The sequence below is a fragment of the Antechinus flavipes genome, chromosome 2, assembly GCF_016432865.1.
Source record: "Antechinus flavipes isolate AdamAnt ecotype Samford, QLD, Australia chromosome 2, AdamAnt_v2, whole genome shotgun sequence".
Taxonomy (NCBI): Eukaryota; Metazoa; Chordata; class Mammalia; order Dasyuromorphia; family Dasyuridae; genus Antechinus; species Antechinus flavipes.
Genome location: NC_067399.1, coordinates 257,063,793 through 257,207,971, shown reverse-complemented (window position 1 = coordinate 257,207,971; position 144,179 = coordinate 257,063,793). Strand labels below are relative to the sequence as shown.

At 37.9% G+C, this 144,179-nt stretch overlaps 3 protein-coding genes across 9 annotated transcripts; 2 read left to right on the top strand and 1 right to left on the bottom strand.

The window, feature by feature from the left end:
• Window positions 1-53,530: 53,530 nt before the first annotated feature.
• Window positions 53,531-60,636, top strand: LKAAEAR1 (LKAAEAR motif containing 1). 2 transcript variants are annotated; one of them, XM_051976828.1, is made up of 4 exons: window positions 53,531-53,622; window positions 56,860-57,413; window positions 57,846-57,963; window positions 59,129-60,636. In XM_051976828.1, exons 2-4 carry the CDS (start codon window positions 56,871-56,873, stop codon window positions 59,350-59,352), a joined length of 885 nt encoding a protein of 294 aa, XP_051832788.1. In that variant the 5' UTR covers window positions 53,531-53,622; window positions 56,860-56,870; the 3' UTR covers window positions 59,353-60,636. The 2 variants fall into 2 exon arrangements, with proteins under 2 accessions (XP_051832788.1, XP_051832789.1); XM_051976829.1 differs by having other exon boundaries at window positions 53,541-53,622; window positions 57,846-57,968; window positions 59,129-59,275.
• A 4,385-nt stretch (window positions 60,637-65,021) lies between these two features.
• On the top strand, window positions 65,022-88,809 carry RGS19 (regulator of G protein signaling 19). Its single transcript, XM_051976830.1, has 7 exons — window positions 65,022-65,331; window positions 74,444-74,609; window positions 85,945-86,052; window positions 86,259-86,374; window positions 87,653-87,727; window positions 87,921-88,155; window positions 88,531-88,809. Exons 3-7 carry the CDS (start codon window positions 86,023-86,025, stop codon window positions 88,717-88,719), a joined length of 645 nt encoding a protein of 214 aa, XP_051832790.1. The 5' UTR covers window positions 65,022-65,331; window positions 74,444-74,609; window positions 85,945-86,022; the 3' UTR covers window positions 88,720-88,809.
• A 6,823-nt stretch (window positions 88,810-95,632) lies between these two features.
• On the bottom strand, window positions 95,633-137,856 carry TCEA2 (transcription elongation factor A2). 6 transcript variants are annotated; one of them, XM_051976825.1, is made up of 11 exons: window positions 137,711-137,853; window positions 127,553-127,615; window positions 125,792-125,897; window positions 122,279-122,366; window positions 116,180-116,313; window positions 115,493-115,549; window positions 103,397-103,551; window positions 100,670-100,816; window positions 97,506-97,577; window positions 96,298-96,404; window positions 95,633-95,953 (listed from the first exon to the last, which is right to left on the bottom strand). In XM_051976825.1, exons 1-11 carry the CDS (start codon window positions 137,780-137,782, stop codon window positions 95,884-95,886), a joined length of 1,071 nt encoding a protein of 356 aa, XP_051832785.1. In that variant the 5' UTR covers window positions 137,783-137,853; the 3' UTR covers window positions 95,633-95,883. The 6 variants fall into 6 exon arrangements, 3 of the variants coding, with proteins under 3 accessions (XP_051832785.1, XP_051832787.1, XP_051832786.1); XR_007950509.1 differs by lacking the exon at window positions 96,298-96,404 and adding an exon at window positions 99,068-99,288 and having other exon boundaries at window positions 95,927-95,953; window positions 137,711-137,856; XR_007950510.1 differs by lacking the exon at window positions 95,633-95,953 and adding an exon at window positions 99,068-99,288 and having other exon boundaries at window positions 96,382-96,404; window positions 137,711-137,856.
• Between the last annotated feature and the right edge of the window lie 6,323 nt (window positions 137,857-144,179).

Genomic DNA, 144,179 nt, shown 5'->3' with positions numbered 1-144,179 from the left:
AGAGCTGTGAAAAGTCACCAATCTTAGTTTCTCATCTGGAGACATCTGGATCCAGTGTCAAGACACAGATCAGGACAATTGGAGATGACCCTGGATGCAGTGAGGTAACAAGTTATTGATCACCTAAGAGCAAACTGCTTTTAGTACAGAGAAGCTCAAATCAGTAGGCTAATACTAGATGATGAATTCTTGGCCATAGCAAACCATGAAACCATTTTATTTTTATCTATGAAAAAATATGAAATTTTACTTTAAAATGCTTTCACAAGAAAATTATTTAGTAAAGTGAGTATTCCTACTCACTATTTAAGTCATGTCTAAATAAACCCCAAATTTCAATCCAACCATCCTCACCCACCCAAAAATGTTTGCAAATACAATTCACTTAGGAAGTGGAATTGTAAGAATTTAGAAATGTGAGTAGTATTTGAAACCTGCAGGGAACATAAAAATGTAGCACCCCACACCTGAAGTACTCCAGATGTGGGACAGAAGTGTGACAGAAGATAAAGAACCTTCTATTAGTGCAGCTTCAACTAGCATTGGGTAGTTAAGTGACACAGTGGATAGAGCACTGGTCTAGAAATCATGAGTTCAAATCCAGCCTCAGATGCTTCGTACCTGGGTGACCACTGGACAAGTAAGTCACTTAATCCTGTCTTAGCTTCCTCATTGTAAAATGAGCTGGAGAAAGAAATTGCAAACCACTCCATTATCTTTACCAAGAAAACCCCAAATGGGGTCACAAAAAATCAGACACAACTGAATAACAAGCTAACATTAGCTTTTTTGACTTCCAAGTTATACTGTTTAATTTCATAACTAGAATAGACATTATACAATTACATATTTATTTATGTTAATTCATATAGAGTACAAAAACAAAAACAAAAGCAAAGTCCTGTTCTTTACATTGATCAGCTAACCATACCATTTTCATTTTATGATTATACAGTTGTTTTGTTGTGATGATTGCTTTTGAAACAATTCCATTTTTGAGTATCAACTCCAAGAAGTTCATTTTTATTTTATTTTTTTAAAAAATTGGATTTTGAGTAAGCTGTTTTGCTGTTTTATAATCATAACAAATTGATATGTAAAAGGCCTGAAAACAACACAAAAATGATTTGAGATCAAGATGTTCTCACAGCAAGGCTAAAAATTTCAGCCTCTGGTCTTTGGAGGTTTAGTACTGCAGCCCTTGTTGTTTAGATAGTTTCCAGTCCAGTATCTCTGGAGAGGAAGCATCCTAGTCTATGTTCTAGCCAGATTTCAATAATAACAACAAAAATCGTCCCTTGGCCCAGATCTGTATCGATTAAGGGCTTATCCTTAAGCATAGCTAAACAACAAAGACCCTTCCCATAATGCCATGACACTTTCTCTTTGCTTTTTCTTGTCAAATTCCTTCTTTTATATGAGCTGCTGCTATTCCATGCCATATTTCTTTAAGAGACTGAATGCTGTTTCTCCTTCAAGATGACTTTATTTTTATGGTGTAAGACTGATGACAAGGGTATACTAGTAAATTATTAACAACCAGTTGTTGGGGATTGGTGGGGGGAGGACAAACAATGGATGCAAGATAAATACTTATGTGTTTTATCTGCAATATTAGCATTTTTCCATCACTTTCTTAAGCAATCAACAAAACAATAAATCATGCTCTGGTTTTTAGCTTTTGTGAATTTCTGAAGTGCAAATGCCCACGCTGAAAATTTAACAATCTCTTGGTAGCCCTTCAAGTGCCTCTAGCATACTCTGAATGGGTTGAAGAGAGAGTTAATGAGTCTTAGAAATCCTTTCATTACCAGAGCTCATTATCCAAGTAGGTACTCTCGTTATCATTGTTCATCTTACAGTTTTGTTTTGTTTTTTAACCTAAGCATAGAACTTTAAATTTATTCTTATAGAAGTTTGATCTTATCAGATCTCACCAATTATTCTAGTATGTTGATATCTTTTTAGATATCAATCCCACTATGTACTATATTAGCTAATCTTTTCTAATTCTTCCTCTGTGAATTTAATAAGCATACCATCTTTACAGCATGGGCAGATAACATTACATTAAACAAGACAAGTCCATTGAGAAATAATGATTCCAAAGATCTCTTTTTAGGAAGATCCCTTTTTGGATCCAGTTGTCTCACCATCTTCCAAGCAACATATCATACTGTTGTCTAGTTTACATTATTAAAGATCTTGTCAAATGTCTTGCTAAAATCCAGACACTTGGCATTCTCCTGATCTCCCAGTAAAAGAGCCCTATTTTAAAAAAAAGAAAATGAAGTTAAATATGACTTCTTGAGGAACCCATTCTCGTTCGCAGCAATTATCATTTCTAAGTGGTCACAAATAATTTCTCTAATAATACATTCAGAACTTTGCTCAAAATCAGTCATTTTGATGTAAACATAGCCATACCATAGGGCCTGTAATTTAAAGTATTCTTACAGGAAAAAAATCCATATGTACAAAAATATTTATACCATTTCTCTTTGTGGAGACAAAGAATTGGAAATTGAGAAGAAGCCCATCAATGTTATGGTATATGAATGTGATAAAATACTATTGTGCTATGATAAATGATGAGGGCAATAGTTTCAGAGAAATCTATAAAGATTTTTATGGACTGATTTATGCACAATGAAGTGAGCAAACACCAGGAGAACAATTTATAGAATAACAACAATATCATAAAAACCAAGAACTTTGAAAGGCTTGAGAACTCTGATAAGCCCAATGATCATTGCCACAATTCCAAAGGACTCATAATGATACATGCTATCACTCTCCTGATAGAGAACTGAAGGACGCAGCACACATTGAGACGTGGATTTAGGTTGGGGTTTTTTTGGGGAGAGGGAGAGGTTGGACATGGAGAATAAAGGAATTTATTTTGCTTAACTATATGTATGTGTAGCAGGGATTTTGTTTTTCATGTTTTCTCAAATGAGGGAAAGAAGAGAGAGAGAGAAGGTAGAGAATGCAGATCTGAAAAATAAAAACCAAATTGAATTTTTCAAAAAGGAAAGAAAATTCATAAATAAATATAATTCAACTCTATTTCTAATATAAATAAGTAAATATACATAAATATAGAATAAGTGTATATAAATGAGTAAAGTTTCTTTTTATTAAACATCTGAATGTTGGTTATCTCCAATCCTACAACATTTCTATCATTCCGTTTTCCCAACATTACTGACAGGGCCTTAACAAGCCCATCTGTCTTTTCTAGGGTCATTGAAGACTATGTTGTGCAGCAAAAACACACAGTCATGAAATCAAAAGCCCTGAGTTAGAAACTCAGCTCAGCTGCTTATTCCCTGAGTGATCTTCAATAAGTCACAACTTTTCTTTGTTACAATTTCCTCATTTGTAAAATGAGTGACTTAGAATAGATGACCTCTAAGGTCCCTTTGTAAGGTCTAAGTTTCCTGAATTTGATGGTAGGTAGTTTGTCCAGATCCAGCGACTGATAATCATTGAGGATGACTAAGCACACTCTTACTTATGGGGATTTCTAATTCCCTGTTAACCATTCTTCTCTATCCTTCTCTGAAAACCAATCATCTTGACAAATAAAATAAAAATAAGAACCAAAAAAAGTGTTGGCTTGTTCTACCTTTTTCTCTGTTACTCATTGTTGTTTCCCCATCCTTTCCCAACAGAAATTTTATTCCTTTTTTATCTTTAACTCCCAAAAAAGCTTTTATATGTGTGTATATGTGTGCATGTATATAAATGTGTACATATGTATATATGCACGTGTGTATGTATGTGTATTATGTATATAATCAGTTAAAACACCTTTTGGAGTCATATTTCTTCAAGTTCCCCCCTTCTTTCTATCTCTTACATAGAACACAAAAGCCAGAAAAAATAGTAAGAAGCCAAGATATTCAGTGGTAATGGCTTAGTTATGGTGAGGAAGATGCTAGTATCCTCTCTGGAATGTGACATCTAAGGGAATAAAACTAGCTCTCCCTCACCTTCAATCCCACCCTGGCCTTTAACCAGCCTTCCTGGAGTGGAGCTTTCCACTACCCAAATCCCAGTCCATGACATTGTTCCTGCCACTAAACAATACTCCAAGGGCTATATGGATAATTCTCCACACCCTCTTTCAAAAGACATGGAATCTCTTCCCCTCAGATTATTTTCCTGAGACCGTTCTTCCTTCCTCTCCTATTTACTCTTTGTTTTCTGGTCTTCTCATCTTGGGCAATAACATAGCAAACAAAATCACTTCCTATACACATATGTGCACATAGTCACATATAAATGCATATAAAACTGTACAACAAAATTCTCCACGTTACAGCTGTGTGCAAAAAAAGGAAAGTATTCAATTCCAGCAAGAAAATAAAGAAGTCATGTCTTCTTGGCAGGCTCAAAGCTCGCAAATCATCACTGCAGTTTGTTTATTCTTTTTTTTTTTTTGGCTATGTTTACATCAGCATCTAGGTAGTTGACAGGATCTCTCTCTCTCTCTCTCTCTCTCTCTCTCTCTCTCTCTCTCTCTCTCTCTCTCTCCCCCTCTCTCTCTTTTACTTTCTCTTTCTCCCTCTCTCTTTCTCTCTCCTTTAAAAGCCTTTATTTTGAGAATTTAAGATCTGCATATATATAAAAATCTGAACTCTTTAGAAAAAGCCTACACAAAGCTTCATTGTTTTTATCTTATCCATCAATATTCTATCACAAGGAGTTTTAGTAGATATATAGGTATATAGAGATATACCAATATAGTCTGCCTATAGTTAAATGAGCTAAAATATCCCCATTACATTAAGTTATTAAACCGCAAACATTGATATTGAGAAACTGAAAATCCATTCTCAAAAAAAAACTAAAACTAAGTTATCTTTCTGGTTCACATATAATAACTGAAAAAATTCATTTGGAAATATGTCTTAAAAAAGTAAAACTTTCTCACATATAATTCTCCATTATGAATGGACATTCATTTAAAATAATGTTAAAGTAAATTAATCTTACAAAATGCACCTAGTAAAAAAGAGTTTCAAGGTTTACAGTGCCACACTAAAGACATTTGGCTATGTTGTTTCATTTTCAGAGGAAGAAATATAATCTGATTGGCAATTTCAACATTTAATGACAAAAAGGACACAGACCAAGGGCCTTTAAGAATGGCTCCACAATGGCATTCTGGATCAGACAGCATCTGGCTGAACAACCAGTTCCTTCCTTAAAAGAAGTGTTGATTTTTTTTTTTTCCTTTCAAATGCTCCAGGTCGTAGCTAACTCTAGCTGAAGCAGTGTGAATTAACAGTCACAGTTCAGGGTTGTGCAGCCAATCAGAAGTGACTCTAAATCAGAGCCCTCCAGCCCCTCCCCTCAGACAGGGAGTCAGTCCATCTCAAATTCCTCCCCCTACATATGATCACCTGGTCTTGTCAGCATCACTACCCCAGAGCCGTCTGCCCCAACCAAAGCTTTAAGACACTTTGCAGAAAAATGAGCTTGGCCCCTCCCCCACCTCTCCTGGGTCCTTCTGTGGAAGGTTCTTCAACAGGGTTGCTAGGAGACCCACATCAGCATCCCTGGGTCATCTAGCCAATAACTCAAAGTGTGATAGAGACCACAAGCTCCTCTAGACAAATGGGAAAACACAGGCACAAAAGGGAGGGTATGAGCACATATTTAGACATATATAGACAGAGACACATGGACAAAATGCAGGTATAGACTCAAACACATTAATATACACATAGGATTGTGGGGGGTCACAAATATATATTAACACATGCATTGCAGAATATTTCTCAGACTGGCTCTCCTTGTCTGTTCTTTGCTGTATTACAAGGATGTGCCTGTGGATAGACACATGAGCAAACACTTGCCCAGAGAGATAAACATGGGTAAACATTAAGATACCCCATAGACATACATACAAACACACAGACAAGTGATCAAATCTAAGAGGTGCAGACAAGCACATAAATATTTATGTGTGTATGTATATAATGGGTACACATACATTTTAACACATTGCTAGACCTGCACATAAATACATGCATGTACTAGCAGAAATGTACAGATATGTAACATTCAGTAGCTCTTAAGCAGCATTGTCATATAAAGATTTCCTTTATATTGTAGATCTCTGGCAAAGATGGGGCTAGTTTGCTCTCATAAAGCCCTGAGTTCCCATCATTATTAACCTGAAGACCGACACCTACCACATAGGATAAGGAGGGGCATTCAAGAAGTCTCAAGAAATCAAGTTATATAGCTGGACAAGCTGCAGCTCTGTAGCCTTTGGGCTTAGTAGATGTAAAGGAGTCAAGATATCCGGGTGACTAAACCTAAGAATGGGAGGAGGGTCTCAAAATGACTTGGAATACATGGGGGAAGGAGGAGTATCTCTATGTCACATAGGACAGAAACACTTTGTAGGAGTAAGAAAACAGCAAATTACAGCTTTTGCTTTCAAAGGCCATTTGGCTAGAATGGAACCTTGTCTGTCAAAACAACACAGATATATATACACATGTAAGCACAAAAACCCAAACAGAAAGTATTTAACTAAGGATCTGGGTGGCGTTTCCCAAGTAACTCACATATACCCTCCTCTTCAAATTCAACATTTCTGACCTCATTCTTTCTTCCCTTCCTTCTCCTTCGGTCATCCACCTTAAAAAGGAACAGTTAGAGCTGAAGGGAAGCACCTAGAAATGGAATAAGAGTGGGCAGGGAAGGGACCATAAACTTTGGATCTTACTGTGATCATTGCCACCCAACCACATCCTTTGGCTAGCATTGCCCTTATCATAGTATTGGAGAAGAGACTGTACTCGCACCCCATAGCCTTATCCCTAAGACAACATGGTACCTCTCCCGAGCTCCTAGAGTTACTGAGTTAAACCCAGCACACCCACTGTTCAGTCATCTCCAGCAAGAAGCTTTGGCAAGACTGCTAACTGTGCTTCGAGCAAGAGCTCTGACAGACATTTCAGTGGTGTTCAAAATAGCAAGCCCAGAGCATGTCCAGCTGGTAGATCTCCCCAGTCACCCAATTCCTTCCTAATTCAGATGTGTGACCAGGGGCAAGTCACGGTTTCTCTGGGACTCAGTTTTCTCATCTATAAAATGAGGGAAGTGGACAACATGTCCTCTGGGGTCACTTCTATCTCTATATCACGGACTACATTGTGTTCCCTTGCTTAATAAAGGAATCAAGAGTTATAAAGGTTTCTTTTCTGTAGGAATTCAGCTCTGCTGTTTCTGAGGTCAAGAGAGGTGAAGGGATCAGGATCACTGGGCATTTCTGAAAGCCATCAAATGACCTAAGGCAACTCCACAGAGTCCCGTCCCCTAGGTGACATGGAAGTAAGGTGGGAGCCAGACTCACAAAGAGCTTGAATCAGGTCAGTCAGAAGGACATCATGGTCTGGATCCCATCTATATGTCATGATCTCTGACATCCCACCCCAAGACCTGGTATTCCACAATCACACAAAACTCTTTAGAAGGATGTCATCTTCACCTATCTTATCCTCCTCCCTTTACCAACCCTTTTCTAATTTGAATTACATGCTCTTTGTAATATTTTTCTTCCTTTGACAGACACAATTTCTGGACTTTTCAAAGAAAAAGACAAAATTATTAACCTGGAATCTGTAGGGTCCATGAACATGACTGGGGGGAAGAGAATTACATCGTTATTTTTACTAAGCTCTAACTGGAACTTTATTTTTAAACATTCTGAGAAAGGATTCACAGATCTCACCAAAGTATTGTCTATGACAATACACACATACACAAAAAAGGTTAAGAATCTCTGTAATTAAGGAACTTCAATTCAACCCAACCCAAGAATCATTTATTAAGTGCCTATTAGGTGCCAAGTTTTGTGCTAAGTGCTTAGGATACTTTTAATAAAATTAAAAACAGTTCCTGCCCTGAAGGGACTTATAATGTAATCAAGAAACATACCAAAAAGTCAAGAAAGGAGTGGGGAAACATGGGGAAACTGGCTGAGGACATCTTGTTTGGTAGAGTTGAAATGGGAGGAGAGAAGGAAGGAGACTGAGGAAGGTGGTGTCAGTCAAGGTTAGAGTTAGCAGCCTGGTGGTGAGACTAGAAGTGATGAGCCTAACCTGAGAGGGACATTTTGGTTGTTGGAGTTGAAACTAGGCAGGACACTAGACTAAAGACAAAGGGGAAAAGATTCAGCAGAGGATGAGATGGATAAATAATATCAGGGAAGCAATAAACAAAAACTTTGGGAGATAATGAAGGATAAAAGGACCTAGAATGCTAGGGTCATGAAAACCCAACTGAATAACTGAACAACAACAAGGACGGTAGATAGAGAATAGAAATACATGTTTCCCAACATAATACCAATATAACACTCACTGTAATACCTTGAATATGATGTATATGTACATATCACTATGTATGGATGTAATCTTATATCAGAGACTCTCGTGACCCAAAGGGCATATTGGATGGTCTTCTCATTCTCAATCATAATCCTTATTCAGGAAAATATGTAGACAATACTAATCAATATCCTAATCCCAACTTCCACTTACAATCATGAAGTCTATAAAATTTTATGTAGCACTTGTGCTCTCTACCTCCAGTCTCACACCTGGAGTCCTCAGAATAGTTATCTCAGATTCAGAGTACAACTATACATACAATAGAACCCAACCCTGGCTTCCTAGGCAGACTGCTATCCAAATTCCACAGCACTCTCCCTGTTCCCTCTCAGATAGCCCTTTTCTGGCTACATACTGTCCTGGGACAATTGTACCCTGATGCTGAGCCTATAGGATCAATAATAACTTACCTGAAATCATGGTTCAGTGTTTACCATATTCCCATTCTAACATACCTACCTCATTCTCGTGATTCTGACCCCTCGTCCAGATGCCATAGTTCAAATCCCATTCTTGGTTTCTCACTGACCTCTCCTTTATCCCCATCCTCCACAACCCAACCCTATGATCCCATTCTAAAGCTACTCACTTTTTTCACTATGCCCTCTAGAACATCTCTTTTAGAAAGTAGGTAACAAACCAGCTTTCACTTTACACTTTTTCCTTTCCTGCTCCTCCTCTCTTCTTGTACCTACTGATACCTGGATCTCTCCTGAAGACACAACTCGCCTGGTTTACCCTTTACATCACTGGTTACACATTTTTTACTTCCCTGACTCACAGGTGAGTTCGAATACCTGCTCCCCAGTGCTACTTCCAGGCTCTCCCTCTACCATCATTCAGTGAGTTCATTCAATCTATATTTATCACCCAGTCAAGATTCTAGGGCTGATGTCTACCAATCTCGAGGACACTCTTCATCCTTCTTCAATAAATTCAGTGCATATGATCTATGCATCTTCCCCTTATCCTACTGAAGATCATAGTCTTTCTCTCCTCTCAAATCCTGTCTTGATCCTAGAGATCTTCAGCATATATATTGATATTCTTTCAAACACTAATCTTCCAATTCCCAAATTTATTCATTTCCTATGAACTCATCATCTACTCCATCACAACCACACATAGAAATGGTCATACCTTTGATCTCACCATAATCCATAAATGTGCTACTTCCATGTTCATGAAACTCTGAGATTCCTTTATTTAATCACAATATGTGATCATTTCATTTCTCATTCTGCCTTAATCCTGTTTGTCATCCTCATTGTGACCTAAAATCCCACACTTCAGTTCTTTGGAGTCCATTAGCCTACAGTCTCTGCACTTGCCCCTTGATCTCTTGGTAAATTAACTACACTATTTTTCTTCTCTCCTCTTCCCCTTATCCTTACTGAAGATCTTGCCCTGCCAAGCCTCAGCCTTAGATTATTCTGACAGTCCACTACTAAACTCCTATTTATACACTACAAAATGAAGATGGAGAAAATCACCAAACTATGCTGATTAGGTCCATTATAAATTTATGGCACATGATCTCAACTGAACCCTCACTGCAGCAAGATGAGTTTTTTATAACTCCCCAAATGATTCAATAGCTTACCAGATCTTCTAAACCTTGCCATATCTCCTCAAACTTGCCATGGTTCCCTTCCCACTCCCCAGTTCAAAATCTTGCCTCATTTTTCACTTAAAAAAATTGAGATCAACTATCAAGAGCTACCTCTTCTCTTCTCATCTCACCTCACTAAGATGACTTCTGTTACTTTCTTCTCTTTTACCCCCATCTTTCTAGAAGAAGTGACCTTTCTCCTTGCCAAAACAAGTCCTTTTTCATGCACAAGTGATCTCATTCTAACCCATCTTCCTCAGCAGATTGCCTCCTATACCAATACCACACTCATTTATCTTCAATCTTTTCTGCCTACTAGCTGCTTCCCTACTACCTATATTTCCTCCAATCTCAAAAAACCCTCATTTGATCTATCTATTATATTATATCTCTTCTCCTTTTTGTGGCTAAAATCCTTGAAAGGCTGTCAACACTTGTTGCCTACACTTTCTTTCCTGCTTTACTCTCTGTAGTCTGACTTCTGACCTTTTCATTCAATTGAAATTTTTCTCTCCCAAGTTACCAATCTTTTAAAAGCCAAATCTAATGGCCTTTTCTAAGGTATCATCTTTTTTTACCTCTCTGCAGCTATTGGCACTATCAATCACCCTCTTCTCTAAATTTTCATGGCACTGCTCTCTCCTGGTTTACCTCCTCAAAAGCTTTTGTCCTGGGCTCTCTACTCTTCTTTATTCTATTTTATTTGCTTATCTCATCAGCTCTCATAAATTCAATTAGCATTTCTCTGCTGATGCTTTCAGATTAATTTGTCCAGTCTTTCCTCTCCCTTTAGGCTCTGTGGCCCTAAGAAATGGATCTTCAAATTGCACATGTTTAGCCTATATCAGATTGCTTGCTGTCTTGGGGTGAAAAGGGAGAAAAAATTGAAATATAATGTTTTGAAAATGTGAATATTGAAAATTATCTTTGCATGTATTTGGAAAAATGAAATACTATTTTTAAAAAAAGATGTAGGGAGCAGTATTGGATTTAAGGGTTCAAGTCATGGTGACTTTGAAACCAGGATTCCATGCCAGAACTGCCAGAAGCATATATTTATATATGAATATAAATAAGACTCAATGAAGGGAAATAGCAAAGAAAATTTTGGATTTTAGGCATGTTTGTTTCCTTATACTAATAAATTGTAGGGTATAATAAGGTGAGCAGTTTAGTTCTGTTTAAATGTAAAAACAGCAAATAATCAGCATTCTAGTGTGGTAAATTATTATGTTTAATTTTTTAAATATACATATTTGTTCTTTTTTATTATTTTTCAAATATTTTAAATTTTTCAAAATATTTAAAAATTATTTTTAAAAACGCAAGAGGATTCATAATATGTGACAATAAATTCACATTTCAAGAAAGCATATATAATAGAAAACATTGTATTCATAACTGTCCATATTTTTTGGCTTCCTGGTAAGTTAATTTTGTTCTCTGTTGTACACTTTTTACTTTATTCTTTTTCTCCCTTTCCTCCCCCCACATCCCCTCAGCAGGCTGCAATTAAACCTGGATATATTTATATATACTTATATAATTACATACAGAGAGACACACATGCATACATATGCCTACATAAATACATATATACATATTTACATTTGCATATGCACATACATATGCATATGTACATAAATACACAAACATCTAAATTTTAATGTGACTGACATATAATGTAGATTTCTCTCTTGATTGAATCTTTTTTTAAATTTGACGTTATCTGAGATGAATGATTACTATCCCTACTTTTTTTTCTAAAAAATTCTATTCCTGATCATTTATTATTATATTTATGTATATCTCTTATGTCCTATCCCTGTTAACTCTTCTACTTTACTTTTACCCATTAACTTGCCTTGCTATTACTTAACCTCCCTGCTGCCCCCCATAGATCCCTCCTTCATCTTCCCCTCCCCATCCTTTCTCTACCTCTTTATCCCTTTTCCATTAATCTACACTCCTTGTCCCACTTTCATTAATCTACATACCCTTCTATATCTCATTTTATTCTATTCTCTTCCCCCTTATTTCTTTATAGATTTTGAAGGGGCTTATATCCTTCTTAGTATATGTGTGTGTGTGTATACACACACACACACACACACACACACACACACACATTATTCCCTCTTTCCAGATGTGAGTGGGTTTCCAGTACTATTAGCCCTCCTCCCTCCCCCCATCTAATTCCTCTGTGTTGATTTTTGCTATTGCATCTCATTCATATATTATAACTACTATTTTTACTTTTTCCTAGCTGGTTTTACTTTTTAGAGTCATCATACTCAGCTCTACCCCAATTTTTCTTTTGAATTACTTAATTACTAGATATATGGTTTACATTTCCATATATAAAACATAAACAATTTGTCTTTATTGAGTCCCTTGAAATTAGTCTTTGATGTTGGTTCTTATATGTTAAATTTTCTATTTAATTCTGGTTTGTTTGAGACAAAATCCTGAAAATCTGATAATTCCTTGAATGTCCCTTTTTCATTCAATATTCAATATTATATTTAATTTTGCTGGTTATAATATTTTCAACTGCAATCCTAGTTCTTTTGACTGTTTTATGTAACATTCTACTACCTGCAGTCTTTAATTGCAGCTGCTGATAAATCCTGTATAATTCTTATTGTAGTTCCAACATACTTAAATTGTTTTGCTATTGTTGTAGTTATTATTGTTATTGTTGCTTATAAAGTTTTCTCTTTGACTAGGAATTTCAAAATTTAGCAATGATATTTCTATATGTTTTCCTTTGAGGTGGTGATTGGAGGATTTTTTCCTATTTCTATTTTCCTCTCTTATTCTATCACTTCAGGGCAATTTTCTTTAATTATTTCTTGTATTATGGTGTCGAGATTTTTTTTAATCATAGCTTTCAGATCATGCAATTATTCTTATGTTTTCTCTTCTTGATTGTGTTAAATTTAATATAAATTATAACATAGGATTCAATAATATAGAAGTATCAGTATTTTAAAATTGAGGGAATCAACAAATGGAAATTTTGAAAAATTATATCAATACAACTGATTTTTGAAGATCTGACTCTACTCCCTATACCTAGAACTGAACAGGATGAACTAACATAAGACAATCTCCAGCCTATTTCTCGGAGCTACAAGGACTAAGGAAAAATGAAAGATGGCCCTTAGCCCATCAAGCTTAGCACATAGTGGCCACAATATAAATGAATGAGAGTTTACCTGATACCATTAGGAAGAAGGAGACACTGTGCCATTATTAAGTTGATATAAAGATAGGAGCAATGCTAGCTATTCAGTCACTGCCAGGAGGCTGCCCCCACCCAGGGAGGCTATCACAGAATGTCTTCTCCCAGAAGTAAATCCCTGACATCACCCACATGGGCCTCCCTCTTAAGGCTATGTGCTAAAATCCCATTACATAATATTATTTCACTGTAAGAAATGATAAAAAGGTGGATTCAAAAAAACTGGAAAGATTTGTATCAATGTAGACAGAGTAATATTAGTCCTAACTAATATTAGGACAACAAGTTATATAATTATTATAGCAAAGAAAACTAACTGTAAAAGATTTAGGAATTCTAATCAATGCTATAACCAACCATGACATCAGAGAATCGATATTAAAGCATGTTTTCCACCTCTTGTTAGAGAAGTGACAGACTAGAAGTACAAGATAAGAAAGATATTTTAGTCATGGCCAATGCATAGATTGTTGCTTGATTACACTTACCTGTTTTGAGGGAGAGTTTGATTTTTATTAGGAAAAGAAAGTACAGCTAGTGATACTGATGTCTTTCCTCCAAAAAAAAAAAAAAGAAAGAAAATGGTACAGAAATTAATAGAAGGAAGTTCAGAGGGAGATACAAACAAAAAGGATGGTTTTGAAATTAATATACTGAGTAATTATATGTTATTTTAAAAACAGGAGGTACATAAGACATTTACAATTCACACACAATTTTCTTCTACCTTTTATCTAGCTGTTCATGTTCATTAGCATTTACAGTGTTCAGAATAATTAAAAATAGACATTTTAAAGGATTTTTTTAAATACTTAGAGAAATGTCTCTTTACTCCCTAGAATATCAAGATTGAAATGTTACATAAAAAATATAATAAATACTTCAGGAAGGAAACAACAAAGAAAAAAGATGTAAAGAGGAAAATCCTACCTTATTTCAGGAAATTAGGAATGTAGGAGGGGTGAAAGAATATGAAACAAAGAAAGGAAAGAAAAAGGACTACTGAACTTTTAGAATTAAATAATAGTTTTGATTCTCTTTCTATAGGAGCTTTTTGTGCTCTGAAGAATGATGATACGGATCCACAAGTTAAAGAATCCTACAGTTCAAGAGTTGAAAGAGACTTTAGTAGACAATTAATATAACCCATAAACAAAAGAGACTTCCCACTCCCCCATATTCAAGCCATTGTTTAGCAGGAAGATCTCCAGTGAAGAAGAACCATCATTCAAAGAAGCCCATTCCACTTTTCTGTTGCTCTTATGATAAGAAAACACTTCCTGACATCAAAGTCTAAAGCAGTTTCTTTGCAAATTCTACTTCCAGCTCTTGGTTTTGCTCTCTAGGATCCAACAGAACATGTTTATTCCCTCCTCCACATGACAACTCTTCAAATACTTAAACACAGTTACCATTCATCCATATATACACACACCTCACATGGGATCTTCTCTTTTTCATGCTAAGGATTCTCATTTCTTGGAACTAATCTTTATGTGACACAAGGCCTTTTGTCATCCTAGCTGTTTTCTTCAAGACATGCTCCAGTTTAGCAATGTCCTGCTTAAACTGTGGCACCCAGAATTGGACCCAGCATTTTCTGGACCTTGGCTTAATTTGTAGATATCATGAACATTTGGCCAATCATGGAGTGCACCTAACAAGGACTTGCATAAATATCTTTGCTAGGGTTTAGGAAATTTGAATTAAGAAAGCTTGAAGAAAACTACCAATGAGGATGTCAAACCTGTTACAATAGAAAGTTGAAAGTACAGCACAGGAGGAATAGCAGCAGACCAGTATTCCATGGGACACAATAATAATCCCCAAGAAGGAAGGCAGCAATAACATCCACAATTTTAGATAACAAAACACATGTGCTTAATCTGGGTCATAAATAGAGTGAATTTAAGATCCTAATGCAAGAAGGCAAATTTAACATCACAGGTAATTCTGGTAGCATGGAACTCACAACTGAAATATTATTATGAAGAGTAATTTTTTGTTCAAAAGGAACAAAATAAGCAAAAAGAGGTAGTTGAAATGCATTCATCTTAAGATATACTTGCTGGAAAACATTCTGCAACTAGAGAAGGGAAACACAAGAAACATTCAGGTAAGCAGAATAGAGATTAAATGGTTCTGTAAGACTGACTACCCTGACCAGGTATATTACATGCTATCCCTCCCCAAGGTTTTTCAATATTCTTAGAGGATTTGGGGAATGTAGGCTCTGTAATTAACTTTAGTTCTTCAGTGAAAGTGATTCTTCAATTGTGGGGATGATGCATATATGACAAGGCCCCCATTACAGTTATAAGAATATATTAAAGATGCATATATTGTATTACTTGCTCTCTAGGGGAGAGGTGGGAGGAAGGAAGGAAAAAAATTTGGAATACAAGATTTAATGTTGAATGTTGAAAACTATCTTTGCATACATTTTGAAAATTAAAATCTATTATTAAAAGAAAAAAAGAATATATTATAAAGATAAGCTAGACAGAATGAGGAAATAAACTAAGACATAGCAAAGCAAAACACAAACCTGGAATAGAGGCATGGCAAAGTAGTGATGGGAGAATTCAAGTATGTGAACATCTGTTGCCAAAAGAAGATAAATTACAGACTACTTAAAGATAATTTCATATTTCAAAAGGTGTTTGGGGCCCTATTGTATTGTGACTATCATGATTCATTCTATGATCCAGCTGTTCCAAAATTGTCCATCATGGTTTAAAAACTAAGGCTTTCTCAAACGATTCCAAAGTATTTGTGAGTCATTATTTGTACTATATGTAAGGGGCAGTTGGATGGTGCAGTGATACCTGAAGTCAGGAAGACTTGAATTCAAATGTGGCCCCAAACATTTAAACTCAACACTTACTAGCTGTGTGACCCTGGACAAGTCACTTAATCCCAACTGCCTCACAAAAATAAACTATAATGCCTTGTTTCTGAACTGTCATGGACAAGTAGTTTGTTCATATGTGATGATTTCTTTATATAATGCAATAAACTTTATGTCTATTTTATGACTTTTTTGCTTTTAGAAAACTGTCTGAAGTCAACATATTTTTAAACAAGTCTAAACTTGAAGTCTCCATAATCCTGTTTCATGTCTATACAGGTGGGGTTTTGCTTTTTAGAATTTAGTATTTGCAAATGCTAGCCTACTTCCCTCTGAGAGATATAAGTGAGTTAATATTGCTTACTACAGAATACATTTATACATACATGCATTTATACATAGCTATATTAATAAGCAAGAGCTTTGTTACACTGCTATGATCTTTCTATGTTGCAAACTTATTCCCCTTTCCCTATGGAAGCTGAGCTAGAATGTCATATGTAGAATACCAAGACAAAAAAAAAAAAAACCTTAAGAACCACTATCAATAGCCTTTGATTACTCTCTTGACAGAATAACACAAGAAAATTCTTCTGGAATTTTCCAGGCAATTTAAGAGAGAAAACCTCTTCAAAAGTGTTATCTTATATTTTGTAAGTATCAATTACAGTTACTTTTTTTTTTTTGCTTTCATCCCTAAAACCAAGGGCAGATTGGTTTCTTTTCCCAATAATAATTCCATAGATAAAATGTCCACCTGAATCAAGACAGCCCCATCTAGAGCATCATAAGTAAGATTTTGCATAGCTTTCTCATAGTCAACTTTAAGTAAATTAGGGTACATTCCATTTTTATCATCCCATCTCCTTCAGATAATTACCACACTCAAAGATCCCATAGCTCAAATCCCACTGCCTCTCAAAGGAGTCCGTTTGACAGCTCTAATTATAAGGAAATATTTCCTAATATCAAGCCTTCTTTCCAACATTCATTCCTTTCTCCTGGTTTTGCCTTCTGGGACTAAATAAAACAAGTCTCCCTCTGCCACAAGAGAGCTGCAATATAACAATAATACTACCCTCCCCCTACTTCTGCCTCATCCTAAATATTCTTTTCACATTAAACATCCCTAGTTTTTATAAGTAATCATTATATGACAAGAATTCAAGCTCTCTGGGACACAGTTTTCTCATCTGTAAAATGAAAGGATTGAATCTGATGGACTTTATGGGCCAATTCTAAATCTATGATCTTATGATGCAAAGACCCCAGGATGCTATTATTTCCCTTGTTGTTCTTCTCTGGCAGCTCTCTAGTTTTGCATTCAGGATTGAAGCTAATCCTCCAAAAGAGTTCTGCCCAGGGCAGGATGCAGTGGAAACTACCAACTCCCCAAGGAATTCTAAGAGTCAAGCATCTCTTAATATAGACCAAGATCCCGTTAGAGTTTTTTTTTTTTTTTTGGCAACTACTTCACATTACTAGTTCCTACTGAGCTCACAGCACACAAAACTCCAAAATCTTTTTTCAGACAGACTGCTGACCAATCATACTTCTTCTAATCTATGATTATGAGATTGACTTTTTAATTGAAGTATAACATTTAAAATTTATCCTTATTGAATTATATCTTATTTGATTCAACCCAATGTTCTAGGGTGTCATTTATAGTTAATACAGCTAGCTCTCACAGCTTTATGTCTTCTAAAAAATTGATGAGAGTAATACCATCTATGCTTTTCCCTAAATTATTGATTTAAAAAATATTTAACAGCAATGCCAAACACAGACATCTGAGGAATTCTACTGGAGACCCCCAGCCATATTGACATCGAACTACAACCATTCTTTGAAGAAGACCAACCATCCAATCCTGAGGTCATCTAATTATATTGCCATATAGTTTATACCTCTCCATCTACTCCTCAAATATTGCATGAGATGGCTTTTCAAAAAGGTGATGATTGACTTGTGATTTCCAATATCAACACATTGGTGATTTTCAATAACAATACCAATGTACCATCTCTGCAATTAAGAGTCTTAGAGAGTTCTCTACAAGAGCAGTGCCAAACTCAAATAGAATTCACTAAACTACATGTGAAGATCCTTACAGGAATCATATTGACTTAGAAAAACACAAATTAACCCTATTGCTATTTTATTGTGTTTTTATTTATTTTTGTTAAATATTTCCCAATTACATTTTAACCTGGTTCCTTCTGACTTGGTTAATATGTTTGACACCTCTGGTCTATAACACCAAGAAGTTAAATAATATATCCAAGATTATATAGTAAGAATGTATCAGACAAAAATCTTGAACTAACTGTCTTTCTAGATCCTAGGCTAGCTCTGTATCCATCACACCATGTTGCCTCTCTTTTGCCTTGCAAAAACCTAGATAAATTATTTCTATAGTTTCCTCTTATTTATTAGTTTTATAACATTGTCAAAGAAAATAAATTATATTATTCTAACATGACCTATTCATAAGCAGGGCAAGTAAGTTGCACAGGAATAGAGTGTCAGGTCTGGAGTCAGCAACACCTGAGTTCAAATATAGCCTCAGACATTTATAAATTAACTCTCTTTGCCTCAGTTTCCCATCTGTCAAATGAGCTGGAGAAGGAAATGGGAAACCACTCCAGTATCTTCGCCAAGAAAACTCCAAACAAGGTCACAAAGAGTTGAATATAACTGATATAACTAAACAATAACAACATTATCCCTAAGGAAGCCAAACTGCAGCCTTGTAATCAGTTTCCATTTCTATATGTTTACCAATATCTCTTTAATGATTTCTTTTAGGATTTTCCCAGGAATCAATGTCAAGTTCACTGACCTACAGTTTATGGGTTCTGTTGTCTTCCTTTTGTTGAAAATTAATGCTTTTCTTAGCTTTTCACTAATCTTTTCTTACCTCTCTTATTTTTTCCATGATCTTCAAATCATCTTCAAGGTTTATAAATCACATCTGTCAATTCTTTCAGTTCAGAAAATGAAGGTTACTTGGGTCAAGAGGCCTGTATTCATCAAAAGCAACTAGGTACTCTCATTATCTCATTATTTATTTTAAGTGTCAACTCCCCACAGGTCATTTTTGTACTATCATTTTCAGCAAAAAGTCATTGCCCTGAAGTGAACTTTATCCTGGAATTATTCTCCTTAACAGAAAAAAGAGAAAAGTTGTATAGCTCTATTTTTTCTCTGTTCTCAGTGGTCACCATCTTTTCCATCTCCAGCAAACATTCTATTCCTTCTCTGATCTCCTTTATATTTTAATATAGTTTAAAAAAGCAAAAAGTTTTTTTGCTGTCCTTACCTTTTCTCACCAGTCTTAGCTCACTGAATTTAGCAGTTCTGGTTTTATTTTTATAAACCGTATCATGTCTTATACTTATCTTCTATTACTTGAGTTTTAAATTTTCTTCCAGAATATAACATAATTTGTGGAGTTCCCTTTGCTTCCACATAGATCTCTCCAATCAAATCCCATTTTTCCTCCTCATTGGAATTGTTTTCCTTTTTATCTTTCAAATTTTATTCTTGCACAGTTTTTTTTTATTTCCTGGGATATCCCCTGCAGAATTGTAGATCATGGGATCCCATCTTTCTTCTGAACACTCTGAAATTTGCTTTCCCAAAGTGTAAGGTACCTCTCTTTTTCTATCACAATCTAAGAGGAATAATCACTTATCCTTAGGGTATCTTACATTTCTACCCCAGCAACCAGTTCCTCCCTATTAGTAAGAATCAGATCCAGAATTGAATTTCCCTTTGTTAGTTCCTCCATGGAATTATCATTAAGGCAAGTCAAGAAGTTATTATCTGCTCTGTTTTTGGCAGAGAGAGAGAGAGAGAGCTAGTACCAGCAGATGTCTGGATAATTGAAGCCTCCTGTCAACTAGTACAAATATCATGTTTCCATGCCAGGTCTGTGACTTGCTTTCCAAATTCCTCATCTATTTCCTCTTACTGACCAGAAGTGATTTTAAAACTCATTTTTAAAAGACATATATGTGAAAATGAATGTAAGAACAGGAAACTAAGGACATGTACAAAACTGTAGCATGATTTCTCTGAGAAATATGAAGTATGACAAGACCCAAGATGAACCAAGATTGGTAATGAATGCTAAAAAATAATAATAATAATGAAAATGGGTTATTTAATGATTTGAGGAATAAGAGGAAGATCAAAGATTCTGGCTTTGGCTTGGGGTGAGTTGTGAACCAATTATGAATCTAGTATGAACCAATAATAAAAAACAACAATGAGAAAATCAAAGTACTGAGTTACTATTTTGCTTCTGTTTTCTTTTTTCTGTCAGGAAGAATTATTTTGGTATTAGGAAAAGAAAAATGATTAACTGAGAATGACAACTGAAGATGTCAAGAGATAAGTAAAAAAAAAAGCCACTAAATGTCATTAATGAGTTCAAGCAACTGGACACTCATAAATTCTAGATTTCAGTTTCTTAAACTATGGTTCATGACACCATATGGAGTCTCCTAACTGAATGTGGGAATCACAAAGTTACAATGTATTATCAGTAAATGTTTGATTTGTATACCTATTCTATATACCTATATACCCAGAGTCACATAAAAATTTCTCAGACAAAAAGAGATTGTGAGTGGAAAAAATTTTAAAAACACTACTCTAGATGAGGGTGCTGAAAGAACTGGAAGCTGTGATTGGTCAGTCTCTATGATCTTTGAAAGACTAAGGAGAACAGGAGAGGTGATGTTAGAATGCCACAGGGTAGATGTTCTGATTTTCAAAAAAGAGCAAAGAATGGAGAAAGCACATTGGAAATCAGCCAATTTGATTTCTTCTTTGCCTGACAAAATCTAGAACATTTTAAAGCAAAAATGCTTTTGTGCATTTCAAAAAGGTCAATAATCACTAAAAACCAACACAACTTCATCAAGAACAGGTCATATCAGATTATTTACTTTTTTGATAGTTATAAGATGGTAGGTCAGCAAAATGTTATAACTATAACATATATAGTAAGCAAAGCTTTTCATAATCTCCCAAGCTACCTTCATGTACAAGGTGGAAGAGCGTACTAAAGCATACTAGACAATATCAGCATTGGGAAAATTTAGAACTCATTGTACAACAGACTCCAAAGGCATATAATAGGTGCCAAAAATATTTAATTGAATAAATGGATCAATATCAACTTGGAGAAGTCTCCAGTACAAGGCATCTGTCTTATCTCTGTGGGGCTTTACACTTTTATCAGTTGGAGGAAACTGGTGCTGCAGTGATAGAACTCTGAAGCTAGAGTCAAGAAAAGCCGAGTTCAAATATGGCTTTAGATACTTAAGTAGTTGTGAGATTCTGAACAAGTTATTTAACTTCTATTTGCCTCAGTTCTCAGTTACCAACTGTAAAATGAGGATAATAACAGTATCTACCTCACAGAGTTGTTGTGAAAATTGAATGAAATTTGTTTTTTTTTTAATTAGTGTCTGTACAATGTCTGACACATAGTAGTAGCAATTTTTGTTATTTGTCCTTTGTTCTCAAAGAGGACCATAACATTAGGGAGATGATGTCATGACATTCAAGTGAATTGGATTTAAGTGGGGAGGGCTGTGCAAGGTTACCTGCCTCACTTTCCCCTCCAGAGCCATTTGGGTCCAATGGCAAGACATAGATCCAGATGACTGGAGATGGCGATGTATATAATGGTAGACCTTGGCCTTTTCAAGGTAAGGTCTTTAATGAGTCTGTTTTTCTGAGGCCATATCCATTCAGTGATTAAGGTTAGGAAGTAATTGAGACAAAGAATGGCATGGGTTTATCTTATGTACCTAGAAAGGGGATTGGCAACCCATCATTCATGTTCTCCTGAGGCTCAGGAAGGGGATTAGAGGCCAAGGAAAAGGAGAACTAATAAATGATTCATGATGAAAAAGTTTGGAAATTTTATAAGATCATTGAGTGTTAACTGTGATATATCAGCCACAAAAGCTAATGCTAGCCTAAATTCCATTAAAAGAGGTATAATATCCATCACAAGGTAACTGATGGTTCTACATCCTCTATCTTGGCCTTACTATGGATAGCTAGAGTCCTATGTTCAATTCTGGGTACCACATTTTGAGGTTGTCTAGAGAAAAGAAGCCACAACAGTTAGGAAATCAGAGATCACATACTGAAGAAACTGGCCATGTTTAACCTGGAGAAGAAAAAGCAAAGAAGAGGAAGATGACAGCAATATTGAAAAACTTTAATAAGGTGTAAAAAAATTCTGCTTAGTCCCAGGAGACAGAATGAAATCAAAAAGTCTAAATTTGAAAGTGAAAATAAAGGAGTCAAAATTTGGAGATTAAAATCCTGGAGTCAAAATTCATGAATCAAAAATCAAAATGGAAGGGCAGCTAGACAGCACAATGGATAGAGCATACTCTAAAGTCAGGAGGACCTGAGTTCAAATGCAGTTTCAGACAATTAACACTTATTAAGTGACCCTAAGAAAGTCATTTAACCCCAATTGCTTCACCTCCCCCCAATATGACACAATTTGAGAATCAAAATATAAGAATAAAATCCAATGCCTATGAAAGAAAACTGCACACAGTAACATGCTTTGTTTTTCTGTGGGGCTGAAGCAGAATTATGTCCTGATTCTATGATCAGAGCTTAGGTAAATACAATGGGAAATATGGAAGAATCAAGGTTTTCCCATAGGTAGGGAGGGACTTAAAAGTTATTTCTGCCTGAATAAATGCACACTGACCATATTTCTTATTCTAATGATGTGAATACAGCCACCCTGTTGTAGAAATAATGAGGGAGAAAGAGTGAGGAGAAAGGTGATCAATTGTCTGAGAACCACAGAGAACTTAGCACTTTCTCAGAATTTTCTCTAGGATTGGATTGAGCACAAAAGGTGAGTTTAGAACTTCCCAGTACATGGTATAAAATGGATAAGATCAGATTGGGGCAGCAATACCATCTAGTGGTTAATAAGGGAAAATAATCACACAGTATAGACTTAAAACTAAAAGTAAATGTCTTTGTCCTTATCCAACCTCTTTTCACAGGTATATTTATAAAATTTTAGAATGGTTGCCATTTTTTCTAATGTAGTCGTCTTACTCATTACTTTTTATCATTTTATGTCTTTCAGTATTTCTTTGTCTCACCATTCACATCCAGAGAGAGCTATGAAGACTGAATGGATTAAAGCATAGTGTTTTCAACTTTTGTTGCTGTTTTTGCTTATTTGTTTTCATGGGGATTTTTTCCCTTTCTCGTGTTTTTCCCTTTTGATCTGATTTTTTGGTGAAGCATGACAAATATGGAAATATGTTTAGAAGAACTACACATGTTTAACCTATATCAGATTACTTGCTCTCTTGGGGAAGGGAAAGAGGAAGGAAACACAAAGTTTTGCAAAAGCGAATGTTGAAAACTATCTTTGTATGTATTTGGAAAAATAAAATACTATTAAGAGAAAAAAATTTCTTTGTCTCTTTCATGCATCAAGTTAATATTTTTAAGGACTGATGATTCTCTTGAGTATGGGAACTCTCTCCATCAATATACAAAAGTCTTAGAGAAACTTTTTCAAGTAACTAGCCCTATCCATGATCACATAGGTACACAGTAAGTACAGAATTAGAATTAGAACACAAGTCTATCTGATATCAAGTTTAGCATCTTCTTGTCATTTTTACAATTATTATTATTTACAATATTATATCATTTCCATGAATATAAGCCAATTATTTCAGTCATTCCACAATTGTTGAAAATGCCATTGTATTCAGATTTTTTTGCTATTATCAAGAAAACAGTCATTGACATTTTTGGTACAAGTTGATCCTTTCCTGTAGTACCAAAGAAACATGGGCTCCCAAGAAAAACTACCTCCAGTTTGAGGCACTCTATCGGTCAGCACCCATTCAAATCAGAACTCATGAGCTCTCACCAATTTGTTTTCCCATGGAAAAATTTACGTGGCCAGGGCACAAACATGGAGGGTCCATACGAAGAGAACACACATAGCCAGGGTGGGCGTGTGTCTGGGGCAACTCAAACATACTAAAGTGCAGAGCTGCTAATGGTGCTTCTGGTGGTGACCTTGTGCTGCTCTCTGCTGGACATTTCACCTGGTGTCACATCCCACTCTTTCCTTGGGTATCACATCGTCCCTTCTGGATGTACTCCCCTGGTACTCACTTGACCTCTCACAGTTGACAGGTTCTCTGCTACCATCCACTGAGACATAGCTAGAAATCTGCTTCTTGATGTGGGCAGGCTAACCGCTCTTTTTAGTATGTGAGTAGTATGTGAATTACAGATGCTAGCAAAGGACGTGCAGAATGAGCACAGGCTCAGATTAAATTTGTTCTTTCACCGTTTTTGTCTGACACCGAATTGAAACCCACAGTTCCAGGGATAATAGATAATTAGAATTTTCCTAATTTCAGTTGTATTGTTGTGTGGATTCAGACCAGACTGAATCACTGGAGTCAAAAAAGTGATGATTAATTTATACTTTAATATATTTAACATATATTGGTCATCCTGCCATCTAGGGAAGGGAGTGGGGAGAATGAGGGGAAAAATTGGAACAAAAGGTTTGGCAATTCTCAGTGCTGTAAAATTACCCATGCATATAACTTGTAAATAAAAAGCTATTTTTAAAAAGTGATGATTAACAATTCAATATCAGCCTACGTGGTAGAGTTTTCCAAGGAGTTGTCTATTCTGTTAAACATCTTTTCCAATAACTTAGATAATGGAAGACATGGCATGCTTTTCAAATTAGTAGATTACAGAAAGTTGAGTATTACAGATGACATATTGAAGACAGAATTCAAAATTACCTTGACTATCTAAAACCATGCCTTAAACCAAAAGCAATCTGATTCTCATTGGCCACCAAGAGATGCTGGATGAAGCCCTATATTTGGTCAGTGTTTGGGTCCTGGTTGACTCGAATTGAATGTAAATAGCAATCATTTCTGCTTTGGCCAGAAACTGAGGGTCTTCCCTTTCCAAATATATTTATTTAGTCAAAACTGAGACCTATTGAAGACCTTTTAAAAAGGCCGACTTCTTCCATTTCATCCAGATTCACCTCCAGTTGTCTTGATTAACAAATTGCCACTGGACCCAGATGACTCTGGAGGGGAAAGTGAGGCAGGTGACCTTGCACAGCCCTTCCTCACTTAAATTAAAATCACCTGTATGTCATGGCATCACCATCCTGATCTCAAGGTCCTCTTCAAGAACAAAGGACAAACAACAAAACTAAAAGAATAGACAAAATATAAAATATATTGTAATAAATATAAAATCTTCACATCAATTAAAAAACTGCACAAATTGGGGCAGCTAGGTGACACAGTGGATAGAGCACCAGCCCTGAAATCAGGAGGACCTGAGTTCAAATGTGACCTCAGACACTTAACACTTCCTGGCTGTGTGACCCTGGGCAAGTCACTTAACCCCAATTGCCTCAGGGGAAAAAATGCACAAATATGAGATGGGGAAGTTGTGGCTTGCTAGTAGTTAATATGAAAGAAACATAGGGGCTGTACTGCACTGGGTGTGCTCAGTGTGAATCAACTGTATGAAATGACAACCAAAAAAATAATAAATGTGTTCATAAAAATTTATTCTATCACAGTAGAATGGAATGCTATAGACTATAGAGGTAGAAAAGACCATGGATAGAACTTTCTGCTAGGTGTGTCTGATTATATTGGCACTTCATTAGGTAATTTAGGAGACTCCTCTTTATCAGTAGAACCAGATAGAACCCACCTCTAACCTATGGGTGTCCAGAGCCAAACAGAACAGGCTAGAAACAGGAGAGACAAATAGAAATTTAATTTCAAAGTGAAGGAAATAGTTTGTAAGTAAAGACACATATGCCAGGGAGCACAGTGAGCTGTAGCCTTGACAATGTAAATAACAGCCACAATGGAACAAGTTTGATTCATAAGCAGGGCTTCATGACCAGAACATAGATATAGCAGGTACTTGTTCAAGCTCAGAGAACACCTAGTGCTAGTCAAAACAATACAATTATTATATGAACAATTCTGGAATTTTGCTGTGGCTGAGATCATCCAGAGGATGAGTGCAAAGGATTGTTTTCATACCAAGCTCAGGATACAGCTTGTTTGCTGTGTCCTTAGCTCTGGAAAACAGGAAGCCTCCTGTTATCTTGACATTTTCCTCTTTTGGCCAAAGGGAGAGTATTTGAAAGAATCTCTATCCTTCTGTCTAATAAAGAAGAGGTAGGTATAGGTCAAGATGCCCTGAGAGGCAAGTTGGACTAGTACAAGATATTGCCCAGAGGTTTAGTTCCTTGAGGAGATGTATGGGGAAATTATGTCCCAGATATTGTTTGCTATTGTTTATTTGCAAGCAGAGAAGGGATGGGGCAAGAATGTAGAAGGAGAAAATGCCAACACATCCTTCAATAAGGGCTTGGCTGTTGGGCACATAACAAAAGGGAAGAGAAATAGAAAGAAAGAAAAAAAAAGGCTGAAACAGTATTCTTAGTCCTCATCTGGAATCTTGGGACAGCTGCCTCATCTGGATGTTGGCTGCTTCTAGAGTCATACTAGATGAACTTTGAGGTCCATGGAGAGTTCTACCATCTACTCAGGAGCAGGAACTTTTTTTAGATGATTTAGAAATCCACACCCATAAGTTTGGCAGCTGTGGGAATAGTCAGAAAGTCTTGGTAGGGGTTCTTGCATCAATTTTTGAATCTGAGTTTCTAGTCAGCATATTATAGGTCCTTAGCTGAGTCCTAAACAAGACATAGAGATGTTTCCCAGTCACACAGGGATAAATTCAAACAATGAAATAAGAGTTTTTCCCACAATTACCATAATTGCATGATTACACTGTCAGATGTAGATCAAACTACTTAGAGATCTCACAAGGTACTATTTCTGAGAAGGGAGAGTTACATGTCCCCAAGGTAACCAAGAAAACAAACAAATCATGCAAAGTAATACAATAATTATCACCAATGTTAACTAACATCAAGTCTTCTTATATTCTAATAACATTCTCAATATTCATTTAATAAGCATATTTGGAGTCCTAGACATCCACTGTGGTTATTTGGATAACTTTTTTGGATAAATGTTTATTCTCAGGACAATTTTTAAAGGGTTGCAGAACATTCCCGAGTGACTTCATAATTCTGAATCTTCCCATTGGTATTTCCAAGGATCTCTGGAACTTGCTTCATTTTTCAGCTGACTTAACAATTTTATGAAATATTGATGGAGAATTTCTTGTAATACTAGAGTTCATTCAGTCCAGATATTTCCAATATTACAACACTGTGCCATGTCGCATCCTCTGAGGGGGTTCTCTAGTTCTAAATCTAAAGGTTCCATTCTGAAACTTCTGAGATTTTCAGTTTGTATTCCATTTTCTGTTTCTTATTTAAACCCTGCACCTGATAAAAGAATCTTTTAAAATTTATGAGGATCCAATTGTAAAATGAATTTTTTGCCCCTTTAGATTATCAGATAAATGTCTTTAAAGTGAGAAGATACTTTCATTTTCTTTACCTTTATCATCATAATTTATATGTAACTTCTTTAATACAATTTTGAAGACTTATTTCTAAAACATGCTCAAAGATTGAATTTCCATGATTGATAAATTTTAGAAGTCATTCATATACTTCTGTAAATAGCTCTTAGAGAAAACAGTCTAATCCTGTTGCTTTTTAAAAATGTACTATTCCATTTATTTAGAAAATTTGTTATGTCTGTGTTTTATTCTTATCTAATCATTTCCCCTTTAGGAAAAAATCATTCCTATATTATAATTTAACCACAAATATATGTTAAAATTGTAAGATGTTCATACTTGCATCCCATTATAATAACTTAGAGATGTTCCAGTATTGATCTACTATTTAATAGATTTAGTTAGTATTGTACTTTCAAAGCTTCTTGATTATAGAAATTTGCTACAAAAGGAAAAAGAGGAACATAGTTATAATAATGTCATGTGTCATAAGAGAGGGAAAAACTCCCTTAATTCTGTTTGATTCTAGGTATGAATCTAGGCATCTGACAGCTAATCAGTAGTCAGGTGTTAAAAGCAAGACTCTAAATTAACCAAGTGGGAAAATTTGGTTTTCATCAAGGAATAACATAATAGGAAAGTAGAACTAGAAGGATCTTATTAGGCTATGTCACAGTCATCCCCAAAACTTTTCCCATGCATAGACATCCACCTACAGTAGTTACCAGACTACAGCACATGCCATTTTCTACAATTAGCTACATGAGAATTCAAACAACTACCTCTGTAATGAAAGCTCAAAACAATAGTAAATTACAATCCCAGGAATTTTTACCTTAAATAGTAAAATTTAACTAACCATAGATTAGGGCTTGAATATCTTTCCAGATGTTTCCCTAAAAGTTAATATTTCATTAATCCTTTATTTACAAATTAAAACTAACCATATTCTAGGGCTTCAGACATACAGCAAATATCTGATAGTTGACTCATTATTAATATCTTGAAGCTACATCTTTAAACTGTACATTTTCATAATAGTCAAAATTTTCCAAATGAAAATTTGCCATTATATAATTTTTTCTGTTTTATAACAAAATATGCCTCATTTTACAGTTTTCAAATATCTATTTTTATCACATTCTTTTAAAAGCCTAATTCAATTGTAACAGCATCCAGATTAAAAAGTTATTTTATCTAACAGCATTTCTGTTACAATGGTCTTTCAAATTTCACCATATAAGAAAGTTTAATATACAACAACATAAACAATATCATGTTTAAAACATGAAATAAAACTTCAGATGATGTCAGTCCAAATTATTCCATATATCCATATAAATTATCCCAAATTATTTATATAATAATTATTCCATATCCCATATAAAAAATCATTTAATCTTATTACCTTTGATTTTTTAAAACAACTTTACAGTTATGGTATGGAACAATTACATTCAATTAAAGAAATAATAACAATGTAGTGCTTAGCATATTATGCCAGTCATTGTGTTAAGCACTTTACAATCATTATATTATTTTGATCTTCACAATAACTCTGGGAGGTGGATATATTACTATTTTTTCCTTTATGAATCGGGAAACTGAGTCGAATAGATAAGCTAACTTGCCTAAAATTACACAGCTAAAAATCTCTGCAACCAGAATGTAATTCAAGTTTCCCTGCATTTTTCTAATAAGTTTTTATTTGGAATCCTGAGGTGGCTATACAGTACAAACCTTTTACCTATTTTTCTTCATTCTGTGATTACTTTCAAACTAATTACCTTCCTTCATTGCTATAGAGCAATAAAGCTATTAATCTTGCCATTTACTTTTAACCTTTAAAAAATTTAACACTTATTTTTCCTTAAAATAATTCTATAGATTGGTAATACCCCCAAAAAAATTTCCTACAGTATTTCAGAGAACAATAATTTCCTGGAATTACCCTAAACCCAAGGAGTACTCTGCAGTCTTAAAATGATTAATCTTTGAGATCCTTAATGTACCAAGATGTCAATAGTTGCACAAACTTTGATTATCTGATTTTATTTCTATAATTCCAATGCAGTCAAAGTTGAAAAGACAGGAGAAAAAAAGTGTCTTGCAGATTTTTTTTCTTATAATCTATAATCTAAATTCATATAACCAGAAAGTGTAAAATGGGAATTAATCCTATACAAACATTTTATATTTTACAAAGACAGATGCAGACAAAATGACAAGACTAATACAAATAGATAATTTTAACAAAATACACAATTATAATTCTAATTTTACAAAAACATAAAGTTACTGAGGCATGTAGTTTAAGAAACAGAGTCACAAAGAGAGTTCAATTAACAAAAGTAAGCTGTTTAAGAAAAAATATTCTTACCAGAGTGATATGAGATAAACTGAGTCACCAGAGGGCCCTGGAGCTTTCCTCATAAGGAATGGTGCGCTCAACCAAGGAAGAAGCTTAGAGGAACAGGGACAGGGGCAGAGGATTTATCAGATGAGGTGGAATTGGACTCTGGAAAAAATAAATCTCCCACAGTACCAAAAAATTCAATGACCCAGTTTCATATTCAATTCCACCATAGTCACCAATTAATATCAACCAGATGGAATCAGCCTCTAATCTGTGGATGATTGAAGCCAAACAGAGATGTCTGAGTGTCCTAGTGAGTAAATTGGCAACAAAGGGAAGGATTTGTCCAGAAAAGAAGGAAGTTTGCAGATACAAAATAAAAGACAACTCTAGAAGAAACTTCTCAAATAATAATAATGGCTAATATTTATGTTATTAAAAGTCCTATAAAATATTTAACAAATATTATCTCACTTAATTCTCCCAATAATGTTGTGAGGTAAATGCCTCAGATACAATTTTATTCATTTTACAAATAATGGAACTGAGGTCCAGTGAGCTTATGTGAATTGTCATTGGTCATACAACCATAAGTGTCAGAAGCAATATTTGAACCCAAGCCTATCCAAATTCTATGATGGCATGCATCTAGGTGGCTCAATGAATTGAGCACTGGGCTTGAAACCAGGAATATTCATATCTTCATGAACTCAAAGACACTAGCTTGTTGTTCTTGGGCAAGTCACTTATCTCTGTTTGTCTCAGTTTCCTCATCTGTAAAAACGAGCTGGAGAAAGAAATGGCAAACCACTCTAGTATCTTTACCAAGAGAATCTCAAATGGGGTTATAAAGAGGCAACTGAAACGACTAAACAATAATAACCATATGTTGTAGTTATAGCTCTAACACCAGCACCTCTTAGAACAAAAAGGGACACTCACAAGTTATTGAACATTGAACAAAATGGGTATTTTACTTTGGCCAAACACACCATGACATTTAGTTTCTCTGGACTGGCTATTGTCTCAGTCTGAAAATTTGACTGGCCAGCAACTCAACAGATTGGGTGGGCTATGGAAACTCCTTTGATCTCAAGTGCCTACCAAGTCTGAGAAGCCCTGCCCACATGCGGTTGGGACTTTTAATGGCTTCAGATCAGGAAGGTGCATCAGGCAATCTGAGCCCATCAGGAAGCTGTAACAGAAAAATGCTGGTCCTTTCACTCTGTCCTTGAGTTTGCTTTGTGCTGCTATGACTCATCATGCATGAGACAGAATTAGGACTGACTGGATCAATGTTCATAAGGGAGGTGAGAGTGATATGATCCAACCTTGGCAATAGATAGAGAAGGCTCACTCTATGAGACAAGAGGAAAAGGGGGGGAGGTTGTGAAGACACTTAGAAGTGTTAAAAAGTCAAGGAGAGGAAATAAAGTTGTCAGTTTGAGGCAGTGTGAAGGGTAAGGCTGGGGCAAGGAAGGGGAAAAATATTGATTGGGTATCAGGGAAAAGGAATTAAAAAGAATAAAAGTATAAAACTTGCCAGGCAACAATAAAGAGATCCAGCTAAGGTTAGGCACTCAAAACATTTCTCCAACAGCTTGAGTAGGAGTGTATTAATTAAATGGTGGCTATTATTCCAGAATGAAGATTAACAGAGTAGGAATGTTAGGTCTGGCTTATGAGCACCAAGTGATCCTGAGTTGGTCGAGAAGTTGGTATGGAGATTCACTTACCACTTCTGCACAGAAACTTCTTCAGGCCCGTCCAGTTCTAATATCTCCCCTGAATTCCAGTCTTATATCACAAGCTTGTTGGCTGGACATCTCATCTATACATCCCATTACAATCTCCAATTTGTAATGTCCAAAACAACTCATTAACTTCCTCCCTAAGCCCAGCCCTCAAACTTCCCTGTTTGTATGGAGGGCAACCAGAATTCTTTCATCACCCACATTTATAACTGTGAAGTCATTCTTGACTCTTATCTCTCCAATAGCCAACTAGTTGTAATGTTTTTGTCTATACTACTTCCACAGTATTTTTGCATATGTCCCCTTTTCTTTACTCATATGATCACTCTACTAGTTCAGACATGCATCATTTCCTCATCTACTGCAATATCCTCCTATCTGGTCTCTGTTGCGAATCCCATTTCTCTCCCAAATAGCCAAAAAAATCTTCCTAAGACTAACCATGTTACTCTTCTGCTCCATCTTTCAATGTCCCTGTTTCCTCTAGGACAAAATATAATCTCTTTATCCTGACATTTAAAGCCTTCCACAGTCTAGAGACAAACTATTTCATATCATATTCATTAATTCTATTGTCCAGCCATACTGGTCTATGTCCCCCAAACTTGGTATTACATGAAATTCATACAGGCTTCCTCAAAAGCCTATGGTATCTTAGAATGCCTAGCTTTCATCATGGTTGCAAAATGGTGCAATAAAATAAATGCTAGACTTGGAGGCTAGAAAACCTGCAACAAACATTCATTGGGTGACCCTGAACAAATCACTTAACTTCTCTGAGCCTCAGAGTCCTCATCTGTAAAATGGGGATGACAGCTTTTATTTCACAGGATTATTATGAAGGGAAGAAAAGGAACAAGCATTTATTGAGTGTCTACTGTGTTCCAGGTTCCATGTTAAACACTTCATAAATATTATCTTATTTGATTCTCACAACAATCCTGGAAAGTAAATGCTTTTATTTCCATTTTATGATGGTGGAAACTGAGGCAAAGAGAGGTAAAATAACTTGCCCAGGATCATAAAACTGGGAAGCGTCTGAGGCCAGATTTCAATTCAGTTCTTCTGACTTCAATGCCAGCACTCAATCCACTGGGACACCCAATACATATTTGCTTTGCAAACCTTAAGCTGATATATAAATGTTATTATTATCATCAAAGTTCAATGCATATTCCACTCTCTGGAAAACTTTTCTCATTCCCCTGACTTATTTCCTTCCTCCTCAAAATATGATGTGTATACTTACAGAATGTAAGCTCCTTGAGGGCAAATTCTATATGTCATTTTATCTTTGTACTTCTAGTACTGAAATTCAGTCCCTTGAATTTAAATGTGTGTGTGTGTGAATATATATATATGTTGGATTGGAGTTATTTGATTGGCTAGGGATGAGGGGAGACCCCTGAAGACTCTGTCCAGATAGCCTTATCTAACCCTGTCTATACATCTTGGTGTTGACCTAGCCCCTTGCAACCAGCCATAAACTATTGGGGACAAAGTTTGGGAAACAGAAAGGGCAGCTCCCAGGAAAACTTTCTGAATGTCTGAGGATTCAAATGCTTGGAATATCTGAGACCTGAGGTTTCAGGTTCACCCTAGCACAGTGAAAACACCACTGGGTTTAGCCCAAGTGACTGGATTCAAATTCCATTTCTGCCACTCATTGCCAGTATGAACCACTACTATTCATTTGATCTCTCTGAATTTTTCTCCTAGTATTTTTTCTAACTCTAAATCTAAGACCGAATGATCTTTTATAATCAAGCCAGGTATTGAAAACAAAAAGGTATAATTTTCAGATTCTGCCCTAAAACAAATACCCCTCTTATGTTATTCTTAATACCACAGCCACTACCACCTCCTCAAACTGAAGCCACTGGCAGCTTGGCTTGGGAAGAGCAAAGGCTCAGAGGCAAGGGGAAAAGGAAGGGGAGGGGAGGGTTGCTAAGGCTGAGGTTGCCAGGCAACCAAGTCAATACTATCAACAGCCTGAGCCTCTGACCAAGGAGAGAAGAAGCTTCCTACAGAACAGACAGAAAGACACAAGGACAGGTAGGGACGAAGGGACTGGTCTAGGGGTCAACAGGAAACGAGTTTATGCCTTGTAGATTCTGGGGGACATTAGGGAAGATTCTTGCTCCTTTCTCAAGGCTGCCATCCCTACACTGCCCAACCACAGAGCAAGTCAGACTTGTCACCCCAGACTCAGCACAAAAGTTTCTCTTTTACCCGGTATCCAGAGGAATAACTATTACTTTCCCTAAGATTCAGATTCTTTCTCAAATCATTTCCCTATTCCCAAAGGTTGAGGGGTCTCAGGGTCTCTCCCTGCCCCTCAACCCCCTCAACAGGAATTGTAATATTCCTATTTTATTGAGCCCCATCCAAACTTTAGGTTTTTTTTTTTTAGCAATTTTGCATTATTTTCTATTCTCTGTCCTCTCTAATAAGAGTCAACAAAGAATCATAGAGTAATGGATTTAATTCAGGAAGGTCTGGGTTTTCAATTTGCTGTGTAACGCTGAATAAGCCATCTAACCTCCTAAGCCTCATTTTCCTAATGTGTTAAATGGAAATAATGATATCATATCACTTACCTCACAGAGTTATTGTGGGGCAGTTTATAAGCTTTTAGAAAGGTCAATCTTTACTGCTACTCCAGCCTTCCTAACATAGGGGTCCTCACTTTAATGCCATCTTCTCTCTATATTCCCCAGAACATCATCTTTCCTATAGCTCATCTGAACTATCACAGCATCCTCCCTAAAATGACATCCTTGGAAATCCACTCCCTGCCAATTCCTTCCATGTACTAGATTTTTTTATTCCTTTCTCCCTTCCAAATACTCCATAATTCAGTCACAATGGCTTTTTCACTATTCCATTCAATTTCCTGACTCCACGCTTTTTTTCTGGCTGCCCTCCTTGCCTGCAACTCTCCCTCCTCAGCTTTACCCCCTGGACTTCTTCAAATCTCACCCCAAGTCCCACCTTCTGTGGAGTCTTTCCCAATCCTCCTTAATCAGGAGGAGCTGAGTTCCTATCAGATCTCAGACACTTAGTAGCTATATGACTGGCCTAGAGAAGGATATGGCAAACCTCTCTAATATTTTTCAAAGAAAATCCCAAATGGGATCACAAAGAGTCAAACATAACTGAAATGACTGAACAACAATGAACATATATATAGTATAAATATATATGTGTGTGTGTATATATATATATATACACATATATACCATATATGTGTGTTTATACATAGTTGTTTGCATGAACAACTCCCCTTAGTATATCCTTCTTGAGAGCTATCTTTTGCCTTTGTTTGTATCCCCAGCACTAAGCATAGTTTGTTTTTTCTTCTTTTTCTTCTTTTTTTTCCCTTCGAGGCAAGTGGGGTTAAGTGACTTTCTCAGGAACACATGGCTAGTGTTGAGTGTCTGAGGCCAGTTTCGAAGTCGGGTCCTCCAGGCTCCAAGGAAGGTGCTCTACCACTGCACGATCTAGTTGCCCCATTACCATAGTCATATTACACAATTATTAATAAATGCTAGTTGACTAGACTATATAGATCATCTTGGTTTTTTTGGTAGCAGATACAAAGCAATCCACCCTATACTGCTAGTTCCCTCCCACAGGAGCAAGGTGATCTGAAATTCCAACACTCTTTTTGGAAACAAGTGTGTCCACATCTGGCCAGTGACTTTGATCCTCCCTCCCTGTTTCTCTGACCTCATCCCAGAGGTGGGGCTGGGGATTCTACACAGCCTTCACCGAAATCTAGTTCACTCTCTTGCCATAGTATCACTTCTCTGATGTCATATCCTCTTTGAAAATGAAGGACAAATAATTCTCTTTTTTTTTAACTTTTTATTGACAGAACCCATGCCAGGGTAATTTTTTACAGCATTATCCCTTGCACTTACTTCTGTTCCGATTTTTCCCCTCCCTTCCTCTACCCCCTCCCCCAGATGGCAAGCAGTCCTTTATATGTTAAATAGGTTACAGTATATCCTAGATACAATTTATGTTTGCAGAACCGAACAATTCTCTTGTTGCACAGGGAGAATTGGATTCAGAAGGTATAAATAACCCGAGAAGAAAAACAGAAATGCAAGCAGTTTATATTCATTTTCCCATGTTCTTTCTTTGAGTGTAGCTGCTTCTGTCCATCCTTGATTAATTGAAACTGAATTAGCTCTCTTTATCGAAGAGATCCACTTCCATCAGAATACATCCTCAAACAGTGTCATTGTTGATGTATATAATGATCTCCTGGTTCTGCTCATTTCACTTAGCATCAGTTCATGTAAGTCTCGCCAGTCCTCTCTGTATTCATCCCTCTGGTCATTTCTTACAGAACAATAATATTCCATAACATTCATATACCACAATTTACTCAACCATTCTCCAATTGATGGGCATCCATTCATTTTCCAGCTTCTAGCCACTACAAACAGGGCTGCTACAAACATTTTGGCACATACAGGTCCCTTTCCTTTCTTTAGTATCTCTTTGGGGTATAAGCCCAGTAGAAACACTGCTGGATCAAAGGGTATGCACAGTTTGATAACTTTTTGAGCATAGTTCCAAATTGCTCTCCAGAATGGCTGGATGTGTTCACAATTCCACCAACAATGTATCAGTGTCCCTGTTTTCCCACATCCCCTCCAACATTCCGCATTGTCTTTCCCTGTCATTCTAGCCAATCTGACAGGTATGTAGTGGTATCTCAGAGTTGTCTTAATTTGCATTTCTCTGATTAATAATGATTCAGAGCATATTTTCACATAACTATAAATAGTTTTAATTTCTTCGTCTGAGAATTGTCTGTTCATATCCTTTGACCATTTATCAATTGGAGAATGGCTTGATTTCTTATAAATCAGAGTCAATTCTCTCCTTTATCAGAACCTTTGACTGTAAAAATGTTTTCCCAGTTTATTGTCTTTCTTCTAATCTTGTTTGCATTTGTTTTGTTTGTACAAAAACTTTTCAATTTGATATAATCAAAATTTTCTATTTTGTGACGGTCAATAGTGATCTCTAGTTCTTCTTTGGTCATAAATTCCTCCCTCTTTCACAGGTCTGAGAGGTAAACTATCCTATGCTCTTCCAATTTAATTATAATCTCATTCTTTATGCCTAAGTCATGAACCCATTTTGACCTTATCTTGATGTATGGTGTTAAGTGTGGGTCAATGCCTAATTTCTGCCATACTAATTTCCAATTTTCCCAGCAATTTTTGTCAAATACTGCATTCTTATCCCAAAAACTGGGGTCTTTGGGTTTGTCAAACACTAGATTACTAAAGTTATTGGCTGTTTTGTCCTTTGAACCTAACCTATTCCATTGATCAACTAGTCTATTTCTTAGCCAATACCAGATTGTTATTGTAGATTTAGTAACTGCTGCTTTATAATATAATTTTAGATCTGGTACAGCTAGGCCACCTTCATTTGATTTTTTTTCATTAATTCCCTTGAAATTCTTGACCTTTTGTTTTTCCATATGAACTTTGTTGTTATTTTTTCTAGGTCATCAAAATAGTTTTTTGGGAGTCTGATTGGTATAGTGCTAATTAAATAGATTAGTTTAGGTAGTATGATTATCTTTATTATATTTGCTCGCCCAATCCAAGAGCATTTAATATTTTTCCAGTTGGTTAGATCAGACTTAATTTGTGTGGAAAGTGTTTTGTATTTTTGTTCATAAAGTTTCTGATTTTCCCTTGGCAGATAGATTCCTAAATATTTTATACAATCAGTAGTTACTTTAAATGGAATTTCTCTTTGTAACGCTAATTGTTGGGTTTTGTTAGTGATGTATAAGAATGCTGATGACTTATGTGGGTTTATTTTGTATCCTGCAACTTTGCTAAAGGTGTGGATTGTTTCTAATAATTTTTTAGTAGAGTCTCTGGGGTTCTCTAAGTATACCATCATATCATCAGCAAAGAGTGATAATTTGGTTTCCTCATTGCCTATTCTTATTCCTTTAATCTCTTTCTCAACTCTTATTGCCAAAGCTAGCATTTCTAATACAATATTAAATAATAACAGTGATAGTGGGCACTCCTGATCTTATTGGGAATGGTTGCAGTTTGTCCCCGGTACATATGATATTTACTGCTGGTTTTAAATAGATGCTCCTGATTATTTTAAGGAAAAGTCCATTTATTCCTATACTCTCAAAAGTTTTTAATAGGAATGGATGTTGGATTTTATCAAATGCCTTTTCTGTATCTATTGAGATATGGTTTTTGTTAATTTGATTATTAAAATGGCCAATTATACTGATAGTTTTCCTAATATTGAACCAGCCCTGCATTCCTGGTATAAATCCTACTTGATCGTGGTGTATTATGCTGGGGATGATTTTCTGTAGTCTTTTTGCTAATATCTTATTTAAGATTTTAGCATCAATATTCATTAGGGAGATTGGTTTATAATTTTCTTTCTCTGTTTTCAACCTACCTGGTTTAGGTATCAGTATCATGTCTGTGTCATAAAAGGAATTTGGTAGGACTCCTTCATTCCCTATTTTTTCAAATAGTTTATATAGTATTGGGGCTAATTGCTCTTTGAATGTTTGGTAAAATTCACATGTAAATCCATCTGGTCCCCGGGGATTTTTTTTTAGGGAGTTGATTAATAGCTTCTTCTATTTCTTTTTTTGAGATGGGACTATTTAAGCAATTTACTTCCTCCTCTGATAATCTTGGAAGCCTATATTTTTGGAGGTAGTCATCCATTTCACTTAGGTTATCAAATTTATTGGCATAAAGTTGGACAAAGTAACCCCTTATTATTTAATTTCCTCTTCATAGGTGGAAAGTTCTCCCTTTTCATTTTTAAGACTACTAATTTGATTTCCCGCTCTCCTTTTTCTAATCAGATTTACCAAAGGTTTATCAATTTTATTGTTTTTTTCATAAAACCAACCCTTAGTTTTATTTATTAGTTCAATAGTTTTTTTTTTACTTTCTATATTATTAATTTCTCCTTTTAATTTTAGAGTTTCAAGTTTAGTAATTGATTGGGGGTTTTTTATTTGGTCTTTTTCTAATTTTTTAAGTTGCAGGCCCAATTCATTGATCTTCTCTTTCTCTATTTTATTCAAGTAAGCCTCTAAGGATATAAAATTTCCCCTTATTACCGCTTTGGCTGCATCCCATAAATTTTGGTATGATGTCTCACCATTGTCATTATCTTGAGTGAAATTATTAATTGTGTCTATAATTTGCTGTTTCACTCAATCATTCTTTAAGATGAGATTATTTAGTTTCCAATTACTTTTTGGTCTATTTACACCTAACTTTTTGTTGAATGTTGTTTTTATTGCATTGTGACCTGGAAAGAAAGCATTTACTATTTCTGCCTTCCTGCATTTAATTTTGAGGTCTTTATGTCCTAATATATGGTCAATTTTTGTGTAGGTTCCATGAACTGCTGAGAAGAAAGTATACTCCTTTCTGTCACCATTCAGTTTTCTGCAGAGATCTATCATACCTAATTTTTCTAATATTCTATTTACCTCTTTAATTTCTTTCTTATTTGTTTTGTGATTTGATTTATCTAAATCTGAGAGTACAAGATTGAGATCTCCCATTATTATAGTTTTGCTGTCTATTTCTTCTCGCAACTCTCTTAACTTCTCCTTTAGGAAGTTAGATGCTATACCACTTGGTGCATATATGTTTAATACTGATATTGCTTCATTGTCTATAGTACCCTTTAGCAAGATATAGTTTCCTTCCTTATCTCTTTTAATTAGATCAATTTTTGCTTTTGTGACAAACAATTCTCACCCAAAACACCTTTTTTTTTCCCAACAAATGCCAAGAAAATCCCAGAAGTTTATGCATGATGTGGCTACAGCGTACTGGAAAGAATCCCTTCTTGGAACCTTTCATCATTGCTAACTCTATATTGACTTTACAGTAAGGAGAAACAGAAAGAGCTCTAGGAATCGGATGATAGTCCTATCCCCATGGAACATCTCTTTTTCACACTAATTCTAACTAGGTGGTACACCAGATAGAATGTTGGGTCTGGAGAGGAAGACCTGAGATCAGATGGACCTCAGACATTTTCAAGTGACCCTGGGCAGGGAACTCACAATCTATGTGATAATAATAGCACCTGACTCCTAGTAATTTCTAAAAGAGTCAAATTAGATTTCCATAAAGTACTTAGCAAAGTACCTGGCACATAGTTGGTGCGTAATAAATGTTTGTTCCTTCCCTCTACCCCTCTCATAATTATATTCATAGAAGTCCCCAGAGCCCTGCTATGGTTTAAGCTACAAATTCACATTCCCCTAATTCTCTAGCCTTTCCCAATTCTGCAACCCCCATCCAATAGACTTATAAAATCTCTGACTCCCTTCAAAATGCTATACTCACAGCTCCCAAGTCAGTCTCTCAAACCACCAGTAAACATCCACCAAACATCCACCAACCCCAAGGCTACTTCCTCTTTTATTTTTCTAAACAGATCTAAGATTTCATCAGTGTAGGAAGTTTCGGGTGAAGAACTTCCTCCATCAAGCTCTGTAATTTTATAGTCTCCCAGAACTGCTTGGGAGTTTGGGGGTGGTGAGGCACTGAGACAGGCTGAGTGAATTGCCCAGGGCAACACAGTCATTGCTTGGCAGGAGACAGATTTAAACCTAGTCTTCCTGACTCAGAAGCCCTGCTGCTTCCTCATCCTCCACAATACCCACCTCTAACCCCCCACATGAATTGCAGGCACTTCCTTCCCTTTGCATCTGCCCCCACTTGTAGGAGATGAGGAGGGAATCTTCCATGATACAGTGGGTACCTGTCAAGTTTCTCTCTTCAAATCCTGGCCTCCCCCTCCTCTGAGAAGAGATGATTACAACTTGATCTCTTTGCTTGCTCCAGAGAGGAAGCAGACTGAGATTCCCATTTGCCTGATGGATCTGTACAGCTGCTTGAGGAAAGAGTCTAACTACTTATCTGAATGTTTCCTTCTACAGGATTTTTCTTCCTTCAGGTAATGCAGCTCATATCTGAAGTCAGAAAGATCTGAGTTCATATTATGAATCAGACTCTAACTTCCTTAGTTCTAAATTGAGAGAGCTAGAAACAATGATGTCTGAGGCCCCTTCCAGATCTTACTTAGAAAAGAGAGGAGAGAGATGAAGACAAGGCCAAAATTTCTTTCATTCCTCCCTTCTTGCTGAGACCTATTCCCTTCCCCTCATCCTGAGCCTAGGTGAAGACCTGAATGTTAAGAGGCCTTTCCTCCAGGATCTCTTCCTTATTCTGATATACCTGTAGCCCTCCTGTTTCTCAAACCCCAGCCCTTAGGCTACATAAAGGCAGCCCCTTTTTGATTATCTTGACTTTGTGTTTCCTTTGTGATAGTAGACTCATGGGAGGGGTCTCAGGTTCAACCTCCCCCAACCCAGGCTAAAGGGAGGGTCATTGTCTAGTTTAAAACCCCAAAAGGAAGGATTTGGTCTTATATCAGAATCAGGCCCCAGGGAAATCTATCACATCCCACTTTGGAGAATTTAGGCCTCTGCACCTGCTGAGACTATTTGTCCAATCTATCCTGATAATCTACAAATACCCTAAATCCTGAAAATTTAGAAGCAGTTAACACTACTGGGCCACATGGCCCAGGGAATATACATTATGGCTTGCCCTGAGCTGCCAAGTCTGAGGAGTTTATCTGGGCCAGGGAGAACCCAGTTACATGGGTTCAGGACTATCTTCCCCTACATCCTTTTAGAATTCCACTTGGATTATCTTCTGATTTAGTCTATTGTCTAGAGGACAAGTCCAAGCCCATGTCCATTAGAGCTGTCGGATTGTACAGGTAAGGGCATTCTGAAAGCAGAGTTAAGAGTTCTTCTCTTTTTTTTTAAGAGTTCTTCTCTTAAGCCCTCCTAAAAAATCTCCAAGAAGACTTCTTCTACCCTTATGTCCCCCCCAAAAAAGGGTCTTAAAATGAATTTCATGCAGTCCAGCAAAGATCTCTTATATTCCCTAATATTACAATTGCAGTAATCCATATTCAAATGAGTGAGCCAGACATTACCCAGAAATCTGTCTCAAAGTGTTGGCAGTTTCCCAGCAAGGGATTATCTTTCCCCAAATCATCATGCAATCAAGTACAACACCTTTCAGCCTGCCAATGGTGAACCCCACCCTCGGCTGCCCAACAGAAAAAGGAAAAAATTGCAGGACTGCATTATAGACACTAGATGACACTGCTCCCAGAAGAGCTCTCTGGTACTCTCTACTCCCCATGAAAAATAGGCAGGGCTGTAATGACTGACTCCTGTGAGAACCATCAAAGATTTGGGGCAATTCTGTTGCATTAAGAGTTTAACTAAAATAAAAAAAAAAAAAGTAATGTGCAAAATTATAATAAAACACAGTTCTAGCCCCCTTCCTCTCTCCAAAAAAAGTTTAACTGTGAGGCTTAGCTTCTCCAAAATAGGTACCAAATCATCCAAGCTTACATAGAAGGGGAGTAATAACTAATGCATTTTTAATGCATTTCCTTCTCTCACCTTCTCATAGTCTGAGGATTCTTCCCCCTTTAGCGCCACCCCCTCCCCCATTTTACACTCTCTGCCCTTTGTTATGTGAGTGGTTACAGCAATGGTGGCCAGATGAGAAAATAGAGAAAAAGAATAGCTCTGTTAGCCTTGTTCTGATTCTTTTAATAATTGGAGAATACTATTCCTCAGTCTTATTCTTATTCCTCAGACCAGCTCTCCTTCTTTTTTCGATCAACGTGTGCTAGATTATTAATTTTGCACCAGCTGTCATATACAAGGAAAGAGGCAATATGGTAAAGTATGTATAGAGTCAGCATCAGAGTAAAACATGGCTTTAATTCCCTATTCTCATGTATCCTGGCTGTGTGACCATGGACAAGTCATGTAAACAACTCCATTAAGTCTATAAATTACAGAGAAGATGCAAATCTCTTATCAGGAGAGGGAGTTTCTCACCTGGAAATTCTAAACCAGTAAAAATCTCAGGTCTGCTCCCAGTATCTCACATAAATTGTCACTGGTGTAATCTACTTAAATTTAGAGTTGCAATGACATTAGAGATCCCTAATTTTACAGATTAAAAAACTCAGTCCCAGAGAAATTGTGTCAGAGTTCGAATTCAAAGGCAGATGCTCTAATCCATACACATTTTCATTGCCCTTTGGGTCATCTACAATTAAGAGTCATAATCATAATAATTAGCATTTATATAGAGATCATCATGTGCCAGGCACTGTGGTAAGTGCTTTACACCCATTATTTCACTTGATAATCACAACAACCTTGGGAGCTGGGTGCTATTATTATCTCAATTATTCCCAATGAGGCAAATAAAAATTAACTTACCTGCCCAGAGTCACACAGCTAGGATATGTCTGAATCTTTTCAAGTCTTCTGATCTACTTGTGAACACGTACATAGTAGCACTGGGGAAAAGAACATTGATATCAAAATGGTAGTCTTTTCTGTCAAGGATGAGCTCAAGATGATTAAAAATGCAACACCAAATTTAATCCAATCTGCTCTTCTCCCCTTCACTAATTCTGGATCCCATTTGCAGTGTTTTTGTAAGGCATTTTCATTATAAACTAAATAAAAGAGGCTTCCTCTAACTTCATCTGATAATCTGGATAAAGATGTTTTGCATCCATTTTGTTTCCTCTATGGATGACTAGGCTGATCTTTTTTTAAAGAGGCTGCGAATTTCAAAAGAGGAAAGTTATATGATTCACTTATACTTGCAATGTAATCAAAAAACAGGTATCTAGATATTCCCATAGACCATTCCTCTTCCATTTGGACTTGGCATAGGATACTATCTCATAAGTATTGCATCTTTAATTAACACAGCTCTTTTTTTGGCCTTGCTTGATATTAATAATCAAAGGATCACTGAACAAAGATGATCATAGAAGCACAAGTAATTGAATTTTATATGTATGTATAAAATTTTATATATAACTTTAGCATAGGAAAATAAGGCATCTTGTTTAAGGATGAATTTGAGGCTATATCTTGTGTGTGCAATAGTTAACAAATAAACACAAGTGAATTTTATATATTTTTTTAAATTGTCATTTATTTCTGTAATTTAGTATATGGTTTCCCATAGAAAAATTACAGAAACCTATTGTATGTTTTCATCAAATATATCTTTAACACATATGACATTCTCATAAGGATTTATAGATAAGAAGGTATATAGTGCTGAAATCTCCCTATTCAACCTTTTTTGGTCAAAATATCATTTGTGATGTTTTCCATCTTACAGAATCTTGTTCTTCTTTGAAAAAACTTGTAAGTCAAAATCATTTCTACTACCTGGACAAGTCATTTAACCTATCTGAGTCTCAGTCTCCAAACTAATAAAATGAGGGGGTTGGACAAGTTAATCTTTAAGGTTCCTTTAACCCTAACTCTGTGATCCAAAGAACTCTGAATGTCTTCTAAATTTCATTATCTCCAGCAGGAAGTTTTTGGTCAGGTCCATCATCTGGTCTTCCTATGCTATTGTGAGCTTCCTTACATCAGATGTACAAAATAGGTGGATTATAAAGTCAGAAAGGCACCAGCAGCTGGGGGGACAGGGAAAGGCTTCCTACAGAGGGCAGGAGTTGAGGTGATTGTTGAAGGCCAATGACACTAAGAGACAAAATGAAGAAGTAAAGCCTTCTAGTCATACAATACAGAGTATGTAAAGGAATAGGGATGGAAGATGAGATGTCATATGTGAGGGACAAGTATGCCCGTGTTAGGATCTGGGAGCTCAGCATTAGAGGGGATTCAGTTTGGAGCAACCAACCAAGCTCTTTCTGTGGACTCATTTACCCTTTACTGTTTTTCACTGTTTTATAGGATAATAAGACTCGTAAATCTTTCCCCATCCTCCTCCACAATATTTTGAAAATGACCATTACTCTAAATTCATGCTATCCTTGGCTGACTGTCTCTCTACATACAAAGTGATTTCTGAGCTCATTCTACCTCCTCATTTTGGCCACTGTTTTGCTTCAGTTTTTTTTCTAAATATAAAATTTTTTTCCATGTGATAAAATATTGTCTTTTTCATTGATTTCCCTTTTTGCAGTCAATAGCTTGTTTAACCGGTCCAATTAGAGTTGCTATGATTAACGGAAGTATCTTCTCATTTTCATCCTTTCTTCTAATTTGATATTGATTTTTGACCTTTGCTCCAATAAACTTATGGTCTGACTACCCAGAGAGCTGACTCTAAAATTATTCTTGAGTCATTCTTTATTGTGAACATGTAGTTCAATTTCATTTTTTGTGGAGTTGTTCCAGTCTTTACCACACACAGTTCTTTCAAATTCTTTTTGAAGAAAATTTTTATAATGTACCAACTTCTGAATTATATATCATGTTTTAGTATCTTTTGTTTTTTAATACTAAAATATATTTTCTAATATAGTCTTCACTACCCTCACCCTAGTATAAATGTTGATTTTCTTTAGAGGAATTTGTCAAAGTCTTTATGAAATATGCCTACATCTTCATCCTCTACAACTGTTAATGGGATGTGTAAAACTTAAGCTAATATTTCAGAGTAGTCTGTTTGCTGACTGACACTCATTGTGAACAATGCAGTGAAATGATCATGTATTTCATGAAAAGATGTTCGTTACTGCTTTTTGGCACAGGATGGAACAAATCCGTTGTCTCTATTTAACTTCAACAACTTCTCTTCAGATTTCATTTCTAGCTAGAACATCAGTAACTGTGGTTTCGTTTTCTCCGGGAATGTATCATTTCATTGGTAGGTGGCCAAAGATGACAAATTACAAGTGTGAACATTCAAATGAATAGAGAGAGTCTATCTTTAGAATGCCACCATGGCAAGGTGGATAAAGAGCCAATTTTGGTACCTCGAAGACAAGCATCCAAATCTTATCTCTGACATGATGTTAACTGTGTGATCCTGGTCGTTCCTTAATTTCCCAGCCTTCTATAAAACTCTCATGTTTTTAAGTTTCAGAAAAGGTGCTGAGTTGCATGTATAAGTGAAATTACAGTGCCAGTCATTATCATTACAGTCTAAGAGCTGTATAACACAAAATATATCTTTATTTTTAATTACCTCTTTAATTACAAAAGGATTCCCATATTATTTCACAACTGTGATAAATAATATACGCACATATTTAAAAATGTGGCTCTATTAAAGGTCATCACCCAAAGAATGCATTTCACTTTACTATTTTACTACTATTTTACTATTTTACAAAGGCAGGAGGAATCAGACTGGATTCAAATCCAACCGCTGTTACTCAGCCTATCTAACCTTGGCGAGGTCACCAATTCTCTCAGTGGTCTGGTCAACTCTCCAAGAATATAGATCAAAAAGAAAGCCTTGACTTGCACTGATAGAAGGAGTTTCCTCACTTGTATATTTATCTTTATGAAAAGAGCTGAGTTGCTTGATGGCTTTCTGCCCCAGTTAGTTCCCCAAGGTTTTCTGCTCTTCTCTCTTAGACCTTTCCTCCATTTCCTGTGTTAACACAAGAAAATAAGGGGAAGACTGCAGAGATATAGGAATCCTGAGGCTGAATTTTCTGTAATCAGGGGAAGTAATCTCCCACTTTATTCTTAAAGAAATAGCCCTTATCCATCCACTTTTCCCAAGAAAGCATCTGACACATAGTAACCTGACATTTACACAGAGTAACATTCCCAGCTAGGTCTCCTATACTCCCACATTTCTTCAGTGCTGGAGTTGCTCTGCTGTTTGCTGAAGGAGCCTGTATTCCTCATAAATAACATAGCATCCTAAGTGGAATTTAAACAAGGGATTGGAATCACAGACTTTCAGAGGTGGAAGGAAACCTTAGAGTCCAAACTGAACTTGGAGAATTTTTCTATACTGTAACTAACAAGTATGCCCAACTAGCTCTTGATTGAAAAACTAAGTGGGAAAGAAGCACCTCCTGAGAGTGCTTCATTCCACTTTAGAGCCACTTTGATTATTAGGAAGTTTTTCTGTATATCAAGCCAAATCAAACCTCCATAATTTTCATAAACTACTGCTAGATTTTTCCTCCTGGGTCAAGCAAAAGAAGCCTAATACCTCTTTCAAATACTTGAAGATAAATGTCATAGTTCCCTACATCTTTTTTCTCCAAGTTAAATAAAATCAGTACTTACAAGTGATCCTCAGAAAGCTCCCACATGAGTCCTAGACCCCATGATTCCTTTTTAGCATCTGTTCTATGTCTCTTACTACCCCAGTCTCCATGCTCTAAAATGTCCTCTAATTCATCAATATTCTTCCTAAAATATGGCATCCAGAATGAAACATAGTATTCCAAACTGACAGGGATCTGGCAGCTACAATGTAATGCAGTAAAGAGAATACCAGCCTTGAGGTTAGCTATGCTATTTGAATTCAGATTTGAGTTCAAATCCTGTATCAAACACTTAATACATAACCCTGGACAAGTTACATAATCTCATTTAGGCATCAGTTTTCTCATCTGTAAAATGGAAATTATAATAGCACCTACCTCACAGAACTTTTATGAGGATCAAATGAGATAACACATGTAAAACACTTTGCAAATCTTAGAGGACTATGCAAATGCTAGCTGTGGTGATAGTGATGGTAGATTGTTGTTGGTGGTGGTGGTGGTGGTGTTGTTTTTTATTGTTGCCAGAACCAAACACAATAGGACTTTCACCTCCCTGGTTTCTTCCAATATAACCTAAGATTACAACAGCTCTTTTGGCTACCACATCCCAACATTGACATATTCAAAATGAAATTCCCCAGCTTTTTTTTTTTTACATGAAATTTTGTCTAGTAATTTCTCCCCCTTCTTGCCCTCATACAATTGTTAAAAACAAGTGTAAGACTTTATCATTATTACATTTCATCTAACTAGCTATTCAGTTCATCAGTATAGATGATTGAGATAGTTTTCATTTATATTGTGTCATCCAAGACATTAGTTATTTCTCCTCAAAGTTGATTGGCATGCCATTTATGCCTCATCTAAATCATTGGAAAATATCTTGTGTAGGAAAAGATTGAGAACAGAGTCCTATGGCACTTCACTGAGACATCTCTCTCATCTATCTCTATTAATCACCATTGTCTGGGATTCCAATCCAATCTAGCAAGCATTGATTAAATACTTTATTACAGATGAGGCACCACTTGTCATTAGAGATATTATTGTTTTAGGGTGTCCAGTTATTTCAGTAGTATTCAACTCTTCATTACCCCATTTGAGGTTTTCTTAGCAAAGATAGTAGAGTGATTTATTATTTCCTTCCCCAACTTATGTTACAGATAAAAAAAAAACTAAGGCAAACAGGGTTAAATGACTTGTCCAAGGTCACACAGAGAACAAGTATCTGAGACTGGATTTGAGCTTAGGTCTTTCTGACTCTAGACTCAGTGCTCTATCTAACCAGTAGAGACAATGCAGTGTTTATTTAAAAAAAAAAATCTTGCTCCTGACCTCAATAATCGAGGCTTATTGTCTACTAAGAAGAAATAATGTGTAAATAGACCAATATATATGGGATTATCAGAGGAAGAAGAATATTCCAACAACTAGAGAGATCAGAAAAGATAACATAGGAAGTTGTTCCCTGATCCTCTGACCCTCAAGGCTTAAGAGACAATAATAAGGAAGGAATTAATTCTAGACTTGGGGATAAGTTTTGCAAAGGCATGGAGTTGGGAAGTAGAAGATGGAAAAGTAGACCAGTTTGGTTGAAAAAAAGAGTGCACAAAAGGAGAATAATGTAAAAATATGTGAGAGTTATAAGATGTAAGAAGACTGGAAAGGGATGAGGCTCAAGTTGTAAAGAGTTTTAAAAGCCAAACAGAGAATTTCCTGTTTGATTCCAAAGGACAGGTAACCCCTAAAGTTTATTGTATGGGGATTTGGATTCTGTCATGGTCAGTGATATAAATATCACTCTGACAGCTGAGTAAAAGAATTGATTGGAGTAGTGAGTGACTTGAAGCAGGGAAACTAATCAGCAGGTTATAGCAATAGTCTAGCCATGAGGTGATGAGGGATTGCACCAGGATTGTGACAGTGTCAAAGGAGAAAAGGGAGCACATGCAAGAAATGGTACAAAGATAAAATATCCAGGACTTGGCAACAGATCTAATAGGAGGAAAGAAGGCAGGAGCAAGGAGACCTCAGTGTTAGAAAACAAGGAATCAAGCATGACACCCAGGTTTCAAGCCCAAGTAACTGTTAATTATCCTCAATAAAGGTTACTGAGTAAAAGAGGCACAATCAGAGCAGTGTATTAGAAGATTACTCCAGGATTTTGTAACTGATTGAACAAAGAGGATGAAGGCAAAGTGTCAAAGATAATATGAAATTTAAGAACTTGGTAAACTGAGAAAATACCAATGATTCTGCTACCTGTGTAACAATAAGCAAATTCCATAAGCACTGTTTTCTAATATGTATGTAAATGCATGTAATGTGTATGTAAAATGAAAAGGTTTTATTAGATAACCTCATGGAGCCTGAGTTAGGAGGAATCCCTAACCTCAAGCTCTTCCCAACAACTTACTTTTGCTGCTCTATGGACATGGCATATAAATCAAGGTTGATAAGTTTAACCTCTGCCAAAGCATGGCTGTTACATATTCTTAACAATAATTAATATTTTTACTGTAGTTTTTAAAAAACAATTTCTTTGCAACAACCCTGGAGGAGGTATGGATTACAAGTACTATTAATATTTTGCAGATTTAAAAACAACAGAATTTCGGAGGTCAAGTCTTATATACCTTGTAAGAATAGCACCAAAAGTCAGATTTTGGAGCTATTCTTCTTGGCTCCAACTGTACTGCTTTTCCCACTGTATCATACTATCTATAATAATATCAGATAAGATGTGATTTTCCTCAAGGCAAGATTCTAGGAGGAGTCTGCAACTACAGATGCCATGAAGCAGTATAAACATGATCACCAAGTATAACATACTAGTGTTGGCTCCGTAATTCATATATATGTGTATATATATGTGTGTGTGTGTGTGTGTGTGTGTGTGTGTGTGTATACATATATATTCAAGTGCTCTTACATTTTATTAAGAGATACATTGGATTTCAAAAATAAGGAAGTGGTGATTCCACTGTATTGTGCTGTGGTTAAGACTAAACTCTCAAGAATGGTATTTAATTCTGAGTAATTTAATTTTTTTATTTAATTGGGAGGGGAATTAGGATTAAGTGATTTACCCAATACACAGCTAGTGTCTGAGGCCATATATGAACTCAAGTCCATGGAATTACAAGGCCAGTGCTCTAAGTATTTTTCCAAGGAGCTACCCTCACCTCCAATTATAGATTTTTTTTTAAGAATTAAGAGTACCACAACATTTGAGAGTTGGAAAGAACTTCAGTAACCATCTTATTTAAACCATACATGAAATAATTCCAACTACTACATACCTAAAAAAATGATCATCCAACTTCAGCTCCAAGATCTTTAAGGACAAGTTCACCTTTTCTCCTGGCAGCCTGTTTTTACTATTAGACAGCTCTAATTGTTAGGAAATTCTTCCTGAGATTAATGTTAAATTTATTCCCTGGCAATTTCTACCTATCGATCTTACATCTGCCTTGTGGGACCAAACAAGACAAATAAAATCTTCCCCCACCATGACAATATCCCTTCTACTATTTAAATACAGAAAAAACCTCAAATCAAAGGGGTAAAAGAAATAGAAGGGAGAAGACAGTCAGATAGAAACAGAAAGACAGAGACAAAGAGAGACACAGAGACAGGCAGAGAGAGAAACACAGAGACAAAGACAAAGAGAGACAAAGACACAGAGAGACAAACACAGAAAAAAAACAAAGACACAGAGACAGAGACAAAGAAAAAGAGACAGAGAGATAAAGAGAGAGACAGAGACAAAGAGATATAGAGAGACAAACACAGAAAAAAACAAAGACAGAGACAGAGACAAAGAGAAAGAGACAGAGAGATAAAGAGACAAAGAGACTGGGAAGGAACTGGGAAGATTTATCCTGAAGAAGAGAAGATTGGGAGTACATGAGAGTCTCAACAAGTATTTGAAAAACTCTCATGGGAAAAAATAGATTGAACTTGTTCTGTTTGGTTCCAGATGATAGGATTAGGAATATTGGAACTTGCAGAGGGAAATCTTTATTTATTTATTTATTTTGTAATGTGGGGGTGGGGGAACCAAATTTTTTAACTATTAGGGCTATCTAAAATTGGAATGGGATATCTTGGAAGGTAGTTAGATTACTTCCTCAATTGAAATCTTCAAGCAAAGGCTAAATGACCACTTGTCACATGTACTAAATTAAAGAATCTTTATTTGGTATGCTTTGGACAAAATGTTTTTGTCATCCCTTCCAACTCGCATGCTATAATCCTGCCAAATGTGAATTTCTTATAAAATTATTAAATAATGTGATATTATTATTATTGTAGTTATTCTACTACTACTTTCTCTTAGATTAAGAGCCCCAGTCAGCATTTCGGGGACTTGTCTCTTCAGAAGAGATTGAAAGTTTTGCTTTTGGCCAGGATTGTTTCTTTTCGAGTTCAAATACTCTTTTAATTCCCCTGCTTGACCCATCTCTAAGCTCCAAGACCTGAAGCGCCCATTCCTGGTTCCTAAACCTGCCTAGGCTCAGAGATCTGCCGCATTCAATCCCTCGTCAACATTTCCCCTCTTCCTGCCACTATACCAAAAAAATGTCATACCACCAGCATTCACTCTTTTCTCCTGACCTTTTTCCCCTCTAACAACAAAAGTATATTTTATAAAGTTAATACACAAAGGAAAAACAAATATAAACCCTGAATTTATGTTCAAGGACAAGAAAATCTAAAGTGTATCTACTTTACACTACCAGATAATTCTACCTTAGGATGGTGGGAAAAAAGAAGAAAATCATCTATGTAGTCAGATGGGCAAAACACTAGTTATAGAACAAACTCTACAGGACATCTTATTCTGTTGGCAAACTTCTAACCCAAGCCATAATCCCTTCCCAATCCCCATAAACAAGTCTATAATAAAGATACTGTGAGTGAAAAAAACCACAAGCCCCCAATATAATAAACCTTCTCCTACCTGCTCATCCCAGTTCACCAAATGGATCACAGAATTTTAAGGTAGAAAGAAGAATATTAGGGATAATCTAGCTCAGAGATTCTTAGTCTTTTTTTGGTATCATGGATCCCTGGCAGCCTGATAAATCCCATAGAACTTTCCTCAGAATAATGTTTTTTACATGCAGAAAATAAAATGCATTAGATTACAAAGGAAACTAATTATATTTGTTTTTAGAAAACAACTTCATGATTACCATGTTAAGAATCCTTTATGATCAAACCTCCTTATTCTCCATATGACAGGGCTGAGACCAAGAGAATTTAAGTGATTTGCTCAATAGTAGATAATAATATAGTAATAATAATAATAATTTACAGATTATTACTGATTTAATTAAATAACAAAAATAAAAAACTCACTTCTCTGACTCTGGTATATGTCCATTCTACACTTTTTCCACTACATCAAACTGTCTGGCCTCAGGCTTCCTGTTCTTGTCCTGCTTATGAGTCAATCTGAACACTAATGTAACACCTCCATTTCCCAGTCTTCCATCCCCTAAATCCTCCTGTCAGAAATGCTGGCATGATTATCCTCCAGCTGTTCTTCACAAAGTCTCTGCATAGAACATCCCAGAGCTATCTCCCACTTCCAATGAGAAAGGTCTTATTCTCTGTACTCACAGCACTTTACCAACTCCACTAGGAAGAAGCTATCACCTCCTTAAAAATCATCCTCAACTTGTACTTTAGGGGGCAGAGGGAAGGGAGGGTCTAGTACTTGCAAAAGGCTCTCCTTCCTTGCCTTTTTGTGCTCTGGTAGAGCCACTATGTCTTACTGAGCTGATGCTATTGCATGTGGAAAGGTCTCTGGTCCTGCCCAAGGGCATTTTGGGGCAATTCTCTATAACTTTTCTTCTAGAGAATCATGAGACTTTGGGATATGAAGCTAGAAGAGAACTTAGGAATCATCTGGCCCATCTTTTTGGTCAGTGTATCTTTCCACACCTTACTACTTTATCTAAATGACCTTAAATAATAACTTAAATAATATCTAAGTGATCTTTTACTAACTTAAAAAGCCAAGGTCTCCCATTAGATCTGGGCCTTCTCCAGTCACACTGATCTATATCTAGCCACTGGACCCAGATGGCTTTGGAGGAAAAAAATGAACTGATGACTTTGCACAGCCTTCCCTCATTTCAATCCATTTCATTTGTATGTCATGGCATCCCCCTCCCTGATATCATGGTCCTTTTTGAGAATGAAGGGCATATGACAACAATAACAATAATAATATTGTTTGTAAATTGTAAAGCACTTAGCACAGTGCCAGGCACATAGTAACTGCTTTACAAATGTTTAGTTCTTATTTCTAATTTTACCAAGAAGTGTAAGCCAATAGCTACTGCACCTTTTCTTTCTGGAGTCTGACACTTTAGAGTGGATCTCTGGATTTAAAAATCATGTTTATGAATTGCGGTGTTTTGCTTTGTTTTCCCTCATGCCTTAGGTCATACTCCTCAAGACAGGAAGGACATTGAACAATTCTATCCTATCCCTAGACTCCATCTTGTAGTTCCTTCTTCTAGGTGATCCTGGAATCTGGTACCTGTTGCCACAGTGAAATTGTAGATGGAACCATAGAATCATCTCTGCAAGTTCAGTTCGGAGGACATTCATGGTCTTACCCCATCAACTGCCGGTAGTATTGCCTATACACACCATTGGACTAGGTGTACTGAACTGTCACATTGAAAACATTGTCCCTAATGGGTCAATTGGTTGATTCTGGCAAACAAATCCCAATTCTTCCTATCTTAGGCTTCTGTGAACTTTGTTTTTTACTTTTTAAATATTTTAAACTATTTTTATATTTTTCAATTATATGAAAAAATGATTTAACACCCTTTTTTTTTAATTTTGAGTTGCAAATTCTCTCCCTTGCTCCCTTCTTTGCCCCTTTGTTGAGAAGATAAGCAATTTTATATAGGTTATATATGGGCAGTCATTTAAAACATATTTCCATATTAATCATGTTGTGAAAGAAAATACAGACAAAAAAAAACACAGAAAAAAAAGGTTTTTTAAATGTTTCGATTTGCATTTAGATTCCATCAGTTCTTTCTTTGGAGGTGGATAACAGTTTTCATCCTAGGTTCCTTGAAATTGTGTTAGATCATTTTATTGCTGAAAATAGCGAAGTCATTCAGTTGATCATCATACAGTATTGATGTTATGATGCCTATGTTTTCCTGGTTTTGCTCATTTCACTTTGCATCAGTTCATATAAGTTTTTCCAGGTTTTTCTGAAAGCTTCTTGCTCATCATTTCTTAAAACACAAAAGTATTCCATTATGATCATATGCCACAACTTGATCCGCCATTCCCCAATTGGGGAACATCCTCTCAATTTCCAATTTTTTGCCATAACTAAAAGAACTACTATAAATATTTTTGTACAGGTAGGTCCTTTTCCTTTTTTCTTGATCTCTTTGGGGTACAGACCTAGTGTGATATTGCTTTATAGCCCTTTAGACAGTTACAAATTGCTTTCCAGAATGGTTGGATGAGTTCACAAATCCACCAACAATGCTTTCATGTCCCAGTTTTCCCACATCCCATCTATACGTGTTATTTTCTTTTTGTCATATTAGCCAAACTGATAAGTACCTCAGAGTTACTTTAACTTGTACTTCTCTAATCAATAGTGGATTTAGAGTATTTTTATGTGACTGGATAGCTTTGATTTCTTTGTTTGAAAACTACTTGTTTTCACACAAATCTTTTAACCATTTATCAACTGGGGAATAACATTCTTATACATCTGACTCCATTCTCTATATATTTAAGAAATGAAGTCTTTGTCAGAGAAACTTGCTTTAATTTTTTTTCACAGTTATGATTTCCGTGTATATCCTTCCCACCTATCCCCCATCTTTATCCTATTGTCACTCTCTTTTTACCTTGCCTTTCTCAAAAGTGTTTTGCTTATGACCACACTCTCCCCTATTCTATCCTCTCTTCTATTGGCCTTTTTTTTCTCTTATAGCCTTCCCCTCCTACTTTCCTGTAAGGTAAGATAGACTTCCATACTCAATTGAGTATGTATATTATTTCGTCTTTGAGCCAATTCTGATAATAAAATTCAAGGTTTCCCTGTCCCCACCTCCCTCATTTCATTTATCCAAAATGAAGGGGGGAAGATTTCATAACAGATTATAAGCAGATTGTATCAGATTCAAGAAGTCCCTTTTCTGCCAAACTGGCTGTGTGACCTTGGGCAAGTCACACAATCTCCTCTTAATGTCCTAGGCAACTCTCTTAAGACTATAAATCACCTAGCAGGTGCTGGTTTATATTGGGATCCTCTTCATTTCTTTCTTTTTTTAATTAAATCTTTTTATTTTCAAAATATATACATGGATAATTTTCAACATTCACCCCTAAAAAATCTGTGTTCTAATTTTTTACTCTCTCTTATCCCACCTCCTCCCCCAGTCAGCAAGTGATCCAATATATATTGAACATGTGCAATTTCTCCATACATCTTTCCACAAATATCATGCTGCTCCAGAAAAATCAGATCAAAAAGGGAAAAAATGAGAAAGAAAACAAAATGCAAGCAAACAACAAAAAGAGTGAAAATACTATGTTGTGGTCCACATTCAGTTCCCATTGTCCTCTCTCTGAATGCAGATGGCTTTCTTCATCACAAGATCATTAGAACTGGTCTGAATCACCTCATTGTTGACAAGAACCATATCCATCAGAAATAATCATCGTATCTTTCCTGTTCAACAAGATAACTGTATAAATATGTATACATATATTGCATTTAACATATACGTTAACATATTTAACATATATGGGACTACCTGCCATTTAGGGGAAGGGTGGGGGGAAGGAGAGGAAAAGTTGGAACAGAAGTTTTTGCAAGGGTCAATGTTGAAAAATTACCCATGCATATGTTTGGTATATAAAAAGTTATAATAAAAAATAAAATTAAACAAAAGAAATAATCATCGTATAATCTTGCTGTTGCCATATATGATGATTGAGATCCTCTTCAGATTTTCCCCAAATCAATGAAATCATTGGTTTAAATCATTGACTTGGTCAAAAAAATTATTCCTGTTTCTACTCAATAATCAGTTCACTCCTAGAGTTTCTCAAAACAGACATTCTTTTCTTCATAATGAATGAAATAGTATTAAGCCATTGAAGGAATACAAATAGAAAAAGACCATCCTTCTTCTTGAGGGGCTCACATTCTAACAGGGAGAAACAACAGTTATAAAAAGCTTCTTTTGCAGAGGAGATAGAAAGGCAGGCCCAGGAGTTCTTGGGAAACATAGGGCATCACAGGGCAGGGTACCTAGGAAAGTTAGTGACTCTAATAAGAGGCAGCTAGGTGAGGCAGTATACAGAATGCCAGACCTCAAATCTGATGGGCCCTCAAAACACTAGCTGTGTGACCCTGGGTAAGTCATTCAGCCCTGTTTGCCTCAGTTTCCTCATCTGTAAAATGAGCCAGAAAAGATGACAAACCACTCCAGGATCTTTGCCAGGAAAACCCCAAAAGGGGTCAGGAAGAGCTGGACACATCTGAAAACAACTAAATATCAACAAAGATGCTTAAGGGTTAGAAGAACGATTGCCTCTAGCAATAGTAGGGATGAAGGAAAAGGAATAGTCAATATTAATTAGGGAGAAGACAGGAGAAAGTGAGAATGGTAGGACACTGGTGTCCTGAGGAGGAAGAAGGACAAGTTTTGCTACCTACAAAGTCAGCAAGTTCATCTTAGGAAGAAAAAAGTCTTCCCCTTCAAATCAGGGGCTCCCTGAAGTTAGAGACTTGGCTCTTATTAATTCCATAATACTTACTCTTAAACTCAAGAGGTATGGAAGTCCCGAAGTCACACTCTTTTCTTTGATTTAGGGACCAGGAAGATGCCAGGAGCACATTTGTTGTCAGAGAAGAGGAATAAACAAAAGAGGACAATTTCCATAAAGAAGGAAATAGAAAGACTATCTTCAGCAGCGAAGGAGGCAGTAGCAGAAAACGAAACTGAGAAAAAGAAGACAGCAGCAACTTTGAAATTACCCAAAGAATGGGATAAAGTAATGGTAGCAAAAACCGCAGCGAAAACCATGCTAGCCCGTACAAGAGAAGAAGCCAAGATCCGAAGGCAATGGAGGGTATCTGCCTACAAGGGGGACACGGTTTTGAAAACGTACCCAGATGACCTACTGCCCAAGGACATAACTTCCTTATCACCAGCCGAGATAAAGCGCTTTTTGCTTTTTGTTGAACCCACGAAGGTTAGCGCCAGTGATTCGACTGAAACCATCCACAGCTGTCGAGAAAGCAAGCATTGGGATATGTTTGCGGAGCCAGTCTCGGAACAGCAGAAACGCCTCATTGGGGTGCTGAAGGCTTCTGAGGCTCGAAACCGAATCCGAGCGCTTCGACTTCGATATACACGGATGAGGGTAAGGGATGCAGGTTAACCGCCACCAACAACAACAACAAAAAAAATTCCTACTTCAAGGGAGGCTTCTTAGACGTTACTAAGACCCTTTTGGGGAGGAGGAGGAGGAGGAACAGAAGGATGTGGTAAGCTTTGTCCACTTACCAACCACCCCAGGAGTTGTGAATCCCTGATTCTTCACACCAACCATTCCTGGAGAGCGTCAAGTTTGAGAAGTTGGGGAGGGGGAATGGGGGCGGCGGGAAGAGAGTGGGGGTGGAGAAAGGTTGGAAGGGGAGATGAAGGAGGTGGTTTGGAACTAACAGGCACAGAATTCAACGTGCCAGTCCTGGGAGAATTTGACGGAGGGATGTCCCGTACAGAGCGTGTGTCCCTAGAAGAATGGGGCACAAGATGCAATACTGTCTTGGGTGGTGGGGGATTGGGTCCACAGGCTGAAGAGATAAAGCACCTAATTAGCAGGCAGAAAACAGCCCGGGCAGCAATCCGACTTGAACTATTCCTGCCGCCTCATCTGAATCCCACGAAGATCCCGGACTGTCTGGACAGACGTGAGGTGTCCCAATCCCCAGGGAAGCTGGGAGGGGGTAATAAAAGTGGAACCCCAGTGTTAGAGGAGATTGGAAGTCTTTGGGGAAGGGGAATAGGTAGAACATGTGAAATAACTCCATTTATATAATTGGCAGAGTCCTAAGAAATAATGTGTGAATGGGAGGGAGGAAGGAGAGAGACAGAGAAAAAACCCTCTTTCCCCCACCTCTATCCAACAAACACAATCCCATTCCTAATCTCGTTGGTTTAAATCTGGTTTTCCTTTTACGTAAAGAAGGACCAACTTTAACCATCCCCAGAAATATCCTCCAGGACTTCCTACCTCAATCCCAATAAAGCCAAGCAGAGTGGAGGGATGGGCTAATTCAGAATTGTTAGAGAGATCTTGTCTTAAAATGTGCCTTGTAATTAGCCCTGGATTTTTATTATCCAGGATTCCCTGGGGCAAAGTATCCTTCCCAAGCTTCCTCCTAAACCCCAAGATTTCTCTTGATTTCCACAAATGGATAACATATTGATTTGGGCAGGGGGATTAGAAGATGGGGAAAACATTACCATTCCCACAGTCACTTTTGTCCCTTCAGGCTCTCTGGTTTTCTCCCAGTTAGCCCAATTCCTCCTTAGTTCTTTTGTCCCCTTAATTAACTCTTGTCTTTCCTGAGCCATTCCTGTTACCTCAATTACTCCTCTTTTTTTCAAAGAGATCCTACTTCTTCTGCTACTTCTCTCGCCCCCTGAATTATTACTGTCATCTCAATCATATCAATATAGTACACTGTTGACCAGTCCCTTCTAGTTACTCCTTAACCCTCAGGCTCTCCAGTCTCACCTTATATATCCATGTTCTTTCTCCTTTGTTAAAGTTGCTCCTGAAACTCCAAATCACCTTTGTCACTCTTGTCTCTTCAATAACTCCTGTCTCCTCATTCATTCCTGTTAGCTTGAGCTATGCCTGCCTTCCAAAGTCATTTTTGTCACTACAATCATTCCTGATTCCCCTCAGTCACTTTTCCCCTCTTCAATTATTTCTGTCCCTTCTCAGTTACATCTACCTTCCTCATACACAGTTGTCTACCTTTAGTCATTCCTATTCTATAATCATTATTTTCTCCATCCCCATTTAATTTCTTCTCTGTCTCCAACTTCTTTTTTCTACCATCCTAGAGGCATCGAGTAGAGGCCATCCTGGAAGAAAAGAACAGCAATGCCAAGTTCAGATGATTTGGAGGAACCAACGAGGGATCATTTGTCCTACCACTTCAAGCTCTGGACGAAAAAGAAAAAGTAAAAAAAAAAAAAAAAAAAAAAAAAAGACAAATTTATTCCCTCTGAGACTCTTTCTTTTATCTTCTATCATAGTATCCCTGATGGCATGCCCAAGACTCTAAATTGATAACCATAAATTGGGTACCTGTACCCATATTCTGGTTTAGCATCACACAAACAAGCTGCCTTGGTTCAGGCAACATCACAAACAAGCCAATGGATACAGGCATCAGGCAACACTTTACTGAAATCTAGATTAGGAATGCTTATTGAAAAAAATTGCATGCATTTCAACAGAATATCTGACAAAGTCTCTTACCCTTGTGGATAAGGAGGAGAAATAAGGGTTAAATGTCCCAAACTAAATTTGGAACTAATCAAATGACTGGGCCCAAAGGTTAGTCTCTCTAATGGAAGGTCTCAAGAGAAATACTCTACAAATTAGTCCTGGGTCTTGTACTATTCAATATTATTATCAGTAACTTGAATAATGCTATAGAATGCTGTTTAAAACAAGTTTTGTAGATGAGCTGACGTTGAGGAAGATAGGCAACAGGTTGGGTGAAAAAAGTCAAATACACAAATTCAGGAGTAGGGGAAACTTTTCTAGACAACAGTTCAAGTGCAAAGGAGTGAATACAACTCAATATGAGTCAAGAAAATGACATGGCAGCCAAAAAGTCGACTGTGATCTTGGAGCAAATTGATAGAAGCAGAGTAGTCTGATCACAGACTACATCTGGGGCATTACGTGCTGGGCAACACATTTTAGGAAAGGCACTGATAAGTTAGAGTGTATATAAAAGAATATGAAACTATACTTCACAAGGATTAATTGAAACACCTGTAGATATTTTTCCAGGAAAAGCGAAGACTTGGGGAGAATATAACTTTTTAAGTATTTGAAAATCTGTCATGTCAAAGACTTGCTTAGCCAACCTTAGAGAACAGAACTAAAGATAATAGGTAGAAATTTCAGAGGCAGATCCCTACCCAACAATTAGAGCTGTCCAAATGTTTAAGGGGTGCCAAAGGAAAAAGCATATTCCCTAACACTGGAGGTTTTCAAATAGAGGATAAAGCAACATTTGTGAAGTGATCCCTGCTCAGATACTAGCTGGATTAGTTGGCCTTTGAGGTCCCATCTTAAAGATTCAATAAGTATGATTTCCTTCATTCTCTATATGTCTTGGTTTTTTGCTGTTGTTGAATTACATCTAACTCTTTGTGAGTTAGACTCTTAGAAGCATTTTCTTAGCAAGGATTCTGGAGTGGTTTGTCATTTTCTTCAGTAAATTCAGAGATTCACACATAATAGTGCAAAACTGAAGCCAGATTTGAATTTGGGTCTTCCTGACTCCAAGCTCAGCACTCTATTAGCTGAGTCACTAAATGCCAATAACAAATTCTCTTCTTTGTGTGTCTTGGTTATCTTTTATTTTTTGTTCAGCTCCTTCACTCTCTGAGGCCTCTGCTATCTTTGGCCTCCATCCAAATCCACAGTTTTTTTTTTTTTTTCCAAACTGAGAAACAAGAGTATTGGAAGGCCTCTTCAGTTTAGAAAGGAGAAAGATTATTTTTATATCTAGGAGGAAGAGAGGAAATGGAAGGGGGGAGAATAGAAAATCTCTGGATTTGAGAGAACCTAGGTGGTGAGGGGGAGGTACAGTTCTGTCTTCAGGGAGCTTCTAGTAAGAGGGAAAGCCAAGTTAACCGAATTCAAGGAATTTGGTATGAAACAACTCCAGAGATTTACTCCAAAAAGATTCTGATCCCAAGTTTAGGTCAACAAGCATTAAGTGCCTACTATAATGAGGCACTATGCTAGGCTATGAATACAAGAACAAATGGATTTTTTTATACTCCTGGGCTTTGTATAGTATTTACATAGATTAGAAAGTACAATTATAGGCAAAGTAATTTGAAAAAGTAAAAGATTATGAAAGGCCTATATTAAATAGGTGACACCTGAACTGCAATTTGGACAAGGGAGGGAGATAATGTAAAGATTTGGAGGCAGGCTAGTTTTAGTAGAATGGAGACTCTGTGAAGAAGAAATTTCTGAAGTAAAACTGGAAAAAGGAAGAAACTAAATGAAAACTTTTAACTGTCAAGATCAGGATTTTGTATTTTATTCTAGAAGAAGGAAACCACTAAACATTTTTGAGTAGGACACTGACATAGCTTGATATAAACTTTGAAAACAATAGTTTCATCAGGAGATTGGTTGGTTATAGGAAAGAATAAAAGCAAGAGAGAACAATTAGTAATATAATAGCTAAGAAAAATGTTGCTCAGGCCTAGATCATGGTAAAGTGTGTAAGTAGAGAAAAAAGTAAAATTTTTAAAAAATGAAAAGTTGTAGATGTGCATTGGATAGGACTTGGCAACTGACTGGATAGGAGCAAAGAATCAAGAAATCCAGGATTGGGAAGCTGCATGCATAAAAGGATGATTGTATCTTTCCAATGAAAGGGAAATGTGGAGGAGGCATAGGTTTGGGAGAGAATGAGTTCCATTTTTGATATGCCGAATTGGAGATGCTGCTGGTACACCCAGGTAGAAATGTCTAACGACTATTTGGTGATGGAGAATTCAAGTTTAAGAGATTGACTAGATTTGGAAGTCTTCTAAATACAACCCATAAGAATTCATGAAATCACCAAATGAGAACTGAAAGAAGCCTGAGACAGGAGGGCTAGCGGATGGTATCCACACTTACTGGATAAGATTTGGGGGGAGGAAAGGGCAGACCAAGGAGTAAAGAACGAACAATTAGACAGGATTCTAGGAGAGAACAATGTCTCAGAATCCAAGTGAAGATAGAAAATCCTCAGTCATGGTATCAAAAAATTCAAGTATAATCCCTAAGAAATGACCGATTGAAATTTGAAAATTTGAAGGTGAACCTCAATTCTGCCAGAATTTGATAGCTAACTTGAGATACATTTGAAAACTATTTGAGATGGTTCATAGAGCATACAACTTTGTAAGAACTAATGGAACTGGCATCTAAAAAGATCAGATAGAATAGTACCTAGGAGAGAGCCTTAGGGAATGAAGTCCATACTTAATAGTTAAAATTATAGTGCATAAAGATGTGGCCACAAGCCAGAAAGACCTAGATTTAAAGGCATTATTTAAAGTTGTTTGGGGGGAAATATTAAGAAAGCTGAGTTTTAATACTTTCTCATTCTGTCTTCTTGGCTTCACTTCCCAATTTCAAGTCCCTTTCTGACATATATTGGCTGTCAGACATTGGGCAAGTCAACTTGTTAGTGTCCCAGGAAACTCTTGAGACTTTGTTTAATACAGAGGAATTGTCCACCTGCTTTGGTGGAGGGAATTTTCTCACTTGAAAAGTTCCCTATGCCAATAAAATTAAAAGTCTATTTCATATCTTTAATGCTTTGACAAGCCTTCTCTGTCTAAACAAGTGACTGGAGAGGCTAGCTAGTCCAACTCCCTCCTCATTTTCCAGATAAGGAAATTGATAACTTACAGTGTCACCTGGAGAGTAATCTACAAAGAGAGGATTTGAGCCCAAGTCCTCTGTCCCTAGAACCACATAGTACTCATATTTCAGAGACATCTTAAATGTAAGCCTGTCCTCATCAAAGAATCTCTGAACCAAAACTCTCTTACCACCAGAGAGAATTTGGAGATCACAGTAGAGTCCAGACAGATAGATTGAAATATTAGGGTCCCAAGTCAAAATCATGTACTTTTGCCTCTATAAATCTCAGTGCCCAGCACATCAGGCTTAGCACGTCAGGCTCTTATAAGTAGACATTAAATGTAATTGAATATTCTGCACAGTGTAATACTAATTCAGCTCAACAAACATTTATCCCCACCATGTGCAAAGAAGGTGGGGAATTTAGATGAGAACTGGTCCATTTCTTGAACTAGGACTCAAACAATAAAAATGTTTTGTGGAATGGAAAGACAGAAAGGACATTATCAACTAGAGAATTCAGTAAGGCTACATAGAAAAGGTAATATTTAAGTTGTGCTTTAAAGGATAAGTAGGAATTCAACTGAGTGGGGAAGAGGGAGAGGAGAAAGGGACTCAGACTTGGAGAAATTAGAAAATAAATTCAATGAGTCAAAAGAGTTTTAAAAAGCCTTTGTTGGAAAAGACAACCAATTCCTTTCCCAGCCTTTTTGGAAAAGGACTGTCTTATTTTTCTGTCCAGAATTCATTATTCACAACCTGAATTCAAAAGGTTTTCCCAGAAAAATGAGAAAAAAGAGAGCTTCATGGACCAACCTTCCCTACTACTTTTCCTGCAGGAAGAGCAAGAAAAAAGAAAAAATTTCCTGCTACACTAAACTCTCCTCCCCCACTCTTTCCCTTAGCATCTAGGACTTTCTACAATAAAGTTCTATATCTACTCTTTCTGTAACCTAGGACAAATAATTTCACCTCTACAAGCCTCAATTTCTCTATCTGTAAAATGAATTGGGTTCACTCTTTAAAGTCCCACTTTCTGAGTTTCAGACTATCTGGCAAATATTAAGCCCCACTGAGGGGAGAAGAGGATATGGATAAGGCCCCATACTGAAATGAAGAAATTACTAACTTGGACATCATTGTGGTCAGGCCTCCTCTCCCAAAAGTACTTTAGTAGAAGCATGTTAGATAAGATTTATTCCTAGAGATGGATTCAGTACAGGCCATAGGGAGAAGACAGCTCAGGAAAAGGTAGGAGCTTTGTTAAATCAAAAGCCTGAAGGAATTAGTTCCTACTCAATTATTACACACACACACACATCCATCCTCCAGAGACCAGGTATTTTGAGCACACTGAGAGCAAGGCTTTTTTTTTTTTGTATTCCCAACTTAACACAGTTAATTTCATATAGTTTAATATTTATTGACCATTGCCAAACAAGAGACTTGGGATCAGTGTAGATTTTTTATCCTTGGAGAAACTAAGATAATTAGAGCCTTTCCCACCCCTGTGCAGTAGATGACAGGTCCTGGCCGTTTGCTCCCCCTCTCCCTCACTCTTCCGAGCTTCACTATTCTCCTAGTGTGAGTTGGCCACCACCTGCTGGGCAGCCCAGACATGGCAGCATCTGCTGTCTTCCCCCTCAGACCTGTGGGATATGCCCCTTCACTAAAAAGATACAAAGACACGAGGATAAGGAGACACAGACACGAACGGACAGAGATACGGAGAGAGAGTAATTCGGGGCCAGAGACCCAATCCCGAAGCCAGATGCTGATAAACGGACAGAGGCAGAGATTCAGAGAGACACGGACACAGATACAAGATACTTGGAAGGCTGAGGCAAGAGTCAAGTACAGAGACGTGGCCCTGAGGAGTCCCTCTCCCCATCCCTGCTCCAGAACCAGATGCGGAGGGAGGAGGAGGATGCTTCTGGATCCGTTCACCTGGGGTTGGAGGCGGGAGACAAGTTCCCTCCGCCTCTCCCCCTCCCACTCCACCCCGGCTCCTCCAGCTGTCTCCATGGGTCTCCTCCCTCATTCTACCATCCTGTCCCCCACCCACACACCTTCACACACCTACACATCCACTGTAGCCCGTGGAAACCAGTTCGAGCTTTATTCCGAGCCCCCGCCAAGCTTAGGGGAGGATTGAGAAGAGGGACAAGAAACTCCGGGGTGGCGGAACCTAAGAGGCTGCAAAGTGAAGTCCTTGGGCGGGGGCCGGGACGGAGGCGGAGGCGGAGGCGGGGGCGGGCGGGGCCCCCAGTGGTAAGGAAGTCTAGGCTCCGTCGCTTTTGGGAAGTCACTGGTGGCAGCCCTAGCGCCTGCGCAGTGAGCCCCCCACCCCCCTCCTCCCCAACCCCGGGGGCGACTCCGGAGCCTGAATCTGTCGGCTGCGCGGGGAGCCCGGGATCCCGAGATCCTGAGACTCCGAGACTGAGAGACGCTAAGTAATCCTGAGAGATCGGGGGGCGCACCCTGAGCAGCAGACGGACGCCGATCCGCTGAGAGACACGCAGGCACCCCAGACGGAGGTACTAAGGGACGTACAAGGGACCCCGAGACACAGGGACCCAGAAGAAAGGCTGAGAGACCCCTGAAACGGGGAGAGAGCGCAGGCCGGGTTGCGGACGCCCAGATGGTGAGTGCAGATCTGCCTGTCCGTGCCTGCGCCCCGCGTGTGTTTGTTGGGAGTGGTGGGGAGTCTGCAAGGAAAAGAAGGGTAACAGTGGGGGTCCGCAGGGCCGAGGAGGAGGAGGCTGTGGGGGTCTTCAGGACAAGAAGAGAGGCCTGTGGGAGTGTCTTTAGAAGGAGGGAAAGGGGGAGGAGGGTCTGCATTGGGCGGTGAGGGCCCAGTGGGAGTCTGAAGTGGAAAGGGGAAGATCCTAGGGAAAGCTGAGGGGGTGCTGCAGGAAGAAGGGGAAGGGTCCGCAGCGGGACGGGAGGGGCGTAAGGTAGAGGTTGGGGGAACGGCGGGGAAGGGAAGGGCAGGCGTTGCTACATACTGGTCACAGGTTCCCCTTTTTCTGCGGTTGGGCCGGGAAGTGATTGCAACAAAAGGGGTGCAGTGAGGCCCCAGGTTTCCGGACTTCCCATGTCCTAGCCCTAGTACCTTCAATCCCCCACCTGTGGGACAGGACGACAGGGTTCCTCCCCATCCCCGGGAAGTAGGGGTTCGGAGCCTCCCAGAGACGCTGGACTCTACTTCGTTTCCACCAAGTTGGTGTGGGGGTGTCTAGAGCACCAATAATTCACTCTTCGGGGAGGGGGTGCAGTTTCTTGTACTGGGAGAAGCACCATGTCGGGGGAGGGAAGGAGGTTAAGAGTCTATGCGGTCCATTCCGCTACTGTGAAGACATGTGCCCCTCCCCGCTGGCAGGAAGTGTTGGCTTTCCTTTGACTGCAATCGGTGCCTACAGCTCGAGTGCCTTTATGGCCTGAGCTGAGAGGCTGGAGCCCCCCTTCCAGGGAAGCCCCCAGGGGTTCTTTGCAGAATTGCTCTGTGCTTTTAAGCTTCTCTCGTCTTCAGCCACCCTCATTATGCTGGACTGTATTTCTGCTTTAATGTGGATCCCGTCTTTGCCCCATCCCCCCAGCTGTGGATGCTTGAGGAGGGGATAGGAGGAGGAGCGGGTAGGAGTTCAGTTCAATCCACATAAGAGGCAGCATGGTATAATGAATATTGGATATGGAATCGAGAGGATGGGGGCTCATATTTGCCTGTGCTTACTTCCTACCTGAGTGATCTTAGGCAAATTATGTCGTGCCCTCATTGGGCCTCATTTTCCTCATCTGTAAAATGGGGTAGCTGGAGAAAATGATTTTTAATGTGGTTTACAGCTGAAATTTGCCACCCCACGAAAAAGCATTTATTAAGCACCTGTATGTGCCATTTTGTCCCTTCCTTCAAGAAGCTTACTGCCCTAAAAGGGGATATGATATGTGCCCCCATGTCTGGATAAAATATATAAAGCTGGAGGGAGATTAAGAAAGACCTCACAAAGGAGATAGCCTTTGAACTGAGGTCCAAAGAAAGCCAGAGATTCCAACTGAGATGAGAAAGAAGCACCCACATTCCAGGTATAACCTCTGCAGAGGAGATAGAATATCCTGCGTAGAAAAGAGCAAGAAGTCTAATTCACCTGGATTACAAAGGGGAGTAAAATGTAGTAAGCCTGGAAAAGTAGGAAAAGTAGATGATAAACAGAAGTTTGACTTTAATTTAGAGGCAATAGGGAACCACTCCTGCTTCTTGAGCAAGAGAGTGACATAATCAGACCTGCAGTCCAAGAATATCACTTTGTTAGCTCTGTGGAGGATGGATTGGAGAAGAAAGAGATTGGAGAAAGGGAGATCCAATTAGGAGGCTGTTGCAGTAGTTTAATCTAGAGGTAATGAAGGCCTGAAATAGGGTGATCAAGTTAGTGAAGAAAGAAGGGATGAGAGAGGTGTTGAGGAGGTAGAATCAACAAGATTTGGCAGTTGGTCAGATTTATGAGGTGAGAGAAAATGAAGAATGAAACCAAAGTTGCAAACCTGGGTTACCCGGGTGGTGGAGCCTTCAATAGAAATAGGGAAGTTGGAAAGAGGGAGATAGAAGTCTCCTGCAGGGACCCACAGGTCCCCACAAGACAGATTCTGCTCAGGGAGGAACAAACTTCCCCTTGTGTCTAGTGTGGGCAGAATCAAGAGTGAAAGACTTTTGTGGAGAGCTGTTGAAGGGAAGCGACAACAACCCTTCTCTCTGAGAGCCCTCAACCTAGAAACATTGACACTTAATCTTAGGGGACACAATAAATCTAAATCTAATAATAATAATAATCTAATAAATCTTAATCTTAATCTAAAGGGACACAACAAAGCATAGATCAGAGTTGGGTTGCGTGAGGTTAACAAAAAGACCCTCTGAGAGAAGAACTAGGAAAGATTTCTGTGGCGTACAGAGTGGACCTATCTCGGCACCCTTCAGGATGGGGGCAGCTATGTATAGGGCAGGAACCCAGGGCAGTTGAGGACAGTATCAGGCAGTCACGCCAACCCAAGTATCTGGGGGCTAGCCGGAACTCAGTTTCCAGAGGCAAGTGGGGACAGTCCTCCCAGGCCTGTCACATTTTACGATTTTATTTGGACATCGCTGACTCTAGGAACTTTCTTTTTCCTTGTTTGGAGCCAAAGCCTCCCCTGGGTATGAAAGCAGCTCTCTGGGGAGACTTTCCCATCCTGATGTGCCAGGACTTTTTGGTCAGGCCAGAAGGGTTACCCAGGGATCTTGCATGGTCTGGTCAGTTCTTATACGCAGGGATCCTTTATGGTCAGTTGATGGTATTATATCATTAGATTGGTACCATTATTCAGGTAGAACAGTGATTTTTACCCAGAGAGCCCTTGTGGTCAGGTTGATGGTGTTATATCATGATCTTGATCGGGCTGATGATGTCACTCAGAGAACTCTCTCTCCCCATGCATAGCCACCACAGAGCTGGGAGGGGGGATGTCTCTGTCCCTGTTGTAGCTTCAGAGCTAGGGCCTCCTTGAAGTTTCAGCCAGAAACCTCCACTGTTCCACTTTGTAGGAGGAACACTGAGCAAGGCATAGAGGTAACAGAAAAAGAATCTCTCCTTGGATCTTTACCACTGCCAGAGCCCATTTGCAGCTTAGACCCTTGATTCAGCCTTGAGGATTTCAGGTCATTCCTTGCATTAGAAAAAGAAACTGCATTACATACAGTAATAAGATGGAGGACTCGTGATCAGACTCCAACACCCATGAAAAAGATTTTGGAATTTCTGTGGACTGCCTGCTCAGTATAAGCAAGTCAACCATAGGACGTGTGATCCCAAAAAGCTGCAACCTTAAGTACCATTGATAAAAGAGGTAATAGTTATATTCTGTTCTGTAGATTTTCACTGGAGTATTATATGTTCAATTCAAAGTGCCGCATTTTTAAAAGGTCAAAGACAAATTTGAATGTGTCAGAAAATATCTAAGGTGGCAAAACTAGAATCAGGCCATACAAGGCTAATTGGAAGGAATTGAAGAAGACTGGGAGCTAGAGAGAGAGTGGGAAGAAAATGATAACTGTGCTTCAAGTATCTGAAGAGCTATCAGAAGGAAAAAAGCTTCTTATTAAATAGAACTTTAAGGAAGTAGAACAGACTGCTTCAGGAGGTTGTGGGTTTCCTTTTCCAGGTCCTCAGGGAAAGGCTAGATGTTAAAGATGTTACTTGATGACAAAGATGTTACTTGACAAAGATATTGTAGAAGGGGTTTCTATTCAGATACATATTGGCCAAGGTAGGTTTTTTTTTTTTTTCAGTTCTTAAGATTCTTTGATTCTCCAGGAAAGAATTGATTGGGTACTAGTGGTCTCTGATAGAGAAAGCTCCAAGTTGCCTAGGAATAATCTGATTGAGGGCAATCAATTGGCTAACTTCCACTGAAACCATTGGTTCCAGAGGTTGGGTCCTACAGATGACACCAGTTCTGACATATAACAACTTTTCCACCAGGCTTAGAATTGCATACAAGATCTTAGGGCAATACCCTCTCATCCCTTTACTATTAGAGGTACTTTGAAGATTTGGGGGCTCCCAAATTTAAATGTATCCTCCCCCCATCCTGTTCAGAATATACATGAATCCAGCTTGGCCTCAAGTTGATTTGAGCAAAAAACTGGAGAGATTTGTTATCTAAGCACAGGTAAGGCCTTCCAAGCAAGGAGAAAGGCTTTAAAATTATATGTCGTAGTACAGAAAATTGAGTTACCTTTATTATTTGCCTTTTAAGGACAATTCCATTCAGTTCAGTTCAACAGATTTGGTCTGGTCTATTCTAGGTCCTTATTCTAGGTCCTATTCTAGGTACTTAAAATAGAAATAAATAAGACCCATGTTCTACCTTTAGGAAGTTTGTAGTTTATGGGCGAGAGAGAACTGACCAAGATCCTATCCTTAGGAAGTTTGGAGAAGGAACAGACTCAGGCTCTGCCCTCAGGAAGCATTTAACCAAATGAAGGATTGTGGAGGAACAAACCTGATCTTGGGATGTTCATATTTAGGGAAAAACAAAGAAGGAACAAGAATTTGGGTCCTTTCTTTAGGGAATTCACAATCTAAAGCCTAAACTCCAGGAATTTAGAGGATACAGATAAGAAATAAACCCAATCCCTGCCTTTAGGGAGATCACTGTCTGGGGGTGATGAACACAGCCCACCTGGGCCCTAAACTCCAGGAGCTCATAGTCTGGGAGGAGACAAGAAGATAAGACTGCAGACTCTGTGCATGAAGAATGTACATCCTGGACTTCCAGAAACAACAGATAGATTCAACTATAATTAAAAGGCAGGAGGTGAACATAGATGATGTCAATCTCTGAAATCAGAAAGTAGAGATTAGCTGTGACAATCAGCAATGTTTTCATGAAGAAGGCAGTGTTGTGTGATAAACCAAAAGCATGCTGGACTTGGAGCCAGAGAATTGAAATACCTTAGTTTCACTGCTTTTTTCATGAAGACAGTATTAAGTGTATGTGTGGAAAAGAAGTACAAAATAATTGGGGGAAGCAATAACAAGAAGAGGAGTAGGAAAATTTTTTATTCTTTGAGCTTTGAAGGGAGGTACAATTGCCCAGAATTAAAGGCAAGAAGGGAGGCCATTTCAGGCAAAGGAGACAGCTTATACAAAGGCACCTAGGCAGGAGATGGAATGTCTTGTTTGATGAGCAGTGAAGAAGGCAGTAAAATATATGAGAGATTGTAATGTATAATCAGCCTGGCCAGATAGTCTGGAGCCAAATTTTTAAGGGCTGTAAATGCCAAAAAAGAGAAGCTTCTATTTTATCCTGGAAATAATAGATAGCCACTCATGCATATTGAGTAACATAGTGACATGGTCAAATATACTTTTAAGAATATCAAAATGGGAAGCTTTGTGGAGGATAGATTGGAAAGGAGAAAAATTGGAGGCAGGAAATTTAATTAAGAAGCTATTGCAAGAGTCCAAGAGAGGTGATGTAGGTTTGACTATGGTTTTGGTTATGAGGTAAGCAGAGAAAAAGGACCTAAAGAACAAGGAAGTCAGCAGGAAGTTTACCCTAAAAAATGAGGAAGTCAGCAGGACGTAAATCAGGGTACCTGATCTGAATTAGGGGGGCGGGCCAAAGTTTCCCAGAATCCTGTCCATCAATCCTGTACCATCAAGGTACTTTGACCATCAATACCGGTCCAGTTGGAGCCTTATACCCTGAGCCAAGTACCCCAGCACTGAGACAAGAAAAGCACTGGCAGAAGGCATACCTGGGCTCCCATTTTTCTATGTTCCTGATATTTCAGCTATTTTCACTAATCTGGATCCTTCAATAGAGCCCAGGACACCAAGACCTAAGTCTCATACATTTAGACATCCCTTCATTGTTAATAGTTAGATAATTCTAAGAATTCATATTGAGTTGCCACACTTTGCCCATCAGCTCCTCAGCTGGAGTCCAAGGCTTGCTTTTCCCATGTAAGATACCATATCAACTAGCTCTCAGAGCAAAATATTGGGCAAAAATTTGTTTTATGGCCCTGTTCCACTAGCAGGATCCAGAATCCCAGAAAGTTACTGCTAGGGCGTGACTTCATGTCCCCCCCAGCCCTTAGGAGTCCCCATCTGGGCCTTGAATTAAAAATCCAGGTGTCTAAAATCACTAAGAGAGGTATGACCACACCCAGGTCTAGCCCATTGAAAATTTCCCTTCAGGGCCCCTAGTGACTGAGCATCTGAGATTTGATTGGCTGAGACTCTCCATCCTGCCCCAGAGCATCCGGGGATTCCCTTTAGATGAATCTCTGAATTCATTTCTCACCATGCTCACCCGCTTTTGGTTGTGTTATGGATTATCAGGGCATCTAGGTGGCACTATGGGTAGAGCAGAGTGAAGAAGACTCATTTTCCTCAGTTAAAATCTGTGACTCTGAGCAAGTAGGTTTGCCTCAGTTTCCTCATCTGTCAAATGAGCTTGAGAAAGAAACTGCAAATCTAGGGGAGTGGGTGCGGGGAAGGAGAGGAAAATTTGGGACACGAGGTTTTGCAAGGGTCAGTTTGAAAAAATTATCCATGCATATATTTTGAAAATAAAAAGATTCACTATTTTTTTTTAAGAGAAAGAAATAGCAAGCCACTCACTATCTTTGCCAAGAAAATCCTAAATAGGGTCACAAAGAGTCAGACATGACTGAAAAACATTCTAGTGTTGACCCAGCTAGCCTTTAATACCCAGATTTAAAACTTGGAATGCCCATGGATCCCATATCCCCAGGTTGACCTGGAAAGAGAACACACCTTCTGTCTAGTCTACCTGCCCCTTTCTCAGGCCCGTATTTTTAGGAGATGAGGGGAACTGTGATAGAAGGAAAGGTGGAAAGATAAAGTCAAAGCAGGCATGCGGCTGAGATTATGCAAATCAGGAGCCATGGGAGGAGAGATCCAAGCTAGGAACCACTTTGGGGAGCCTTAAAAAGAAAGCCATAGCTCAATCCGGATGCCCCAGTTCCCTAGGCCCCTCCCTTAGCCTGGCAAGCCCCCACCCCCGCAGCGGATGTATCAAGTTCCACTAGCAAGGGGGTGACTGAAGAAACTGGGATCCTGGTAAGGATGGACCGACCAAACAGACTGGGGGAGGGGGTGGTCCGAGTCAAAATAAGGGAAGGGAGGGGTCATCAGGATCTAGGAGCCCTACCTCAGAGAGAAGGCCTGAGCCCTAGGGATGGAATGAAAAATAATAATAATAATGAAAATTATTTTGACTTCTCTTTTCAAAAACCTTAAGGGAAAAGCTCTTTGATCCAGCTTCCTCCATCTCACAGAAACAATGTCTCACCAGGTTTCTCCTCATGCATAAATCTGCATTGCCACCCATTTCTCATAGGTTCAATTCTTTGTTGATAGTAGATGGTTGGCAACTTCCTGGGACTATTGGGAAACAGTGAACTTAGAAATAACTGCGGCCCCCCTCCCTTTTCTTTTCTCCATCCCCTCCTCTCCCCTGGGCCTCTGAGATCAGAAAGTAACACATTTGGCTCCCTCATGCATTCTCTGGCCCCTTCCACAAGGACCCCAAACTCCTTTGGCTTCCTTAGGACTTGGTCTTTCCAGTGAGTGATGCCCCCCTCCCCCCAGTCTCCCCTCCTCAGAATAGGATCAGGGAGGGGCTGAGAGCAGGAAGCCAGGAAAGAGGAACAACCCTCTCTTCCGGGTTTCCGGCAGAGAAATGACTGAGCAAACCCATGGGGAGGGCGGAGATATAGTCCCAGAGGCTCTAGAGAGGTCTCAGGCTGAGGGGGGAGGGGTGGTAGTATAAAGCCTACTTTATAATCCATATCAAGTGGGAAGACATAACAGATCAGCAGTCAGGTTGGAGAATCATCTCAATGGACCTGGGAAGTTTTCCTGAGGAAGGTGACCTCTCACCATGTAGAGATCCACAGCAGCAGCTCTGCACTCCCATCTCAGATTCTGTTGGTCCTGCAGTTTTAACTGGTCGCCTTAAAATAAATTATATCCACGGGAAGACTCTGGATCTATGAGGGGCAGCCCAGGAGCTATGACAGACTCAGTCATCAAACCAAAAATATTCCTTAGAGACTCAGAAAGCAAGCTGGGGGGAAGGAAGTGCTTGGTACCAGATTGCAGGGTCCCCCTTTCCTAAGGCTCCAAGCCTCTACAATATCTGGAAGGTGACCCAAAAAAAAGGGCCTGGGGGAAAGAGGAGGGATATTGCTAATCTAAGAGTGCTCCCAGAGTTGAGGGAGGAGAAGGAGAGAGTAGGACCAGTCTACTTCTGATTTTTCCTGATATCAAACCTATATTTGCCTCTTTGCCATTTCCATTCATTACTCCCTCAGTTCTGCCTTTTTGGGGTCAAACAGAACATGTGTGATCCCTTTTCTATATGACAGTTTCCTCTTAACAAGCTTCCCATGTTAAAAACTGACCCAGAAATCAGAGGTGTACCAAAAAAAGGCCAAGTTAGCAAAACTACTCAGTGACTATTATTTGCAGGTTTTCAGTAACCACGAATTTACTATCTCTCCAGACAGCCAATTCCACTTTTGTACAGATCTCATTGTCAACAAATGCTTCATTATATTAACCTGAAACTTGCCTCCCTTTAATTTCTACTTAAAGTACCTAACTTCTGACCAAGTAACACCAATTTATTATTTTACATAGAGTTCATCAACTACTTGGAAGACAGTTATCTTGTAAAATCTTCTCTCAAAGTGAAACACACTCATTTCTATCAGTCATTCCTAATTGGCATTGTCTCTAGTCCTCTTATGTTTCTAATCAATCTAATTCAGATGGAGTCCAGCTTGCTAATATTGCTTTTTTTCCCAAACTGAATATTCTAATGTAGCCAAAACAATACAATAAGACTCTCAATTCACTCATTCTGAACACTAGCTAGCATGTTCATCTTGATTCATCTTGAGCTTGCAGTCCCCAGATCTTTTTCATTTGAAGTGTTATTGGTCCACACTATCCCTAACATGTACTTGCACAGTTGATTTTTTCAACCCAAATTGAATGTGAAAACCAAGTTTACATATGTTTGTATTAAATCTTTCTGTATTAGAATCAACTCATTGTGTAACCTATTGAGGTCTTTTTGGATCAAGATTCATCAATCCATCAATCACCACTTGGGGGAGGGGAAGGGGAAGAATGAATTGCACCATCATCAAATCCTCATCTCTCACTCTTGTCTACAAGAATAGGATGAAGGACTTCATCAAATGTCTTGCTGAAATCCAGACATAACATGGCATTCTTCTGACCTATCAGCCCAGGAGCTCTATCAAAAAGAGAAATAAAGTCTGGCAAAACATATTCTGGATGAAAATTGTGAGTGGCGGTGCTGCAGCAAGACAAAAAACAGGTAAATGTCCCAATTTTCAAAAAGTTTAAGACTTTTCATTGACAGGCCTATGGACTTGAGTTTTATTCTTGGCAAAATCTTAGAAAAAATGACCAAAGGAAAATTTTTTTTAATCTTTAGAAAAAGAAAGTGAGACACTAAGAGCATGCTTATTTCTAATTCAGGCACAGCACTGCCAACTTTTAGTCTTTTGGGGGAGCTTAATAATCTCATCTATAAGTCCTTTTGGTAAGATATTCATCTTGATCTGATAAGTTGAATTCATAGAGAGTAGGTTGGTACTCTCTTCCTATTTCTTCATTTCTATATCAATTCCCTAAGTTATCATTTTTCTTCCCAATCTGTAATCGTACTCATTGGCAGAGAAAACAGAAGTAAAATAGGAATTATCACAGAATTTTTGAGAGTTGGAAAGTACCTCGGCTACCAGTTAGTCCAGCCCACACCCAAAAGGAATCCCCACTATACCGTTCTTGACAAGTCCCACTATAACATTCTAGCCTTTACTTGAAGATCTTCATTGAGGGGAAAGCCCACCACTTTCCAAAGAGGCCTGGCTTACGTCTAATTTCTTCTAATATCAAACCTTTTTGCCATTTCTATCCATTATTCCCAGTTCTGCCCTTTAGAACTAAGTGGAATATGTTTTATCCCTTTTTTATATGACAAATCTTTCAAGCATTGAGATGCTGCTATCATATTTCCATCCCTTCTCTTCTCCAAGCTAAACATCCCCAATTTCTTCAACCTGTCTTCATGTGGGCAGCTAGGTGGTACAGCGGATGGAACACTAAGTTTGGAATCAAGAGGACTCATCTTCCTGAATTCCTCAGACACATTAGCTTTATGTTTCTGAGCAACTCAACTGTTTGCTTAAGTTTCCTCATTTGCAAAATGAGCTAAAAAAGAAAATGACAAACCCCTCCAATATCTTTGCCAAGAAAATCCCCAAAGAGGTCATGAAGAGTTGAATGCAAGTGAAATGACTCAATAACATCATCATGTGACATGGTTTTGTTGTTTTTCACCATACTGGCTACCCTCCTCTGGATGCTCTCCATCTTAATCAATGGCCTTTATAAACTGGGGCACCAGACTGAACACAGGACTCCAGAAGTGATTTAACCAAAGTAGAAAATAGTCAAGCAATTTTAGTTTTTTTTCTCTGTCATCCATTATTATGGACCCATCTACCTCGTGTTTTTTGGTACTTCTTCTTGTCCCCCAACTTAGCTTTTTTTTTTTAAATGTTCTTGAGCTTAGCATCCATTGCCAGCCTCAATTGTTCTGGATTTTGCATTCTTGATGCTTTTAAGAGGACTATGACATCTGCAATTGCTTGCACTTGTCTTATAAACATGTCTTTTAAAAAATCTAAGTTGCTCGATGATTTCTCTGTACAGCCATATCAGTCTTTTTTAATGCTTTTTTGATGCCTTTTTTATTGACTTCAAAGAGATTTTCCACTATACTTATATTGAATCCTCCTTTGTGACAAAAACAGTTTGATAAAAATACCCAATAGCCAAACATTGACAAAGTATAAAATATCTGGATTCATAGAATCCCATCTCTAACATGATAGGAGGAATCTTTCACTACTTCTTCTCCAAGACTTTATTGTTTTTTTGTTGCTATTCAAAGTTTAACTTCCTCTTGGTCTTCTCACTTCATTGTAGTCATTGTATAAATCATTCCCCTGGATCTGCTTATTTTACCATATATCTGTTCACATGGATCTTCTCATGTTTCACTGAATTTTTTTGGCGTTTCTTATATCACAGTATTATTAATTTACACATTCTAACTTTTTAACCACTTCCCAATCTATGGACACATATCTTTGAAAATGCCCTCCATTTTATATTCTTATTGGAATAAGGTATTTATATTCTCAGAATACCTATGTGGACTTTGTCATGCTGGTTATAGGTAGGAAGAAGAGGGAAGAAAAGCAATGGGGGAGAGGGGGTAGGTAGGACAATGTGGTAGAAGAGATAGAAAACTTGGGTTGGAATTCTGCCTCAGACACTCACTAGTTATATGCTAATGCAGAGGCCTGTCACTTATATACTCTCTGCACCTCAGTCTCATCTATAAAATGGCAATCATATTCCCAGTAGTATTTTCTTCACAGAGCTGTAGGGAAAATCACATGAGAGAATGTATGTAAACTATACTTTGCATACTTTACAGCATTCTATAAATTCAGCTTTTAGGGTTAGTGGGATTATTTTTAGAGTAACAGAGAATGAGGTTGTGGGAAGAGAACCAGACTTCAGTTTTCTCAGCATTAAAATGGATTCAAGTTATATATAAGTATTTATATAATAAATGCATTCATAAATGCAATAGACTCTTATATAAACTGGCTGCATGTCCCCCTAAACAGATCAATCACTTAATAACCTCTCAGCTCGTCTGAGACAGGTTTAGAAGACTTTAAATTGTTGAACATGTGCAATGCACATGATAAAGGAGCTTCCTTACTAGGAGTTCCTTGGGCCAAGAAGTCACAAGTCTAGACCAAAACGTTTTTTATTAAGTAGTTAATAACTTGGTACATCCAAGAGTCATCGTGGAGAAGGTTGAATTTATTGGAGACAAGAAGATGGTTCTTGGTATGCTTCCAGTTCTGTTGATATCAGTGCTTTTTCTCTATCTTCTTCCTAATTTGAGGTTAAAATCATAGCATTTCAAGACCTTGTGGGGACCTTAGTGATAATCCAAGTCCCCTCTTTTTTACAGATGACCTAGAGAGGAGAATAGACTTCCTAACCTGATACAATAGAGCTGACGCTGGAATTCAGCTGTCTTATTTGGCCAGCCTTCGGATTGTGTCTGACTTGGCCTAGGACTTTTGAAATTCATTTAAATTCATTCAGAAATATTTGTGAATGAATAAATGAGAGTAGCAAAACCACACTGACTTCAAAAGCAAGTCCAAACACATTGGCCTACTCCCTAATTAAGGATGCTGCATGTCCTTTTGGACCAGCTTCTCTTATAGAGTTTTAGGCCACAGAGTCTTACCTTACTTACATACTTCCTTTTGAAGTCTGCTCTCCCAAAAGCTTGTTCACCAGATTGTGTCAAGCTTTACTTTCTATTGACTATTAACTCTAAGATGAAATGGCCATGTTTCCCCCAAGTTCCTATGCATTAGTCATTGAACTTTTCATGATCCCATTTGGGGTTTACTTAGAGATACTGGAGTGGTTTACCATTTCTTTCTCCAACTCATTTTACAGATGGGGAAATTGAAGCAAATAGAGTTAAGTGCTTTGTCCTGGGTCACCCAGCTAGTAAGTGTCTGAGGACAGATTTGAATTCAGAAGATGAGTCTTTCTGATTGCACACTATCCATTGCACCTGCTCCTTCCTGTACATTACTAATTTAAAAAAAAAAAAAACCACAATTTCTCTCATTGCTTTCCCTACCATCTGAATGCTAAAATTATCAACAAAATTTAAGAGTTTGTTATCTCCTCTGCTTTTAGCAGAGAACGCCAACAGTGCTGTATATTCTCATCAAATTCCCTTATATACTCCAACAGCATATCTTTGCAGTTGGGGATTTTAACCATAACATGGATCTTCCCCCAAGGATACCACATCACTTGAAATTTTATATTGGACACTATTTTTCATATCCATCCTAATTGACATATTACCTTCTTCTTATTTTGCTGTCATGTATTGACCTTCAGAACATTTTCCCAACTTTGTTGATTAATCTGATATCAAGCTTTGTCTTTTGTCATCATTTAAAGAGATTTCCATATTCATGCCCAAAGAGATTTCCATATTCATGCTGCTAACCATAGGCATGCATTGAGCATAAGCCTGTGTCAGCACACTTGATCCGTAGTACATGTATGCCTTTCTTCTATACCCCTGTAACACCCTGATTTCTGAATTCCTCAAACACCTTAATGGCATCATTCTACTTCCTACATACATTGACATAATCATACACTGGACTTCATTATGCATCAAAATTGTACCATACCTATCTTTCTACTTCTGCTCACATTAAATCAGCTTTTTGCCATTTCCTGTGACTTCCAGTACCTTATTCACTCTTTTCTCTCAGTCCATTTCCCCAAAAATAGTTTCATTTCAATGTTTCGCCATCTGTTATCAAATTTATTTTCAAATTAGTACTAATTAAATGAGATATTTGTAAGGTGTTTAGCACAGTGCCAAGAATGTAGTAGGCACTATACACATAATTATTCCCTTTTTTCCCCATTCTTCTTGAATACCTTGTTCCCCTGACTTTCCGTCAGATCTGTGACTCCTCAACCCTGAGTAATCCTTACCATCCAGTTATTCGGATTTAAGCTGAACTTGGAGGGAGAAACATATATGCTATTGTGGTATCTTGTGTTGTTGTGGATTTTATAGCTGACAACTAGGCCAGGAGAAGAAAATGGCCAAGGATACTGGGGAAAGAGATCTTAAATCTTACTTGGAGGTATGATTGTAGGGATAGGGGACAACTCCCCAGACTTATATTCATAGGATCATAGGATTTAAAACTAAAAAAGGATCTTAGAAATCATCTAGTACAACTTCCCTCATTTTACAGATGAGAAAACCAAACCCCGAGGGTGAGGTCAAGTGACTTGAATAGAAAGTCCCACAGTAAGCAGCAGAGGCAGGATCCCAACCCAGGTCTTCCAAATCCCCATCCAGTGATCTTTTCACTCCAGCATGCTGTTCTCTCTGCCAAAAGCAATATTCTTGACATGCCTTAATGATAATTTCATACTTCAGAATGTGGAAGGAAAGAAGTAGAACTGCTATTCTGAACCAAATTCTGACCAATAAGGAAAAACTAGTTGCTTAAAAAAAAAAAAGATTATGTGAACCTTGGGAGAAAGTAATTCTTTATAGACAAGGAGAAAAAACTTGAGAATAGCCTGACTGCAACCTAAATCAGTCACTTAGCCCTATTTGCCTCAGTTTCTTTAAATACAAAATGAGCTGAAGAAGGAAACAACTTCAATATCTTTGCCAAGAAGACCCCAAATGGGTTCATGAAGAGTCAGACACAACTGAAAAACAAAAGCAACAACCCTAAGTTTAGGGAGAATGAATTTCAAGGATTTTAGGGGAAAAATAAGCTTTCAAGTTACTCAGAGGTAAAAAGCTTTCAAGAATGCAAATCTGAAGATATAAACAATTTCAGTAAGGAAGAAAAGGGGAAGCTAGCTGCCTAAGAAGACTAAAGTGGATGCATAGAAAGTTCACTGATCATGTCATAAGCAAGGGCAATTAAGTGAAAATGAACCACAAAAAGGCTATCATCCTGTAAAAGAAAAGTTTCATAATTGCTAAAATTCAATGTGTCCAGACTATTAATTAATGCTAAGGACAATCAAAAAGCTTATAATCTAGGGGACCGAATTAATTTCCAGTTGTAATTACTGAATCTTTATCAATAATGTTTCAAAATCCATCGAATCAAGTGTCACTCTAGAATTAGGAATACGAAAAATAAGAAATGGGTTAAATTCTTCCAGAGATTAGGCCTTCAGTCTGTAGCAAAATTCTGAGAGAGCATTGATCACCAAGTGTCAAAATAGCTTCATTAAAAACAAGCCATGGCTGATGAACCTCATTTCTTCTTTTGACAGGATTACTATCTTGGTATCATAGAAATATGAGATACCTGGGTTTCAGCAAGGCATTTGAGAAAGGCTTAGATAATATAGTTAGGTTAATTTATAACTGATTGATTAGCCAGATCTGAAGAAAAGTGAGCTCTTAATTGATTCGTGCCAGCTTTGAGTTCGGTTGCCAGTAGAGAACTCCAAGGATCTCATTCTTTTCATTGTACTGTTCAGTATTTCTGTCTTTGATTTTCATAAAGGCATATATAAACATCTTTAGTTGATGTGAGACTTGGGCTTTGAATCAGATTCAAAGAAAAATATAATTGAAATGAATGTAAAGTCCTACATTGGAGTTAAAAAACATCAACTGCATAGTTACAGGAAATGGGAAACATGTCTAGACAACAGTTTTGTGGGGGAAAAAATCTGAGGATTTTAGTTGACCTCAGTATGAATTAAGGTAATGAAGCAGTCAAAAAAGTAGATGTTATCTCAGGCTGCAATGAGAGGCCAATGTCTATAAGTATCTTGGAATTAGAAGAGACTTTCATTTCAAAGAATTCAAAGACTATCTAGCCTAACCCTAAATTATATTTTCGAGAGAACTGAGGCTGAGAGACCAAATAGCTTACTTAAGGTGTCTTGGCTAAAAAATGATATGGAATTCAAACTCATGGTTTCTGACTCTATCAGGGCTCTACTATCCCACATGAGAAACAATTAGTTCTGTCCTAGTCAGACTACATTTGGATTGTTGACGTTCAGAAAGTTGCACTTGGTAAAGAACATTTACAAACAGGAACTCATCCAAATTAAGGTAATCAGAATGGTGAAGGAAATGGAAATCAGTGGGTACAAAGATTGATTGAAAAGAACTAAGGGTGTTCTGCCTGTAGAAAAGGAAGTCTTGTGGAGAAATGACAGCCATTTTAAAAATATTTGAATAATCGTCATGTAGAGCATATGGTCAGACCAGTATCTTAGAAATGTTCATTTGGCAGCTGTATGAAAGATGGATTGGCAAGAGAAAGACTGGAAGCAGGAAAACAAATTAGGAGGCTATTTCAAATAGTCCAGATCAGGGTTAACAAATAGGAAATAGAAGACAAATTTGAAAAGTTTTGTGGAGGTAGTGCCCACTAAATAATTGGATAGGGGTAAGGGAGGGATAGGGAAGAAAGAGAAGTGTAAACCTGAATGACTAGAAATATGACAGAAATAAAGGAAGTTTAGAAGAGAGGAGATGACAATGAACTCCATTTTGGAAACTTTTGAGTTTGAGGTTAACATGAGCTATCCAGATAAAAGATATCAGCAGACAGTTGGTGATGCAAGACTTCACATAGGAAGTTAGGAGTGACTAATAGAAATTCCCATAATTTCTAAAATTATCATTGAACCCATAAGAGGGACTATTTGTCAAAGATGTTGCGATGGATATTCCTATTCCAGTGTGGGCTGCACTAAATGGCCTCTGAGGTCCCTTTCATGGCTGAGATTCAGTGATTCGGTACAATGCTGAATATTACCAAAGAAAATCCCCAAATTCAGCTAACTTCTCCCATTACAAATTTATGTGATATAAACTCTGAACCTTAGCTGTTTAAAAATTCTACTCTGACTTGACTAATTCTTTATTTCCTTCACCATAATGTCTGTTGCGAATCTTTTTTTCTCTACTTTCCCTTCCTTCAAATCCCTTCCTCCTATACACAAAACAGATGGCCCTCCTGCCTTGATAAGAAGATTGAGTTCTGACATGAACTCCCTGAGTCAATCTCCTCCATTCCTTAAAATTTCTCAGCATCACCACCCATTTCATGTCCACTTCATGATGGCTTCAAGAAAGTAGTTTTCTTGTTTATCTTGCTTTCTTAGTCAAATATCTTTCTTCTCCCTTTACTGCTAAACTTCTTTAAGAAGAAAAACACATTTAAAAAAAAAACAACCCACTACTAGATGCTCCTATTTTCTCACTACATATTCTTTCTTCAACCTCCTCCCCCCAACACACACACCCCAAAAGATATTCTTTCCAGTATTACCAATAACTTTTGAATCACTAAAAACGATGGGTTTTTTTCCCTTCAATCTATGCCTTTGCCTCTCAACATCAACAAACATTTATTTAGCACCTACTATGTGCCAGACACTATGAAAATCACTGGAGATACAAATATGAAGAAAGACAGACCCTGACCTCAAAGAGCTTACAATCTAATTGGGAAGACAACTTATAAAAATATATATATAAAAGACAACGTCTAAAAAGGGGATGGGGGACAGAAGGGACCTGACTGGAGAGATGGAAAGGTGGGGAAATCAGTCAGAGAAGGACCAGAGAAGTAAAGCCAGGGGAGAAATACAGATTTCATCACTATTGATCACTGCTTTGGCTTCAGAGAGACCTCATACTCCTGCTTCCTCTACTTCTCCAACTCCTCCTCCTCCTTTGTTTCCTTCACTAGTGAGCTGACCTACCCTACCCATGGAATGCCCTCCGTCCTCTTCTCTCCTTTGAAGCCCCACTTAAATGCCATGTCCTCCACAAAGCTTTTCCGGAATCCTCCCTCTCAAATCTCACGTAACATTGTTTTACAACCCTCCAATGGACCTATTATGTATTATTGTGTGCTTTTATATTATATTGCCCTCCTAGATTTAAGTTTCATAGGAGTGCAGACACTCTCTTCTCTAAGCTTTGCCACCCACCACCACCACCTCCATTAGCTAACATAGTGTCCTGCACACAGTAGAACTTGGTCACTTCATAACCTCTATTAAATGAATTGTCTAAATAGTTGAAATCCCCTATTATGACTCTCTCCTGCCTCTGTGTGTTCAGGTCATCTGTCAGGAGCTCATCATTTGCATCCTCCAGCTGCCCTCATAGCCTGTGGTACAGTATGCTCTATATCATCAACTTCTCTCTCCTTTGATCAGTAACCAGAAGTTCTCTACCAAGCTTCCTCCCCTCAGACTCATGCTTTCCCACATAGGATCCCACATTTTTGAAGTACCAGGCTACTGACCCTTCACTTTTATCTATCACTATATATATATATATATAGTTATCTATAGGTATAAATATAAGATCTAGGAATCTCATTCAGTGTAACCCTTCATAACCATATTCTAATCATAGAGCCACATACCACCAAATCTAAAATCCATAGAGTAAAAGAAAAGCTCTCACTGATACCTCTGTCATCTCCACTTCATTGTGTTGACTTCTATGGGGTATAATCATCTAAGTCTGGTTTTAGTGTTGTTGCTTTTATTTGATGTTGTCACATTACTGGTCCTTTTCTCCTGTGTTATACCCGCAGGTAGAATGGCATATGTGGTAGTTAGAGCAGCTAGGTGGGGAAGTGGATAGTGTATGGGGCCTGGAGTCAGGAAGACCTAAATTCAAATCCAGCTTCAGATGCCTACTAGCTTGTGTGATCCTGGGCAAGTCACCTAAAGTGTTTGCCTCATTTCCCTGACTGTAAAATGGGACAATAACACCTCTCCCCCCACCCTCCACCAGGGTTGCTGAAAGGATCAGATGAGATATTTGTAAAATATTTAGATTATTACGTCTTATTATTTTCCTTGCTAAATAATATGAACAGTTTGGGGAATGTTTTTCCTCTCCCTCTCTAGTTTCAGTGTAAAGCCCTTCTGAACAGAGGAGCAAGAAAATATATAATTTACTAGTCCTCTTTAGAGATTCTCCATTCTTGGAGCAGCTAGGTGGGGCAGTGGATAGAGCACCAGCCCTGAAGTGAGGAGTTCCTGAGTTTAAATCTGGTCTCAGACATTTAACACTTCCTAGCTGTGTGACCCTGGGCAAATCACTTAACCCCAACTGCCTCAGCAAAAAAAAATTTTTTTTTTTTGAAAAAAGATATTCTCCATTCTTGGCCATCATTCTTTACCTTTAATCTGTATCCATGATGAAAATGTCACACACACACACACACACACACACACACACACACACACACACCCTGCTAACTGTTGCCCAAGACCCCATAATCCCGAGTGCTGTTTTAAAGGTTTTTCCTGTCAGTATCATTCATCTCTACACAAATCAGCAGAAGTGTCTCGTGGTTCCAAGTATGAATAGCTTCAGGAAGGATTATAAGAACTAGTAGACATATTTGTTACTTTCAGAAGCTATATAATATCCAGGCCTCAGTTTTTTTCACCTGTGAGTGAGGAGATCCAGCAAAATAATCTCTAAGGTCCTTTCCAGGTTTTTAGATCTATGATTCATGGTGCCTCCCAATTATTTATATCAAGCTGACCTGTGACCACCTTGACAGCCCTCAGAAAGAAGTCACCAGCTAATAAGACTCATCTCTTCTTCCTATGGCTAGTACAGGTTGACCTCCTTTCCTGGAAGCACCTTTGCCTTTGTCACCATTCAGAAGAACATTGAAAAGTGTTCCCCACTCTGGAGTTCTGTCTCGCCTTTATTGTTCCCATTTTTCTCTTTCATCCTCTTGACACTGATTAAGATTGTCTCTTGCCTCTGACTTCTTTATGCTCGTCCCCTGAAGAGTTTGTTCAATCTTTTCATTCTTTGTGATAAATAAAGAGTAGACAGAGAGACTCCATTCTTCTCACCTTCTCCTGTGGTAATGAGATCAACTCATATTTTATCCACAAGAATATGCCCTTTGTTTTCCTTACCTGTTGAAACTGAGACACCTTGTTCTGATATGGCTCTTGCTGTTTATCTTCCCAATAGCCTCCAGCTTAAAGAGGTTGGGGGCAAAGGGGAATTGTGGGGAGGAATTCTGAAAAAAAAATTTTTTTCTAGATTTTTTTTTTAGGCATTCACCTTTTTCTGGGGCATTTTAGCTTTTTCTGATACCTAGTGCTAGTCAGGTGCCTTATTTGCAATTAGCAGCTTCTAGCCAAACCCTTTTGCTTAATTACAGTAATTGTCCTCATGAGGAGCTCTCCTGAAAAAATAGTTGACATTTATAGCTTAAGTGTTTCATATATGTTGTCTTCTGATCCACACAATACTTCTTGTAATGTAGTCATACTAACTTTAGCTACTTCACATCTATTTCTTTCTCTTTTCTCTTCTCACTGCTAATCATATATCAGTTCTATTTGTATTTTGCTTTTTCACTATGTCAAAGCTTCTGGAGAAAGGAAAATGGGAGAGCTAGCCCTGAGAGGACAGTGGGGACCCAACCTAAGCATTATTTGTCATTTAAGGCTCAGGGATGTGTCAGGAGTCTGAGCTGAATAACCAGAAGACATTTCTAAAGAACAGTCATGAAAGAGGGGGGGAAGAGGGGAGAAGGTAAGGGGTTATATGGTCCCTTCCTTCTTCCATCAGACCAACCTGGATCAAATACAGTCCATTCTGAATTATCCAGACTAATGAAGATGGAATAACCAAAATAGCAGAGCCCATAGTGCCTTTTCCTTATCTCTAGAAAGCCAGGCTGATCATATTCTTGGCTGAGTACTGGGAAGCCCAGGCTAGGCTCGAGAGTTTGCTCTAATAAAGGTTAAATACTATCCATCTCTGCAAATCCAACTCAGACTCTTTTCTCCTTATTATAGGTTTATTTTCCCTGTAAAACAAATCGAAGTTGAAGGGAAATTCTGTATTGGGGGAGAGGTAGAGGTCCTTATTCCAAGAGGGTCCCTCTGCAAAGGGAGGGTCAGTGTTAAGTCTATTTCTCTGTTTTCCCCAGAACATCTAAGCAAAGAAAGAGTGTGGGCGTTTTGAGACCCAAAGTGGAAGGAGCAATAGGGACAAATACAGTCCATTCATGCCGACAGCTGATGAGGCTGGGAAGCAGGTAAGAGAACAACTTCTTGACCTCAGATTGCCCTTTTGGGGAAATAGGAACAACATACCTTTGGGATACAAAGAATAAGAAGAAAGTAGAAAAGATTCACTGTTCAGAATGGGAAAATCCATACTTTGGGAAGGGTCATTCCCGGGGTTGTAGGGGAAACCATACATTGGGGCAAGACCCCAGGTCTCCTTACTCTTGTTTTTCAGCATACAGGGCCTGAGGAGGCAGATAGGCCCCCATCTATGTCCCGAAATGACCCAGCCCCTCTGGCTCCTTCCCGGCCCTGCTGCTTCTGCTGGTGCTGCTGCTGCAGCTGTTCATGGTATGTATTGTGTGTGTGTGTGTGTGTGTGTGTGTGTGTGTGTGTGTGTGTGTGTGTGTGTGTGTCCTTAACGAATGGGGTCATTCTGCCTTCCTGACACCAGTAGCTCCTCGGCAGTACTCTCCAGCATCCATGAAGCAGCTGCTTCTTTACCCTCTCACTCACAGGCCAGAAGTCACCCTCCTTCTTGGGGTAGGACAGCCTCTAACACTTGATCCCAGGAGGGACAAGCCCAACAATCATCCTGGCTCCCAGGGCACTTACCCTTAAGATTTCTTGACTGACAGCACAGCAAGAAAGCAGTGCTGTTCTTAAAACCAACTTTGGTAGCATTTGACCTTAGGAGTCTCTAAGTGGCTGCCATCCAGCCCTTTCTTAAGCCCTCTCATCCCTTTTGCCACCACACCTGGTCATGATGGGAGTTAGGGAAGACAGAGAAGTAGACTCTTATCTTTACTGTTGGTGAACTCCTAGTCCTGGGAAAGCAGGAGGAGCCATTTGGGGTCCTGTCCTTGGGCATTTGCCAATCTTGGGGAAACAGATGAGGAGCAGCAACCATCCCTGTTACTAGGGGACAGTCAATGAAGAGCCTGGGATCTCGAAAATTTAAAAGGAAAGGGCAAGATATGATTAAGATGGATTTAAAGCCCATCGCCACCATGTATTAGCTGTGAGATCTTAGGCAAGTTGTCTTCTTTCTTCATTCTTATTTGAGCCATCTAAAAATGAGTTTAGACCTAGGTGACCTCCCAGCCTCAAGGTCTGACATTTTATAACTCCATATTATATAACTACTTTAGAATATAAAGATAGGAAAAATCACAAGTTGGAGAAGTCTTCTTAGAGAAAATAGGCTTCTCAGGGCCAAAGGGCCGGGCCCTGCTTCTGAGGAAGGAGAAGGCTAAGGAAGGAGGGGTTAGCCACACTGAGCTAGATGGAGGGATGAAAGCTTACTGATGGCAGAGGCAGAAAGACATATTCCTTTTCCTCCTCTGGAACCCCAAGTTCTAGGAATCTTCTAGTAGTGAGGCCTGAGGGTTCTAGGACTTCCCCCTTCCAGCTTCAAGTATTTACAGGGACTCTGAGGTGGCAAAGGTATCTGAGCCCAGGTTAGGGGCCCAGAAGTGTGAGTGTATGTGCAATAGGCCTTGAGTTTGTGTATCACTATGCACGTGTAAGCACGGGTGGGAATCCGTGTGGCCCCGCGTGAGGGGGGGGAAAGGGGCGACCATGTTAAGTGTGTTGTGTGCTGCTCCTACCTTTCAATCTCACTGTTAGGAATGAAGACCGGCAGCGGGCTTGGAAGACCTCTAGAGAGACCAGACTGGAGACCATCCCCAACTGTGAAAGCTGGTAATTCCCTCCCATTACATGCCCACAGTCCCTGGGGGACTTCACAGTCGGGGTAGCAAGTTTCAGCAGTCAGAAAGCTTGACTTTCTCTGAGGGGTGTGAGGGGAGTGGAGAAAGCTGGTGATGGGAGAATAAAGGTCAGATGATACCCTCACAAATGTCTCTCTCCTCCCTGTGGACGCACGCGTTTGCAGCACCAAGCCCAGCCAAGAGGAAGTCCAAAGCTGGGCAAAGTCTTTTGACAAGCTAATGAAGAATCCTGCTGGCCGAAATGTGTTCCGAGAGTTCCTCCGGACAGAATACAGCGAGGAGAACATGCTCTTCTGGCTGGCCTGTGAGGAGCTCAAGGGAGAAGGCAACAAGCAAGCCATCGATGAGAAGGCTCGGCTTATCTACGAGGACTATATTTCCATCCTTTCTCCCAAAGAGGTGCGGCCCAGGGCCCCCGAGCCCGCAGTAACTTCAGTCTCCCTCTCTCCCCCAGCCTAGGGTCCTGCCCTCATTCCCCTGCCCCTGTATCTCCGCACGGTCGCCATTAATGCTCTGGCAGATGTCTCACCCGTGCGCCTGTTCCCTGGGAGATAAGCGCTGGTCTGACTGATCCAGAATTAACCTTCCCCCTTTGCTAGTGTGTAGTCAGCTAGAGGGTGGCAGGGGAAGCTACAGAAGAGCCAGCAAGGTTGGATTCCCGCCCTTTGCCCCGGGAGGGGAGGGGAGAAGAGGGGTCACTCTGGCTCTGGGGAAGGTAAGCCCCAACCCTCGGGGTACCGGCAGTGCATGCTCACCTCTGATCCTCATACTCAGGTGAGCCTGGACTCCAGGGTACGAGAGGTCATCAACAAAAAGATGCAAGAGCCATCATCCCACACATTTGATGATGCCCAGCTACAGATCTACACCCTCATGCATAGGGACTCCTACCCTCGCTTCCTGAACTCAGCTTTCTACAAAGCCCTGCTCCTCAGCACCTCGAGATCCTCCTCCGAGTCCTAGGGCAGCCTCCCCTCCCCACGGAAGGATGGGGGCAGCCTAGACTCTTAGCTCGACAGCACCCAGAGGGACACGATCTGGCCACTTTGGAAAACGGGACCAAGGGGGCAGTTAGGCCCCTGCCCCCGCTCTTATAGAAACCTCAAGTTTTTCCACACAGAGTCGCCCTCTTTCCCTTGAGGTCACTGCCCACTACTTGTACTACAGTATTGGACCAAGTTATCTTCACAACCTCAGGCCTGACTTATTGTTAATAATAACAGCTCCCATTTCTATAGCGCTTCATGGTTTACAAAAGTGCTTCCCTCACAACCACCCTGGGAGGTAGGTATTGCAAGTATTTTCCCCATTTTACAGATCAGGAAACTGATGTCTTGGCCAGAGAGTTAACAAGTGGCAGAGAAGAGACTCGAACCCAGTCTTCTGCCTCCAAGTCCAGTGCTCTTTCCACAACACCACAATGCCTCATTTACTACTGAACCCCCTCAAAGGGGCCCACAGAACTCTCAGGAGGAGAACTGGGTATTCAGGGCAGAGTGGGGCTGTGGAGGGTGTTGTAGGGCAGGAGGACAGCCCTCACCAGCAGAATCTGCTGCTTTTCTTTTTAAATGGTCACTTTATGCTCCCTCCTCTCGTCCTGTCTCCTGGCCAACAGCCTCCCCCCAGGAAGGGAAGGTTTAGTATTATTTTTTTAAGTCTCTGTATAAAGAAGTGTCAAGTTTACATTGCTCTTGCTGAGGCCAGCATCATGCTGATAACGACACTGAACTCGGGATGTGGAAGGTTGCAGCCCCAACCGTCCTCCCTCTCTTCAGCCTCCCCCCACCCATCTCCGTGTCAGAGTGATTAGAAACCAAAAAAGGACCAAGCCCCTAATATTACCCAACATCCACTTGCACCCCTAGAGCAGCCTCAGGATGTTGGTAGGAAGCAGGTAAGACAGATGTGTACTCGAGCTAAGGCTGCATGGTCCTCCAACGGAGAAAAGTCCCCGGGACAATACCCCCTCCACACCTCAGTTTCCTAGCGGAAATTTTTTGTGGCTTTGAGATCCTGCCATGTCCAAGTGACAGGAATCCCTTCCCGGATTCCTCCTGTCTGTCCTCTTTAAAGCCCTGGATAAAAAAAGAGAGAGCTCTAGGAAGGCGGGAAAAAATTGCAGTGGAGAAAGGGGGAGGAAGAAGGCTTCTGGAATAGAGGCTCTGCCCAAGCCCTGAGCTGAGAAGTCTTTCTTTCTCAGGCTGGTCAGCAGGGACTGGATAGTTCTAACTAACCATTTTTGGGTAAATGCTTTGGCACTCCTTCCCCCCTTCCAGTCAGGCTCCCTGTTTTCCCTACCCCCACCCTGTGGCCCTGGACTCCCTTCCCCCATCCTTTTCCTACACTTGGGTAGTGTCTCATACCTGGCGTACAAGGAGAGGGCTAGCTGCCAGCCAGACTCTTGCCCACTTTATTCCCCCTTCCAATCCAAGCCAGCCTAGAGTCCTTGCCAAATCCTGAGAGGCCATCAGAAAGAAATTCAACTCTTGAGCCAGATGAACCCAGGCCTCTGAAGGTGTCTCTCTGGGGCTCTGAGCCTGATCCTCACAGACCCTGAATGCTTTGCTTGGGGAAACAACTTGAGGACACAATATGAGCAGACTTTTCTGGGGAAGGTGGGGTAAGGAAAGAGACCATGGGGCTATTAACTTATAAATGAATATACAGACTCCCCCTTTTCCTAGACTTATAGGGGAAGAAGCCATGTCACTGAAGAAATGTCTTTGATGAGGAATATATTCTACATATGAATATATTTTTGTAAGGTAAAAACCATTTCCACAAACTCAGGCTGTCTCTAGCAACACTCCTTACTCTCCACCCCATGCCAGCCATTCCAGGAAGAAACCACTGATCCCCTAATCAAGTCCTAGAAAATGATTGGTCTCTCAAGTATGTTTTGTATTTTCATATCATTTCTAAGTCTGCCAGGCTGTGAAAACAATAGTCTTTCCTGTATGTTTTAGGGGGGGAAACCCAAGGTTTTAATATTTATCACCCCCCAATTTAGGATGTTCTTTTTATTGAAAATATTTTTTAAACAAAAAGAAAAATAGCTTCTTTCTTTCACCTTTGGTGGGTTTATAAGAGGGAATGGAAGACAGGGTGAGGAGGGAAGACTGAAACACACAGAAATCCTTTGGGTTTGGGTCTACAATCCCGCAGATGTACCTAGCTTTTCTAGCTTTCCCAACACTACTTACAACTACCACCAGGGGGCAGACCTTCCAATCCCCTAATTTAAGTCCCACCCTAAAGCAATGCTGCTCCTGGTCCTTAAGTATCAAACCAAAGGCTCATAGAGGCCTTTTACAATGGGGTAAGAGAGACTTTTCTCTATCTATCTAGGTTAGATACAGTGTAGCCTCAAGAAGGAAACTGGCTCATATCTAATTTTATAATGCCGACCCAGGGCCACACAAACAGGCCAGAGGTTTTACTAGGATCTTTCATTTTCCAGCAAGCACCTTAATCCTGGAGGGATCTGCCTGGCTAGCTATAGTGCAGAAGACATTCAAAGTGGAGAGATCCAGAGCAGTCATACATCCAAGGCAAGAATAAGCCCCAAGGAACTGTAAGACATGCTTCTGTTCAGATGTTCCAAAGCAAGGCTGTCTTCCATTCAGAGCTTTAGATATATTTTAGTTGCATAAACAAATTTCTTTTCTCAGGGTCTTTGCCTTGATGTCCCTTAACTGACATCCCAGATGGTATGAACAAGGCTCTTGTTCACTTTTGCCACTCAATTGGAAAGGGGAGGGAGAGTAAGTATGTCACTCTTCCTTCAATATTAGTTGAAGCCCAAGTTTCAACTAAGCAATAATAGCTAACATATAGCACCTACTATGTGCCAGTTACGATACTAAGAGCTTTACAAAAATCCAAAATACATTCTGAATAACATCTGAGAGAGTTGAGCAAAGTCCACTTTAGATTCAATGCTATTACCTTCTCATTTAACTTCAAAAATGCTTTTTTTAAGCATCTCAGTTTAGGTAGACCTTTCAGGAACCTGGAAGCCTAGATGAAATGTTTCAGGGACCTTTGATGTTCAGGCTATCATTCCCTCCATTCACTTAAATAATCTCAATTCCTTAGTGAATTGCAGGTTATAGATTAAGAACTGGAAGGACCTGAAATATTATCTAGTCCAATCATTTCACTTTACAGATGAGTAAACAGACTCAAAGAAGCTAAATGAGTTATCTGATGTCCCATATGAAGTAAATGGGAAAAACAGAATTTAGACTAAAGGCTTTTGACTCCAAATCCAATGCTCTTTCCATTATGGCACAGTGCCACAGTTTTTGTGAAATGCTGATTGCTATGAAGAAAAACATCAACTCTCTGGCCAATATACTAGTAATAAGCCTTTTTGAATGTTGACAGACTGGTCCTTGAGCAAAGAAGAGTCTGTTATTAAGGCTGCCCTCAAAAAGTTTTTATTAGTACTAGAGCTTGGGGCTTTTACAGGACAGCCATGTGAACTCAGGGTCACTTCCATGCCACAAGGAGGCATCAAAGCACCATAGTGGAATTTCATAAGGATATCTCAAAAAATATTTATGTTGGGCTTAGGAACTGAGAATTTCAGAGCTGGAAAGGACCTTGAGAAAGCAACATCCTATCCTATCCCAAGTATGAATTCTATCTAGAACATCCCCAACAAATGGGGATCCAGTCTGCTTTAGAGATTGCTAATAATGGGGGCAGATCATTACCTATTCCACTATAGCCCTGCCACTTTAGGACAGCTGAACCTCCATTACTAAAACAATGAGGTCCCAGAAAAAAACCCAGCCAAGTTTGATGAGCCATGTCCCTAACTATAGCCAAAGCCAAGCAAGAATTTGTACATTGTCACTCATCACTGATGAGATGGCCAAAAATTAACATTCCCCATAAAGTTTTGGGCCAGAAAGACACCCCAGGAAGATGTGTGGCAATGAACTTCTATTCAGCACCCTGAAGTAAAAGTGGGCTAGCTTCCTTCAAGACGCATTGGTGAGGAAAGGCCATAACAGCCATACCTGTCATGATAGGAACTTTTTATTCTGACTCAAAATCTCCACAATCTTTGATGTGCCTACCTGTAGATCAGCTTGAAAAGCACACAGGCAGATCTTTAGGGGCAAACAGACTCAAAAAAGAAACTTCAGAAAGACCTGAACCTGAGAGGTCAGTAGCTTGAGAACTCCTGGGTTTTGATAAAATTTCCAAACAACCCCCAAAAAGACTTCATCTAATTTATTTCTTCCATGACATCCTATTTTCCCTTTCTCATATATACAAATATGAGACATACACACAAATACATGCATGTCTATATACATATGTACACATATTCCTCACATGCAGGCTGGGCCAATTGTGACAGGCTCACAAACCACAGCTTCCTGCCAGTCCTAAACTGCTAAAAGATACAACAGCTGCTGGAAAATGCCAACTTCAGCCCAATTTCCTGCCTGACACAATGGCTGCAACTCCAGACACTTCCTCATATTAATGGTTACTCCAGGACGAGAGCTTACGTGTCATATGTCAGGAGAAGGGCAGCAGCTTCCCAGCCTTGGGCAAGCTAAAAAGGGGCTGCTCCTAGATTCTGCCACTATTTCCAGGCATTCTTTGAGAGGCTTGAGCAACTTCCAGGGCCCTGGGAGAGTGCTCTGAAAAATGATCATTCAAATAAGCTCTGTCCGTTGGTGATGATCCTACTTTTTCTGACCAAGAGATGCCTCTAAGGTACCCAACAGGCAACAAGCTGTGGTACATGTTCCACTTTGCAAAGGTGTGAAGGGTGAAGAAAAGAGTGGTTGAATCCTAGAAAATGACAAACTTCACCGAAGCTGAACCTGAGGCTCTCTCAACCTTCCTGTGAATTCATTAGATCTCTCCACCTTCCCTTTCCCGATTTATTCATTGCTTGGACTCTGGAGCAATTCAATGGTTCAAAAGCAAAATACAAGAGGATGAGGCAACTTGAATCATCTACACCTAGATAATTTACCACTGGAAAAATATTTTTCAACAGGACTAAAACCATTAATTCCCCTTATACTTTAATCAGGAACTGGCAAACAAGTCAACATGAAGCCTAAGTCCTCATAGATCTTCAGCTCTGAAGCCAGCTTAGCCTTAAGCAGAGTAAATGTGGGTGGTACATTGTGAAGGAATTGCTTCCTCATTTCCTGAAACCAAAAGCAAGCAACAAGAACCTGAAGTTCCCTGGGACAAAGATGGACTTCAGAAACACTTGGGATAACTATGCAAGGCTGTCTTTATCCCATCCCTTCTGTGATTTCCTCCATGCCAGGGTTGGGGGTTTAGAACTGACTCATGGCTTGCCTGTTCTACAACCAGTGGTAGCAAGAGGTATTCTGGCTTGATCCTTCAATGCAGAATTTCTCCTATTATTTAAATACATTTATGTTTTCTTAAGGAATGTGAAGGATCTGAATATTCTAATCACTCTATTCTTTGCAAGAGTCTACCCCAACCTATGAAGTCTTTATTATAATCTGGCCCAATAAATTCCTTAGAGCTGGGCAAAGTGGGTCAGGTAAAAGCCCATCCCTGACAGTTTAAATTAGTGGTCTGTTGGCACAGCCAGATCCTGTTGTAACACCATATGCTACTGCTATTCTGCATATCTGTCTTGGGCAGCAGTTTTGGGGCCTCCTGTTATAAGAGTAGGAAACATGTCAGCTTTCTCACAAAGCGGGTGGTCTCAACTCTCTGTTGCACAGGGAAAGGCTGTCCAAAACAGTCTAATTCCTAACATATTGGTGGAGGTTCTGAGTATCCCCATATGTCTATTTTCCTTCTATGCTGCTTCTCCTGAAAAATATTAGAGTTGTGGATTTCTGGGCCTTATCTTGTCCATCATTCCTGCACTGCTCAGGACATAATTGTGAAAACCTCTATTAAGAATAATTTCCCCTGTACACACTCATACCAGAGGAATAACAATGCTTTCCCAAGAAATCTTCACATCCTCAATCTGTCCCTGTCAATGAGGATATACGATTGACTTTGGTATCAACAGCTTCTCCCAACTTCCTCACTGAGTAAGGAGGTATTTACCAGGAGTGCTACCAGTGGAGTATAGCATCTTCAAATTAAGCTATACAACATCAAAAAACCCAAAAGAGAAATGAAACAATGCACCTATGGTATCTCTCAGTCTCTCTCGCTCTATTCTCCCCTATCTCACACACACACACAACACACACACACACACACACACACACACACAGAGAGAATTCCCTACCTATCCAGTTATGAGTACCTCAATTCCCAGTTTCAATTTTAAGGGAAGGTAAAAAGACGGATGGAAAAATGAAATCCCTGATACTTGAAACCTCCGTAATGTTAAAAAAAAAAATTAGTGATGGAGCAAAGAAGCAATATACAAACTCCCCAGACTCCATGTGCACAATGTATGGCCCTCAAGGTCCAAGTATTCTCACATGAGCAGAAAAGCCAAAGTAAGTATCCAAAGTAGCTGCCAAGTTGGTATGTCCAAAAAGAACTTGTACCAGTAGCCAACAGAATCTCTTCTTTAATCCCAGAAGGAGACTCACTGAATCCAAACCATCTATCCAGGCTGCAGCTCTGGGCTGGACAGGTTATCTCACATTCACTCTGGTTGGACTGAGAACCTTAGAAATTCAATATTTTCTGCATTAACAAAAATTCAGTCCAGAGTTTGCTGGGATGTTATGTAGAACTGGGGCAGCCTGGTACTAGGCCTTCTAGGCTGGGATGCCCTGACTGCAGTACCTGCTGTGCCTCAGATAAGGTGTTTTATAAGCTCTTGGAATCACAGATCCAGATATATCAAGAAACTGAAAAAGGGCAAAGTAATAGCAGAAAGTGACAAAAAGAAAATGTTTATTATTATTTGGAAGAAAACAAATAATGATACATACTGGAATGAGACCATTGAAATGGCCAGGCTGTATGGACAGGCTCTTTGCCCGCCCTCCTGGGGCCCTAACAGCTGATGGATTTCAATAGAGCATACGTGGAGGTCGAGGTTAAGCCTTCGGCACAGCAACACCCGGCTCTTGGATGTGTTCATGACAAAGGAAACTTGGGGAAGACAGCACAGAACTGCTTTAGAAGCTAGAGAACGTGAAGGTGGACCCATCCTGGCTCAATGGTTGCTGTTCCATTCTGCAAAGTCTCAACAGAACTGAAAGAAATTAAGAAAATGTCAATGCCATCCCCCAAAAAATCTCCCCATAGCCAAAGTACCCAGGCCCAAGCTTAAGGAAAGCTTCACACCTGGCTGGGTGATTTGATACAGTTCACACCACTGCACATGGAGCTGGCAGGTACCAGAAGTGATTCCCTTGATAAGGGGCAATACATTGGCTCCAGTCTACAGGGGAAAACTACTGAGACTGCTGGGAAAAGAGGCACACTGATCATTCCAAATCAAACCTTAAGCTGACGAAGGTGACTGGCCAAAAAGCAAGAAGAAAAAAAATACAGAAAGACACAGTCCCTGCCAATTGGGGATGAACAAATTCCCACCTGTTTTCTGAGAAGTTGGCTGTGACAGTGACAACCTGGGAAAACGGGGGTCTTCTTGGGGGCAGTTGGCAACTGCAGATCAGAGCAGGATAAGGGTCCAGAGTTTCCTAGGAGTTGACATTAGCCACATGCAAATGTAAACTAGCTCTGAGAAACTGAGCTGCCACACCAGTGGATCTAGTAGTTCAAGGATGAGAACCAGGAGGACAAGGTTTAGAATGACAACAGGGAAAAGAAAAGAGAGGAAAAGAAATAAAGCATTTCAACTAAAGGTCTAATCTATGGAGGCAAATGAGAAAAAAATATTCATGTATGTAACCAAATATACCTTCTGGAAGCTCTTACATACAGAAAGGAACAAGAAGGAAGATTGGACATATGTCTGTGTCAATGCAAGAGCATGATTGCTGCATAGAAGAAATGGTTTCTGGTTTCTAACTACCTGGTTCCAAGAAAAATGACTATAAGGATGTAAACCAGCCCAGGAAACAAAATGAGTGCATGTGCGTGTGTGTGTGTGTGTGTGTGTGTGTTGTGTGTAAAGAGATATTAATACCTATGTGAATGGATATAGATGTGTAGATATATAGATATAGATATAGATATATATACATGTATATGATGAGGAGTTATCCCATAGTAGTGAAGGTCATATAGATATACAAATTCTCATTAGACTTTGTGAAGCTGAGAACCCAGAGAAATCTGAAGGGAGAAGGTAGCCAGCAATGTTGGGTCCTGTTCTTCAGGATTGGGTTCTTAGAGGAACTTTCAGCTCTTAATTACTGATCCATTCACCCCACCCCACCCCCAACCATATAGGCAAAATTGACCAAAACATCTTTTGTAGTTCAGACACATCACACATACAAATACTAGTATAAATACAAGGGGGAATTTAGATGATATAAAAACAAAAGATATCAATAAATTTTACTTTTTAAAAAAACACTATTATGAAGTAACCCAGTGTGTGAGACAGGGAAACCACACGAATAGAATTTGAGGCTTGGTTGCCCCTACCTGAGAAAGTGACCTCTACCAGTTCTCAGTGAAAAGGACTCGGGGGGAGCCAGGCATAGTGGCACATGTCTGCAATCCCTGCTACTAAGGGAGCCAGGTGTAGTGAGGCAGGGAGGAGGAAAAGATTTCAGATCATTCGTGTCCCACTGTCCCTAAGACCTTCATCATGGAGAAATATGTCCTACCTTCCAACGGTTTCCACACTCATTGCAGACAACAAAGGTGGTCATAGGCTCATCAGAGCTTCGAGTCTGAACCTATGGGAATGGAGAGAAAACAAAGGAGAATCACAAAGCATTCCACATTTATATATACAATCCTTCCCCAAGGTGGAGCCCTTTAGGCTGGCAGAGCACCAGTGGACAAAATACCAGTCACACTTGCTAAAGGGAGGACACAGTTTTACTGGAGATCACAAATTTATTAAGAAGTTTCACTCTTTAATTTTGACGATTAATATTAATAGACAATACCACTTCCACCCTCCTCCTTCCCATCTGAGACAGAAAACTATAGCTATAATACAAAGCTGGGGGAGGGGGGCAGAGTTCTAATTCTGGTTTTGCCACTGGCTTGCTGTGTTACTCTGGGCAAGTTGTTTGGCATCTCTCTGCCCCTAAGTTCCCCACTGTAAAATGTTCTGCAGATCCCTGCCTTTTCCCACCTCACAGAAAGGCTGAAAGGATCACAGAAATAACATCTGCAAAGTACTTTGCTCTTTGGGAAGAAAAATGATCTATAAATCAAGATATTTAAGATCACCACTAGAAAAAACAACAATTGTCTCTGGGTACTAATCTCCATGAGCACAAAAACAGCTGATCTAATCCCTCACTGACCCTCTGATCCCATTCTGCTGGGAATAGAGAGGAGTTTAGTTCTTTCTGAGAGTGAGACTTTCCAGGTCAGGGAAATTCAGCTATAGACCACTCAATCTGTCTTGGAAAAAAGTCACGCTATATGAGGGCAAGCTTGTGTTTGTTTCATCATCTGGCACTCTGGGAGAACAAAAAGGGTGGGGTGGTGGTATACTTCTGTTTACTAGAAATATTTGGTATTATGATCAGGCCGGTATAACAGCCAATTTCATTCTTAAAGGGAATTCCTAGCAATGAATTCTACAGATGAGGGATTTCATATTTGATGGCCCCAGGTTCTAGCAACTAAATTTGAAGTGCAATGAATGTGGACAACAGGAAATTAGGAACATGCTTAGACATTCAACAGATTCTCAAATTCCCACTTCACTGGATGAAAGAGTTAACAACTGCATTTTTTTTTTTTTGGACAAGGATGCATCTGAATAAATTATCTGCCATCTCTTTAACATTTTAGGAATCAGAAGACGGATGGAGACCACTAAATTCTCCCTCCTAAAGGCCCCTTGGCCCTTGTACCTTCCTTATGAGTCAAGCTTCTTGCTGGAAAAAAGAACAAGGTAATAATTATATTTAGTATTCCCACTCAAACACTGAGACTCATAAGCAACCAATTATTCCAATGTAATATAAACCAAACCAACCTAGTTACTGCTAATAAAGCTGTCTGAATCCTCTAGGGGCAAAGAAAAAAAATGTTAATTTCCCAAGTATAAATGACAGGCAGGAGAAGGCTGTCTTGGGAACAAGGGAGAATAAATCTCTAAGTCCTTGCACAAACACTGACATCTCAGTTTCCACAGTGCCTGATATAAGCTTACATCTTACTTCTCTGCCTTAGCTGCTGCCCTGACACTCTTGTCTCTTACCTTTGTGCTTTCAAGGGCCTCCCAACATCTCTTTGGAATCCAAATGTTCTCTTGAGCTCCCCCAACCTCTTGACCACGAGTATCTTCCACTTCCGTGTTCGAGGACTCTCTTTCTGTCCCCTCTTGCCGCTGCACCAGGGAGCTCAGCATGGCCTCTCGTGCAGGCCACACTGCAGGTCCTAGCCTCCCCTGCCAGCATCTTCACTCTTCCATGTGCACCCCTACTGGTTGAACACTATTCCTATTACAGCACACCCAACCTTTGAAATAATGGGGCATTTATATATCCCCCAACCAAAGAACCAGTTTACTTGAGACTAAGAATTTCACCTGAGAAAATAACCACAGAACTTGAATCATAAAATCATATTACTTTAGAGCTGGAAGCACCTCAGAAGTCAGCTAGTCCAACTCCCACATTTTATAGATGAGGAAAATGAAGCAGGAATCAGTAAATGACTTGCCCAAGGTGACACAGCCAGTTAGTGAGAGAGCCAGGACTAGAACCCAGATCTCCTGACTCCCAGTCCAGTGCTCTTTTCACCATCTCTCTAGCTCCTGTGGGCAAGGACTGTCTTGTTTTTTGTCTCTGTATATTCTAGACCTACCAAAATGCTTGGCAGTAGGAGGCATTTTTAAAGTACACTAAATGTTCATTAAGCTGAATAGAAAATGGCATGAGACCACCTAATTCTAGGAAGGGAGTGGAATAAGGATGTTTCCTTTCAGAAGTTTCAGATGACTCACCCAAGTACCAGGTTCAAATTTGATTGAATAAAAGTTGTAAGCATAACAAAGCCATATCAAGACATCGGTGCATAAGCCACTTCACCATGTGACATTCAATCTGAAGAGTCCAAAGGTACAGTATCTTTATCCCTACTTCTCTTCTCTTCTCCTGTTATGTATCTTGGACACAACAAAATATCTGCAACAATTCAGCTATAATCCGGATTCTCAAAACAGTATTTGTGCACATAAACCACTTCTTGGTAAAAACTTTTGCCATAAAGGACGAGATAGACTACTAGATAAAAATCATTATTTTACCTCAAAGTCTTTGCGGTAGAAGGCACTGTGTGCCTGCTCCCCATGGAACAAAGGACCTACTCAGGAAATCAAAGGAGCCTTATGTTCTCCTCTCTGGAGCAGCAGGAGGGAAGACTCCTCAAATAGGGAGGAGAAGAAAAGGTGGGAAATACCTAAACTCTTTGGTAGATTCTTCATTCAAATCAAAAGCACATATTGACAGCGCCAATTACCCTTTCCCTCCTAAGGATATATCCCAGTACTACGATTGGAAGGGCAACATCTGAGTGTAATATTCTTACAACAGTCCCCACTTCTTTAATGAAAAAAAAATTCTAATTGAGCAGAAAACTATGAGCCTATAAAACAGGTAAGAGCAGTTTTACTAAAACTATCAAAATTCTGAATACTTTGGATGATGGCATTACCAACTCGCATTCTTAAAAGCTAGATTAATATACTGCTTTTACCAATAAGATAGTGAGGCCCTACCCTGTTACATCTGCCATTCCATTCCAAGTGCCACACCCAATCATAGCCTTGCTAACCTATGCCAAGAATGAAGATACTGACCTGAGTGTAAGTGCAATTCTTTTTCTTGCACTTTCCACATGTAAAAAGATCTGTCTGGGTGCCGCCTGTCTTTGCCATCTGATGTTCTCGGATGGCTTCCTTGGTCATGGCTTTCCTGATCTCTTTTAGTTCATTACTGGCCATCTCCTGTAAGATAGAAAAACATCAGCGCCTAAAACAGCTCTAGAATCCAAGTTCTGATAACAGAAAATGAATTGTATGTTACATGCTTCTGTTAAAGATAACATAGATACAAAAACCCCCAATATTTTTAGCTGAAACATGGGCATTATATATATTTTCACCATGTGAACTTTTAAGGAAGAGAAAAGGTTATCTCTGCATGGATTTCAGCCAGACTGGTCACAATATAGCAGGGATCACTTGTAGTAATAATAGAAAAAACAGCAGATTTCCAGTCTGAGTATTTGGCTTCTGCCACTCATTACTAGTGGGATTCTGAATTTGTCTAATGCCTTGGGTTCCTCATCAATAACAGAAAGAAATTGAACAATGGAATCTCCAAAGCTCCCCTTTTTAGCCCTAAATCCTATTATCAGAATTGGAAGGAATCTCAGAAGTGACTTAGGTTAATTTGGACCTGAATAAGAACCCCCTCTTCTGACATTATTCACAAATCTTCCATCACACACTGCTTGAGGACTTCCAAAGAAGGGGAACTCCCAACTTCCTTTACTGATAACTGCTTTTCCAGACAGCTTTATTAGAAAGTTTCTTCCTAAAGTCTCTCTAAAATCTCTCTCTCTTCATTTTCTATTCATTGTTCCTTTTGGGCCCTCAGGGACCAAAATGAATAAGCATAATCTGTCCTTCACAAGATAGCCCTTCAGATAAATAAAGATAATTAATCATGTTCTCCACTCCCTGTAAATCTTTCCTTCTCCAGCTTTAACAGTACTTGTTTCTTCCACCAGTCTTCACATGGCATGCCATATCTCTAAGATTCTTCATTCTTAAAAAGTATCTTAAAAAGATCAAACTACTTTTCTTCTAATATTTGCTTTAAAGTCTTCTACTTATAGATCAAGGAATATACAAAATGTACAAAGAAAATCTACATATTTATTAAGTTGCTTAGGAAAGGGACATGGTATATAACACATGATATTAAAATTATTAAAGGACATTGAGACAGGGAAAGAAAGATACCAGAGGTACAGAATGAGGTCACATAGCAACTTAGCAGCACTGAAGGAAGTTTCTACCACTTTTTATCATAGTCCAGTCATCTGTTTAATTTCATAATGTCTCCTCCCCTTGTTCTTTTTAAAAGAGCAATCTGATTTTTTTAATATCAAAAGAGTAAAAATCAGTTTTTAATAAATTTTAATAACTTTTTATTTTCAAAATAGATGTAGTTTTCAACATTTACCCTTGTAAAACCTTGTGTTCTAAGTTTTTCTCTCTCCCTCCACTTCACCTCCTTTCTCTAGATAGCAAGTAATTCAACATAAGTTAAACATGTGCAATTCTTCTAAACGTATTTCCACACTAAATATAAATTTTGAGATATCTTTGAGAATTTAACAATTCTTCTTGAAATTCTGGACATAATTCCTGAAGTATTAAATCCAGAATGAGCAATCACTACTATGGACTTTTTTACTGACTATTGGACCCTACTTTTTAATTGTTCTTCTTTTCATGCATGTATCTGTTTCTCCCAATGCCCACTTTCCCTATTGAATGACAATAACAAGAAAAACAAAAATAAAGTATACATAGTCCAGTAAAACAAATCCCCACATTGGCCATCCCTCAAAATACAAGTTTCTTTCTACATTTTAAGTTCATCACCTCTTTGGCAAAAGGTGACCTATTTTCCTTTTTAACCTAGTAATATTTACAAATTTTGCTAAAAGAATTTTAAAATATAACGATCTGAGAAATACGATGAACTTTAGAATTGGAAAGTACTCTCCCATAAAGTGATCTAATCCAACATATACTTGGAATAAAAATCAATATACTGACAAATAGTCATCCAACCTCCACTTTATTAAGAAGGACCTTACTGTAGCCTTTATTTTTGGACAGCTCCAATTGTTAGAGAGTTTTCTTTATGCTAAGCTAAATCACACCTCTCTGTAATTTCTACCAGCTGAGTCTCATTCTGCCTTTAATGGCCAAGCAGGAAGATTCTAATCCCCTTTCTATGTCAATACGAGGCCCAAAGAGATCCATTTCTATTTGAGCTGGTCTCAATACTGGTCTAAAACAAGACCAGTAAAAGGAACATCATTAAATCTTAAAAAAATAAAATAAAAGTCAGTTGTAAAGGGAAAAAAAGTGAAATTCCTCTTCCCTGCTACTAAGTATTCTATACTTCATGGATACATAATGAATTATTCCTCTAAATACCACATCAATGTTTTTCATGGAAACAGTAGTAGCTTCATATTGCTTTAAGCTAGGAACTATTGGGAATTACCAAACTTTCAATATGCTTTCCTTAACTTCCATGATCCACACTACAAAAGAAATCTCACTTTATAATAATTTCTCTGACTTCCATAGGTCCTTTACTCTTAAAACTGAGGAATGGGCTATTTGGCTAATGAGTCTCATAGTAACCAGGAGCCGGGATGATTTCATTGCAACAGGAATTCTATGGATAATCTATCAAGTATTGTTTTATTTGAATAGCAATTGGGCCAATATTCAAGAGGGCAGAAGGATGGAAATGAGAAGAGTTTTGTATCTCACCTCAGAGGTCATCACAGCAATCTGTTCTGGTGTGATTGCTCCACACAAAACATTCTTTCTCAAGTCAGGGTTTTTAGAATCCTTTAAGTTGGAGATTCGGCTTCTCACTCGGTTTTTGTACTTCATATCTGTATTCTTGACATCTTGGTAGATATGTACAAGCATATTTAAGGATTTATAAGGTGAAGAGAAAGTTCCTGCTTTTACTTCAGCAATCAAAGAATCAATGCCTTCTAGCATAAGGAATTCCAAATGCTCTTTGCTGTATCTGATATTCAAAAAGTTAACAAAATCTTCTATAAACCTACTGTATTAACACAGGGACAGTATCTTACTGGAAACAAAAAGAATGTACCACAATCTGTAAAAATATTTCTGGAAAACCTGTTTAAGATCAAGAAACAAAAGAAAAGGTATGTCCATTCATATGACAGCCTGCCTAGGAATGGAAAAAGGAAAGCAGCAAAAATACAAAAATACAAATTATGCTCTTTCCCCCTAAGTTTCTACTGATATATTTTCTGCCAACAAGGAAGGGGAAAAAATATTGTTGATGTTTTCAGTGATCACATATTAGCTTAACTACCCATCTAAAGGCTTCTAAGAATCACACAAGATCTTTACCTACCACATAAAACAACAATAATAATAATATTATAATGTCATTCTTATTTTCTATTTCAATGGAGTTCAGATAGAATGAGTTCTGGTGACAAGTCAATATTTATTTATTTTTTTTTTACATTTGATATTTTGCAAATTCTGGCTTTTTGTTATTGAACAAAAGTATTCTGTAGATCACTGAAAACATCTTTAGTACAATTCAAGCAGCAGACAGGAAGCCGTGAATGATATGTATCTCTCAGCCAACCCCCACATGGTTTTGAGTTCTTCTGCTAGATCTTTATATTTTGAAAGTTAATTCATAATCTTCAAACTAAGTGAAATGAAACTGTAGTAGTGTAAAATCTATTAAAAATACTTCTTTAAAAAAATTTCTTGAATCTGTGGGATCAATGTTATATCAGAGCAATTTAGAGGAAAGCTTTTGTCTGGAATGTTGCATTGGTTTTAGAAGAGTTTATATAATAAATTCTCAAAAGTATCTGGGTGTCTGTGTGTTGTCTGCTAAATTATAAAGAAAAACAAACTATCATGGGGTAATTCTAGCCATTTGATTTTTTCTAGGTATTCAGCAGATGCTAAATTTTTGCAGCTTACTGTTATGTTTCACAGTTTCCTTGCAAAATCTGATTCAATCAACAAGTCCAAACTCCCTTAGATAGCATTTCAGAACACAAGGAAATATTAAGATGCCATACAACATATTCCTACAAGCTCCAAAAATTTAGCATATAACAAACATTCAGAAAGGTATAATCAAGTAGCCAAAACTGAACACAAGAAACAAATTGTCCTTCAAAAACTAGCAGACAACAGATCCTTGCACTACAAATGCAGATACCCAAACTTCTTTAAAACTTCAAAAAAGAAACTGCTTAAAAACAAATACAAAACCTTTTTGTCACAATCAAAATTTTTCCCCACAATCACCTAGACATAATTTCAACCCCCAAATGTAAGAACAACATTTTTGACAGATATTGCCATACCAAATACTCATAACCAACAACATATTCATAATAGTATTAGTATACTACAATATATTAGTACAGTAAATTGAAATAATAATAATATAGATATGGATGAGTCAAATATATGACCAAGACATGAGGATCTGAATATAGAAATGGAGGACTTGATGATAACAATTCAGGACTAATTGATTATCACTGGAAATTATATAAAAGTTACCTTTAAAAAGAATTGAAAAATGAATAGATGCACATCAATTGGGGAATGGCTAAACAAGCTGTGATATAGGAGGGTATTATTGTTCTATAAAAAATGGTGAACAAGCTGATTTTAGAAAGACCTAGAAAAATTTATATGAGCTGAGGCTGAGCTAAACAAGCAGAACCAGCTACACATTGTATATAATAACAGCAAGAATGTACGATAATCAACTCTGAAAGACTGGATTCTTCTCAGTGGTTCAGTGATTCCAAGCAATCCCAATAGACACTGGCCAGAAAATGCCATCTGCATCCAGAAAAAGAACTAAAGAAACTAAATGCAAATCAACACATTCTACATTCACTTCTTTTTTCTGTTTTTTTAACTCTTCCATGGTTTTTCCCATTTGCTCTGATTTTCCTCTCCCAACATGATTCATAAAGCCATGTATATTAAAAATAAATTTACTATTAAAAAATTAAAATTAAAAAAAGAAAAGAAAAGTTAGTTTTAAGGATCCTAGACTTATATAAGGAAGCAGCAGAAATTAAGTTACCCGGGTGTTTAATCTGAAGAAGAAAAGATTTAGGGGGCTATGTTAAAGTAATTGAAGGGTCATCATTCTGTCTGACTCCAGAGAGCAAATCTAGGAACACTGGGTGGAATCAAACTGTGTAAATATCTAGCAAGACATGAAGTGATGGCTAGAATTAGACATTAGAAGTTTGCTATCTTTCTTTTTTTTTTTTTTTAAATAATTATAACTTTTTATTGACAGAATCCATGCCTGGGTAATTTTTTTACCACATCATCCCTTGTACTCACTTCTGTTCTGACTTTTCCCCTTCCTCCTTCCACCCCCTACCCCAGATGGCAAGCAGTCCTATACATGTTAAATATGTCACAGTATTTCCTAGATACAATATATGTGTGTAGAACCGAACAGTTCTCTTGTTGTACAGGAAGAGTTGGATTCAGAAGGTAAAAATAACCCAGGAAGAAAAACAAAAATGCTTGCTACCTTTCTTAGACTGACAAACTACAAATTCACAAACTAAAAACACAGAAAACTCAACCAATAAACCATAATGGGTCAGACTTTAAACTATCATCCATAATCATCCAAATATAATTCTGATTCATAAATAAAGTAACATTTTAATAGACATTGCTATACTAAATATTTATAAGGAGAAAAAAAAGCTTTCAAAATGTAGAAATTTAGCAAAATCATGTAAGGAAATGCAAAAGCAGATAGTCCAATTATCTTGTCTGCAACTAGAATTGAACTGAGGAAGTTTTCAGTGACTAGAGAAGATGAACTTACAATGTAATACTTTTATTCAACTACAGAAATAAGTTATTTTACCTGCATGTACAATACTTTATAGAACATTAAGTATAAAAGAATAACAGCAGGTAATAATATAGGACTATTTCCATCTAAACCGTATTAAAAAGAAAAGAACTTTCCAATAATAATAACAATGATGATGCTGATAATGATGATGATGATAGCTAACACATTGCACTTTGACTTGAAACTCAATAAATAATCATCCAGCTGAAAGTCTTCTAGTGAGGAAGAACATACTCCATCTCTAAGAAACTGATGCACTTTTGAACAAATCTAATTATCGGGAAGTGTTTTCCCATATTAATCCAAAATCTATTTTTCTAAAACTTCCACCCACTGTTGCTAGATTTGTTCTGGATCCAGAGAAAGCAATGGTCCTTGGATTACTTAAACATCTCTATCATATGTCCCCTAAATCTTCTTTTTTCCAGAGTAAACATTCTCAGATTCCTTCAACCAATCCCCATTTGGTATTGCCTCTAATTCTCTCACCAACCTGATAAATCTCTAAATATTCTCCATTCCACATTAAACAACAATGAGATTGCATTCCATAGCAGCAGTCTATAATCCTGTGATGTCATATGACTAAACAAAAAGCTAAGGCTTTGAAAAAAAATAAACAATCCTAAATGTATTCTATATAATTAATCGAAGAGGTTATTGTAGGTAACTCTCATACTCCATTACCAATCAAAAGGTCCTACTGTAGATACTGTATGTGCATCAAGCATAGTCATCAACAGTAGGACGTAGAGTGGGAGAAATTCTATCCATCATACAACTAAATAGAAAATCTCTCAGGTAGACACTCCCAAGAGCCAATGTATCAAATCTTCCTTTAGGTAGGGTGAAAACAGAGAAAGAAAATTATAGACCAATTTTCCTAATGGATATTGATGCAAAAATCTTACGTAAAATATTAGCAAAGAGATTACAGAAAGTCATCCCTAGAATAATACATTATGACCAAGTAGATTTATACTAGGAAAGCAGGGCTGGTTCAATATTAGGAAAACTATTAGCATAATTGATTATATCAGTAACCAAACTAACAAAAATCAAATGATTACCTCAATAGATGCAGAAAAATCATTTGATAAAATCCAACATCCATTCCTCTTAAAAAACACTAGAGTAGAATAGGAATATATGGACTTTTCTTTAAAATGATCAATAGTATCTATTTAAAACCATCACCAAGCATCATATGTAAAGGGACAAACTAGAACCATTCTCAATAACATCAGGAGTGAAACAAGGTTGCCCCCATCACCATTACTATTCAATACTGTATAAGAAATGTTAGCAATTCCATTTTTGTTTTCCTTCTCAGGTTTTTTTCCTTCTTTCTAGATCCAATTTTTCTTGTCCAGCAAGATAACTGTATAAATATATAAACATATATTGGATTTAACATACTTTATCATATTTAACATATATTGGACTACCAGCCATCTAAGGGGAGGGAGGGAGGGGGGGGAAGGGAAAAGTTGAAACAGAGGTTTTGCAAAGGTCAATGTTGAAAAATAACCCATGCATGTTTTGTAAATAAAAAGATATAATAATAATAAAAAATAAAAATAAATAAAAAAGAGAAAAAAGAAATGTTAGCATTGGCTATAAAAGAAGAGAAAGAGATTAAAGGAATCAGAGGAAACCAAATTATCACTCTTTGCAGATGATATGATGGTATTCTTGGAGAACTCTAGAGAATAAACTAAAAAACTACTAGAAGCAATTCACAACTTTAGCAAAGTTGCAGGATACGAAATAAACCCACATAAATCATCAGCATTTTTATATATTACCAACAAAGTCCAACAGTAAGAGATACAAAGAGAAATTCCATTCAAAATAACTGTCAATATAAAATATTTAGGAATCTATCTGCCAAGGGAAAGTCAGGAACTATATGAACACAATACAAAACACCTTCCACACAAATAAAGTCAGATCTAATAAGTTGGAAAAATATCAAATTTTTGATTGTGATATCTGATTTTGATCACATTTTTTATATTTGAGCAAATATAATGAAAATTACAATACTACCTAAATTAATCTACTTATTTAGTGCCATACCAATCAAACTCCCAAGAAATTATTTTACAGACCTAGAAAAAAATAATAACAAAGTTCATCTAGAAGAACAAAAGGTCAAAAATTTCAAAGAAATTAGGGGAAAAAAATGCCAATGAAGGTAGCCTAACTGTGCCAGACCTAAAATTGTATTATAAAGCAGTGATATTTCTTTAAGAAATAGAGAAGTTTAGCAGTGGAATTCATTAGGTTCACAGACAAAATAGTCAATAACTATAGCAATCTAGTATCTAACAAACCCAAAGACACCAGCTTTTGGGATAAGAACTCACTATTTGACAAAAACTGCTGGGAAAACTTGAACTAGGCATTGACCTACACCTAACACCATATACCAAGATAAAGTCAAAATGGGTTCGTGATCTAGGTATAAAGAATGATATTATAAGCAAATCAGAAGAACATAGGATAGTTTACCTTTCAGACCTGTGAAGAAAGAAGGAATTTGTGAGCAAAGAAGAACTAGAACTCATAATTGAACACCAAATAGATAATTTTTATTATATTAAGCTATAAAGTTTTTGTGCAAACAAAACTAATGCAGACAAGATTAGAAGGGAAACAATAAACTGGCAAAACATTTTTACATTTAAGGGTTCTGATAAAAGCTTCAATTCTAAAATAGAGAGACATGTGGCTCAAATTTCCAAGAATTCAAGCCATTTCTCCGATTGATAAAATGGTGAAATGATATGAACAATTTTCAGATGAAGAAATTAAAACCATTTCTAGTCATATGAAAAAGTGTTCTAAATCACTATTAACCAGGGAAATGCAAATTAAGACAATTCTGAGCTATCCCTGCACATCTCTCAGATTGGCTAAGATGATAGGAAAAATAATGACATATCTTGGAGGGGATGTGAGAAAACTGGGACACTGATACATTGTTGGTGGAACTCTGAACAGATTCAACCATTCTGGAGAGCAATTTGGAACTATTCTCAAAAAGTTATCAAATTGTGCATACCTTTTGATCCAGAAGTGTTTTTACGAGGCCTATATCCCAAAGAGATCTTAAAAGAGGGAAAGAAACTCATATATGCAAAAATATTTGCAGCAGCCCTTTTTGTAATGGCAAGAAACTGGAAACTGAGTGGATACCCATCAGTTGAAGAATGGCTGAATAAGTTAATGGTATATGAATGTTATGGAATATTATTGTTCTATAAGAAACGATTAGGAGTTTGATTTTAGAGAAGCCTGGAGAGATTTATGTGAATTGATGCTAAGTGAAATGAATAGAACCAGGAGATGCTACATGTACATGGCAACAACAAGATTATACAATGAACAATTCTGATGGACATGGCTCTTTCCAACAATGAGATGACTGATGCTAGTTCCAATAGTCTTGTGATTAAGAGAGCCATCTGCACACAGAAAGAAGACTGTGAAAACTAAGTGTGGATTACAATATAGCATTTTCACTCTTTTTGTTGTTGTTCATTTGCATTTTGTTTTTTTATTCATTTTCTTTCCTTTTTGATTTGATCTTTCTTGTGCAGCAAGATAGATTGTACAAATATGTTTACATATATTGGATTTAACATATATTTTAACATGTATAACATATATTGGATTACTTGCCATGGGGGGGAAGGGAGGAAAATTTGGAACACAAGACTATATAAGAATTAATGTTGAAAAATTATCCGTGCATATGTTTTGAAAATAAAAAGCTTTAATAATAATAATAAAGAAACAACAACAACAAAATTCTTCTTTCTACAATCCTTCTTTGACACTGCTACAGAATAATCCTCCTAAGAGATAAATCTAACAATGTCACTCTCTAGATCAAAAATTATACATGGCTACATATTGTCTATAAATACAAGTTTCCAAACCTAACATTCAAAATCATCCATAATATCTCCAACCTACCTTTCCAGATTCATTGTACATCATTCAACAATTTAATGAGCAATACTATTCACCTACATGTCAGATACTATCCAAAGCTCTAGGGTTACAAAAACATCAAGGAAACAGTTCTTGCCTTTAAGAAGCTTACATTCTACTGAGAGAAATAACATGTTCAGAGCTAAATAAATATGAAATATATTCAACACAAAAACAAAATAATTCTAAGAGAAGGTACAGCAGTAACAAATGAAGGGATTAAATCTTCATATAGAAAGTAATTCAAACTGAGTTTTGAAGGGAACTGGGACAAGAGTAGGAGGGCATTCAGGGCATGAGGCACAAAACAGAGAGGCAAGAAGAGTTACACTGTCATAAACAACAACAAGGAGGTCTATTTGGCTTCCCTTATCCCACTGACTCTTTGATGAGAAATAATAGAAAACAGCCTAGACATATACCTTGGAACCAGATTGTGAAGAACTTTAAATATTAGGGTTCTGAGTCATGTGATCAAGATGGAGGACTAGACATTTTCTCAAAGATTCAAGACCTCTGAAAACTCTCCAAAATAAGAATTATGTGTAAGAGATAAAATAATTTCACTGCCTCCACTACCTACAACATTTAACAATGCAGTAATCCACTGAACCAACAACAGAAAAAAGTAATCCTCAACTGCTGAGTGAGCACTCCTTACCCCACAACCCACCATGTTTAAGGCAAGGTTGCACAAGTTAAATCATGAGCTTGCAGTAAAATTTTACTCTAAACTCCTTCCTCCCCCAGTGCCATAGAAAGTCAAAAAACAAAAGTTTGTCCTGGCTGAACAGCAATGTGGCAATGTTATGTGCTGCAATAGAGCTCAGCTGGGAACTAAAAAACAGAAAACTGGGGCCTGTGTGTGTGGCTATGTGCCACTCCACTAAGCCTGAGGAAAAGAGTCCAGTATCCAGCTGGAACTAATTCTGTATCTCTAGAAGTCAGACCTGAGACAGAGATTGAAAATGAAGAAATTTTAACTGTCTAGCATAGGGGGAGGCTGAGGGCTTTTTGAGATCTAGATTCCTGGAAAACCAACATAAAAAGAGAAGGAATAAGAAAATAAGTAATAGAGAAAAATAAGAAAACAGATGAATTTATCAAAGATCTTAGGAGGAAGGAAATTCAGTTACAGAACTTAAGCATTAAGCAATAAATCAACAGGAAAGATATTAATAACAGAAGGGAATATAACCTCCAAATTCTCCAAAAGAGTTCTAAGAACTAAGAAAAATATTATAAGATAAAGAAAAGTGAATCCACACCTGATGAATCAGAGGAACCTGTGAGTTCCAAAAATATATATATACATATGGAATAATAGCAAAATGTTTCTGAAGTTTAAAAGGAAATAAGAATCATGAAAATAGAATATATGTACTATACGGCAGAACTGGAAGAACAGAAAAACTTGAGTCCGCAGTGCCAAATCTTACCAAAGAAGTGAAGAGAATAATTGTTTAAGAGTACAAATACAAAAAATGAAGAGTAATCTGGAAGAGAAGCCAAAAGCAACATTAAGAGAAAACAATCTCGATACAAGCAAAATAAAATGAATATAAGAACAGGATGCAGACAATTTAAGGATTGAAGGCCTTCTAGAAGAACATGTCAATTTCAAAAAATCTGAAAAAAATTAACCAGAACTTCTGAACATAGTCTACAAAATGCCAATCGATAGAACCCACAGAAAGGTGACCTCCAGGAAAAAAAAAAAAATCATCTGCCACATCCAAAACACATAGTGATTAAATGTGGCAATTACACTAACAAATAACAAATTCTACAAATGATCATAAAGTTTCAAAAATAAAGGAAAGAAATATAACATTATTCTGTACTTACAAGAAACCATATGAGGGAATAAAATGATGTTTCAAACAGCAGAAGAATTCAAGATATAACCCATTAATATACCCTATAAACCTAAGTATAACAATAAAAAAAAAAAGATGTACTTCAATAAAGAAGATGTTTGAAGCACTCCTAGAAAGAAAACCAGACCTGAACAAATTATTTGTTTTGCAAACACTGCCAACAAAAGAAATACAAGAAAGGTAAACAAAAAAATAACAACAGAAGAAGCATTAAGAAATTTCATTTTAATACACACAAGCCAATAAGCAAGACCTATAGAGCAATCTAGTATTTGATAAACCCCCAAATTCCAGCTTCTGGAATAATAATTCACTATTTGACAAAATTTGACAGGAAAACTGGAAAATAGTATGTCAGAAACTCAGCATAAACCTACATCTCACACTTCATACAAAAATAAGGTCAAAATGGATACGTGATTTGGGCATAAAAGTTGATATCAATCATAAACAAATTAGGAGAACAAGGGATAATTTACCTATCAGATTTTTGAAGAAGGGAGGAATTTATGACCAAAGAAGAGATAGAGAACATTGTGAAAAGCAAAATGAACAACTTTGATTACATTAAGTTTGAAAAGTTTTGCACAAATAAACCCAACAGAAACAAGATTAAAAGGGAACTACAAAGATGGGGGAAAATCTTTACAGCCAATATTTCTGATAAAAGTCTCATTTCTAAAATATATAAAGAACTGTGTCAAATTTAAAAGAATACATATCATTCCCCAATTGAAAAATGATCAAAGAATATGAATAGGCAATTTTCAGATGATGAAATTAAAGCCATTTATAGTTATATGAAAAAATGTTCTAAATAACTATTGATTAGAAAAATACAAATTAAAACAACTCTGAGATATCATCTCACACCTCTCAGATTGGCTAGGATGACAGGAAAGGATGTTGGACAGGAAATGGATGTGGAAAAACTGGGACACTGACGCATTGCTGGTGGAGTTGTGAAATGATCCAACCATTCCAGAGAACAATTTGGAATTATGCCCAAAGGGCTATAAAATTGTGTATTCCCTTTGACCCAGAAGTACCATTTTTGGGTCTATATCCCAAAGAAATCAGAAGGGAGGGAAAAGGACCCGTATATGCAAAAATGTTTGTAGTAGCTCTTTTTGTGATAGCAAAGAATTGGAAAATGAGTAGATGCCTGTCACTTGGGAATGGCTGAACAAATTGTAGTAAATGAAGGTAATGGAATACTACTGTTGTATAAAAAATGATTAACAAGATGATTATAGAAGGCCTGGAAAGATTTACATGAACTGATGCTGAGCAAAACAAGCAGAACCAGGAATACATTGTATATAACAGTAAGAATGTGCAATGATCAACTATGAAAGGCTTAGTTCTTTTCAATGGTTCAATGATCCAAGGCAATCCCAAAAGACTTTGGACAGAAAATGCCATATCCAGAAAAATATCTAAGGAGACTAAATGTAAGTCAATAGCATACTATGTTCACTTCTTTTTTCTGTTGTTTTTTCTCCCACGATTTTTCCCATTTGCTCTGATTTTTCTCTCCCAGCAAAATTTGTAAAACAATGTGTATTAAAAATAAGCCAAAAAAAGAGAGATTTCATTCTAAAAATACACAAGGAGCCATGAATGAAAGCAGAAGACAGAAGTGATGGAGAAAAAGGTCTGAAAATCATGGGCCAAACCTCACAATCTCCTGGCTATAGGTGAATCAATGTTTTTGTGGGACTTACAGAATCTTTTAAATAGAACTGTTGAAATCAACAGTTTGATTGTTGGAAGATGTTGGACTACCAGGACAGCAAGTTCTCCCCCAAACCTTCACATATACACCAGATGAAATCTTGATGGAGAAATTCAAGGCAAAGTCAGAAATCATCTTTCCAGATCAAATCAGCATAAGGCGACAGAGAAGTCTTTGAACCCTGGGGGCAAAGTCTGGCATGGAACACAGGAAGAATCTGTGCATCAGAACAAAAAGTGGTCCCAAGCTCATATTGGGGCCTCATCCCCAGAGCCATCCCAGCCTCAATGGTGCCAACTAGCAACTTCTGTTCACTTAGTATCCATTTCTGGTCACAGAAACAGGGTGGAATAAGGAGAGATGACCTGTCCCTGATCTATCCCTAAACTTCAGCACAGACCCTTGAACTCTATATCAAACAAGGAGAAGTTTCAGAAGCAAGCAGTAACAGTGTGGCCTTGAAGTCTACAAAATAATAAGGAGGGTAGAAATACCAAACCAAAAGGAAGCCTACAATTCTGTCAGTGTAAGCCAGTAGAGTTTCTCAGCTGGCTGACTGGCACTGAGCCCATCCCAGCACTGTTGCTCAGACCTAAACCCAGGGCAGGCAATCACAGAGTTCAGAGCAGGGAGAGAGCAATCAATCTTTATTCTCCAAATGAAAATTCCTAGGAACATTATAACCAAAATCCAGAGCTTCTATGTAAATGCTAGATATTAAAGAAGAAGAATAAGAGATTTGCTGGAAGGTAGAGTCAATAAGCCTTGGCAACTGATTAGATATAGGGGATGAACTACACTCCACCCTCTGAGTTTGTCCTCCTCATCTCCATACACGGCCACAGGCCATCACCAATGAGTGAAATGCACTGTTTCCTTATCTTTATTGATTGAAATCCTCCCTCATTCACTCCTCAAATTTTCCTAGAGTTCTTTTGTCTGGATCTCTCCTTTGACTACAACGCATTCTATTCTGCATCAAATTTATCTGTATTCATCTTGCATACACCACCATTTTCTTCTATGTAAGCTCTTGAGAATAAGGACTAGTCCACTTTTCATCTTTGTATCCCAGCATCAAGCAAAGGACCCTGAACATATTAGGAACTTAAAAACATTTGTTACTAAACTGAATTAACTAAAGATTTATACAATATATTAACTTTATAGTCTTCTGGCCCGGATAGGAATGGCCTGAGCTGTTGATAACATCTCTATTAAGACATAATTAAGCCCAGTTGTGACTCCCTCCCGAGCGGTGGAGCAAACACTCATCTACTTAGCCTCCTTCTGGCAAGCCTTCTTTCAAAGGATATATTCTTCAATCTGGGCAGATAAATGCTCACAGTCTGCACCAATCGCAATATGGTCATCTGTAAACAAAAGACAGTTCTAAACAACAACCAATGTCAGAAAAGAGAAAAAATAATAATAGTAACTTTTTCATTGTGAGAAACTAATTGAGTTAATTCATCATTTTCCAGAAATAAAGTGATGCCCATAACTTATAGCTGACGCCAAACCCAAACTGTGTAGCTGATTTATTTTTGAGTTCTTTGCCATTTCCACAATCCAGATCTCTGTCAGGGTTATAATGTTCTCTCCCTTGACTCTTTCCATCTGTCATGAGCTAAAATGACGACAACATAATCAACCCTTCTAATTAGTTTGGCACTTAAAAAGAAATATGACCAAAGTCATTACATTCTAAATTGGATTTGGCATCATAATATCAGAAAATAGGACCCTCTATGATAAAAACTTTATTTGGAGCTTTCAGCCAAGAACTTCAAAGTACTTTATGAAATTAAACACCTTTACATGAAATCTCACTGAGATAGCCAAGGGTTTTATTTACCAAATGCCAGGAGTTCCTAGATGCATAGTCTCAGAATTCAGGCCTTTCCCTGTTGTGTCTGGAGGAAATGGGGAATTTTTAGGATCCCACATATTAAGGAACCTTCTGTGGCCACACCCTCTGATATCTACTTCTCTTCACTTACTGTCTGTCTGAAGGGCTGCTGTCAGCATTTCTCGACATTTATTACGAACAGCATCACAGGTTATGGGAATAGGAGGGAAGGTAGTAATTTTCGGAGTGGTGAGAGTCCTCGGTGGGTCTTGCTTTTTGTTGGAGCTAAAAAAAGAAAAACTTTGTCAGAATGTTTTGGTTGAGACAACCATGGACAATGTGGTAAAGATATGTGACTTAAGACATAATTCCAAGTGAATTAAATAAATACTACTATTGTTTGTAGCTCAGTGTTTTTTAGTTGTGTCTGACTCTTTGTGATCTCATTTGGGTCTTCTTGGCAAAGATACTGGAATGGTTTGCCATTTCCTTCTCCAGCCCATTTTACAGATGAGGAAACTGAGGCAAAAATAGTTAAGTAACTTGCCAAGGATATATCACTACTTAGTGTCTGAAGCCAGATTAGAAATTAGGAAGATGAATCTTCTTGACTCCAGGTCTTGTGCTCTATCCATTATGCCACACAGCTATCGCCAAACTAACTAAACTACCTCAAATCTAATTCCAGTTCAATATTCCCATCCAAAATGATCAAAGGATATTAAACAACTAGTTTTCATAGGAAAAAAATGCTAGCTTTCAACAACCATAGTTTCTAAAAATGCTTCAAATCACTAAGTATAGAAATACCTTAAAGCAACTTCATTCCATCACATTAGCAAAGATGATAAGAAAGATGACAACTGCTGGAAGAGAATTTGTCCAAGCATTCTAGAAAGCAATTTGGAACTATGCTCCAAAAACATCTCTAAACTATAAGTTACTGGGGAGAAGAAAGGTATCTGTGAATTTTTGTGTATGCTTTAGAAAAAACAGGGTCAAACAGGGCTCATTCACAAGAATACCCTGATTAGTGATAAGATCATTTTTTTAAAGGAAACTAAAATTGATAGATTTTTAAAAACATACTACTTGCCCTCTGTAATTCCTTTAGTAAAAGGGCTGAGAACTGAGAGGGTCACAATAGCTCTGCTCAAGAAATCAGGGAAGACCACTTGAAAAACTTTATAAGCTTTATGAAATACTTTTTCCCCCCAAACAAGATGTTATCACAAATCAAGAAAACAAGACAGTTCACCTATTAGCTGAGACTGTTGCAAAAAATCTTTACAATGCTATCAACTTTATTTCCACTCTGAGTTTACCCATGAATACCACATACAAGTAAAGAACCCAAGTCTCTGGGCTGGTATTTGCTAACTCATCAAACTATGTTGGCTGAGTTGTGTGTTTTTGAAGTAAGAAAGCAAAAAGATTCAGGCAAAACTTCCTTGTGACAATGCAGTATGGCTGGAGGGAATGTCATTGCCTGGATAGTTTCTCCTATATTTAGGGGTTTGTCTTTCAGTCCCTTACTGGATCTTGGGCTGTGAAATAACCTGCTTTGGGTCTGAAGTGAAGTTATGCCAAAGGACTAGGTAATGATAATTAGTGATAATTCTGTGTCGTATGGTCTTGTCCATGACAACAATTTGTGAGCCCTTTCCAATTCTCAGGTATAACAGTGTCAGCTATCAAGAGGCTCTATCCCAAAACCTTAGAAGACGTCATCAATATTCACAAAAGTTCCCCCCCCCGCCCCTGCGGCAACTAGGTGGCACAATGGATAGAGCACCAGCCCTAAAGTCAGGAGGATCCGAGTTCAAATATGGCCTCAGATACTTAATACTTCCTGGCTGTGTGACCCTGGGCAAGTCACTTAATCCCAACTGTCTCAGAAAAAAGAACTCCCCAACTTTCTGTCAAAAATTATGGAGAATTTTAACTGGAAAATTCTAGAGAACTATAATTTGTTGATCTAGCCTATTTCATAAACCATAACCCATTAATTTAGGTACTTTCTGTTTAAGGAATCGTTATGATTTGGGTGATCTTGTGAGACACTCATCATTTAAGGGGACAAGAAATGGAAAAGAGGAGAAGAAAGGATGTTTATAATGTATCAGGAGTGGCCTCTAATTTAAGCCCCGTTTTAAGATCAGAGCCTCTAATTTAAGCCCTGTTTTAAGATCAGATATTCCAAACTTGAACTTCAGTATGACCAGAAAGAGAAGATTTGGAGAACGGAAACCTGGATTCAAGTCACAGCTCTGGTACTTATTACCTGGGTGAACGTGGGCAAGTCATTTACTGTGTCTGGTCCTCAGTTTCCTCTTCTGTAAAAGATGGGGATAATCTCTGAGATCACAAGGTCAGCTACTGCTGTCCATATGTCTAAAGTGGATCCTATGATTCAGCACTAAAATTCTATGTAAAGTCCTTTAAAACATTCTAGCAGCTGTTACTGTATTTAATCAGGTGAGATTTACAGATTCAAGTCTATGCATTAAAGGGAAACAAAAGGACTTCCTAAGGGGAAAAAGAAAAAAAGAAAAGAAAAAAACACACAGGTGTAGAAAATGATCTCATTTCCCCAGCACCACACTAACTTCTGAAATTATTGTTGTTGTTTTATTTTAAGTCTTCCTTTCCCATGACCTCTGTCTTCCCTCTCATCCCCCAACTACCATCCCTCCAACTTAATAAGAAATCATCTGAATCCAGAATAAATTTAAACGAGCTTAGTAGACTGTCCAGAGCAAAAAAGTTATTTGGGCCTCAAGGTCCTCATCTCTGGAATTCTAGAACTCTCTCCAATGCTTCAACTATGTCTAAAATGCCCCATGACCTAGACTAGCTTAGAGATTATGATGGAAGATGTTCATTTCCTAAAGATAATTTTACTTTGTGCCTGACATCTACCATCTAGTTGACCTTCCATCTTTGAGCAGATAAAATAAAGTTTGTAAATAAAGCACTTTCCATCCAATAACCCTGTGAAATAAACAGTATCCTCATTTTACAAATGAGGCTCAGAAGTTATATGTCGTCTCTATAGTCATACAGATTGTAGATTTTAGTCAGAACTGAATTTGAAAGTCCAGCATGCTTTCCAATATACCAAGCTATAGGAAAAAAGTTTTACTAATTTGCACTTCTCACTTGGGGAAGATTTATTTCACATACAGGGTTCTGTCAATCATAGGTTTACTAATGCTGCTAATAGAAATTTCTAATATACATTCCTCATTATGTGTTCTTGATGGGATGGGGGTATAGACAAGAGAGTCACTCTTGAAGAAGCAGGTAGAGGGAAAAAGCAGCAATTACTTGTCACATTCTAATCTCTCTTTACTAGTCATATTTCTCAGGGACCCCTGGCTCTGGAGGGGCAGCTGGATATTGCAGGGGCTAGAACACCAAGCCTGGAGTAAACAAAACTTGAATTCAAATCCAGTCTCAAACACTTACTAGCTGTGTGACCCTGGGCCAAGTCACATAACCTTGTTTTGCTGTTTCCTCATCTGTAAAATGAACTAGAAAAGGACATGGCAAACCACTCCAGTATCTTTGCCAAGAAACCCCAAATGAGATTCACAAAGAGTTAGACAAAAGTGAAACTTATGAATAACAAACCTGGCCCTGTTATTGGCTTCCAGCCTTCAAAACCATGCTCCTCCTGCTGTCTCCTCAGAGGCTGGGACTTTTCACCCTTAAACATTCAATCATGTCTGCTGCCCTCTCTTCATCCCTCTTTTAGGCCCACTGCTTTCACCCACTGATGAATTCCTAGAGAAGTCTCCATTATGTGAAAAGGCCCAGGCTAGCCTTCATTCCTTCCTAGACTTGTCCCTAGACTTCAAAACCATGGTGCTGTTACCACATACCTTCATCCTGCACCCCCTCTCTCTTGCTTTTCAGCCTCCTTTTGTATGTTAGCTTCTCCCAAAAGAATATAAAATCCTTGAGGACAACATGTTTTTTGGTTTATATTTGTATCCTCAAAGTTTAGCACGGTGCCTCGCACACAGTAAGAACTTAAATACTTGTTTCCTTCTCTCCTTCCTTCTTTCCTTAAGAAAAGTTTCTGGGATTGAGCCCAATTTATTTAGTTTCTAACAACTATGTAAACGACAGGTCGTAAATCAGTCTCTAACTATAAGTCTAACATATAGTTAAAAAACAAAAACCAAAACCAAAAAAAATCCCCTGAATTTAGAATCAAAAGACTTGATTTTAATTTCTGGTTCTGATATTAGCTACTTCTGTTATCCAAACAAGTGCTTGTATTAGTCTGATCAGCCACAGTCAGACACACTACAACTTGACTCTAACATAGTGATGTCATTTTGGTCCTCTTCAAGAATAAAGGACACAAACAATTACCAATGATCCAGACATCAGTTTTCACTTCTATAAAATGAGGAATTTGTACTAGATAGAAAGATCCCTTTCTAACTCTAAATCTTCTGCTCTTCTCCACACTCTTTATTCTAAACCTAGTAGATTCATCCTTAGCCATTATGTTTTCCCTAAAGGAAACTTCTGTAATGAACGAGATATTCTTAGTGAACTTCTGCAAAAGTTTTATGATGATGGGAAATTCTGACAGTGTGCTATAAATAATAATAATAATAATAATTCTAGATTTTACAGATTGAAGCATACTTTTTTTTTCACTTTACTTTTCTTAAGGGTTTTTTGTTTGTTTATTTTTTAGAATGGGGGAGATCTATGCTTTCTTTCACAACATGACTTTTATGGAAATATTTTGCATAACTTCACATGCACTTTCTCAATGTGTTGAGGGGAGAATCTGGAACTCAAAGGTTTAAAAACAAATGTAAAAAAATTATTTTGCATGTAACTGGGAAAAATAAAATATTAAATAAATGAAAAATATGCATACCCAGACACATACACACACACACACACACACACACACACCCTGGATTTGAAATCAGAGGAGCTACTTCCAAATTAAACTTCACAATTAATAATCTAAGTGACCACAGATTTTGGCTTTCATAAAATGAAGGGTTTGGACTAAACAACCTCACTAATTTCTTCTAGTTCTGTGATCTTAAGCAATGTAAAAGACACCTAGTCATGATCTGTCATCCATCCATGGACTCCTTTTCTTCAGACAACAAATAAAACTCAAAGAGAAAAAAGAGACAGTAAATACAATCACTTTTCCTGTCAACTCTCATCTGCAATAATGTTAGTGGGAAGGAAAGAAAATCTCACAACTTTCAGCCTTGGAAAACTGCTTTTTCAAGGGCATCTGAAGCCAGGCCAACCATTCCCAAGCAGCTGCATGTGAGATAACTTTTATCCAAACTGACTGTACGATCAAAGAAAAGAAACACAGAAGCCAAACAAATACATATAGGATAACCAAAACAAAGTTAAAACAAACCAAATCTAGTCAACAGGAGAAAATGTAGTTAAGAATCCAAAAATAAAAGATCCTTAGAGAGCAACAACAACAAAATGAACCAAGTGAAAAGCATCATCCTAACAAAAATACTCCAGGATTACAGATTTAGAAATGGGTGGAGTCGTAAGAGAACAACTAGCCCAATCATACATTTTACAAATAAAGAAACTGGAGCTCTGAATGGAAAAATGACTTGCTGAAAATCATATAGTTTGTAAACAGGAGAGCCAGTATTCAGTGCCAGTTGTTCTGACTCTAAATTCCATGATCATCTCACAAAATGGTGATGAATGGACACGTTTTTCTTGCAAACAGGAAAACTATCAATGCCCAAAAACCAAAAGGAACTTTCTAAAGACCAAAAGTAAAATTAACAAAAATATCATAATCAGTCTCAACATTTTACATTTTCTGTAACTGAAATAATCCCATACCTACAGGCAGGCATGTGTTCCAACCTGATAATCAGAAATTTGCACATATCCCAATAGAGGCATGTTGAAAAACTCCTCTCCAATTTCAGATTAGGTTATACCGCTGACTGGTTTGCATATAATACAGTATTCATCATAAAATCCTTTTCAAAGAGCTATAAGTAATTTATAGAAATCTTTTTAGTCTTGAACATCCCTCTGAAGTAAATGCACTGATTCTTATCCATGTTTTACTGATGGGAAATAGGGGCCTGCTTCCAAAAACAAAAAGAGACACAAAGTCAAAAAGAAGTCTGCCTATGGTCTCCATCCCACATCAGAATGACTCCCAGTCCACATTTCCCTTGAACATCTCTGTCAGTTGGAATTTCACCTTTGATCTTTTGTGTCAGAGGCATCCTTCGAAGACGTTGCCAAGGAAGAATTCCTTTTCTTCTCATCATTTTTATCTTCTGAGGCATCTAAATTCAATAGGAAAAAAAATGGAAACACATAATGGCAGATCAAATGGAATTGTAATTAAATTGAGAAGTGATCTGAAAGCAAACCACAAATCCTTTCTATTTTTCTACTAGCCTAGTTAGCAGAGCACATAAACTGTTTGGGCCAAACCTGTTTGGAACACCTTATCCTAAAGCACAAAAGGATCTCAGCTATACTCTCAAGAGTATTCTGCTGGGAAAGAATGAAAGTGCAGACTCTAAACAATTTAAAAATTCTAAGAATAATAAATCTCTCCTTAGGCTCTCCTCCAATGCTTCATGGGGGCAGAGAGATGATTCTGGGTCCTCACAGATTCTTCCAGCACAACACAAGTTCTTATAGGTCTCACTAAGCTAGAAAGCCTTCAAGTACAAGCCCACCAATGGATTTTATATTTTCTGTCCAAGTATTAGCCTAGGTAAGTGCAAAGATGTTGGCCAACAGGTGAGGAATATTTTGAGGCACAGCAACTTGTGACACCTTCATTGTGAAGGAATCACAGGAACACATATATGACAAAAATATATCCTGTGATGCACCAAGAGCTTAGGACTTGCATTTATATGTTTTACAATTTACAAAGCAGTTTTCTCATAGCTATAAAAGTACACATATTCTTATCCCCATTTTACAGATGAGGAAATTTAAGATAAAAAAGATCAAGTGACTTGACCAAGAAAACATAGCTAGTAAGCAGTAGAGAGTCAGGACTTAAGCCCAAGTCTCTTAACTCCAAGTTTAGCACTCTTTCCTCTATACCACATTACAGCAGTAACAGCAGATAGCAGTGTGTCTTGCCACTAATGCCAGATACCCAGCAATCCTGAGAGAGTCTCATCTAGGTCCAAAGCTGACTAAGGAGACTCTATCAGGATTACATCATGCTTCTACTGAGAGCCAGTCCTTCAAGATACAGCTCCAATTTGACTGCTAATATAAACATGGTCACATTATGTAATGTGATCTTTTACCTTATGGGGAATAAGTAAGTCAAAAGTCATGCCTATAATATTATGAATGTTTTTACTCTCAATAAATTCTTTGTAATTCAATGTTTATAAAACAGATTGCATGGCTAGCACTTTACAGCAAAAAGAGCACTGGACTTGGAGGCAGGAGGCCTGAGTTTGATGCCCAAATCTGCCACTTACTTGTTGCGTAGTTATGGTTAAATCACTCAATCTCTATGAGCCTCAGTTTCTCAATCTGTAAAATGAAAATAATAATATTTGCACTATCCATTTTATAGGGGATTGTGAGATAAAAACTTTGTAAGTTATAAGATGCTAAAAAAAAGTATGAGCTATTAACATTAAAGAATATTTTATTTAACTAAACAAATATAAAGATATAAGAACACAACCTGTACAAAAAGACATAACTTTTTTAATAGAAAAATTTCCCCAGGAAGTATTCCTACAAATAGCAATGATTTCTATTCAACATCAGCCTGGCTAATTCTATTGAATGATTAACAGAGCTGTGAAAATTGTCATACTCCCCTAGCTAAGGAATAAAACAATTTGATGGGTACATCCAAAAAAGGCCTAGTAAATCTAGCCCTTCGTCCATCAACTTCATGCATTTTTAGAGTTCAATTGAAAGGACAGAACAAGTAGAGTAAGTACAATTGTAGGAAAGAATTCTTGTATTTCAGGACTAAAGGGCATACTGATAATATTTTCCAGAAGTGCTGCAACATCACCACTTGTCATTTTCAAAATGTCATGAATGTCCTAAAATCTGAAGGCAGATTTTGATAATTAAAGTATCAGAATCCTTTCAAACAATTGGAATCACACACACACTCCCACCTCCACTCCCTATCTCCCAACTCCACAATATACTCTACCAAATTCATTCTTGCTAACTTATACATAGAAACAACCCTATGCAGTCTTGTTGATGATGAGTGCTAAACACCATCACGAACTAAATAACATTATAGTTACCATTTTTAGGTGAAACATTTGAGAACTAACTATATGCACAATATAAAGGAAGTTACATAATACACAAATACATAAGAACAATATTTTTCCTAATAAAATGAAGAGTTAATTACTTTTTATCTAGCATTTTAAGGTTTTCAAGGTGCTTAACATATGTATGGGGTACTTCTACCCAAATAAATAGTAATCCCTATGCCTTAACAGACTGTCTAACAGACAAAACAAAACAAAAATTCATCTACTGGTGCTGAGGTCTGTCATTTAGCTAGACTATTTCTCACCAAGAAAACACTTTTTTAGAGCTTACATTCTGTTAACAGAATGGCCTCCAAGAGGCCAGAATCACTTCCATACTGAGATGAGGCATCAGAGGAAGACTTTTAAATGAAGACGAATAATAATTTATCAAAAATAATTAGGAATAAACTTATTCAGAAAAATCAGATTTTCTCCTTTTTTTTTAATGTTTCTCTGCCCCACAGGCTAGCTAAATTCCCTCCTAGTAATCCCTTATTTCTGTTCTATCCTTTTTCTGAAATACCCTTTATCTGGAATCCTTTGCTCTAAATTGGAAACTTTTAGTTTCTTTGCTGACTGGTTCATATCTGACTGTGACCTCAGAGATGGAAAACAAATCCCACCTGCATGAGCAGTACCCATCCCCTTCCCTTTAACACTACTAAAGCAGACGAGACCCCTGAGCTGAGCAAATATCACTACCTTCCCAGCAAGTACCAGAACTACAATGAAACATGGACTCAGGAGTTCATTGTTAAAACTTCCTGTAACCTATATGTTGAGCTGCCTTCCAACAGAACATCATAAACAATCTTTTCCTGACATGACCTAAAGAGCATGGTTCTCAAGGCTGGTTGTACCCCTTCCCTGCCCCTTCTAATTCCCCTTTTGGAGGTGAGAGTCTCAGTGTAAGGAAGATGATGAGCTATCCTACCCTAGAGATGTCAGTTATGGCCCCAGGTTGAAGGAGGAAATTAGTGAATTGCCTTCTTTTGTTGTCCTTATATCCTAATCTCTTAGATATCTCCAGTTAAGCCATATAGCTCTCCCTTTGGACTTAACTCTTATATATACCAAATATAAGGGCTCTTTGCTTTCAACATTGACTGGCTCACATTAATTCAACTATTAGTTGATTTTTAGACCCAAGAACACACTTTAATCACACTTAAAACTTACTTGGCAGTAAATATGACACAGGGATCATATGCTTCAATAAGATGGAAATAAAATGTTCCATTCTGGAGGGGGCATAAGAATCATGAAAAGCAAGATAGGAGAGAATTTTGTTTTTGATGGTGGACTAAAAAGTGATCTCTCTCTCTCTCCCTAATGGTAGGAACTAAGGATTTTTGTTTTATGATAATAAATGAATTACTACCCTTACTACATGCCTTAGCTCTCATTTAACTAACCACAAATTGGACACTTACCCAGCAGTTTTTTCCATGATTTGATGAGAGATTTAGCAAGTGAGATAACTTCATCATCAGTACTCTGTTTTCTCAGTGCGTTCACAGACATCCCAATCCGGGTAGACTACAAATCAACATTCAAGAGAGAAATTTTTCACAAATTTTTAAGATAGTTCTAACCCACAATTCCAAAGGATCCATGATGAAAAATTCTATCCACTCCCAGAAAGAAAACTGAGGAACTCTAAAAGCAGATTGAAGCTTTTTACTTTATTTTTGTTGAGATTTTTTTTACTCTTTTGCAGCATACTAATATGGAAATATGTTCTGCATGACTTAACATATATAATCAATATCAAATTGCTTGTTTCTCAAGGAAGAGGAGGGATAGGAAGCTGATTTATTTAGAACTCAAAAAAAATTAATGTTAGAAAAATGTTTACATGTAATATTTAACAACAAAAATATATATTTATTTTTAAAAGAGTGGTCTACTATATTGGATTACTTGCTTTCTGGGGGTCGGAGGAGGAAAGGAGAAAAATTTTAAACATAAAACTATCTAAGCATTGTATTTTTTAAAATAAAGTTATCATTACAAAGAATTTTAACATTACAAATAGGTACAATAAAAAATTATAGTTAAAAAAGGTGGTCTACCGCAGTCATGCAAATCTCTTTGCCTAGTAAAACCACTCTGCCAGGGACTCAAATCTGAGATTGCCTAGTAAAACCATTATGCCAGGGATTCACTATTCAATTCACATGTATTCCATGTCATTCAGTCTACTATTCATTATTATATCAGTACAGTTTCTGTTCAGCACCCAAAAAACCTCCAGATCACTCCTGAGTATTTCCATTAGCTCATCAGTGTGATTGAGAAACATGCATCCTAATCTGAAAAGGATGTTAATCCATCTTCTACTCTATTTTTGAATTCTTACAAGGATATGCTTAAAAAATTCAACAGTATCAAGAGAAAAAAAGGAAGGGGAAGAAGAAGAGGAAGCCATTTCCCTTGTAAAATCACAAAACTGTGTAGTTAGCTGAAATTTCCAAGAGTGATATTATTAAGAGGTTAGAATCATCTCAGTTTATTAATGACTTTTGTTAAGGTCCATTTTTAAGTCACTACTGCTGGTAAGCATACATAGACATACATATATAGAGCAGGCTGAATGAAGTAATGAAATAAGCACAGGCTCAGAGCCAGGAAACCTGTGTTCTAGCCTCAACCACCAGCTATGAGACCTTAAACAAGTAACAGCATCTCTATGCCTCAATTTACTTATCTATAAAATGAGAAGCTGACTAGATAAGATGATCTCTAAATTCTATGATCCTGTGATCACTGGTCATCTCTCATTCCTAACTCATTCTTTATTTCTGCTTGCTAAAGTCTTTTTTATCTTTCCTCCAAAGTCCAGTCCAAATGCCTGCTCCTTTACAAAGTCTCCCCTGAAACTTCACTCTCCCAGATAAAAGCTTTTCTCTTCCTCCTCAAATTTTCTTAGAATATTCTGTCTAGACCACATGTTTGTCCTTATCTAATTCTACCTTATATCATACTTATTGGTGTATGTGTCATCCTACTCTATTAGGCAAAGGAGAGGAAAAGACTATATCAAGTTTCATCTCTATAAGCCCAACACCTAGCACAGATCTTTGCTTGTACCAAGTAATAAATGTTTATCTAACTGGATAATTAACCTTATTCAAAAGGAAGTTTCTACAATTAGATTTTCAGTTTCTTGATGGCAAGGCAGAATGACTTACCTGAAGCAAATCTAGAGTAATTGGCATGCTTTTTAATTCCTTAAGCAGATCCATAGCTCCATCCTAGGAAGAAAGAAAAGACTGAATTTACTGAGAGAGAGAGAGAGAGAGAGAGAGAGAGAGAGAGAGAGAACGCCAGAGACAGAGAGAGAGAAAGAAAGAGAAAAAAAGAAAGAGAGAAAGGAAGGAAGGATGAATTAGCAAAACTGGGCAATTTCTACCTCTCTTCCAATAAAGCTTTATGAAAGAACAGATTAAGGAATGAACTTAATACAGAAAGGAGCCCACATGACACAATAAAAAAAAAAAAAAGCTCTGGATTAGCAGAGGATTACATTCTAATTCAGGCTCTGTCACATACCACCCATGTGACTTAACACAAGCTATTTACTATCTCTAGCCTCAGTTTCTTCATCTGTAAAATGAAAGGATTAGAAAAGAAAACCACTGAAATTTCTTCTAGCTCTAAATCTGTGAAAATGTAACATGATAATGAGTCTGGTAAATATTAGAGAAAACAAATATACTGTAGTTCCTGGAATATAGAAGGAAAGTGAGAATTATTGCCAGATCATTTTCTGTACTAAGTTTAAGACGATGTTTATCAGAATCATCTAACACTGCCAGAATTACAACATGGGGCAATATCCTTCCAAAGCCAAAGGCCAAAAGAAAAAAAAAAAATGAAAGCTTAATTATTCAGTAGATGTTACACAAGACATTAAATTTGGAATTGTTCAGTCCTAAATCAGACTACAGAAAACTCTTCCTTATATTTTTCTAATTGGTAACCATCTTATCAATAATCTAATACATTACCCAAAACACCAAGGGAAATTACACTTCCATTCTTAAAAGGTACTGAGTCTACATTTTGTTGTGGTTCATTTTGATAAAAGATCCCTCTCCAAAGTCCAGCTTACAAAAGTGATTAAATGAATCGTCCAAAGGAAAAACACATAGTTATTTTGGCCTACAGAAAGATCAATGCAGAGGAAGCACATTAAGTAATCATAAAACACACTATCATCCAAATAGTAATACATATATATATATGTATATATATAGATATATATATATAGATATATATATATTTTTTTTTGCTACCACATTATTCAGAACACTTTGATTATGCTGCTTTGGACTTTGGTTACAAATACTGTAAGATGCACAATCCCCTACCTTGGAAGTTGGTCTCAAAAATGGTACCTGTCCAGTTTCAAAAATATAATCCTAGTAGCAGAGATGAATTAGACAACTTTTGGACTGACACATAACTCACTCTCTCCTTTTCTCCCTCTCTCCTTCTACTTCTCTCTGCCCCCCCTCCCCCTCTCTCAGAGGAGTTCTTACTCATTTATTTGACTCACTTTCAGTAAGTGAAAATTCTACTGGTAAATCTTAAAATGCAAGCAGGAGAATTTTTTAAAATCTTGAACATCCTATGACGAAAAATTTGTATCAGGTGACAAGGACAAAATGGGCAAACCTTCAATCCTGTAATTCTCTAGTTGTAGCTATTTACACAAAAACTATAGTTTTCTACATCATCATATGTATGTTAATCTCCATTTCGGACTATAAGTATTTTTGCCCACCCATCAAACAATTCTTTCTAGCCTAAAAGTTTAACAGCTCATTAAAAATGCAGCTCACAAAGGAGCCAATTGGAATACAAGTCTTGGAGTAACTGTAATTAAAGTGATAGGAATTAGACCCAAATAACTTTCTTCCTCACTCCCTTCTCTGCAGACAGACTGTTTCCAATTCATCCCAGGAACAGAACTAACTGCCAACATCATCCTGTAGATAGAGGCTATGGGCCAAACTAAAATCAGAATCAGGCCTAAATACAAACATCTGCAATTCAGTATGCTGGAAACCAACAGAAACATACCTGAAATGGCTTTTACTATGTTTCAAAATGCACTTCCCTTTAATCTTTCTAAAAATCAAAAACACAAGTTGATTAAATCCAGTTCTCACATTCTACTATGAACCAAAAGAAACTTTTAAAAGTACATTTATTCAGTCATAAAGAGAGAAAAAGAGTGAAGGTCACCAACAGTAGTGGAAAAGAATGCTAGACTTAAAATCAGAAGACCTTTCTCTACTACTTGGCCTCTTTATTTTGTAGACTACACGAAGCCTATGCAGAGAATCTTTTGATTTGTTTGGTCTCAAGTTTTGTTTTTTGTTTTTTTTTCCCCCAGAAATTTAATCCAAGATCAGGCAATTTTAAAACATAGGATCTAAAATGATTCCAACACAGTCTGTGGATTTTTTTTTCTTATCCTTTAAAAAAGAACATTTATTACTTTATTTTATTCCTTCCTAAGCTTTTACTAGCCAGCCTAAAAGATCTTGCTCTTATACAATACCAGCCCTCTTATACCTACAATAACCAATATTTCCTGATCTTGCCTCTATATTTGACATAACTAACATACCTGAGCAAAGGGGAGATTCATGTTGACATAGACCAAAATTCTCCTTTAATAGTCCACCAATATTACTGTACCTGCCTCAAGTGCTGGATATATAATGCTGGAAAACAATCAAAGCAGAGGCAGTATGATAAACTGGAAAGAATATGGAGTATATGGATTCAGATGACCCAGGGCCAAATTTCAGTTCTGCCATTCTACTTGTGTGCCTTAAGTAAATCACATCATCTAAAGTCCCTTCCAGTTCTAAATCTATAATACTTTGCCTTTCTGAGGCTGCTTCTTCACCAATAAAATGAGGGAACTTGGCCCTCTTAGAGGATCTCTAAGAGCTCTTCTAGCTGTAACATTCTGTGGTTCTGAAAACAAACTATGTTTTCTCTATACTGTCATTTCCTGACCTTAAAAAATTCACTACCTATAGCAAGCTAAGTTCACTATCTTTGCCAAGACAAACAGGCATTTTCTCCCCTTTGTCTACCCTCAAAAATCAAATCTGAAGTTTCTTCCATGAATTACACTTCAAGTCTGTCAAAGATTAATTATAAATGTCTTGCATCTGCATAGAGATTTTCATATTTTAGAGCACTTCCACATCAATTATTTCTTAATCCCAAAGGGCCTTGTGAGTTAGTCAGGGAAAAATTACTAGAGGTAGAAGTTGAGTTACTGATTTAAGGCAACACAGGTATTGAATCATAGAACCAAGACTAGAATCCTGATCTCCTGCTTCTTACCTATGTTCTCTCTTCAGCATACTGTACTGACTCTCATTATCAAATAACGGAGTTATGGGGAAACCTTGTTCCACTACTGAACTGAACTTTGAATAGTGAGGAATAAACTTGGTTACGATATAATCTTTTCACTAATATAAGCTGTGTTTCAGATACAATATAAGAATCAAACACATCTAAAAATGTCTAGATAGTTAAGACAGGGATTCCACTCCTTTTGCTGTTCTCTCTCACTGACAGCCCCTGAGGAAAGGACACTGGACTAAGAAAAACCCAATAAGAGAGATTTCCCAAGCTTAAGGGGAGGAAGAAAAAAAAAAAAAAAAAAAGAATTCAGGAAACTGCTTCTTTTCTAGGACTTTTTTTTTTAAGGAATGAGAAATACCCAATCACAATATTTTAGTACCCATCCTCCCCTTCCAGAAAGGCAGTCACAGAAAAGAATAGGAATAGGAACAGAGATAGAAAAGGACACAATCAAGAAAAGGAAAATAACTTCTCAGATCCAAGTGACTTCAAAGTAACAATGCTTTACTATCAATACACCAGAATTTCTCTTTCTTATGACATTATTATTCTTAACCTGCTAATCTTCACTTCCATCTAGTTTAACTGCTCCTACTCCCAAGTTGCAGAGTATCACTGAAAAAAAAATTAGTAAACATTGCATACTTAATCAGTATTTGCTAAATTGAAATCATACTGATTTGACCCACTATAAATAAAAACATAAACTAGACCCTCACTGCTGTTCACCAATCCCTTCTCTATTTAGTTCTCTGGATTTCCCTAGCTCATTCTCCAAAATGAACATTTTAACCTTTTCTTCTATCCTGAAGGACCAACCTCCAACTCTACCACTAGTCACTTCACTCATCACCCCCAATACACTCATACATAACAAATAATTTGGGCCTCCTACTTTACAAATGGGCATGCCTAGGCACCTCTTCAGTTTACCTCTAGTCCTAAAACTTAGCATAAACACATTCCCTCTTCTATCTCATAGAAAGAAATACTCCTAAACCAAGAAAAAGACTACCTTGAGTGCTTTAGTCCATCAATCACCATTTTATTAGATACCTGCTGGGTTTAAGTGCCGGAACAATGACAACAAAAATGAAAAAAGACCTTGCCCTCAAGAGGCTTACAGCACACCCATACGTAGGTATAAACAAAATAAAGTGATTTTTAAAGCATGACTTCCTGGCTCCACGAGGACTTTGCTCTAACAATCATCCCTTCTTCTTTCATTCATCTTCAGATATAACATATTAAGACATTTGAAGTTGGAGGAGCTGGGTTTGAAGTCTGGCTCTACTATCTACTACCTGTGGTGACCCTGGGCTGTCAACCTCTTGAGACCACCATTTTCTCATCTATAAAATAAGAGAGCTGACCTAGATAATTTTTAGGGTTTCTTTCTGTTCTATTTCATTGGTGGTAAGTTCAACATTTTCATTTTTGATACTGATAATTTGGTTTTTCTTTCCTTTTCCTAATCAAATTTTTTTTTATTTTATAATAACTTTTTATTGACAGAATCCATGCCAGAGTAATTTTTTTACAACATTATTCCTTGCACTCGCTTCTGTTCCGATTTTTCCCCTCCCTCCCTCCACCCCCTCCCCTAGATGGCAAGCAGTCCTATATATAGTAAATATGTTGCAGTATATCCTAGATACAATATATGTTTGCAGAACCAAACAGTTCTCTTGTTGCACAGAGAGAATTGGATTCAGAAGGTAAAAATAACCCAGGAAGAAAAACAAAAATGCAAATAGTTCACATTCATTTCCCAGTGTTCTTTCTTTGGGTGTAGCTGCTTCTGTCCATCATTTATCAATTGAAACTGAGTTAGGTCTCTTTGTCAATGAAATCCACTTCCATCAGAATACATCCTCATACGATATCGTTGTTGAAGTGTATAATGATCTCCTGATTCTGCTCATTTCACTTAGCATCAGTTCATGTAAGTCTCTCCAAGCCTCTCTGTATTCATCCTGCTGGTCATTTCTTACAGAACAATAATATTCCATAATATTCATATACCACAATTTGCCCAGCCATTCTCCAATTGATGGGTATCCATTCAATTTCCAGTTTCTAGCCACTACAAACAGGACTGCCACAAACATTTTGGCACATACAGATCTCTTTCCCTTCTTTAGTATTTCTTTGGGATATAAGCCCAGAGGTAACACTGCTGGATCAAAAGGTATACACAGTTTGATAACTTTTGGGGCATAATTCCAGATTGCTTTCAAGAATGGTTGGATTCGTTCACAACTCCACCAACAATGCATCAGTGTCCCAGTTTTCCCGCCTCTCCTCCAACATTCATCATTATTTTTTCCTGTCATCTTAGCCAATCTGACAGGTGTGTAGTGGTTTTCCTAATCAAATTAACCAAAGGTTTATCTATTCTGTTGTGGTTTTTTTCCCATAAAACCAATTCTTAGGTTTAGTTCAGTAGTTTTCTTAATTTCAATTTTATTAATCTCTCTTTTAAGTTTCAGAATTTCTAATTTGACATTTAATTGGAGTTTTTTTTTAATTTATTCTTTTCCTGGCTTTTTTAGTTGCATGACCAAGTCACTGAGCTCCTCTTTCTCCATTTTATTCATGTAACTATTTAGAGATATAAAATTTCCCCTAAGAACTGCTTTGGCTACATCCCCTAGATTTTGATATATTGTCTTATTATTATCATTCTCTTGGATGAAATTATTGTTTCTATGATTCGTTATTTGACCCACTCATTCTTTAGCATTAGATTATTTAATTTCCAATTGGTTTTTAGTCTCTCTTTCCCTAGCCCTTTATTGAATATAATTTTTATTACCTGACAACAGAATTGCTACCCTGCTTTTTTTTTTGCTTTGGCTGATGCATAATAAATTCTGTTCCAGCTTTTCTTTACTCTTACTGTATTAGTTTCAAATGTAAGCAATGTATTTGATAACAATTTCTTGTGACAATGTATTATAGGATTCTGTTTTATAATCCATTCTATTATTTGTTTCCATTTTTATGGGAGAGTTCATACCATTCACATCTTTAGTTATGATTACCAGCTCTATATTTTTTTCTATCCTATTTTCTTCCATTTATGTATTTTTGTTCTCTTTCCACCCTATCCCTACTTAGTAGTGTTTTGTTTCTAACCCATTCTGCCCTCTACCTGTTCTCCCTTCTATCTTCCTACTCTAAATACTATAATCCTCTCATCAGGTATCCCCAATCTCCCAAAAAGTTTTTCCTTAACCCTTCTATTCCATCAAGCTAAAACCCACTTCATTATTCCGTTTCACTGCTAAGCTTATTGGAAATACAGTACATACCTCATATCTCCAATATCTCACCACTCACGTCACTCCTCATCCCTTTGCATTATCTCTTGTATTTCCACCACTCCATTGAAACACTTCTCAAAAGTTCTCAATGACCTCCAAAATAAAATCCAAAGGCCTTTTCTAAATCCTCATCTTCTCTGATCACTCTACAGCTTTTGACACTATTAACTAGTTTCTCCCTAGATATTCTAGATTGAAGAAGAGCCATTCAGTTGTTTTCAGTGTTTGATTCTTTGTGACCCCATTTGAAGTTTTATTGACAAAGATAATAGAGTGGTTTGCCATGTGCTTCTCCAATTCATTTTACAGTTGAGGAACTAAGGCAAACAAGGTCAAGTGACTGACTTGCCCAGGATCACACAACTAGTAAGTGTCTGGGGTCAAATTTGAACTCATGTAAATGAGTTTTCCTGATTCCAAGGCCAGTATTCTATCCACTGCACCACCTAGCTGCCCTGGAGTGGGAGAGAACTCTTCTAGTTTTCCTCCTATTGTTCCTACTATACATTGCCCCAAAAGCCTTAATTCAATTTTAAGGGGCACCAGAATCTGTCCTTTGATGGATCCTCTTTCTCATCCCTTAATTTTGATGTTCTTCAAGATACAATTTTTTCTAAATTCCCACCCTAGGCAGTCTCATTCATTTCCTTATCAACTTAATATTCCCAAATCTGCAACTTTAGCTATGATTCCTCTTTTAAGTTCCATACTCACATTTCCAATTACAAAACAGATCCTTTCCTCCTCGATATCCTATTACCTCAAACTCAACATTCCCAAAATTGAAGTTAGCTTTCCCCAAGAAACCTCTCTCTTCTGACTTTTCTATTTCTGTCAGTGATATCACCATTCATCTAATCATCCATGTTCATATACATCTTTGTCATCTTTTGCATTTTCTCTCTCTCCATTATCCTAACCTTCCATAAAAATCAGTTGTTACGTCCAATCAAGTTCTAAAGCATCTCTCAGATGAATTTCTTAATTTTCTATTTTCACTATGATCCCAATGTAGGCCTTCATTAAATACTTGCCTGGACTATTGTCAACAGTTCCCTGAAAGTTCCTCCCACATACACATTCTCCTTCCAAATCATCCTTCATACATCTGCCAGATTTATCTTTCTTATGCATAAATATAGTTAAATCACACTTTTGCACAAAATCCTGCTGCCTACTAAGAAAAAATTCATATTTTTTAGTCCTGGCATGTAAAACTCTTTGCAAAAAGTCTCTGTCTTCACCTTCCATAATACTCTCTTCCAATACTGCCCAAACTAGATGCCTTTGCTCTTACTACCCCTACTCCCTATGCTTTCAATGCTCCTTACCCCTGTCCTTAGCTCTTGCACTCTTACCTATCCTTTAAGACAACACAAATATCATCCCTTCCATCAAGCCTTCCTGGATCCTCCCAGTCAGGAATAATCCTTCCCTCTCCCCACACCCAAGAAGATGCATCACATTTGGTCTGCAGTTCTCTTATGCACTTACATAATTTTAATGCTATTTGTGTATGTACTAGAAAAACCCAGAACAGTAAGCTCTGCGTTTTACCTAAATTCTCCATTTCACCCAGCACTTAGCATAGTTCTCCCGAAAACATAAGATTTTTAATAAATGTTTATGAGACACAGATTACAGTAATGTAAATGGAGAGGACAAAAAAGGAAACTAAATCATTTGTAATTATAATGACCAAAACTGCTCCCCCAGAAGGGTTAGGAAAACTGCTTTTCTCTCTTATTTGCACAGGAAAAAAAAAAAAAACTACGATTGTGGAATATTCCATATACTGTTATAAATGGCTCATGAGTTGGTTCTGCTGAACTGCTTTTTTGTCTCTTTTTTCTTATTCTTTGTTACAAGATATCTCGTTGGGTAGGAGAATGGGGAGGAATGTATTAGGAAATGAAGATGATATTAATACAAAAATTAAATCAACTCAATAAAAATAAGATTTTTAAAAAATGTTTGAGAGATACTGTAAGAAAAAGTTTGTGGACAGCTCCCAAAAAAGAATCTTTTAAGGGAGGATAATAGACACAAGTAGAGAGTGATATGGAAAGGGATTGCCTCTCAGTAAGGTCAGATAAGATAAACAAGGACCATGCTGGGGAAAAAAGTGAGTCAGAAAATTAAGGCTCAAAGCAGGTCAGTGGGGAAAAAATACTGAATATATATTTATTAAGCAGGAGTATGTAGAAGAGCTCAAGTGCTCTCTGAAAAGACAGTCAACAGAATCAAGGAATTTACAGTAGGATATCAATTGCAAAATCCCTCATTTCATAGATGGTTAAACTGATAAAAGAGAAGTAAAGTGACTTGTCCAAGTTCACAGGATAGTAAAGTTACAGGTATAGGATTCAAAGCTCAGGTAAGAACCTCAGTCTGCAAATCTAATAAACTACTCCTAAGACTGGCATCTCTGATCAGGTCTTAGTGGTCCTGGGAGTTGTAAAACAATTTGAAAAGGTCTTATGGGAAGGATTCAGCAAGGTATACAAGTTTCAATTCCAGCTCTGATCTGAGTATAGTTCTAGGAAAAGACTCAAGGCAACAAAAATAATAATTTCTTGTATTTCTATAGAATTTCAATTCTTAGAAATAAGAGCTAATATTTATATGGCACTTTAAAATCTGCATATATTATCTCATTTGATTTGATCCTCACATCAACTCTAAAGGGGTAGCCCTTCAAAGTGCTAAAAATTATTTTGCTCACAACAAATCCAAATATCAATGTTATCCCCACTTTATAGATGAGGAAACTAAGATAAGAGCAGCTAAGGCAGAAGACCTCCAGCAAAGATCTCAAAAAAACAGCCCAATTTCTGAATTGTAGTATTTACAGCTCTCAGAGATCATCTAGACTAATTGCTTTCATTTTGGAAAGGAAAAAACTGATCATAAAAAGAAGACAGTTGGTCAAGGTCACACAAGTAATAGGTAGCAGAGACACTTCAAGTTAAGGAGTGGGGAGGTCTCTGGGGAGATCAAAGGAGGCTCTCAGAAGGTTTCTCGGTGGAATATCTGGAGAGATCAATGTTGGTTATCAAAAGTCTCTAAATAGAATCTCTGAAGAGGTCAAGAATGGCTCTCAGAGGGTCTCTCAGTGGAATATCTGGGGAGATGAAGGGAGGCTCTCAGAGAGTGCCTCAAGGAAGGACGAGGGTCGCTCCCTCAGTCATTTCTGTCCCCGAGTTTCTGAGAGGAGTATCGGTCTGGAAGACCTCTATCGGGTATTTCTAAGGTGAAGTCACAAGACTCAGTTTTGGTTTGATTTGCTATGGGGATGTGGGATGGAGAGGGAGTTCGGATAGACGAACTGGAGAATCTCTCAAGGGAATCACAAGGTCTTTGGGGGTAGGGAGTCCTCTAAAATGATTTTGGGGACATCAAGGAAAAGCGAGAGGGTCTGTGAAGTGCACTGCTGGATCTGAGAGAGAAATGCTGGGGGCTTCAGGAGTGATCAGTCAGGGACGTCCCTGAGGAGAGTCCTGGCTGGGGAAAATCTCTGAGGAGGGATACCTCTGGAAAGAGTCAGGAGGTCCCTGAAGGGGATTTCAGAGAGCAAAATCTGGGTGTCTCGAGACGTTCGGGGGGCCGTGACCTCACCGTGCTCTTCTTGGTCACCATCTTGTCCAGTCGCTTGGCGATCCGCACGATCTCCTCCTCCTTCCCCATCATCGTCCCGTGGGCGGCTAGCTCAGGCCCTTTCCTAGCCGCTGCCGCTGCTGCCGCCGCCGCCGCCGCCGCTGCCGCCGCCGCCGCCGCCGCCGCACCGCCTGGCCCGGGGCTCCTCCTCCAGCTGCCGCAATCCGGGCCCAGAGATGCTCGCCCTGTCCCGCCCCCGGCTCCCAGCGACGACCACGCAGCCGCCGCTGCCCGTGAGAGCCCGGGCGGGAGAGCAGCCGTTCAAACGCCTCAGGCTCAGCGGCTCCGCCGCGCTGCATCCTGGAACATGTAGTTCCCGCGCCTACCCCGCTCCTCCCAGCCCAGGCTCGCGTCTACCAGAAGAACTTGCCCTCGCACAGCACTGTGGGAAGCGTGGTTTCTGACTTGCCATCTATCGCCTTTCCGCATTACGGGAAGACTCCAAGGCCCACAGTCCCCTTCGCATAGGGAACTTTAACTCGTGGGAGTCCACTGAGGCTGCAGAATCTTCGCTGCTGTGGTGGGTTGGAGGTGTTTCTATGAAAGGAAGATAATGGGTAGAGTCTTCTTAGAATAGGGCTCAGGAGAATCAGGCTGAAGGTCGAGACCCAAGAAGGAGCTTGACAGGAGTGGAAAGTGAGTGGAGAATGAAAGGCAGGCTGGGGAAAGAAAAGATATTATGATCTCTCTTCCTCCCGCATCATCCAGGAGCTGCCAAAGGCCCCTGCCTTTGGTCCCGGAGCTCCCAGCGGAAGACAGACAGACACCACCACACCCCCTCCGGGAGCCCTCAAAGACAAACAGACACCCCCTTCTCCATCCCGGAGCCCCCAGAAGCAGACATCTCCTGCCAGGTCCCGGATCTCCCGTAACAGAAACATTCTGCCTTATATCTTATCGCACAGTACTCCACATTCCCATTGACTCCATCGCCATCCCCAATCTAGAACTCTCAGAGCCCGTGGGAAGATCCAGCAAAAGAACAATAAAAAAGTATGAAGAGCTGGAATGAAGCTAAGACTTTGCAGGAGATAGGAGGACGCAAATGCAAGACATTATTATTGATAGATAAAGCTGGAAAAGTACAGCCCGATGTTATAAGGTTGGGGGAAAAGTGAATGACAAATTAAAGAGTTTGGATTTTTATCTGGAAAAGGGAGGGAGGTGTGGAGAGGGGTTTGGAGAAGGGGGAGCTAGTTACAAGATTAGTCTGGCAGGCTTTTCAAGTCTGGTGGGAAGCAGGAAAGCAAACTAAGAAGCTGCTGGAATATGGGATCTAGTCCTGGACTAAAATGGGACTTTGGGAATAAAAAGACACAGAACTCAGGACATTTCAGAAAACGGGACAAGTTTTGGCCACTGATCACACTGGACTACAGGAGAAAAGAGGAAAGAGTCAGAAACTATTGAAGTTTAAGGCTGAGTGATGAGTTGGATAAATTGGATGGTTAAGTTTTGAAGTTGGATTTGTTGGGGAATAGAAAAGCATGATTTTGGAAATATGAATAATCCCACAATTAGGAACCTTCACTTACTCAAGGAATCATCACAACAGGAACTGAAACTCCCCAAGATAGATTCTCAAACCTTACATTTTTCACAATTACTGAAGTGTTGAATTTTAAGCACTGAACCTTCAGTCTCAATTTTCTCTATGTTAGGTCAACATCAATTTTCTGGGCCTTATTTTTAGCCCTGAATTCAGAAACTTCTGTTCCCCTCTTTTCCTTCTCCACTGATGCCAGTTGGCACCCCAAGGAAGTTTAGGGTTTGCTCTTCAAGAAGTTACTCAAATAGGAAAAGATTCACTGAAAGAAACTATTAAGAATATGACTGCAAGGATCCCTACAAAGGTTAGTGTGTGTACTGGTTGCAATACACGCTCTCAAGGTTATTAATTTGTTTCATCAAGATGAAAATCTTTGTCCTACTATGATTCCTTTAACCTGCTATTAAACAATCTAGCCTCTACTGTGCCTACCCAACAACCCAGGATGACTCGCAGTCCTTTGCTTATCTTTATTTTTAAAACCTTCTAAGCAGACTGTCCATCTTCCTGGACAGTCTAGCCCAGTCTTATTACATTGTGGTGAATTTGAAAAAGTACTATTTTTGGAGACAGAAGATCTAAGTTAAAATTTTCCTCTGCTAAACTTTAACTTTGTACCTTACTCTCCCTTTCTGGGCCCTACTTTTCTCATTTGTAAATTGAGGGGAATCAAAGTAATCAGTAAAATTTATTAAGTACTCACTATGTGCCAGGCACTATGCTTAAATCCTTTTGATACTAAAAGAGGCAAAAGACACTACCAATCCCAAGGAACCTACAATCTAATGGGAGAAACAACATGCAAACAAATACACACAAGCAAACCATATACAGGATACATAGTAATTAATAGAGGGAAGGCACTAGAATTAAGAGAGGTAGAGGAAGTTTTCTAGTAAAAGGGAATTTTAGTTGGGATTTAAAGGAAGTCAGAAGGTCAGTATGCCCAACAGAGAATTAGATTCTCAGCTCCCTTTTAGCTCCTCTCCCTCATACTCAGAATATCATAACTCAGTGAAGGACTAACTATTCCTTACTACCAGGAATATTTGGATCAGATAGTTGGGATTGGAGATTAGGGAATCTAAATTCCAAGAATAAACCCTTTAGCAAAGTACCAGGATGTAAAATAAAACCACTTAAATCATCAGCATTTTTTCTTAACAATAAAACCCTGGAAGAATAGATAGTAAGAGAGAATTCATTTAAGATAGCTACAAACAGTATAAAAATAGCCACAGACAACGTAAGAATCTTTCAGGACAAACCCAGGAACATAATTATAAAACACTTTTTATACAAATAGAGTCAGATTTAAATAATTGGAGAAATATTCACTGTTCATGGGTAGATAGTCAATATAATAAAAATGACAATTCTACCTAAATTAATTTACTTAGTATCATCCCAATTAAATTGCTAAAAAAAATTTTAGAAGAATGAAATATCAAAAATATCAAAGAAAATGAGGAAAAAATGTGAAGAAAAGAGATCTAGCAGTGCCAGATCTTAAATTATATTAAATTGTAATTATCTTATACTGGCTAAGAAATAAAATGGTAGATCAGTGGAATAGAGCAAGTCTTTTTTAACTTTTTCCATTTGCAAGCCCTTTTTACTGGAGAAATTTTTATACAACTCTGGATATATAGAAATATAAAATAAAGTGTACAAATCAAACATTTACTGATAATAAATAATAAATTTATTTTAAAACAATTCTTTAATATACATATAATTTTACCATTTATTAAAAATGAAAGCAAATTACCACATTAATGAGATAGATGTGCTTATTTATTTTTACATTTCACACCACCTCATTGCAACCAACACTTTAAGAAGCTTTGGAATAAAGTATAATACACAATGTAAATGATCATAGTACCTTGTGTTTGATAAATATAAAGATTTAAGTTTCCAGGATAAGAATTCACTGTATGGTAAAAACTGTGGGGAAAACTGAAAAGCAGTCTGACAGAAATTATAGATTTATGAATTAACAAGATAGAATTAAAATGGACACATGTCTTAGACATAAAGCGAGATATTAGAAGTAAATCAGAAGAACATATATTACCTATTAAACATATGGATAGAAGAAAAGTTTATAAAAAAGAGCATTATGAGATGTCAATGAATAATTTTGATTACATTAAAAAGGAGTTGTACAAAAACCAACATAGCAAAAATTAGAAAGCAGAAAATTAGAGGGAGGGGAATTTAATAGACAGTTTTTTGAATAAAAGTCTCATATCTCAAATATATGGAGAACTTTGTCAAGTTCTCTTTGTGGTGGCAAATTGAGGGGATGTTTATCAAATGAGGAACAGCAGCATAAGTTTTGGTATTTGATTATGATAGACTATTACTGTATTTTAAGAAGTGTTGAGTAGTTTTGATTTTAGGAAAACATGGAAAAATGTCAGTGAAATAATGAAGAGTAAAATGAGCAGGACCAAGAGAAGGTTGTACACAGTAACAGCAGTAGTGTTTGAAGAAGAAATATGGATAATTAAACTATTCTGAATTATATGAATATTCAAATCAACTATAAAGGCTATGAAGTAAGATGCTATTCATCTCCAGAGAAAGAACTGATACATGGAACTATTATTTTATAGTTTCATATCTGTATCAGATGTTAGCCTTTTCTAGGGCAGGGTTGGGAGGAGAAAGGGAAAAGGAAACGGGCAGCTGAGAACTCAAATGTAATAAAAATAAAATGAATATTTTTTTTAAATCAGCTTTCAAAAGCAGTATTTAAGAATTGATTCAATTCTCTGTTTTCTTATTTATCTAAGGCACTTTATATTTCATTATTTCAACAGCCAGACTATGGACATAAAAATGAATACCATATTCAGGTTTTCTTGTCCACCCTGGGACAAGATTTTGTCTTTTTTTTTTTTTTTTTTTTTTTTTTTGATCTGGACAAAATCTCTACATTGTAGTTTTTTCATACTAGCCTGAGAAGACAAAAAGACAGATGAAGGATAGTATACAGTTGGGAATAGTTGGAATATTCTAGAAACAAGCAATATGTAAATAGATATAGTTACATCAAGTCAGGCAGTAGTTTTCTCTTGTTCTGCCTAAAAACGGCAATGTTTCAAATGGGAAAAAACAATTTCACATGTTCTTACAGGCCATTGGGGTAATATAGGTCCAGTGGATAGAACTCCAGGACTAGAGTCTTAAAGTCTTATCTACCGATTTCAAATCTGGTCTCAGATACTTATAGCTGTGTGACTCTGGGCAAGTCACTTCACCCCGTTTGCTTCTGTTTCCTCATCTGTAAAATGAACTCAGAAGGACATGGCAAACCCCTCTGGTATCTTTGCCAAGAAAACTCCATATTAGGTCACAAAGAGTTGGACATGGCTGAAATGACTGAACAGCAACAACTTCCAAGGTAGCAATGGGTAGTGTACCCATAATCCATTGTGTCATGTCAAGTTCTACAAGAATAGCAAAGGATCGGCCTAGAATCTGTTGCTACATTAACCACTAACTTGCAAAGTAATCACTCCCCCAAACTAAAAGAAAAGAATTGGAACATTTCTTCCAAGAAAATAAGTACAAAATGAAAAGATATGGATTTGGAATTGAAATGACATAGATAGGCTCATCTCAATCACTGAGCAAACTGAACATGTTGACAATCTCAGCTGTCCAATTATATAATTAGTGTTATGCAAATTACATAATTATGCCAATTACATAATTCCATCTCCTGATCTTAGAGTACAGCTATTACCCTGAGGGAAAGGCCTAAGTACCCAGCACACCTCAATATCACTGGCTGGTTGCACAATATCTGGCACATGGGAAGCACTGCGTAATTATTTGCTATTATAATTAATAAGTGCTTATAAACTAACTTGATTAGGAATAAACTGATCACTATTACAAACATTTGAGATTCTATTTTTCCTCCAAACATGACTGCCTACCTTTCAAGTTGGGCATCCCCAAAAGTTTCACACAGATCTGAGTTTTGAATCTCAAATCTGACACTTAGTACTGGCTTGACTTAGATAAATCAATTCACTTTTCTGGGTTTCAGTTTCCTCTTCTGGAAAAAGAGGATGTTGGACTATGTGATGCTATGATTCTGGGTTTTCCTATCACCTCAAATATATAACAGAGTACCCTGACAACATATAAAACATTTCTTTTTTTTGTTAAGGATATTCTGAGTAAGAAATTCCTCTAGGTACAAACATGTACAAGCAGGCTGCTGAACATTTGGCACTGAAGTTTCGGGAAGATGTAAGGGCTCAAGCCGTCATTATAAACATGATAAATGAAGTCAAAAGTTTCACTGGCAAAGAGTATAGAAAAGAGAACCAATATTTATAGATCATATGTTTATACCAATTTAGCATTTTACAAAGAACTTTCTTCATAAGAATGCTGCACATATATTGTATTTAACATATACTTTAACATGTTTAATATTTTTATGTATTTATATTTAATATGTTTATATATTTTGATATATAATCTATATCAAATTGTTACCTTCTCATGTAATTGGATTTAATTGGATGTAATATTAGATTTTTTTAAAAGGAATGCTGAACAATGGATAATAAAAATATTTCCACTTTTCAGGTTAGGGAATTGAATCAAAAGTAAGTAAGGAAATCCACAATGTCCCTTTGTTCATTTTTATCCTTCTGAATATGAAAGGAGAATCAAGAGCAGCTATCCTAGACCAATCTAAGTGGAAAGAACTTGTTGCTGAAGTAGAAATTCCAGGAATCTTGGGAGGCAGTGACCACTCTATCTTAGCTTGTAATAGACAAGAAGGTGAACTAAAATTCACTTTATAATTTGACATTTGCCTAGACTGAAACATAATGGATTTTTAAA

What these genes read in the sequence shown, in the direction of transcription:
- RGS19 (XM_051976830.1), top strand. Translation starts at nt 86,023, where the DNA reads ATGCCGACAGCTGATGAGGCTGGGAAGCAG. An exon ending in ATCCCCAACTGTGAAAGCTG is followed by an intron (nt 87,728 to 87,920) that starts GTAATTCCCTCC and finishes ACGCGTTTGCAG; the next exon opens with CACCAAGCCCAGCCAAGAGG. An exon ending in CCATCCTTTCTCCCAAAGAG is followed by an intron (nt 88,156 to 88,530) that starts GTGCGGCCCAGG and finishes CCTCATACTCAG; the next exon opens with GTGAGCCTGGACTCCAGGGT.
- TCEA2 (XM_051976825.1), bottom strand. Translation starts at nt 137,782, where the DNA reads ATGATGGGGAAGGAGGAGGAGATCGTGCGGATCGCCAAGCGACTGGAC. An exon ending in ATCATGGAAAAAACTGCTGG is followed by an intron (nt 122,367 to 125,791) that starts GTAAGTGTCCAA and finishes TATTGAATTTAG; the next exon opens with ATGCCTCAGAAGATAAAAAT. An exon ending in ATCTGCCCAGATTGAAGAAT is followed by an intron (nt 103,552 to 115,492) that starts ATATCCTTTGAA and finishes ATATGCTTGTAC; the next exon opens with ATATCTACCAAGATGTCAAG.
- LKAAEAR1 (XM_051976828.1), top strand. Translation starts at nt 56,871, where the DNA reads ATGCCAGGAGCACATTTGTTGTCAGAGAAGAGGAATAAACAAAAGAGG. An exon ending in TTCGATATACACGGATGAGG is followed by an intron (nt 57,414 to 57,845) that starts GTAAGGGATGCA and finishes TTGGGTCCACAG; the next exon opens with GCTGAAGAGATAAAGCACCT. An exon ending in CCCGGACTGTCTGGACAGAC is followed by an intron (nt 57,964 to 59,128) that starts GTGAGGTGTCCC and finishes CTACCATCCTAG; the next exon opens with AGGCATCGAGTAGAGGCCAT.